The following is a 144179-nucleotide window of genomic DNA, read 5'->3' as shown; positions in this document are numbered from 1 at the left end:
GTGTAGTAATTTAAATTCTGAGCCCACACGAAGGACTGCAAAGAAGAAACACGAATCTATGCATCCATATGTCGTGCTATTGCGAGCGTGCGAATTGCGCTGGATATGTAATTAAGCTCAATTGCGAGCATTGTCGGCATGTCAAGGCGTCGGCATGTCGGTATCCACCTATTGCGTGTCGATATATTTTCGCCTCTCGACGACGTGCGTTTCAGCCCATCGATTTGCGCGGTTGCAAATATATTATTGTACTAGTCAACAACAACATGGACTATAACATTAACACATGTATTTTCTATAGACGAATTATTTTATAAATTAACGACAAAAGTATGTTTTTATATTTTTTTGTATGTTAGTGCACACAGTAATTAATTTACTGCTGTTTCTTTCTGTCTGTTTTTGAAAATTAACACAGCGCGCTATAAAAGCATTCCGGGCTTTGCAATTCTGGTTTCTTTACTACCTGGTCGAGCACGGCGCGACAGGGTTGCAATAAATAATCATATTTTCAGAATTATAAGACTAATCATACTGACTGTAAAAAACAAGGTGCAGCACACTACTTGAAAATTCCGAAAATCCGTTATGAACAATAAATTACAACCGTTGCAAAACATATTTCAAAAATTCTTTTTTTTAGTAATTAGCTAATTAAAAATTAATAAATGAAAAATTCTGGGTGCGTGCACAAAGAAAGTTAATAAATAATAAATTATTTCGCATTGTGATTAATGGCGGTGGGACAGTGCGCAATAACACGGATTTGTGCGGAAGACTTATGCTAAACAATTTTTTGGTCGAATGAATTTCTCTCCTCCGTCGGACTTTGGCCAAGCGAATGGTTAGGGGCCACGCAATCTCTACCCGGTTATCCCATTATTTATCCACCTCCCCAGACAGTTCCCATAGTCCGGGACCTTAAATTATATGCGAATTTCTGCACTGCCCAGCACGCCACGCCGGAATTTTAACACGATTCTTTGTTTAGGCGAGCGCGCGGTGTGCGGGAGGTGTAACAACACCGCCGCCGCCACCGCCAACGTGTGTGCAAGCGCGCCAACAGCACGCTGGGGTGGCATGAAAAATTCGCTTTTGCTAGGAAAACTCAACATCACCACACACAGGTGCTAGAAACTATTCAAATGCAAAGTTTTTATCACAAAACCAAATTTATTTTTATTACATTTTATGAACAATATAAATTAAATTTTAAATATTTCAGTGCTAAAATAAATTTTCATATTTTAATGAAATTAAATTTGTAAGTACGATTTTCTACAACTCTCTGTAGCTTGAATTGTCGAATGAGGAAGCATAAGTGTGAGCACAATGAGAAAATGAGACTTCACGTGCAAACCGCCCCTTGGAACTCGGAATGCAAAATATTTTGTGTTTTTATCTACCAACGTATCATCATATACAACAATACTACAATATATTTTTTATATTAGAATTTAATTACTATCTTAAACTACATGCATTTATGTCGTAAAAGGAGACTTTAAATTTGTTTTTGTAAATTTCTATAGAATTTATTACTTTTTTACCGTATTGTGTACTTTGTGGGTACCCAAATCATCCAGTTCATTATTTGAGTTTTTTATTTTGTTTGCTAATGTTTTAATAAACAAAACAAGTTTTTTTATACCTCCGAAGCGAGAAAATTCCATGAGCCTAATAATAGCGAGAAGATAAATGCCGCACAGCGTCTAATGTCTAAACGTAATAAAACAGTATTATAATTTAATATGATGAAGACCTGCCTCGTTTCGCACCCTTCTGTGCAGCAAAGGCACCGGGCATTCTTTGTGGTTAATTTGTAAATTATCTCTTCGGCGCGCGTCGTTGTGCGCGTACATGGCGCATGTAATACGCAATTTTCGTCCGTCCGCCTGCTCGTGAAGAAAATCCTCCCGCCCGGTTGATTAACATAATTTTACGGTGGTCGGCGAGCCGAGGCAAACGAGGCAATGAAGACGCGAGTTATTAAAAACCGTTGCGGCGGCTAATAAATTTTGCTCACTGACGAAGCGCACCGAAAATATTATGCGAAACAAAACCCACCACCAAGCTACAACAACCACATGCAGACGGAAAGAATAAAAGTTTGTTTGTAGAGGCAAGGGGAGTGAAAACCGCTGAGATTTAGTGGGAGTTGATGTGTTGTGATGAAAACACACATACTTGTTTTCACCTCCTACTCACAACTCACATACGCGCAGGGAAAACACCATTTGTGAAATATTCGAAACGTTGCGGTAAATTAAGCGCATAAATTGTTTCGTTTGCGGATCTCTCACATTCGTAGAGGATTACTTACGGGAAATTTAAGTTAAAAGTACCGCAATAGAAGTTAGTAAAAATATAAACATTAGGTAATGAATTTAATTTCGTAATTAAATTAGAAACCAAGTGTTGAACATGCAAATTGGACATTTCAATAAACACAAAATATACAAGCATGCCATTCACATTATTATCTTTGCGTTAGTACAACAACTACTATTGTTTGAATGGAGAGAAGCCAATTTTGAAATGCCTAGCGGTAAACAGGCATAAATTATGATTATTGTTTGATGTCGAAATTGCATCATCATTACAAGTCGCATGTGTTTGTATTATGCATCCCCTGGTCACATAAACTTGGCCAAATTCTCCCTAAGGCATGATTACTTAAAGCGCATGACGCGATTCGATGCCTGCCAATACGCATAATGCGCCGCGCGCCGTCAACATAAGCACAACTTTACATAATCGAAGAGGGGCATCGATATCGCAATATAGAAATTGAAATACATCTGTTTTGCAAGGGAGAGCCAAGAAAACGGTGATAATCTATTAATTATGCAAGGAAATACTCCCTTGAAATAAATATTTCAAATTGTACACTTACAAAATTGAAATTTTATTATTTATTTAAAAAAATATTTAGAAAGCAATTTAATCCAATTCAATTACAATTTCTGACCTTCAAAACTATTAAATAACTCAATTGTATTATTTAATATGTTTTGATTGAATTAAAATTGAATTGCATTCTTATATTAACTTTGTTTTCACACAGTTTGCCTATATTATATTTAAATCGTTTTCAAATTCAATTAAATATTAAATTTAATTCGATATGATTTATATTAAATTACTTCATACACAATTTATTAATTAAAATGAAATTATCAACCAGATTTTTATAATGAATAAAATTCTTCACTCAAATGTAAATAACGCGCAGATATGAAAACGTATCTCCGCGTTTAATGCAGAATTATGAGTTTATGAGTGTGTTTAGCGGAACAAGTGTAAATAATAATTTATTCGCTTAGTTCGCGCGCTTGGTTCGCGAAGCACCAAATGGGATATAAACTATTGTTAAACAACTTTGTGTGGCGCGCAAATAAGTGTTATAATGGAGCACGAACGCCGCTAAATAGAGTGACTATTTCGTCGGTTAACGTCCTCGAAATGGCGGTGGAATAGCACGCAGAGTGGCTGCCGACGAGAGATTTCCACTGCACCGATGCAGATTGCAGCACGCATTCAGCACGTTTCTCAATGTGGATCTCAACTTGAGATAAATATTTTATATTAAATTTACATGAAATACAATGTGAAAATTTATATCAATTTTTTTAAATTAAAACTCTTTCCGATACAATTCAGTTAATAATTTTTTAATTAAATTAAAATATTTATTAATAATTTTGTTACACTATGTATAAATATGTGTAATATTTTGTGCTAAGACGTCGTGCGATTGTATGCACTTGGTTTGAAAAGCTCTGCGTCAAGAAATGCTATTTCGTGTTCTGCGGTTGCTCCAGGACTGCTTAAGCGTCGCGACGCCTTCGCATCTTTCGCTGCCGCATGCAACGCCGCACGCCAACACATACGCATGCAAATGGGCCGCACTAGTTCTTGCACATAATGCCTACTTAATTTCACTCGCTATAAGTTGAAAGACAATGCGCTTACTACGGATTATTGCGGGGATTATGAAACTACATGGTGAGAACCAACATGATATCCACATTCACAAATATCACAATAGGATAAATTGGTATTAAATATTTATTTCCAGTGCATTTATATGAAACTATGCGTAATATTAATTTATTTATTACACCAAAATGGTATGAATGGTATGAATTATACGGAATTATTTATTTTAATTGATGTTATCTTTGACAATATTGAATTATCCTGTATATGGTTGATTGTATTCGAGTTTGACGCGTATTTCGCATTGCGATCCAATTGAATGATGCACGTGATGCGTTAGAGACGCCGTGCATGAGTCTCAGCCGACAAGGATGCGTGATGTAATGAGCGTCATGCATCAGGATAATGTATGTTAAATCAAGCAAATCCGTTTGTTCCGGCCAGCATCAGCCTGCTCCCACCGGCATAGCACCATTACCATATTCCATCGATGGTCGTCGCTTCTTGCGGCACATGCAAATCCAAACACAAAGTTCAAAATCGAATCCCAAATCCAATCCTAAATCGAATGTGAACATGTCGACACGATTATATAAGAACATGAGTTGAAGTACAATAGAAGTTAATTCTACCTCCAATGAAACTCATTCTTTTGTAATTTTTTATTAACATTATAAAATTGCAATAAATTAAGTGCTTTGAATTTGTCGGAGTTTTGAATTTGATAGAATTGTTCTGCGCAACTACAAATCATTGCACGGATGGAAAAATATAAACGTTTTCGAATGTCATGCGTGATTAATGCGTTAAAACAAATCAAAATTTGATTTTTAAGTGATATATGTGTTACGTGAAAAACAAAACTACGGTTTAAAGTTAAAAAAATGTGCGTAGGCAATGGTAACCGTAGAATATTTATTTAACGCTCTGATTCCCAGTTTCATGCATTTTGTTGCAAATATTTTGGACATTATGAAATATTTGTTTTATTTTACGTTTTGTTTTTATAGTACCAAGCAATAAAAATGGATGAAATACCAAATGTTTCAAATATTGTATTATTTTATTTATATTATGACATAAAAAATGCATGCGGTAACACGTTTTAATGCTTGAATGATAATAATTTGCAAAATATTGTATCAAAAAGAATATGATTCCGAAATTGTTTAAAAAAATTATACTTTGTGAATGCGCATCCCAATAAAGTTTAATTAATGTAATAAATAATTTTGTTATTTATTATTACTTATTTTTCTAAAACAATAAATGGATTGTTTGGTTTTCATTTAAAAATAAAATCGGACAAATTTCAATTTCACACAATATATAAATTAACTATTATATTTTTATTTACTATCGTTATTAATATTATCCAATAATAAACATTTTAAAGTTTTTTACGGAATGTAAAAATATTCCAATATTGAATAAGTAAAAATATTAAATTGAAGCAAAAAAAATTAAACTGCAAAATATTTATCTACAATACATTAACAAATAAATAATGTATTTGGATATCAAGAAATCAAAAATTAATAGAGTTTGCCGATTAAAATTGTCCACGATAGAAACAAAAACTGTGAGAAAACAGGAAAAATGCAAATGTAAACGACATTAAAAATAAATCGGTTAATCGAGTTTTGAAACAGACTAGCCGGGAGTTTCGAAATGCGAATTCCAGCACACTGGATGACGCCGACTATATTTTTGTATTGTGTCGCATGCAATCGTCCCAAAATCGAATTGGTTCGAATCGGATGTTATTAGGGCGAATTAAAACTGTTTCAATGTTCAATATCCGATGTTCAACTAGCCAGCAAATATCTATAATTAAATCTTGTTTTGTTTGAGTCCTGGTTTGTACCAGTTATCTAGTTGTATTAAAAACAGGCCAGGAACATACACTGTGCATTTTTAAATGATGTAAACAAAAGTCATGTCATCATTTAATGTCACTTGATGTCGTTTAATATCACGCAAAGTCAGTTTAAATCATCATCGTTTCAGAAAATTGCAAAAACGAAATAACATCATTATTTCACCGGGGTCTTTTTGTGTCGCGAGTCGGCAAATTTGTAAAAGTCCGCATGATGAAAGTCGAAAGTTGATGCTAAAGAGACAAATCAGTTTTCATTTTTGGAGGGTGGATTAGTCTCCCTAGAGATTCGCAACGCAGCACTGTTGAATTGAGAAAACAAAACCGGGGATCGCACAGTAAAGAGGATGCAGAATTTTGTGTAAGGCGCGTAGCGCACATCCGACATTCAAGCTGTCGTTAATTTTTCCCTTTTGATTTTGTGTCTTTTGTATTCTCACCCGGCAACGAATCCCAACTCCCAACTCAATATAAATACGAAGGAAATACATTTTTTGGATGGTTGCACCAAAAATAAATTTTGACTCCGCCAAAATATGCCTACTCTTCAGTTGGGTTTCAAATATTTTGCTTTGTTGTTTGGATATTGAGATCAGCAATAAATTAGTCTCGCTGTGTTATTTTTTCGTTTATATCTGAAGCATTCATTACATTCATTTAGTCCGACATAAAGAAGTGTGTCTGAAGATCAGTTCTCATTGACAAAAGGACGTCGTCGAAGCTTTTGATGTCGCAGAAGCTGAAAACGTTCAAGATGCTGCAAATAAGCCAATTTCATCCTCACCCTTCAATTTTTTTCTTCATTGTAAAGGTGCGACGCGCCTCGCATATTAAAGGCGTTTAATTTAATTAATTTCGACCTTTTGACAAACAGCATTTTAATTACTGGAATTAATTATGATTGCATTAAACGGCGACGTGCTTCAGGCCAGCGTACAATAATGAAAACCTTTGAAGCTAATACTTTTTTTTACCTTTCGGAATTTATTGACCAAAAAACTTGCTAATTATTCTGAGACATTTTTAATTGCGGATATTTTTATAACATTAAAGAAAGTAATGTGTTTTTTTCTCTAAATTTAATTAATTGCTTGGTTAGCTGTGTGTATTTTTTAACTTGTTCACCGCTTCAATCCATTTGTTTAACGATGTCCCTCTCCTGTGTTGGCATCGCATAACATTTTCCTCGGCTGAGTTTACGCACTCGTCCTCCAGCTCATCAACGCTAACGTTTATTTAACTGCGCACGAAATGCGCGCCGATAAATTTCGGTTTATGATGTTCCTTCATTAATATTACACGGAATATGCTAGGTAGGGGTGGAGTTTCGGGCAAAGTGTGAGATGACTAACTGCCTGAAATTTGTTACAAACGTTAGGAAATTTGTATTATTGAGGTTGGAGCGCTCGCGCGGCTTGTGCAAACGTCGACGCGGCCAAATATGTTTGTTTCAATTTTGGGCAGATGGGAAATAATTGTAAATATAAATTAGCAGAATCGGGTAGCTGTGTGCTGTTCACTAAAGTGGAGTGGAGTGAAGTTGGGATTCAGAGAATACCGGATGTGATATATGCAATAAATTAACCGAGTGCAGAAATGTTGTAAATATTACAGTAATCAATTGAAAACCCATGGAAATAATATGAAATAATGCAAAAAATAAAATCTAGGCAATGATTTACTATTTTCATGTTTAAACAAATTTGTAACATGAGAGTAATGATTTTCGAAACGAGAGACAGGAAAACATAGTGGAAAACTTTTTGACTCAATCATTTTCGCTCGTTCCAGTTCGGAAACAACGCGAGATTTTCAGAAATTTTCATCATTTGACAAAACTATAATTTCCGCATCTCTGGACATCCACATTTCTACATTGCTGGGATTTCAACGAGGGTTGTAACAAAAAACGTAAATCTCTTTGTAGACGCAGCGTACTAAAGTCTTTAAACATTTTTTAGTTCTTTTTATGCAAGCTGTGTGCTCATTATTATTTTTTTGTATTCTACTGTTAGTTCATTCGGAGTTGCTGGAAATGAAACAATACAGTAATAACAGTCACAGACGCACGAACTGGCAATGAGTTTATATCACATTGATTACAATCCTCGACTCTCTTTTTACGTTCTTTGTTGTTTTTAGTCCGAACTAACTAAAACTTATGTACGTTTTTCACGCTCATGTTGATGGACTAAGACTAGCATTGGTTTTAGTTTTTCTTTGGGTTTAGTTTGAGTTTGGGTTTTACGCTTCGGTTATTCGCCGTTGAAATTCCAGAAATAAGTTTTCACTATTTTGATTCGTGTGGGTTTTTTGTTCTTAATTCTTAGACTTTTGTTGTTCGATGCTAGACGGCTAAGCCACTGAACACACGACACATCAACACAACTTACTGAAAATATAAAGAATCACAGGAGCGGACGTTTCCAAACAGGTTGATGTGAGTGGTTGGCGAAAAAATTATGGATGAAGATGTGCGTGTGGCGCCTGAAAAGTTGTCAGACAGGCGACGCCAGACAAGCTCTTTGGAGATCAAAAACAACCGGACAAATGACAAAATATATTTCATCCGATTTTAGGTCACTGAAAGAAATCAACAAACAACAAACAAGTTGATAAAATAATTAATCAAAAATAAAAACTGAATTCAGCCAAAAATTTTGGACGAAAACTTTAAAAAGCGTTTTTAATGGTTAAAGTTCTATATTCGTGTAGAATACGACTTGCAAATTGAAGTTTCACGCACAATTTAACATCGCCTGCGGGAGTATTGCCATCACGCTATCGTATCGGTTTTCAAATTTCCTCGACTCTCGCTTAATCGCCGCTCAACCTAAAAGGAAGATAGATGCTAGTGCAACCCTCGTAGATCTTAGATAATACAAGCTCGTTTTCTTTTGATTCCTTCATCCGTCCTGCTTTTTTATCGCCGCAGCCACGCTGTAGAATAAAACAATGCCGGAAAGCAACAACGACTGGTATTTGGGATAGCGGCAAAAAGAATAATGTATACATTTGCTCACGTGCGCAGGCGGAAAAACCAATGAAACAATATCGTTCCATCTGTTGGAAAAACACCGGGAAGAATACTGAAACTGCAAACTTGGAGATATTTGCTTATGTTTGATTTTTAGTAAAAGAAAAAAAAAATAACAAAAATCACGAGAATAAATAACGACTTTTCTATATTTTAATTTTGGTTAGTTTAGAAAGTTCCAAAGTATTTCGAATTCGTTAAACTTTGTTAGCAGCTATTTTATAGTCTGACACGTGAACTGTTTCATTAACATTCTTTAGTTTTACATGCGTGCTGTTGCTTGACGTTCCATCGAACGTAATCAATATCACTTTTGCAAGTTTTAAAAGTTTTGCAAGTTTAGCAAGTTTACAATACACTCTGACACGAGAATAAAATGAGTTCACAATTTTTAAAAATTTCATAACAAATCTAATTAATTTTTTAAAATTTACAACAACTAATGGATTTTTAAAAGCAAACATGTTGTGGTTCTACATATGTTTTGTCCTCGGTAGAAAATATTAAAAGCTTAAGAGTATTATTAAAAATATGCAAGATATTATTATAAAAATACATAATATGTTGCGGCAAAAACGTAAAGGTTTCATGAAAAAATACGAGAAAAAACTTAAAAACAAAAAATAACAAAACAAGAAAAACAAGCTACTAACGAAAATAGAAAACGCCGGGAAAGCTTTCACACGTTTATTTTGAGACGATATGCTTTTATTTTATATAATATTTTCTTTTCTTTTTGGACACAAAAACGCATCAAGTAAAAAAAAGTTTTATAAGCGCATGTACTGACCATGTGAGGGAAACGAAAGTGACAAAATGAATTAGCCCGTTTAGGGGCGTCATATTTTTCGCATTAACGCACTAATGACGGTTTTATGTCCAGCAAGGACGAAGCGCAAGCAACACCCTACCACGTTTCCTTCATCCTCATGCGCTTTTTTTCATTATATAAATTTTACAACGTTTACTACAACGTTTATATCAACATATAAGGGGACAAGCGTACGTGGAAAAATCATAATCATAACAGTAATCACAATCATAAATTGTTATCACCGATATAAAAAGTTGATTAAAAATCATTTGCAGGTTATATGTGAACTTTTATGAAATTTTAATTTGTTTGTCTTTTACAACAGAATGATATTCTATTTTGTTGCACATCAAATGAAATTGAATGTCTTATTTATTTTTTATTACCTTTTAATCTTGCATCGCAATACTAAAAGTAGACTCGCATTAAAACCGGTACAATCGATGCATTTGAGTGCTTGAACGATTGTGAGCGGTGCTAAAAATCTGGAATTCTAAAAGATTGGAAGTCGTCGAATGGAAAACGTTTTCATTGCTCCTTACTTCTTGCTGCAATGGCATATAAAAAGTGTCTGTTAACAGAAGATTCGCTTGACATAATGGCACTATCTAAAATGTAATATCTAAAATGTATTTTTGTTTAAAAAATAATTTTGTTTGGTTTCAAAGAAATAAAAATTTATTATCATAGTTAATAGTTATTTGTTATGTTATTTTTAGTTTTAAAGATAATGATTAACTATTTCTTCTCACAAACAATATTTGCCAAATAACAATATTAAATTAGCTTGCCGCCTACGTAGGCAATTTCAGCCTGCTCTTCATTCGCCTCGAATGACAATCCCGCAGAAGGGATAACGCAAAATAGTGCGTTGCCAGAGCAGGCAACTGGTGCTTCGTTTTCAAAATATATATGCTTATATGTGTGTATGAATAAGCAGATGCTTGTACGCGTCGTGGGAGCGTCGTCAGACGAACGCAGATGCTTCGAGTAATTGCTATTTGCTGAATCACATTTTCGCGGAACGCGAAGCTATTTGTAGACGTTTAATGCAATTATAAGTAAATTTGAATGTGGGCAAACATCTCTGACGATGCGCAAAGAGTCCTTGTTACGTCTTGTTTGTCTAAACTGAAACAAACACGAATATGTGAAGAGCCCGTAAAGAAAACACGATAACAAGCCGGAAATAACAATGAATTGTCAACAAACTAATACATATTGACGACGCTAAAAAGTGGTAATATATGTTTATGTATTGTAAATTTTTTTGGTAATATAAGTTAATTTAAGTTATGCAATGTGATAAGTTTAAATTAGTGTTCGCGCTTAAATTCAAAATTAACTTTTCGCGCCTGCTTTGATGCTCGTGCACAGTATATGCGAAGCAAAGGCGACAAGCAACTTATAACTAAGCGCTTAAATACAAATTGGAAACTAATCAAGAAGCGCATTAATTATCGAAACTCTATACTCAACGCACACGTCGCGTCCGAGCTATAATGGCGCAGTTTCTAATTGTAGGATGTAAGTGCAGCAGCGACGCTGCTGACTTGCAGACGAGCGCATTGAGAGGAAACGGTTTATCGACTTTGCATTTTGCATTTATTAGTGTCGTGCAGCGAGATGAGCCATAAGCACTCGGATGAAACTTTACGAGCGATAATTTGATGTTTGAAAATTTGCAAATTTGCATTTTGACAAATTACAATTAGCTAATCCAAATAAAATAATTTGACAAGTGTAAACTTGAAGGCTTTACTGTTTATTTTTTATTATAAGTACCTCTAAATACAACCCACTTTATTTTGACCTATTTTTTGGATTTATTTTTGCTTGAAAAACGCATTTAGTAAGGCTGTACGCCAAACCAGATGTAAAAAACGTGATGGGCTGGTGCGAGTGATGGATTTCAAATCAAATATTTATAATCCACAGGAAACGCATAAAAGATTATTTCATCCTTTTTCGAATGCGTTCGTTCGGCGCTGGTTTTCTTTACCAGCGTTAGCGGGGTGGAGGAAAGCGGTTTTCATTCGCGTATGCGGCGTTTCGCACGTTTACGTCCATACATAAATGGATGCGCTTTACATTTTCGATGATTCTTAGGTGGTTTCCGCGTTTGGAAATCATCCAAAATATTCCGCAAAACACGAAAGCGCGGTAATATATTTTGGAGCTTATCTTAAGTAGGTGTTATGAATTATAATACATGTAATTTTAACTATATTGAGAAATATATTAAATATATTAAATTCAAACACTCTCACGATTAGAAAAACAACTTTTGATAAAATTAAAATACGTCAAGTCGATATAGTTTCATTTATTTTCCTTGAAATACAAATTAAGCCTAAAGTCTTGCAACTAAAAATAAAATAGTTTAATTTTCGTGTCGACGCCAGCGATAAATTTATTTGTCGTCAGGATATTTTTATTTCTCAACCTAAATTGGAATAGTTGACTAAATTCTTGTCGTCCTGGTAGTTTTGGTAAAGTTTTTGGTCCTTCCTCACGCGCCTAGCTTGCAGTACTCTCGCGGAATGAATTATGGAAGCGTCGCACAATGTACACCTGTTGTTGGTGTATTGCACCGTGCCGCCTTCTAGTTTTGTGACGCCGTCAACTCGTCCGAACCCAATTGCATTGCTTGTAAACTAGACCAACAGAAAGGAAAACAAGTTTCTCAAAATTTTTTGGTTGATATGCATATGATATTATCGAAAATATAAATTTATCAGAAACCAAATATTATATAGTTTTGTGGTATTAATAAGTATTTCTTTAATTAACAATTTATATTTTATTGAAACAAACTGTATGTATGCTTTTAGTGGAGGTTCAACAGATAGAAATAAAACTTTGAAAAGTCCGTTTTACGGTTGGCGCTTGGCTGTTGCGGTTGGATGCAAGCCAAGTGCTCGGGGAAAAATCAGGATTGCCGCCACCACTACCGCCCCGAGTTGCATCTCGGCTCCTTTTGCGTGTTTACTTTATTTAAGGAAAAGCGCAGACGGGTGTGACAATTTGTGGCGCGCGTGCTGCCCGGCGCCGCAACCACCACCATAGAGGCAGCAATCGGGTTACGTTAAATTTATAACCGCACGCGAGGAAAGCGAGAACTTGCGCGCGTATATCTCATGCGAATGCCAATGGTTTAATAGTTTTTCGATACCGGCGACGCTCGATAGAATTGCAATGTTTCTTGTAGTAAATAAAAACATGTCTAGCAACGAGGGTAGTGTACAGGAAGTCTTGGAAGCAAGTTTATTGCATGTTTCCCTAAAAAAGAAAATAATAAATTTAAGCATTAAATACTATTTCTTGTACAAATGTGTTAAGTAAATATGTAGCTTTTATATATTTTTTAAAATATTTTAAAATATATTGGTAATAAACATACGTAAATATAAATGAATCAAACAGGATTTACGAACGCGCGCATTCGACGGCATTCAGTTTTTGAGGTTTACGGCATAATAAATAGTGCGATTCGCTTTTGGTAGAAGGCGGTAATATACGAGCATGTGTGTACAAGCATTTAATAGAGAAAAAGGACGCGCGTAGGCCGAAAGGTGGCTTTATTTCGTTTTATTATGGCCAAGGTTTTTTTTATGGAGTACATAAAAAGAGAGACGCACCAAGGCACCGATGCCGCCTCCACCCGAGGTTAAGCTTGGGTTATAACGAAGTGTAACCAAACAAAATCTGCAGCCAAAGAAAAAATAGCGCTCAACTATAAGACGATGAAAAATGAAAAAAGCTGTGTAAATTCTTGATTGTTGCGGAAAATTTTATGCAAAGAAAGAGACAAGTCTGAAATTTTAAAATTCAAACAAAACATGCTTTATTTTGTGTCTAGACGTAAGACTGCTTCTGTTCTTAATGTAATTCAAACAAAAATTACAAATTTTTTGCAAGTACAAATATTTTGAGTAAATTTTTGTACGTTTAGCAGGTAGATAAATCAAATTACTTTAAATCGTACGTCGGCCATTTTCCGCCGGCATTGTGCAGCGTGCCTCCAGTTTACATCCTTCATCCACCCTCCGGAGCCGGCTGGAAGGTAATCATGTTTCCGTTGCCGGCAATTATTACCCTCGTCTTGGCGTTCTCACATTCGCTTTTACTCACTTTCACAATGGCTCAGATGTTCGGATACTCATGTTCCAACATTTTTTCGTCATACGTTAAAATTGCTCATTGTTAACAATAAAAATTACTTTAGCACTTAAAAATTTATTGCATGCAGAAAAAATGAATAAGTTAATATGATCGAAAAGAAAACTGATAATAAAGCTTTGATTATCTGCAAAGGGGTTTGTTATATGGTGAAAACATAAAACTCTCACTGCAGCTGGATTGCGCAAGATTTCATTCGGGTTGCTCCAGTTTATTATCTTTTTTACGATTTATACGTATGCCGAAACAACAACAAATAATGGAAAAAAGGAAAGCAGTAGTTTGAACATGTGTTAGGATAAATAAAAACTTTTGTTTCTAGGTTAAAACAATGTTAAAAAATTTAATTGAAAATATGTTAACATAGAATTTCCAATTCAAAACTTAATTTGATCAGAATTTAATTATTTCGAACACACAAACCTAGAATTGAATAAAAGCTTTTTTAATTTTTGGATTTTTTTGAGCGTAATTCTAGCCTCTGAACAATTGACGCTGCTGTGACCATACTGGAGGTCCAACCAGAAATAACAGGATAACACGTTGCTGCGTTGCGCACCCGCTCATTGGATTGTAATTGACGGAAAATCGACTTAATGAAAGCCCCTGCACCGCGGCTGATCTATAACCCTTCCGTTTGTGCTAACCTAAAGCTTGCCTCATGTCATGCTTCTGGGTCAAATATTTTTACTGCGTTTAATTTCAACGCCCTTTACGCATATGTACGCACCCTAAATTTGAACTATTAGATTAAAAGGCATACACAAATTTTTCAATTTTGACAGAAATGGGCAGATCACATTGGTTATTTCTTTGCAAATCTCAAAATTGTATTACTTTTTTCACGACGCAAATTGTATCTATTTCATCTATTGCATCTATCTCTATAATTCTGAGTGCTGTTGGCTGTAACATTAACACGTAAACATCCTATCAATATTCTACAATTCTGTCTATATAAGATAAGTTTATAAATAGAATGGTAATAGTAATTGGCATCCAATGCAAATGCATTATTGCATTCAACCGCTTTTACCAGTTGCATGCAGATGATTTTATCTGTTGTGGGAATTGACTTGTTTCCAAAATAAACTGAATTACAAGTATGTTACAAAAGATAAATAGAATTTCGGATAAATTATTAAACTCAAAATGCATTTGTTCTTCTGCTTTCAATATTTATTGGAAATATTTGACTTTTTGACTTGGCAGTTTTTCTTTTCCTCATCTCGTCTTGCTGATCCGTTTGCGGTGACGAGCACAATGCGTCTAACACTTCCATTTCCCCTCTAAAAAACAGACTTTCTTCCTTCTGCTCGTCATCTCATTTTTGGTGACTCCTTTTTTTTGTTGCCGCTTTTTGCCATTTTTGTTTTTTAACCCGGGCTCTTCGGACTGATGGCTCGTTGCTTTCTTACTTTCGCGCATCGTTGCCTTCGGGGGGCGCTTGTCGCGTGCGAGCCCGCGCTGTCGTTCTGCCTAATGAGTTTTATTTTTCTTATTTTTCACCGGGACAACGCGGCGACCCAGAAAGCCGGCCCGAAACGAGGAAAAATGGCCGACAGTGAAATATGCAGTTATTACGTTGTTGCCAACATCGCCGTTGTCCCCAACATGCTTTTTATGTGCGCAAACATACCGCGTAAAAAATATACCCACCGAGACGCACAAACAAACAAAAAAGTTAGATAATGATGTTTAAGTTTGATTATAAAAAGTATGATAATTATTATTTACATTTGATTTCAATTAAATTTTGCAAAAAATGAAGATAATAACGATTAAAAATAGGTTAGAAATATTTGTGATATGAAAACAGCTTTTTTCTATTGAAACCAGGTAATCTCTTCTACTCGAATTGAAATTTTTGAATTATTTTTTTGCAATGATCCCCTTCTACTAGCTAACGCACTGCATCCTGTGTTCCAGCGTCCAGTTTCTATTCAAATTGAAAATGATTTTTTCATACGTGCACTTATCGCTTATCGCATACAAAACGTGGCAAGCTCGCTTGTTATTGCAAACATGAGCGCACAAAAAAGCATCAAAGCTTTTGTGCATAGCGCGGCGCAAATGTGCTCTTGGAACGCAATCGCAATGAATAAATAAATGAATGAAGGAGCGAATAACGAATTTGTGATTTTATGCATTTGCATACGCTGGAGAATACGCTTCATTTGGCTAAAACTGGTGGAATTTTGCGCGAGCGTTTTGTAGCGTCTCAATGCTCTGAATTCAAATCCGCTTAAATATGCCTGTCAAATACTGCAAACGGATATTTGTAGAAGCGCAGGCAAAGAAGACAAAGTATGCATAGTAGTGCAGTTGCGTTTGGCCGGAGAGAATGTGTGCTTTTTCATTGACAGTATCAAATACATTTCGAATATTTTGTAAATATTGACTCATATTCGTATTTAGACAAGATTGGAACGTGTTTTATGCAATTCCGAAAAAATACGTGAATTATTCCATGTTTTTTCTGTGAAATTAGCAATTTTGAATGAAATATGATGACACAAAAATATTTTAATATAAGCAAAAAAAATTGAGTATTCAACAGTGTGTTTGGAAAACATACATTTAAAACCTACATTCATATGCACAATGATTGCTCATTTTGATGACTGAGACAAATGCATTATGCGTATGCAAGAATGCGAGACCATTCACAAATGTCAAAAACCTAAGCGGCTAAGAGGGTAAGAAGCGTTTAGAAGGCTCGCTTTTACTCCGGCATTCTCGGCTTGCGTTCAACTGTCTCGCCGCCCGCGCCTTTGCCGCCGCCGCGTCGGAAGCCGTTGTTTGAATAATTTACTAGACATTTACTTAAAGGGGGATCGCGAGCACTTACACGACATGAACAACACTTATGTGCGCCCTTCGCCCGCAAGCGCCGCACGCCAGATAGCCGCCTTTGCGCCACCACGCCATCACGCCGCCACACCGCCGTCGCCGCTAGCGCATTGAACGCGTTGATAAAAAACGAGGTTTATTGTTTTTAGTCTCTTCAGACCTTCTTATCGCGTTCCGACGCTAGTCAACCTGACTTCTTTAACAATTCACGAGTGGCGTAAATAGTTTAACAACTTTTTGCTTAATGAGGGTTAATGATTATTACGAGGGAAACAAATATTTTAGTTTTAAGTGTTTTTTTTTTGCTTTAATGTTTAGACATTTTTTGTTAAAATATGGATTAATTCAAGTTGTGGTCATCGTTAATGCAAAAAATGTGACCTAGAAACCCAGAAAAACGTTTTTTGGCAATCTAAGTGCCTAAGAAGGAAATTTTGCCAAGATCTAAGTGAACCTAAGACCATTATAAATAATCTCAAGCATATAAATCATTTTGACATTTTTTTCTTTTATTTCTAATTAAATTTACATTTTTGCAAAAACCACAATGAAATTATAAAAATATTTAAATAAATATCTTTCAAGAATTGATTTTTATCCTAGCATACAGCAGATGTTAGCATGCAGCATATTTATTGTACTTCCTGTTAAACTCTACTTATCACCTGGATATTGAGATATCGGTGCATGTTGGCATTATTCGAAATGTTCCATTTCGCCGATATCCTGTTTCCTGTTGGCAGATTTCCGTTCTCGTTTGGAAGCCGATGTTCGGGCGACTTTGGAGCGCACTTTGCATCCTGGATTTGTACTCCGGTTTGGCCTCCATTGTCTTTGCATCCTCTTTGAGTATTCCGTATCGGTTTGGTTAGCGTACAGCACCGGAGAAATACAACTTGCAAATATGCCGAGTGCGATACTGCAAGCATCAACACAAAATCAATTATTATTTAATTTTGATGAAGAAAATTTTTATAATCTTAGTAAATGTGACTTTTGATCAATTTTGTGCAGAATGATTTCGTTTTGTAGTCTTTGACTACTCTGTCGGATTAAAGTACAGTTTTGATCTTTTAGATGCACTATTCAAACGTAAAGACAAACAGGAAGTCGCAAACGTATGTTCACTTTGTAGTAAAACACCCATCGCATAAAGAGCTATCAGACGTTATACGAAGATCATAAAGTTTGTCAGTTATGTTAAGTATTCAACGGAAATATGCATATATTAACATCAATTCAATCACATTTCTCAATGCGCAAAAAAAATTAATAAATTGTTACGGTGAAAAATGCAGAAAAAATGTATTTTCCGATGATTGTCTATGCGTATTTTCACCAGCATCCAATTTAAAAACCGTACGGCAACTCCAGCAAAACAATCGAAGAATAATTGAACACCGCTTCCCCGCATGTGAAATATTTCAATATTTCCACGACGCCGGCAGAAAATAGACATCCACAATAGGCGCACACAATAAGTTCATCAATAATCTATCCTAGCGTATCGGCCGACGATACCGATACCTCTCTTGCCACGGAAAAGGGCTTCCTTTCCATTTATTGAAAATTGTTTGTTTTTTCCCAGCGGGGCAAACAAAAACACCCACTCAAACCGGAGGTGAAAAAAAAAGCATGGAAAAATTGCGAGGAAAACACAAATTTTCCAACCGGGCTACGGTCGGGATGATGCCGGTCCAATTGAGCGGAACTATGCTGAATGGGGACGCATTGTTCGATATGGCGGTGGGCGAATATTGCGCACTTGATATTTCACTTTTCATTCATTCGCGGCCAATTCGTTTGTGCGCAATTTTTCAATTTTCAATTCTATTTTGAGTTTGCTTGCCAAAAAAAAAACGTGGCGTTGGTCTTGCCTTTTTGTTGGCAATTTGTGAATATGTACATTCAGGCAACGCACCAAATGCATGAGCACACAATGAACTTGGAAAGGTTTTTTCAATCTGCCATCATAAATTGTCAAAAATTTTAAGTTGATTTTACATCCGTGTTTACAACTTCAATCATTCAACCAGAAATATTGAACTACAAAATTTTATCTCAATATATGTCATAATTCAGATGTTTACATTGTTATTTTTTGCTTTGTGCTGCAATAAAGCCAATAATAGATCGCAATAAAATTATGAAATCGACCAAAATTAAATCCTAAAATACAATAAATGCAACAAAAGCAAAATTGCGCACTCATGTTGAATGGTTTGCATTCGACAGAAATTACACTAAAACGTGATCAAAATTGTAATTTAATAATAAAACGGCGCATCAATGCGCTCATGCGTTTCGCTGACTATTGTAGAGAACTACGTCAACCGTGACGCTCACTTCTACAAATTGCAATCATATTTATAAATTCAAGCATTTGGTTTGATAATTATTTGTGCGTTTGCTAATTTTCAACTAAACGCAGAGCTTTTGATGGGCAATTTTCGATATTTGCTGTTCCATTCTAGAATTGCTCAGATTATAATATTGTCACGGAAGTGATCATAGCTGGAATATTAAATTATTTTCTCTATTAATGCTTCAGAAATAGTTGATAATACTTGCAATATAATGACATTGTGCAAAATTTAACTATCGATGTAATTGTAAACGTTGTTAAATTTCAGAGAATTAAAAATAAATCTTTTAATTGGGACATGTATGAATTACGCATTAAATTTTTTGCTGTGATTCAAGCACTCGTCGGAAAAAATATAATATTTATTGGCAAGTTTCGAGAACTGAAGTTGATGTTGAATCGAAAATGCCGAACAAACCAATGAAACAATTTTTGACGCGTTATGCAACACCAATCATGAAAAACTTTCAAAATAATGAACAAAATTCGAAGCTATCCACAAAAATTTCGACATTTAGAAGGTGTTTCTAGGTATGTCATAGATAAATTGGCGTTAATGTTGGTAAAATGTGCAAATTATATGACTCTCATACAAAATATGATATGTCACACGGACTATTTCACACGATTTGATTAAAATCCAAAAAATATGAAGTGCCACCAAACCAGCTTGAACCAAATAAGTTTGAATGTGTTGGTAGATGATGTTGCGGCTTGCGAAACGTGCAACAGAAGTGATTTGCTGCTTGTTATTACGCGAAATAAATGCGCCCGTTTCCGTCAACCAACAGGCGACGTGCGACGCTCACATGCAAGCAAAACACAATTTCCCGTCCGAACTCTTCAAAAAAACATACAAACCCACGACTACGCGCCCAACCCCTTGGAAATAACAGCGGTAAGCACATAAAAAAATGAACCGAACCTTCGAACCCCGAACTTCAAATCTACAAGAAAGAAAAGACGCGTTCGCTAAGTTAAAAAAAAATGGAAAAAGTGAGAAAATCGAAGAAAAACTTGTAAACGAGTGAGACGAGTTACTGGTTGCGTTGGGCACGCGCACGTAATTCATACAATAAGAATGGGAACACAGCAATAGCTGCAACAACGCGAAGACCATCATTTATCATCGCGGAAAAATCCTCCGCGCACACGAAAGCTCATTCGGCCGCTTTTTGAAGCAGCATTTTCCCAAACTGTTTCTACTTTTATTCCGTACTGGCTTACACATAGCTTACCATCCGCAATGAGTTTAAACTACATTTAGCCCAAATTTTTACTTGAGATTTTAAAGTAGTAGGTAATGCAATTTTAAAATGCGGGATCATTTTTGAATTATTTTTTGTTGGATTGTGAATTCTTTTCAGTCTACGACGAAAAGCTTTTCGATGGGTTTATAACCCGACTTCCGGACTCAATATCCGGTCAATAATGTCACTTACCTGTCGATCGGTTGGCTCGACGGAAGTCTGTTCAGCTATTCTGGCCGCCCGCCGCATTGTTTATGTGACACACGATGGCGGGTGCGATGGAAATTCAGGGCAGGCGGCGGCGACGGCGGCCAAGATGTCGCATTATTTGCGCGCTCGAACAGTGACTTTCACTTTATAATGCAAATAGCCGACGCGTCTAGGCGTCCTATGCAAATAGAACTCTTTGAGGCAACAATAGTTAACCATCAGCCTCCGTCGACAGGCGACAACCGACAATCAACTACCTGCAATTCTAATACGTGTTTGTCTAATGGCTTTTCTTAAAATATTAATATTTTCAATAAAATATTTTTTCATTGTCAAAACAATTGTATTTTGATATGCACTGATTTGGCGAGTATATAGAGACTGAAGTTAATTAATTAAATTTGTATTGTGTGAATTTTTCACATTTTTTAGATTATCGACATTTGAACATATGTGTTGATCGCAAACAAAAACAGCATCAATTTGTTACGTTTCGTTATGTAAACGCATCAGTAAAGCCGCTTTTGAGATTAATTAGAGAAAAGCGTGGAAGTGAATACACAGGTACCCGCATTTGGAAATATGCGCAGTGTGTACACACAACAAAACAGAGTTCCGCGTAGTTCAGGTGAGCATACAGCGATCGCGGGGCATGTTGCCGCCGTCAGCGAAAGCAAGGGTGGCAGCGGCGGCGGCGGCGTTGATCTCGTTGCCCGCCGGAGAGCAAGGCTCCGATTGCGGATCCAAGCATATTTTGCTTAATTTAATCCAATTAACAACAAACGATTTCTTCATGTGGAAGTTTTCTATTTGTGAGTGCCATCAACGGGCCAACGGACATAAGGGATAATTTACTAATCAAACAAAAATACAAAAATGTATATTTTGTATAACAATAACTATAAATTGTTTTTGTTAATTGAAATAATTGCTAATTGATAATAAGCTAAAATTAGCAATGAATAAAGGGCAAATCTTACGACTTAATTGACCACAATGTATTAGCGCAAATAATATTAGTTTGTTCAGCAATACTAATTATTATTATTCTACAATAGCAATTTAATCCGATTTTACTGGAACTTAACTAGACTAATGATATGCAACTAAATAACACAAAATTTGCAAATCTTTCAAGAACAGATTGTACTAAATTAATGAACCAGCACAGCATCTTATTTATATGCACAAAATTAGTAGCATTTTGTGTTAAAATTGCGGTAAACATATTCTTGGAACTAATTGGAAGACGTAGTACTTTGCTAAGCACTCTAAAGAATAAATTTTACAGTATTGAATTGAGTTTGCAAGATACGCCAAGTTGCTCTTAACAACGAGTGTCTTGTTGAATGCATCTTGAAGCATGAGATGCATATTAATGTAATTAATAGCATCAAAATAAAAATATAACAATAAAATGCAAACTACATTGTTTAAAAACGCAAAATTTTAATTATAAACGCAAAAATAATTTTAAAAATGTGTAACGCTAAAAATCGCTAAAAATTTAATCCTGTACTTGTTTGCTTTGCCAAAGCCCTAGAAACATAACAAACATTAACCTATATTCCACTACCCCGCTCCTGCTAGTATAATCCCCTAGTTTAGATACACCTATCCGGTCCGGAATTTACCCTTTCAGTATTGGTTTGCAAATATGTCGTCCCAGTTTGAACCTGAATCGCTGCCTGCGCTGGGGTAGGAAAACCGTGCCAGTTGACACAGTCATAGTCGTAGACGCTGTCGGAGTTGTCCTAGGAGCAAATGGTGAATATGGAGCAAGACGGCGCAATATCAACCTCACAATAATATCGCCGTAGGACGGCCGCATGAAGGCGGAAGGTCCTCAAGTCGAAACTGCGGCGGTGCTTTCCCGGCTCGCGGGCTTGCAAGCTCTCCAAGTTGAAGCTAATATTGAACCAGTGTAATGATACACACTCAAATGATATTGCTTTACTGTTGCGTCTAACATCACGTTTAATACTACGTTTGAAAGCAGGATTAAAGACTATTATTAAACACGTTAAAATATTTAAAAAATACATTATTAATATTTAGAAAAAAAGCTGCTAATTTACTTTGTAGCACATTTAATTTACTCTTTTATTACGCGGGTATAGGGTAAGAGGGTATTGTCTATATGTAGCAGCCTTCTTTTGTCTGTTTTTAAAGACTCTTTCGCGCGATAGTTGTGAACCTACGATAGAGTATTTTTGGTCCCAGAGTTTGTTGGTAGTAGTTGTTTTTTCCAAGACCTTTCGGGAACGTTTCATGTAATTTAATCAGCAGTAAATATTGCGTTACGTAAAGCGCGCGTTGTGCTGCTGCGGGTCCTGCGCTTCCTTCGGGTTTTCTAGCAAGGATTGCGGCCTCAGCCGCCACCCACGAGAAAAGAAAAAACGGCTGGAGGTCTCGCAGGTGACCCGGAATCGTGCGAATCGTAAAAAGCGTGTTTCGGATGCTTTGCGCCGGGATTTACTTAATAAAAACTATCAGTGAACAACGGTTTGCAGCGCTGCCAAGTAGGATATGTTCAAACTCATGGAAAAAAACTGGAGACATTATTTTCATGGAATTTCAAGGACAAACCTAACACATCACAAAAATAAAATGCATTCTTAGAAAAATAATAAATAAATTGTATTAATCTATTTTTTTTTCATAGTAATATCACTTTTTCTGATTACATTCATTTTTTTAGTTTTATTATTTTATATTACATTAGTTATGTGGTTGCAATAAAAGAATAATGAAATATTGGCTTGCGCACAAGCGCATTGGCAAGTTTTTGCCGGCATAGGAACATGGTGGAGGCGCCAGTGAACGCCGCGCTTGCCGCCGCCTGCCGCCTCCAGAGCAAACGACGCGTCAGTACAATCGGCACCGCAGCGCAACGCAGACGTGTACGTTATTCGCTCCGAGTATCTCCGGCGCTCCCAAACATTTCGTGATTTCTGCCGGCTTGGCGACACATTTCGTGTTCGTTTTGCCTACTCAGGCGGACGCTTCGAGCGTAATTTATCGCGCGTAAATCAGAACCTCTAATGTGTTAAAGTGCTATCTGAACATCAAATGGACGCCACCATTGCGACATAGAACGAGGACATTTATTGTGCTGCAAAAAAAAAACATTAAAAAACTAAGTAACATACGGGGAATTCTTTTTTTGTGCACTCGCGTAAAATGTTTTCGTAACGTTAAAATATTTTTAATTATTGTTGTATACATCTGATCAAAGTATACGCAAAAAATTGCAGATTACAATCGGATTATCACCGATCTATACATAACGTGCAAAAATTTCTAAGCCCATAACATGAATCCATATTCATCCATATTCAAATCAGTGCACGCGATCCAAGCGGATGCGAACTAATTTCATGTGGCGTTCGCGCCAGTGAGGCTTTTGTGCAAAAAATTCGATAGTAAAAAAAATAAACATTAAAACTGCTGTGTGTACAAAGTTGATCGGCTGCGAAAAAGAGATTATTGAGTGCTTGGTTGCGATTTACAGTCAGCGATCTGAACAGTTCACCAGCAACATCAAAATGTGGCCGTTGCGGTTTGCATCAATTTGTGCAGTGATAATTTTTGCAGAATCAGCATATGAACGCATAGGTAAGTAAATTTACAAAAAAAAAATCATTAAATTTTTTAATGAATTTAATTTAAAAAATTTGTTTCTATGTTTTTAAATTTATTTACATAAGTATGTGCGCACGTGGTGTAAATTTTTAAAAGTGTCCAACAAAGTTTCATTTCTTTTGAAAAACTTTCGCAAGCAACCAGCAGCGTCGCATTCGCCAATACCGGACTAAACGCGTTCACATATTGTACTCTGTTACTGTTTGCTGTTTGTATTTGCGTTCAAGTCCTTAGTCCTGCTTAGTCCCGGCCTGTTTTGATACTGTTGTTGCCGCTACGTTGTGAAACGTTTTAGAGTAAAAACGAAAACAAGCCCAAAAGATTCCGAGCGCGAGTTGCAAAACTTTCTTTATCAGAAGAAACCAGGAACAGGAGCACCAGCCGAAGAAGCAAACACTAACAAAAAGAAAATAGAAGGAATAAAGAGAAAAACCGAACGCGTTAGGGACAAAAGAAGAGAGAGTAAGGAATCAACAGCCAATAAACAAAGTTGATTATATTTTAGCTCGGTGAATGTTGGAAAGTTGACATGAGATAAAGTTTCTACCTATATCACTCGCTAACAAGCTTTTGGGCACATGGCAGCTAAACAAGTGAAAGAAGAAGAAGAAGTTGAGTTGAAGTTTCAATTTAAAGAAACCTGTAGATTTATGTTTAACTAGTTTTAAACTGATTTCAAAATATATCAACAAAGTCGATTAAAGTTTTGAAATGTGCTTCTATTTTTGCAAAATTTCTGAGCAAACATGTAAAATATTTATTTATACATTTAGAAACGCATTAGTATGGCTGAGATCAATATCACATCAATAAATGTGGAGCAGGCTTGTCAAATATATTACACCTCATGCATCTATATCAATCACTCTAAGCTGGCACCAATGACATAACCATAAAAGGCTAGTAAAAAATATAAAAAAGCGCTGTAGGAAAATATATTTGCGAGAAACTCAGTATGTTTTAATTAATGATTGGATATGCTGAATTTACAGCTGCAAAAGATAGGCATCAACTAGAAGTGTAGTTTGGCATGGCATTAGTGCCGTTAGAAAACATTTACCACTCGCCACGTTTGTAATCCTCAAAAGCGACTGCACGAGCAAAAACCTTTTGCTAGCATACGCAAACACGTCGAAACACTGTCGGATGTTGGAAGCTGGAGAATAATTTCAAACGCATTCGGTCCGTTTTGGGTCTTGCATAGCAGTACCAGACGAATGTAAAACTGTCATTAATATAAAGGGATAACAAGGGGCCAGTTGCGCTGAATATAATATTCTCATCTTTCAGGCAGCCGCTCGGTTCTGGTCATTGTGGTTTACCCCTGCGTAAAAGGTTGTAAAAAATGACAAATGCTTACGACATCACGAAGGGTTAAAATCGCTGATATTTTATTCATAATTTCACACAATTGTATTTTTATTTGCGCAAAAAATAACAATTTAGGACTATATCAGAAATGTGGTGATGCTGAATATAATTTCATTCTACAACCAATGAAATTCTTACGCAAAATAATAAACACTAGCATAAAAAATAATGCATCCTCTTATTGCACATTATTAGGAAAATGCATACCGGCGAATTGTGAGCGCGAATAAAATACTGCATATTTATTCACACGACCGTGGAAGCTCTTCTGATTACACGCACATAGAGACCGAAACACGAACTGCAACTGTAAATGAATATACAATGTAATAAACGTTCTTTTTACGGCGGTGCGCGCGTGCGAACGCGCAAATTTATTATATTTTTCTGTTAGTCGAGCGAAACTGTAAACGCGCGATTGTGGCAAGTGAAATGCTGGAGGCGGCTAGCTGAGCGGCAATATCGCGTTTGCACATTTGCTTGTTCAGTGTTTTTGGCTTAGATCCGCGGACTGCGTTGTGAACATATTCAAATCCTGGCTACACACGCGCCAATTGTGTAAATGCCGGTAGATATCCATTATTGGCAGTAACTAGCATCCTGATAAATGAATATTTAAGCATAGAATACTCAGATGGATCCATTGTTAATACATAGGCTTTGTTTTATTCCAAGAATTAATATTCATTACCTATATATGATGTTTGAATTTTAGGTATAATTATACGCGTTGCATTATTTTTTCTGCAAAATATTTTGATATTATTCAATCTAATTTCGTTAAAAAATCAATAATATTACTGGGTATAGGTAATTTTATTAAAAGCATAATGTGCTATAAATATTAACCTCAAATTTAATGCCTATTTTCAAATATTTCTGCATGATTAAACGAAAATTTTAAGCTTAATATTAAAATTGTAATTTAAAACGATTTAATATTATTATTTCGATTTATATATAACCAATTTAAATTTATTTATTCAGGTTTAGAGTAAAATGTTGGTATACTGCGCGATCACACACAAAACCATGTTTTAATTTGATACATCTGCAAATGATGAACGCCCAAAAAGACCATTATTTATTAATTTATTAATAAAATTATTACATGTTATTTTTGGATTTTGGTAAAATAAAGCAAATTCATCGGAAACACATCAAGCTGATGAAATTGGTTGGAATTATATAAAATTTCAAACGAATGTAAGCCGATATCTTAAAAGCATAAAAGCATGCGCGTATTGATGGCCCCAAAAAAAGTCAGAAATTTCAACGAAAATTTATTGGCATTGGCGTTGCTCACTCACTGGAACTCGAACTCTAATACAAAGTTGAACAATTCGTACTGCTTCCAGAAGTATAGAATTTCAAATGTGAGTGCACAAAACAAAAAACATTGGAAAAGCATCCGAATAAAAAAGAATATAAGGAACAAACAAAGACAACATACGAGTGTAAATACACTCTACCAAAATTGAGATTTTATTTATTTTGCAACTGCAATCCAAAATATTGAAAACAAAAAGGCACATTTGTGATAAATTTATAACTTTAATAAGTGTCCTTTAATAACTCATTACCTTGAATAAATTAGCTATCAAATTTGGTGCAAAACTCCTCGAAAGTATTGATAGCTTGATGGCCCTATATTAAACAGTCGGGCTTTGTAATTTTTTTATTCAACATGCATAAATTAGTTCTGGAGCGTATAATATTCTCCGGCTTCGTGAAGTTCTGATGTTCTAACATTGTAATAACGTAATACTGCACCAAACTCGCCATCTTGGAATATACGAGTATCGATACTCAAAGGTTGCTCTTAATAATTTAACCCATCCTTCTTGCGCATCTTGCGCGGTTTAATTGATGCGCCAGACTTGCATACACATTACGTCCACTTGACAGAAACGTGGAAGGCATGTAAATTGCCGGGAAGCGTCAATAGCGCCAAGCAAACTCCCCAAGTTGCTCAAAACTAGGCGATGTGGTTGTTTCGAAATACAAAATGAGAAAAAATAAGATAGAAATAAAATTTATAATTTTGCCAATGTGTATGGTTTTTTATATTTAGATAGGAATATCTACAGGTAAAATTAAAAAACAAACAAATGCAAATACTTCCACCGCACAAACCCACAACAACGCCAGCACTTAGGACAATGTGTTGCCGCCCCCACCACCAGCTCTACCAAATTGCATTGCAAAATGCATTTGTGGAGCAAGAAAATGTCTGCAATTTTCAACGCTGGTGCTGTTTGCGCAATTTTTACAATATCCGTTGTCGCGTTTTCGTTTCATCTTGGGGACTTCGCCACTATTGATATCAATAAACACAATTTTCATCAACAAAAAATTAAAAGTAAGAATAGAAAAATTTTGCAATATTTATACAAAGTGTTTTTATGACATAAAAATATGAAAACTCATAAAATAACAAATTTTGCGTAGACATTATTTTTACATTAGCAATTTTATTAGACCTCCTTTTATATTGTCAAATTCCGATTTAAGATAGAACCTAAAACCGTCGGTTTGCGGTCGACAAAGATGTTTGAAATTCAAATCGATGCAAAAAGGTGACAAAGCTTTTGCGCCGCCTCCGTCGGGCTGCTACCGTCGTCGCCTCATACTTATCATCTGCATATTTGTCATTTTTTGAATCTTTCCGCATTTCCAGCTACCTTTTGCTACTGTCTAGCACATCCCTCTTTTATTGACGTTTCTCGTGTCCTTAAAAATTGTTTTTGCAAGAAATAAATAATATTTTTCGTCGATTTACATTTCCACTTGTGTTTTTACTTATTTAACATGTAATTTGCATTCGTTGCATGGAAATTCCGAGCATATATTTGTTTGCCAACGAATGACATATATGAATATGAAGTGGAATTCTAGGAATTACATTTGTTGCGTTCATTTTTAGTACGTTGATGAGCAATTATTAAATGGATCATTGTGACATAGATTAATATCAACGATAAACAATTTTATTATTATCGAATAAACGTTAAATGTTTGTTTGCGTATATTTTAGTTTCATGATGTAATTTAATTAGCAAATTGAAAGCAATATCGCGTATTTTTTAAACATGTAATAAAAAAACATTTTATATGATTCAATTTGCAAACCAATTAAACGCCGAATTCTCTGATATCTAATTTTTTGAATTTTGATCAATATTTATTGCCTAAAAATATAAAAATATCCAAATACTGAAAATGTTTCCATATATATTTATTAAACGAATGTAACTTATTACGAAACAAATGTAATATGTCACAAAACGTTACTTGAAGTGTTATTTTATTTTTGGTCATGTAACTAGCATTTTACTGAAACGCAATAAACTATTTCATTCGTCGAACAACGAATAACTAGTCCATCTCGCCCTAGGCTTGTAGAAGCAAAGTTTGTTCCTGCAATCAATAGCGTATACCTACCTTTTAAAATTGTGTAGTATTATGTTACATTAAATACTCTACACATCGATACCAGGTTTATTTCTGTCTATTTGTTTTGAAACTTTGTTCTTTTGCCAGTTGGAGGTATTAAATCTTATTATTGCCTGAAGCGGCAATATTTTTACAAAATCACATTTCGTCCCATTGTTTCCCATGCTAGTTTTACGTCCTGCGTGCCTGCGCACAGGCTCACACTATGACACATTCACTCTTGATCCTTTCTGTGCTTTAATCGGGTTTGCAGCTTACAAGCCAGCAGTGCTGGTGCTTAGCACATAGTCTTGCAACTTTTACACTGTAGTCTTAGTTAGTTCTTTCTCTTGAAAATTTTTAATAGATTTTGCACAATTTTTGTTGCAACTATGGCAAATTTACGTAGCATAACGTCAGATTAATAATTTATTTACTACTAACAGTAATCCGCACATATAAAATTGTTGTTGTATTAGAGCTAACAAAATATTATGACAAGATTATTATTGATTAATGTGTTAGATACAATTTTGACAATTTTGTAATAAATTTTTAAATGGCAAGTTTGACATTATTGGAAATCAGTTTGAAACTTAATAACTAATCCTGCTTCAGATTTCATGTTTTAAGTTTCAAGTCTGCGGTTACATAAATTCTCTGAAACTCGAACGTGATACTTTTATTTATTTTTCACGTCATCTGACAAGTTATTTAAGTAGCAATTAAAGTTTTACACGACATACTAAGATACTTACAAAGTAAAATTGGCTATTACAACTACTACATCAACTATTGAATACAAATAATTCATTTTATTACTTGAGAAAGATTTTTTTCTATGACCTATTTAATTTTCTTATTTAAATAAGAAGTAAACTAATTTCTGTTTACATTAGCTGCAAAAATTGTTCAAAGTTCCTGCCTTAAAATTGTAGGTATTATTGACTCTTTAAATGTAGTCTCTTTAAAAACATAACATATTGGTAGGTTGGTTTGGAAAATCATGCAAAATCCTAATTTGGTTCCATTTCCAACCCATTCTATAATAATTGCCAGGCGGTTTAAGGTAATTAATCAAAATTTGATGGTTAATTATGAACTTCCATATCGCATCTCCAAAGAGTGTACGCCGACCAAGCGTGCCTGAAAGAATTCGAAACATTGTCGAACATAGTTATGCGTACTTTGTTCACTCGTTTGAGTCGGGGCGAAATATTACCCCTTATTAAAACACACGTGTAATGTTGGCGTATATATGCTGCACGCACGCGACGCATATTTTTACCGTCACAGGTAAAAAATAACATTTTCAGACTTTGTTACACACTCGTCCGCCGGTATGCGGCTGGTATTAATAATGTAGCGCCTGTAAATGTAGCAAAAGTAAGTTCTACACGAATAGATGAAACACACATCAACATCAACACAATTTATAGCTACAGTTCAGTTGAGTTCAAATATATATTACAACATTTATGCTTGCATATCGATCCAAGATAAGTGGGGGAAGAAATAGCGTTGAATGTGTGGATGTAATTTGGTTGAGTGTTTAATTTTTTTTATCGCCGAATATTGCTGTGTTGGTAAATATCTCACTGATGAAAGCGTATAATTTACTAGTTTGTTTTTAGCATTTCGGTATAGCAGAGTATTACGTTCATAAACACGCACATCTTATTTAGTAGGATGTGTTGAATATTTTGATAATTCGATGTTTTGATGTTCCGCCATTTCGATGTTTGACATGACAATAAAACGTTATGTATTTTTGGTGGGTTTGAGCGGTAGTTATGCATGTCGACACTTTGTATGCGCACGCAAATTGGACATAAAGTTGATATACACTCGTAAGGAAATATTTGGAATTTGAGGGTGGAACATTCCGCACAATGTTCACAATGCTGGCGAGGACGGATGAAAATATGCAAGGATACAAGTTTATAAGCGTTAGTTTTAAGTGTACATTGAAGTGCTGATACTATTGCAGAGTTTATGATCGACGACGTGCATGCATTGCTCGGAAGAGTCGTAAAACAAGAGAAAGCTTCGGATCAACTTTACTCCCAACATTGAAGTTAGATATTGAGTTGTCAACACGATATTACAAAATAAACTAAAAGAATGTTTAATTATCTAATAAATAATAAACTCCAGTAGGTATACATTTATGTCACACTGATTTGGATTGTGGACATTTCTTTAGTTACTGTTATTTTTTTAATCGACATGAACAACAAAAACCACTTTAAAATGCATTAATAATGCGACGAACTTTTACGAACAAAAACATTTCAATCATTCCTATTTTTAGTGGTCTTTTTTTGTAATAATAACAACTTTGGTTGTATGAATGATAATAATAGTAATGGAATTGATGGAACGGAAAACGAAGGGAATTGAAAAGAATGTCATATTGTAGTTAACTACGGTTAATGTCAAGTGGTGTCTTTGTGTTGCATTGAACCATATAAGCAAAACTAAAAAATAACAAGCTGACAGATTATTGTAACAAAAATGAATGAAATAAGGAATTATTTATAAAACTCGAATACATAATATAATATAGGTAATTGCTATTTCTTACTTTTATATATGAATATATTTAGTTATTAATTTTATGTTTTTTGTTTATCTTTTTAAGGGGGATTATGAAACAGTTTCTAATTTTATTTGAATGTCTATTCTTGAGTCTGTGGAGAGCACGGCAATGGCAATGCAATTTGTGTTTTATTGTGGATTAGCATTCCATTTGGGGGCAAGTGTAAGCGGTTCAGCGCGTTGGCTAGAAGCTGTAAGCGATAAACGGTAAACGATTTCGTATTATCGAAATTAGCGATATTCAAGCAGCGGTAATGCTCTGGCGGCGGCGGTAGCAGCGGTGGAATGATTATGGTGACATCAAATTTGATTGGTCGTCTGGTGCGGTTTACTTATTCACATTTATTCGGTGCACAAAATTTGAATGTCTAAAAATTTCGAACATTTGTACAAATTAAAATATTCATATACATTTCTATCACAATATAATATCATACCTTTATGGAAAAATCAATGTTTTGCATATTTATTTATTTGGAAATATATTAAATAATTTTACGGTATAATTTGGTTGTATTGGTTATTGGTTTTTTGAAAGGAATAAAACTAAGCATGCCAATAACATCGGACTACCGAATGGTGGCGGGCACCATTATACTAAAATTTTATGACCTATGCTTATATGTGTTGAGCCGTACGAAATTTAAAAACGCAAATAAAACTACGGCGCGCCCGCAGGATCCAATATTCAAAAGCTCTGCCTTTCGGCCAAAAACCGAACGAAATAAATAGCCAAAATACGGTTGGGGACAGACAAAGATGCGAAGCCTACAGGCATGTGCTTCCAGGAAATCTCTTTCCTAAAACCGGGCAAAAAAGGGATCGAGGCAATGAGTGGATGCGCGGGTAAAAATGTAAAAGAGTCATATGTATGCAAAAATATTTACTAAGGGAGTAATTAAATATTTTCTCAAGTAATAATAAATTATATAACTACTTGAATAAATTATAATTTCGGAGAATAACGGTTTTGATTTTTCCATCTTAAGAGTGTAAAATTTCATTTAAAACAAAATCTCATCAACAGGCAAAATTAATTAACTATTTAATTAAAAGTTTACTATAAATTAGGTACAGTTTAGTTTTAAATTCTGATGTTAATTTTAAACTTGGCAAAAAAGACGTTATATTTTCTGATAAATAATTTAAGATTAAGCATTGAATTTTTTCTTTTTCAATTCGGGTTTTATTTTTATATTTTGTTTGTTTCAGATGGAATTGCGCACTTGCGTCGCGATATCGATTTGCGATCGCTTCTCTTTTTTTATTTTCAATTTCACATTCTGAGTAGTATTTGCGTAAACAACGCCAAAAAGACAACGTAAAAATATACCAGAAAAGTGCCAGGAAAGACGCAAATATGTCAGCTATATTTTCATTTTCTTTATTAAAATTGCTTCCCAAAATAAATATTGTAAGCATACAAAACATAATCCTTACGTAATACAATAAGTATATTGATTCTTCAAATTTTAATAAAATATATAAATATTTGTTAAATATATAGAGTTATAAACAGCAAATACTTTTATGCAAAAACGTAACTACAAACATTAATTTGACTATTTTGACCAAAAACAAAATAAAAAAGCTCATAACATCCATCATAACGTTGGAAAATCGTTTTTGTTGTATATAATATCGTTTAATCTGTAACTAGTTTATTTAAATTACAATGGCGCATACCAGCGTGAAAATGAAGCGATCGAATTGCTTTATTAAAAACAGCGGAATTTTAAATTCATTACGCAGTCAATTGCGCTGCGCCGCGTTGGGAGAAAATGCGGCAAGTAACAAGTTGGCAATGAAAAATGTTCAAATTTTCCGCTGCCCATGGAATGCAAGCACGCGCAACAATCTGAACTTTTAATTAGCTCTTGTTGTAACACAATATACCGATATTATTGCAGCATTGTATTTACATACTCCCAAACAATGAACAGTTCGGTACAAAGTGTTTTAAAATGGAAAATAAAAAGTTTTGAATGGTTATTTGAACAGCTAATATTTTTTGACCAAATATTGATTACCACAATAGCTTTATTTTAATTATTCCAGTACGCTTTTTGTCAAAAAAAAACTTTTTTCTACTTCTACCTATATAAAGCCAGTTTTTCCACGGTTTTTAGACACAAAAAGAGGCACTTTATATGCGGACGTCCAAGCCGTGCGTTAAGTACTTTGCTCATGGGCATTATCTACGGGCCGGAGCTTGCACCTGCCCATTTTCCAACGGTGCAGCACCAAACCATATGAAATTCTATGCATCGCCAATTAAACGAGCCAACGAAGGTGTCTTGTGTAGCAAGACACGACATTTATAACCTTACATTTCCTAGTAGTGTTCAAGCGAATGTCAAAGATTTAAAATACAGAAGTTTAAACGTGAAACAAAACTTCTGTTTTGGCCCTTGATACTTTATACACTATTGTTTTATGTAAATTCAATATAAATATTAAAAATATATGTCAACTTATATATAATGTAATAATGTTAGGAAAATACCAGTTTTTCTATTAATTTTGAAAGTTGAAATTGCCCTTCTAAGCGTACATAGTTAGCCATTGTGCACGTTAGTAGCGTGCAATTAAAATAAAATTCCGCGCTGCGCTGCGCTTGAAATAAGGGTGGCATGATTCGAACGCACGTATGGCGGCTTAGTTCTGTTTTCAAGCACTTTTAACTTGATTTCCTCGCGAACACAAGTGCCAACGAAGCACGGTTAGAAACCACTCTTGTGCGTAGTGCCTTTGCTAGTTTCTCACAGTTTTCTGCTAGTTTTCCACAGTTTTGCAAACGTTTCCTATCAGCTTTGAACAGTTTTTAGCTCTATTAATACTAGCGGCGTTTATGTTACACGACGTAATCTGCACTAGCAGATAGGTTTTAAGTTTGTTTGCCACTCGTGTACGCACTCAAGTGTATAATGTTGCAAGTGCACAATTTCGAACGCATTTCGCAGCCTTCTATTTTTATGTTTATTTTTATATATTGTGTATTCGCGAAAGTAGCTGTGTGGCACGCGAGCATGCGGCTGTTCGACCTGTATAATTACGACCCGTCTGAGTGCAAGTGCTCGCCTAATAAAATAATAATAAGAGTGCATTTGTTTCTTGGCCATTTCCGCGCGACTGGTGCCGCGTTTATGTCGCATTTTTTATGGTTCACGCATTTTTTCAAACGCGATCACCTGGCAAAAGAAATTCTAGTGTGCGCAAAAGTTGGCAATGCACGTTTATCGTTCGGACACGTGGGGCATGCAACATGCAATGTGCCATTATAGTAAAGTGAATAAAAGTGAACTTTGACGACAGGTTATTCACAGATTTATGCATTTTTTTTTCTAAAAAAAATCTTTGTAATTTTTTAACTAAAATTTTATTTATATTTTTATATTCGAAGAAATTCATTTTAATGGATTAATTTTTTAGCTAACTATAAAATTTCCATTTTAATTCTCATTATAATTTTGGTTCATTTTTCCATCTTCATTTTCTCTTCGAAATTGTGACACGTCTGGACGTTTCGCGAATGGCACCGCACGCGAATTCTCCTTCTTTCTCGGTTGATTTATTCGCCTGCTTGCACCACGCTTGACGTGGGAGTTCCATCGTTTCATTCTGTTGCGTTTTATTACGCTCCGCTTCGTATCGCAACATTTCATAACGTTATGAAAACGAGACGTGCTTCGCTTATAATCGCCCACCATCAGCGCTCACGGCGCGGACGAGACAGTAAGAAATATCGCTAATTATAAGTGCGCGCTTCGGCGAAAATTGTGAAAATGTGATTTGTGCAAAGTTCAGTTTTCAGCATAACGACAAAATCGACCGCCGCACCGAGTGCGGCGCGTTAATGTAATTTTAATAAGCACTTTAATACCCTGAAACCACAACAACGTTAGCGGTTTTTCATTCAGCATTAAACGCGCCACACAAAACTGAAACGCGCTATGCGAAAGGTGAGAGCATTTTCGAAAGGCTCAAAAATTATTACCATTGTTATGGCTTTATTTGGAAAAGCTGTGTGCGGTTTCGGGGAAAGGTGAAATGCCTAATACCCATTGAATTATTATTTGTTTGCCGTTGTTTTTATTGTTGTATTTTTCGTAATAGATGCGTGTCGCGCAGCACGGCACGTTTCACGCGTCGCAATTTATTGGCACACCGTTTGCTTTTCACGTTTCTATTCATTTCTCTCTTTGCCTACGCTACCTGCGCAATTCTTACTTTGTTTTGCTTGCTTTACTTACCGATTGCCATTCGCGGCAAACAAATAAATATGACTTCGAGTCATGCATTTGGCTTTAACCGGAATGTAGCGCAATGTCACTTTAAATTTTCTTTATTGGCTCGGCTTACGTTCGCTTTGGGGAAGTAGAAATTCGGCACCGGTAAGAGAGACGGAAGCTATTTCCGGTCGCTAGCGCGTTAATAAATATTCATAATTTTGCATATAAAGATGTCTCGATAAATTTCAGGACTTTTTCGAACGCGCTGCAAGCTGTTCAGGGCTTTATTAACGATATTACATTTATTGCAAGGTTTAATTAAAGATAATGTTTTGATTACCTGTATTAACATTAAAATTTTATAGGTTTCCGCATATATTGGCCGTAGAATGACTGTAGCATCTTTTTTATCATGAAAATATGAATAAAAAATTTAAAACGATAATAATATTGTATGGAGCGGTAAAAATGTGTTGTTATCTTCGCAAATTACACAATCCTTTTAAAACTCTTAATGTTAATAGCATTTTCATGTACACAATTATAATTAAAATTCCAATATTCTTATTTCTTGTTATTTCCTAGAAAATTTCTTAAAATATTGTCCTTTTTATACGTTTACTTCTTTGAATCATTTCAATTGATGCGAAAACTTTGCGACAAATAAATAAATTAATAAGCTTGAATTTCCGCTTGCCGTTTGTGGTTTTTAGCAGTTGGTACACGTCGGAGGCGGTTTGCGGGCAGAATTAATCTCTTTTCGCCGCGGTTTCGTCGCCGGCAGTTTCGTCAACTCGAGTCGAGGCCTGATGTGTTGCCAACATGTTGCTCACGTTCTATGCTCGACTCCGCTCTTCCAACACTCCAAATTATTAACATATGACTCTGCCTACTCCGCTCCAACATCGTACATTCAGTATATTCTAGAATTTCACAAACACACAAACCTGCGTCTACATAGAGGTGATTCTGTTAGGCCTGTTAGCAAAGCTCTATCTCTACCCTGGTTAAACTAAAAAGGCAGATGAGTAATTTGCGTTCACCGTGTGGATTGTGATTAATTCTTGGTGGTGACGGAAATAAATCGCCCGCCGGTCCAGATGTCATCAATTCATTCTAGTACGCACCTAGTGTGTGAACTAGTGGGTTTGGTGTTTGTGAGTGTTGCACCTCTTCTCACCGGTGGTTTCAACTCGAATAGGAACTACTAGCGGTCGACTGCTGCCCGTTTCAGCGCCCACACAATAGTCTTTGACGTTCGGGATAGACTCGAGGGCGAATTGTACATTTGTAGCGAACAATAGCTCCTTAAAGCCAGGACAATTCCAAGTTAAATAATCATATTACCAGACTTAAACTGACATTGTTACATATTGTTCAATTCAAAGTCAATACAATAGTCGCTAGGGTATTATTCCTGCACTGAAAATCAATATGTCTTCACGCATTCAATTTTGAATTAATATTCTTAAATATAAATAAAAATTTCTTGTAGTTAATATAAAAGTTTAAGTTATAATATTATATTTTCACCTTCCTAAGTATTGTTTCATGTTTTTATTTTTCTAAAAACAACAATGAGAGCTAACGAAATAGAAAAGTTTGAGATTGAGCCATTCGTTTTCGCTGCGCTCGCATTGCCCCGACATGAACCCGTACTCGTCTGTTTGCTCACCCCTCACCCTAGGAAGGCTTCAGACCAGTGCTTGCTTTATGCCACTGTCTTGCAATGTGGGCATTGAATGTTCGCCGAGCGCCCGACGAGATGGATTATACGTAATAAAGCGGGACACGGCGGCGCGTGACTCTAGGAACGCGGGTCGAAGCGGGAATTACGACGGTCCGGATGAGCGGGGGCGGCGCTCGACAAGGAAACAACGCGCGATGCCGACTGGCAGCGTGCCGTAAGATCAAAGCCTTTCACGTTCGTCGCTTAGGCGCGACGCCTTTTGTCGTTATAAATCTATTGCCGCCGCTACATATTTATCCTCACCAGCGAACGACAAACATTTGTACGGCTTCCGTCGTTTCGTCTGAAGGAGTGCAAAGTTCACAAGTACAAACTATTGATGACAAAAAACAACGCGGACGGAAAACGGCGCAATCTCTGAAAATTACTTTGTTTGTACACCTAAGGATATACAGTATGAGGAAGATTCGCAAAGTTTTTATAAAAATAGTGTTTTTGTAACTATCCTGTATAATTTCTCTAGTGTCTTGAGTTTGCTAGCAAGTTGGCGGTGGTTTGTGGAGCACGCCTTTGGAATTCGATATGAGCGCGTACGTGTTATAGGATTTTAAGTGCTTTCGTTTAATATTTAATTACGCCGCAAGCCGTCGCCGAAGCGCCATGACGTCGTGCGCCAATGTATTTATCGGTGGCGGCAATGGCGACGCGGTTGCGCCGGAAGATTTAATTCTAAGTCCGGCCTAAATCCAATGCACGCGCGCTGCCTCTTTTCCCATTATGCATTCTTGATCGTTTAAAACAAGGCATAAATTATTCATTTCCATTGAAAGAAAATTGCCCAAACCACACAAACTAACCGTAATAATATTTCTATAGAATTTATTATTAAAATTGCACACACAAACTTGTAGGTTATAAAAAAATAATAAATTTAAAGCCGTGCCGAGTTTATGGAACAAAAAGAATGGTTATAATTAAAATAATAAAAAAAATGATCAACAATGATGTTTTGTTACTTTTAAAAGAAAATAACAAAAATTTAAAAAATATTTTCCGCATAAAAATAAAATATTTGATTGAATATACAAATAAAATTATCACATTATTACTTTTATTCTCTAATGCCATCATTATCATAATTTAACTATCTTTAAACCATTTTATTCTATACTTGTAGATCTATAAACACATTTTCCGGCACCTCGAAACTGTTTTACTGTTCCCAGTCTACTGTTACGTGTTAAATCCATGGTAATTTTTTATTCAAAAAGTATTTAAATTGTAAATAAACATGATACGACTTGCGTGACTATCACATGCTATCATGCAATGTATCCTTCGTTCGGTTTCGGCCGTAACTCTCCCCTAACATTGCCAACCCTCGCCGCCATCGCACGCTTCACACGCCGCCACCAAAAAAGCAATTGCTGTTCAAACACTCGCTGCGACGCTAAGTATCGTGCACCCCCGCATACTTACAATACAATCGTTTCACCCTTTCGTGAAACAGCCGTGAGCTGTTGCTAGTTTCGCCTTGTTGTTTCGGTCGCTCATGGTTCATGCACAGGATGCGTTGCGGAACATGCAAAAAAATTTAATGAAGTCATTACTATGAAGATTTATAGGCGGATGAAAATTGGGCCAAACCGGCTGTATTCAAAATTACATGAACTAATTTATGCACTCGCCGCGCCGCGCGCATAGTGTATTACGCGAGGGGGTCCTAACACACCCTCACACTCCAGGAGGTAATCTAGGTCAAACCATACGTTACAAAAAATTCCATAACTCGATATACTCGGATATAATTTCATCCGTAATGTAATAAAATATTATTTTTCGTTTAAGTTTAAAAAATATAGCTTTTTTAACATTACTTAGCCATCAAATTTGTACTCGGTGCTAAATTTTATAGTTGATATTAGTGCCATTATAAAATCCTTGCATTTATTTCGTATTTTTTGCTGCTAGCAGCTCGTCCTGGCAAAGAACAAAAGATAAAATTGCAATATAAAAACGAGCAGCGCTATGCCGTGCGTGGTTGCAACCGGCCATGCTAAAACGCAACATAAAATTTTATGTGTTTGTTTTGTGTTGGTTAACGTTATCCGTATCCTCGTCCTGCGCGCGCCTATCCTTCGCCACGTTTTTCTGTCCGTTGCGGCCCATTTCTACTCATTTCCTATTTTCTTTTTTATATTACATTATACTTGCATATAATGCATATAAATAGCACTGGAAGAAATTATGATTTGCTTTCTTGCGCTCGTATGCTCGCGATCAATACAAAGCTTATAAATATTTTTTGCCTAATTTACAGAAATGTATTATGCCGTCAAATCATCATCAAAATAATGCAAATCAAGGAAATATTACGGGTTAAACTTTTTTTCAAATTTTTTATTGCTGGAAATATTTTCATATTAAATTAATTTGTGTTGTTGCATAGTTTCAATCTATAAATATTGGTTAGCATGTTTATTTGAGCAGTCGCAAACAAATTTTCAATAATTGAAATTATTCACTTAGTAAAACGAATAAATAATCATGCATTATTCTCATTCTAGTAATTTAAATGAAATAATCATATTTCTTATTCTCCCACTAAGCTAATAAATATTTACAAGTAGAAATTTAAATATGAATGATGACATGTTGGCAACATTTTCCAGCTCTTAAGTGCACCTAAGTGTTACTCGAACGAGCACAATTAAACGAAGTGGATAAACCAACAATACAACGTATGGAAAGCAAGATTAAGGCTGTGAATTATTTCCTCGCTCGCAGTTTTCCAAGCTTGACTTGCCTTCACTCTATATTAGCAATAATTTAACGTTTTGACCATGTGGACACACTTGGAACTGCTTTATTAATTCGTTCTAGTCACGACTCTCAAGTAATTTATACATTTCATACTTTACAGGCTTTTCCGCGTATCAGAATTGTAAAAACATCGTGAAAACAAACAATCTTATAAAAACATTGTAAAAGATAACAAAGTATTAAGTAATTAAAACATTGCTTAATGTTTAAAGTAACGAAGTGTAAATGTGCACAGAGTGTGAAAATTAATTGCGTGAATGTTAATTATACGCAATTATTAATTTTTGAGTTTAATGTGTAGGATATAAATTAGGGTTCTTTTACAGCCGCGGGGGCAAATTTAAACATTGAAACGTTTAAACGTCGAAATACCAGAATGTAAAATAAACACATAACAATAAATTATGTTGCAATGCGTTGGGCCGATGTTCATGGCTCTTCATCGCAATCCATAAATTGCACATTAAAACACGCCGATGTTGAAACACGCTTCGAATGTTGTTCATCGCTGTGCGGCAATGTGCGTTAACTAACTCTAAAGTGAAACGCGACGTGCAACTCAATTTTGTGTGCTGCTTATTCTCACCGATCGGGACGAGAGAGACACACGGCGTTTGAGACTGCTAGGTGCACATTTGCTGCACCGGTAAATCGTAAATTCTCGAATCGGCGACGCGGTCGAATGCAAATTGCAAAAATATGGGCATTATTCACGCGATACGCGATTAACTCTGCTTGCAGAGTGCGCGCGTAATTAATATTGTCGTTTCTATTATCGCCGCTGTACGATGTAAATCAATCCAAGTCCAAATGGCGCTTTTAATCCTATTCTAGATTTTAGAATAATTTGGAATGAAATTTGGTAGGCAGACTAGGATTATATTACTTACTTATTTCTGGACAATCTTTGACGATGCGATGAATTTTTGTAAGCTTTTAACACTACAAATTATTAATTTATTTTTTGTTGTTGATTTGGATTTGTTTTGGAACCTAACAAATTTCAACCAAAACATTTATTACCTTCTTGTCTTCTTTCGCTTTATTTTTGGCTCTTTCCCTGCTCTCACAGCCCATATCTCTTGTCCTGTCCCGGCTATCAATTGACCTTTTTTTCTCGTTAAGGACAAACGTGCGTCTGACCAATAGAACATTAATTCTATTTAATATCGTTGTCTGCCCAAGGCGACGCACTATCTCTCTCGTCCATTTAGTTCATTTGCCCTTTTTCGATTCCCAGTATCATTGTTTCTTCTTATCTCGCGACGAATCGCAGGATATTGCTAGAACAATCGATTAATTCTTCTTTTATTAATGTAATGGACATTTTATTTGGTTCCTGATATATTCTCACTGTATGTTTAACATTGTAAATTTTTAATTTTTATATTCACATATAGATATATACTTAAAACATCTAAAGGAATGTTTTCTTGTGTGAATATAAATGACATCTGACAGTTGTCTATAATAATGTGGCACTATATTCTCAAGAAAAAAAGTATATACCGGCTGTAAATCATATCTGTACAAACGAACGTTATTAAAAGAGATTAAACGCCATATGTGCATACGTAATAAGTGTAAGTCGGAAAATATAGCGCCCGAAAAGTGTACATATTAGAAGCATAAATTTTCCGGCCGCGCGCCGACTGCGAAAATAATTTCCGCGTTTCCTTCACCTCCCCCGCCCCTTCGAATGCGAACAAATACGAAAACAATATGCGCGGGCATATGGAAGAAATTTTCCAAAGACGTTTGGGTTTTTCTGCGCACATGCTGCTCGCGAGTAGTTTTCACTTCCGGAAATGCGGCATGTGTCGTAAACGCGTTAAGAATTCGCATGCCGGACGCGCACGCAAGGAGCTTGCTGGGACGCGCAGATATATAAAAAGGATGAAATATGCGATGCCACATTTTTAATAAATTTAAAATATGCGATATGCGTAGCATGAGCGCATCCCTTGCGAGGATATACGAGCAACAGGAAGAGAATAAACAGTGAGAAATGTCTCGCATGAAAAAACACATATAGTAAATTTTAGTGAAGCATTTTTATAAATATTCAAGTCAAAAAATAGTGAAAATTTCATTCAGTTTAAATTTGGACTTAAATGTTTAGTTTGAGGAAATTAATTCAACTTTGCATGTTATGCAAGAGTGGTGTGTTATTAAACATGTTTGGCTTAACTCAAAAAGCGATGCGAATGGGACGTCCGAGATGCGCCTCGCACGCAAATCCAATTTGTGTCAATCTCTAAGTTTATTAAGTGGTTAATTTGGGTCAGGAATTACGAAACGACGAACTGCCTCATGCAACACAAACTGCGTCCTGCGAGAGCGAATTCGTAGAGGACTTGTATGTTTAAGATTGCTAGGGGGTGAATCAATTAAATATCTCTTGGTTTGGAGTAGTAATACTCAATATCAACTTGATGTAAATACCATTAATGCAAATAGACACGTATTGAATATGTAAGTAAAATATTTCTGAATATATTGGAATAATGTTTTATATAAAGAAAGGTTTTTGATAATTTTGATATATAATTTATAGGCAATATAATCTCTAATTTGATACACATTTATGATACTTTATTAAGTATGCACTTCATCTTTCACTTTTGTGATTTTTTTTTCCTTTGTGGAATCGTTAGAGACGCTGTTAAGCCTGCTTGTTGGTTAGTGGGTTTCCTGGCTGACTTTGAAAGCGCAAAGACATTACTAAAATACTTAAAGTTGCACCCCATGAATACGACGGCGATGATAAAACCCCGGAAATTATATTAGGAAGGAGCGACGCGCTCGACTCGACTTTCTTACGACTTTCCTTGCCACGCAACAAGTTCGAAGAATTTCTCTGCGATTCTCTGCGTTTCCATGAAAGTGCGGAGAAAAGTGAGGTGGAAAATTGACCCAAAACGCTATACACAACATGAAGAACATGTCACAATAAAGTTTTTGCATTTGTCCAACCTACAACAATGATTTTTATTAATATATTAATTAATTCTGTTCTTCATACTGAAAATGAATAAATTAAATAAATTGACGTAAAACTCGTTCACACAATTATAAAAGGTTTAATTAAACAAAACGCAATGCGCAATATAAAAGTGAAGAACGTGAAAAGCGGAAAGGAAACGAACAAGAACAATTGGTGCATGAGTTGCTCTGATCATCATCATCATCATTCGGCATACTTCATTCGAACTGAGCGCTTTAAGCGTAAAACAAAGGCGCGAACCGAAAACAACAAAAACAAATGCAAATACATTTGCTCGCCAACTGGTGAATTTAATTTGGGAAATGTCTCTGAAAATAATACCGCTAAAGACAAAATTAAAATTATATTCTCCAGAGAAATAAACCATTCTCACAATTTAATTCTAGTTTTAAATTTTTACATTTTTATTAATAGTGCAAATTGTTCAGATTGCCCTTTTAAGAATACACAATTAAAAGGGCTTTTAGATGAAACAGGGGGCTAAATAAGTGTTCTGCAGCCCGGATGTAGAAAGAAAGAAAGCGTTTAGTTTCAACGGAGAGTCGAAGTGAAACGAACGAAAGTGTTCAAGCGCAATAATCGTATATAACAATCGCAAATGGGATTTTAATTCAGGTTAAAGTTACCTCAATAATCTAAATCAGGCGTTGTGGGGTTTTGACCCGCGCCCCCGAGCGGTGCTAAAAGAACTACTTAACCAAGTAACAGCAAGGCGAGATAACGAACCAAATTGGAATTGAAATTGAAGCAGGGAGTAAAAATTAAAAGGAAATTGTGCTTCGAATAGTAAAAATAGTTCAATTAAAACCAGATTATCTGACGATAATTTATAATTGCTAAAAAAATTAAAGTTTCAATATTTACTATATTTCTATTAATCATGCTAGTAAAATAAAAGTTTTTACTAAGATAGTCTAGTTTCGGACAACATTTATCTCGTGTTTTCGGTGGTGAGCAACCCTTTTGTCAACAGGATAATCGACGCTGAGGCGCGACGGACTGCGAACCAATTTATCTTAATCCGAAGGACGTGCAAACATCCTTGACCTCAATCCCTAAACAGCGCCGCTCCCGGTTGGCTGACTGTGGTCCTCCAAAGCCAAACACCCACAACGTCTCCGGATGCGTTGGTAAGCCGAAGAGCAGGTAGAAGATCTTCGGAGCTGTTTGCGTTTTAATTAGTTCCGAACTCGCATTATTTGCTCGGCACGTGTTTGTTTAGAGCGCGGCCATGCCGACACCGTTGACATTTGCGACAACATCATTACATTGTTAATGAGCCGACACGAAGCCAACCAAAAATCCTAAATAAATCCCAAAAAAATCAAATTTTTCATTAAAAACATTTCTATATTCATTTCTAAATTTTAAACTTTTAACTAAATCTACTTTCCTACTTGCAAAGTCCACAACTCCCACGTGCGCTGCAACCTGCGCTCATGATCCTCATGGGCGCCTTGGCGATGCGTCTTTATTTTGAACACCCACACACTCGGATACATTCGCTCATAAACCAGTTACATACTAACTCTGTGTAATGTAAACTCTTGAAACTATGGTCTACAACTAGCTTCACTCGTCGGAACTAGGTTTGTAAGGGTTGCTTGCATGCAGGAATTCAGGGACATCTGGGAGGCAGCGCCTCAGGGCTGCAACTACTGCTGGTAGCTCGGTGAGGCTCCGTGGGAGGTATAAATTTAGCAGCACATCCGGAAAGCTTACCTGGGCTTTCGCTGCAGAGACACCCTTATTTTATGCGGCGATGCATTAGCGGTGTGCCAGCGCGAGCGCACTAAGTGTACATTGCATCAGCCCACTACGTCATATCTAATAAGCCTCGATGTTGTTAGTCCATGGAGTTGCAAGTTAGCACGTTTGGGAATAATATCATTATTATCGTATGCAAACGGAAACAAAAACCAGGTGGGTTTGAAATTGCTAAATAGCATTGAAAGTTTGTTTCAAATTTCAATCATTTTGGATAATTATTATTTAGAATCAACCTAAAATATAATTGTTATCTTTACTTCCTTGTTTCTACAGTTTCTACCTCTTTAACGAAGAATGATCTGTTTATATTTATATATCCTAAAAGTAATTTTTGAATTATTCGAGTATATATTTAAATAAATATGCTTTAATTTGCTGTTATTAGCTTTTATCTTCAACTTTCTTTCCGCGTGCTCAAACTTCACATGTTCATTAACTTTATCTTTAATTTACCCTGCCTTTGCTTCCTCCTCGCAGCGCGTTTGAATTCGTCTAATGTGTTCGCTTGTTGATTCGTCGACTCGACCCGTTTCTCGATTTCGCTCTCCTAGGCAGCTGGAAAGCTTTGAGCAATTCGTACGAGTTTTTGGAGCCCTTGCACACTCCAGTGCACGCAGTAAAACTCATCAAAAGAAGTCGGCGTCATCATTATATAACATTGCTTGATGTACCTACATCATCCGACACTGCGATACATCCTAGAACATTATAAGAAGCCAAGTTGCGTACATAATTCAATGCTTCAGAAGCTCGTGGTTTTCGCAATCTTGACACTGCGACACAATTTTCAAACTCCGAGTAAACGACAATATAAAGTTATAAACAGGGGTATAGTATAAATAATTCCGCGAATGTTGAAAACAGAATTGAAAATATATTTATTAATGCGAAGATGTCAGGGAGAATTCTCAAGAATATCGTTATTCTGAAGATGCAACTCGTATTGATATTATTATTTGAAATGAAACGGATATTCGCCCACAATAAGGTTACACAACAAATTACATGAAATATTTTATAAAATGTTATTCATTTTATTTTGCTTGAATGATTAAATAACAGTGTTGTAAAATCAGTTATATTTATTTATTATTTATTATTGTGTGCAAAGCCGGAATTGGCACGATTTCCCTGAAGATTTGAATTTGTATTCCCAAGTCGCAGAGGAATATCGAAGGGAGTAAAATCGCATTTCAAGAAATCATACGCCATTGTATGCATTAATGAGTGCGCATGCAGTGCAATTAAATCTTATTAGAAGTGCTTCGGAAGCGAAAACTCTCTTCTACCGTATAATAAGCCTTCATTTACCGGAAGATCTTCATATTTCATTCAAATCTTAATTAGTTTGAGTCGTAATAATCAGTATAATAATAAAATACTAATGAAAATAGGATTTTATTAAATTCTTTTGTTAATTATTTGTAAAACGGTTCAGCCGACTTAAACTGAATGAAAATAAATTATTTAACTTAATTACGCTCTTCAGTTTGAATAGAATTACTTTTTTCTCTCTCTTTACAAAGTTAAATTACAAAGATTTTGAAGCCAGCATTGTTTTATTCTTCCAGGTTTTCCGCCGCGATGATTATTTAATTTTTTAATTGCAAATTGCGGCGCACGCCGTAATAATAACGTGTTTGAGCTGCCGTACAAGGGTAGCAGTGTGTAGATAAAGCGTTTGTGAAAAAGGAGTGCTACTCGCAAAGCTTTTGCGCCCTCGAGCGCACGCTTTGCCTGGTTCGCTCTCGTTTTGCACAGGCTTTGCGCGTCGAGTTCTTCCGGGAAACGTGCAAACTGAGAAACAGTCGAAAACCGCCTCAGACATGGTATACGCGTTTTTGGCCAACCATGTTCAGCGCACAACAAATGACGAACGCGCACCTTGATCATGCTTACGAAAAAGATACCCAAGGTAAAAGGCATGCGAGTAGCTTGCCTTCTGGCATGTTAATTATGCATGCATAACTCCAGGCTTCGAACACCTGCAAATTCGGTTACATTTTTAAGTGTCAAATTTGCTTATGATCATAATTTATTGTGTTTGACAGAAAAATTAATTAAAACTCAAATATACATATGAACAAAACCATGTTTGCATAAATTGTCTAATTCTAAAGTTAAAATACATAAAAGCAAACATACCGTCGAATTAGTTTGTCGCAATGTAACAAATGTACTAGCCACCAGTATAAACTAGCGTGTGAAATTTTGTGCACTATCTGGGTAGCAGAATTTATTATTTAAGAAGTTAACACAGAAGTTTTAGCCGCAAGCATCGGCGTCCGCGCAGTATTTGATTGTTTTATTATTAATCAGCACGGTATGTTCGTCCACTCCCATTATGCATGGTACGAAGGGAATATTTCCTGAACTGTGACCGAAGCGGGTTGTTCTTACATGTGTAACGACTCGGAGACAAATGTCGAGTGTGCAAATATCAGAACCATGGTAAATAGAATTATTGTTTGAGTTTGAATGGCTAGTTTTAGATTTTAGAATACTGTTAGAAATTTAGTCTGGTATTAATTTAACAAAAAAAAACTTTTGAAAAATATTCCTGGAAAAATGGAAAGCTAGTAAAATCAATATCTGCGCTTTTACAGGGTTTAGTGGTTTGCTTCTTACAGGCGGAAGTTGCTTTTACTTGCGAGCGAAAGCTTCGAGCTTTTATGCGCACCTTGAATAACATCACATTACGTTACATTAGATTCGATTACATTACGCGACGACGCGACCCACGACAATGTTTACCAAATACACAGTGTGTTCGTCAGCTGTGTTCAAGGCTATTTGAAACTATTGTGTGGGTGCAACTTTTACATCCCTTTGAAACAGCCCCTTTAAACACTTGTATGTTACAATTCGTGCGCGTTCACGGCTGGCGTAATGAGATGTGCATGCGAAAACGCAATTTACTACATAATACAAAGGGTTGATGGCGAAAGGCTGATGGTTGTTTGCCGCCGCCGTTCGCATGCACTTGCCTCGCGCAAGTTGCGCATTTCAGCGCGCGGGTTTGCAGATTTACCAGTACCTTAATTAATTTTCCAGCGACTGGCGGGGCGATAAGCACGATAAATGGGTCGGTGTTATAAAAAAACGTGCAGAAATTGACACGTCACTTTAACATGTTATTCGACACTAAAAATCAAATGCACGTTAACTTCAAAGCGGCAATAAAAACGTGCGTAAAGTGTAGAAAAATATATCAAATGCTTTCTACATTTTGTCATCTTGTGCAACGCTTTTTCTGATTTCTTCAGAGAATTTACACTCTATACTTTAGATTTGATTCGACTTGAGTCCACGTGTTTACAGGATAGATACTCTGGTTTATAGTTTATAGTTTACGATGGTACTCCATTCGAAACGTTAGGATATTTCACCTTAAGGGACGCGCAGCAACACTGGTGACACTTTGTGATATATGGATGCAAGATGATGTGCGCCGGGCAGAAAGTGGAAATTTCTTGGAAAATGCAAATATTGGACGTTACATAAAAGCTATTGCAGAAATATCCGTGGATAAATTTATTTATGTCTCACTGGAGGCAAGAATAGGTAAATACAGAAAAAAATGTACGCAGGTGAACCAACATTTATTTATTTCAAAAACAATAGTTGTAATGAGAGTCTAGGATTCAGTGTTCATTCAACACTGCTTTTAGTGACAACAATACGACATGTTTCATTACAAGCATTACTTTTCCGTTACACCCCCACCCTGCTGTGAACGCAGGGCCTGCAGCCTCAATTCCACACGTTTTCCTCAACAATAGTTGTGTTCAGACATGAGTAAACCCTGACCGTTATCTACTACAGTAATTACTAATGGTTTTACTCTGTTTGAACGTGTTTGTAGCCACGGCTCACCGCCAGACTAATTGTAATTCTAATTATTTATTCCATTTTGTCTGCATGGTTCCCTTGGATCCCTGTCTGCATCACATCTATTCTGGTGCAGTTCGCTAATGTCCGCTGTACGGAGCAAAATGCAAACTCTAATAAAACGTATCCATCAAAATTTCATTGTCCTTGCGCGTAAATTAAAATATTCTTTATACTGCCTTCAACGTCCCCGTAAAGAAGAGGTATTTTTATTAGTCCAAAACTGTGCAACACTAATAAAGCGCCCGGTGGAGGAATTCCTGTAAGGCACGCAAGAAAATATCTTAGGTATATATATATATATTCTCTTGGTGCTTCTATGAAGATATAGTCATGGTTTGTGGATGAACAAAAGCGGACGTGCGCGCACCCCTAGGCAGAACTCTTAATTAAGTCGTTTCGTAATCAAGAAAAGTGCTCAGCGTTAAATTTATTTCATTGCTTCATTGCTTGCATAATCAAAACGTCCTGCCAGTGGCTCGTAGGACACCAAACTCGCCGCTTTTGCTGCTGTAGAAAAGTAAAATTTCTAAGTAAGTGCAAGTTCTTTAGTTCCGGGACCGGGAGTTTTTAGTTTTATTTAGTTGGGGCTGCTTTTACTGCTTTCGTTTATAATGTTTGAAGGCTGCTTGTAGATTTTGAGGACACAATTTAGGACTGTTGGCATGAGCGTAGGAAGTTATCGCGGAATTTATTACTGAAAAATTCCTTTCTTTAGATGGCTCTTTCTTATTGCTAGTCGGCTAGGCGGATGATGGCGGGGAGATGACAGCGGAGTGGGGCAGTGGAACTGATGGTGCACTCACCGACGCGGCGGTGGCGGCGGGAAGCGGCAATTTATTTTACAGCGCTAGAGGAAGAATATAAAACTTAAACACAGTCTGTGCATTAGTGTATTTTGGGTTATTTCACAATAAAAGTTATAGACACTTGGAAATATAATTTTGAGCTATATAGTATTAAAAATTAAATTTAAACTATTTGGGCGGATATTTTTTTATGTCATATTATTTATTTATTCAATAATTCCACTTATTGATTCAATAAATTTCCGCCATGCGTGCAAACGTGTTTATTTTACTTCCGTTCGTGCTTCCACAAAATTTGCCGTTCGTTTTTGTCTTTTTTTGTTAACGCTCTGCTTGCATTGCCACTTTACTTCGTCGAGGAGACAGTCTTGAGCTAATAATGAATGAGGTGCATTGAGAGAAGATTACGCTGATGAAATGGTCCTTTCGCGAACGGCGACAAGCGACGCCGAAATCCTCGTTCCACGAAAATCCACATCGAATAGAAACAAATAAAAATCCAACCTGCAACATTCAACACAGAAGCAAAGCTTTGCAAACTGGAAAACATAACAATGGTGTAGACGAGAACAATAATAAGAGGTGAAACAAGAGGCGGGTCTAACCAAGAGTACCAAACTGATATAGACAACAAAAAGGAAAGAAAACAGAGAAATGAAAAGACTCAGGTTTTGTGTGGCAGGTGGCGTAACTATAGAGATATAATTGTAACAACTTCGTCTTTATTCGATTAGGAGCGGGTCGCTTTTGTGTTTTTATCGCATTCTCCGGTCGGCCGTTTTCAATCTTTTTTCTATTGTAAAAACATTCGTACAGAATTACACCAGTTCATACAATTATAGTGTTAGGTACCAATATAAATTGCATCACATTATTTTAATTGTTAAATTGTACCTTGGACAATTAATTATCATTAAAGTAATGCGATAGTTAATTATAATAGTGATAAACTTTACTATATTGATGCAGATATTATTTATTTATTTTTACAGACAAAAATCATTATTTTTAAATCCATTATTCACAGAATTCTGTGGAATTAAGTTTGTGTGCACTTGAATTCCAGTAAAATAAGACTAAACCCAAAAACAAATATTGATTCGCCTTTTGTTAATTTACTTCGCCCGCTTGGGAGGGGTGGCGCGGTTCCGGCTTTAATTATATCGTTCGTTATATTTGTGTGGCGGGCGGCAAGCGGCGAGTGTGTTGCGTATGTTTTGTTTTAACATATAGCGACGGCGGCAAGGTGGCGATGCGGTGAGCGGGCGATGTACGCACGCGGTTGTAATATAATTTAATCTGATTACAAATAGAAAGGAAAATGAAAAGTATGTAAACATAGCATGAAATAAAGCAAACACACTCGGAAGGTAAAAAATACATTATAATTAGAGAAAATACAATACTAGAATATTTATATATTTCGCTATTTCGGAACTTTTAATTTAAAATTTCAGGTTGAAATTTTGCTAAAATTATTAATTTTTTTTATTATTAGGTATAATTAATTGGTAAATTGATATATAATTATTTGAATTGTATTGTAATTTGACACAAAATGTCTTTTTGTTTCAATTTTCTTCTTGTTTTCAGTTGTTTATTGTTGTAATGCCCAGTGGCTTGAGTTTTCTTTTTTGCTTGTTTAGTACTTAGCATTTTTCTTTTTGTGTACACCCTTGTTACTGCTTTTTAATCCCCTTGTTGACTTTGGCCTCCAGTTACACTCATGCCATAGTGGGTTATGATGTGTAATGTTCCATAAAGACTTGCGGAGGCGGTTGCGCCCGCTCGCCTAAAATGTAATGGACGGGAATTTACGGCCGCTAATTGTACATTATATTTCGTTAATTTCATTTCTTTCCTGTTTCCCGACTATTTTGGCTTTCATTTTGCTCTGGCACATACTCTATACGCTATTTTCTTAGAAACTAGAACTAGAAAACAAAAAGGATAATGAATTGGCACGGCACCATGCTGGCGCGCATGAACTCATGAACACATGAAACTACCCCACCGACTGTGATATCTACCCTGGAATGGGGTGTGTAGTCCTAGAGTCAAAGTCAGAGTCAGTCACGCTGGCTGAACTCAAATAATACGACAAACGATGTGGGTTACAATCTGATGCTTTGTTCATGCAATGAAAACATTTTTGGGGGAGCACACATGGAGAAATTATAGTTTATTGCTGTTTTTATTTGAGTTTTGTTGTGGTTTTTGGAGAAAAATTACAAAACCTATGGCCGGGTCATAAAACACACTCGATGAGGAAAAAATGAAGATTTAGAAATAAAATGTAACAAGTTAATTTGTCGCATTATGTCTAGTTTTTCGGCTTTCGAGAAAACGATTCATAAATCACAATCGTGCGACAGTCGACAGATTTACGATAGAATTTTAATCAATTGCAATGGATTGGAAGATTAAATGCAGACATATTTCATTTATAGGTTTAAAAAAATTAAAAAAAAAAACATTTTCAATAAATACCCATTTATAGCAACAACTTTATTTAATTCAACACTGTTTGTTTGTTTCATTTGTTAGTTTTCTTTGTGTTCCTTCTGCAGTAATGACACAATGTTATGTATTACATTGCTAGGCGTAAACGTCTCGAAAGCAAAGACTAAAGACTAATATTAAACGGCATAACAAAGTCACGTTTCTGGTGCGTTGTGTGCGGAACAGCTTTTCGCAGCGCGGCTGCAATCTTATTACCAGCCGACATGAATCATTTAAGTCGGGATTAAGAGAGTCGCGCGCGTGTTGACGAAATAATAACTTTAGGCAAACGCGGCGAGTCGTAAAATAAATTGAGTTCCGTCATGGCGCGCGCACAGCAATGCGAGGCGAAGCAAACGGAAGAAACTCGCATGCTGCGTGCACCCCAACGAACATTCAACTCGTAGATGCGGCGTTAAGGACGCCAAAGACACAAAGGACACGAGTGGGATTATTAAAAGAGATGTGAGAATCGCGTCATGGGAGAAATAGACTTTTGGGGAAGAGAAAGATAAAAAGAATCTGATTTTTTCAATGTTTCGAAAGTCAAATTGCTTAAATTTTTATTAAAAGGCAAAATTTCTGATAGAAATATGGCAGAAATGTTTCTAATTATTTAATCTCTTTCTAACTAGTCTAATTCAACTGCAAGAATGTAACAGAAAAAGAAAAGAAATGAAATTTCAGCTGATTTGAATAAAAATATAATAAATTTCCTCTCGCGAATGAAAGTGTGCAGGCTGAATAACAATCGCATTAATTCCTATGCTCTTGCCTCGGAATTTGGGGTTTGGAATGAAAACGCAAAGCGCGAGAACGCGCGAATGCGAAAACGCCGCGGCGCCTCCACTCAGAAAGACCCTCGGTCTGAAAAATAATAAAAGTCATTCTGGGCCGCACATATGTTTCATCCTCGGCACCATATCCTCACCCTCACCTTTCACACATATTCATCAACATTTACATTTCGGACTCATGCGTATATTTATAACAGAACATAACTGAAACCAAAAAGACATGTAATGAATTCAAGAGTTGAAATTGTTAAAATAACATTATTTTTTTTTACACACATACTGTATATATTTGCTTGCAGCTAAATATTTGCAAATTGCATAAATTGCAAAATGGAGGAATGGAAATAGAATTTAATTAAAATTATTTAATTTTACATTGTTTTCAATTTTCATAACTTAATTGGTCATATTTTCAGTTAAAAGTTAGGTTGAAATAGTTTTGACGAGCATTATGCATCAATGCACATTTATATACCAAACGCAATATCAAAATATTTGTTACTATTTCCAACAAAAAGTTATATGTTTATTTTGCCGTGGAAAGATCATACTTTGTTTATTTGACGAATTTTAGCTTTAGTAATTTATTTCTAACCATTTTGTAATTATAATTAAATAGATTGCTTTAGTTTTATTTCGTCATTTTCTTTCATTTATGTTCCTTGACAAAGACACAAAAACAAAAATATCGTAACAAAGAAAAAACGAAAATTTATTCGCAACGTTCTTATGGTTTTTTCTTTCTTCGTCCTGGGGGTGGCAGTTAAAAATTAACGATCCATAAAAATTTCATCGTTTCGCAGAGCATTTCATTTATTATTGCGCTCAGCGTGCAAGCAAAACCATTCGACACTGTCTAACACTGCGGAAAGAATATAACAAAGCATTAAAGGAGACTACTACCAAAAATAGCGCGACAAATATTGAAACTCATTGTTTACTCCACAGATAACTAACAAATAATCTGTTCTTTTTTCAAACCAAGTTCATTTATAGTCAGTATATTGATTTTGAAATCAATCTGTGTACTTTTACGAGGTATAATTAGAGTTTATCATATGTAAGAGAAATTTGACTTATCGACATAAACAATAATACAGTAATAAACAATATTTGTTACGATTTTGTTGTTAATATGCCTGGTTATTATATCGATACAAAACTGAATCGCACTTGAAACGTTTTTCATCGTTTACTTTTTGACAGAAATCTAATTAAATTTAAATATTTTGTTCAAAAGAATAATAAATAATCTAGTTTTATTCCAACAACATATTTTTATAAAAATCTCAGGTTTTACACTCGTATATTTATTTCGTAATTAATATTTTTGCAATGTATGCATATAACAATCCCAAATGTATCGCAAACTTTACCGATACGCAATTCCGCGTAAAATTATAACAAATTGAAATTTAATTAAAAATCCACAATTTGCAAATAGCACGAATATGTGTATCTCGAATGCATCCAAACGTGCTCACCGCTCGTTGGACATTTTATTTGTATTTATATAATTCATATTCATATTTATTTTAGCAATCAGTGCGTGCACAATAATTATCGCTATTCTCGTCGATTTGCAACGCATACGAAAATTTGTTACTTCCTCAATTGCAATTTACATTTATTTATGTATGGTTTGCTCATGAATAAAATTATTTGTTATATAGTTGGATACAAATAAATTGATAAGACTACGAGTATTACTCGTGCGCTTGGTAAATAAAAACGGCACATAACTGCGTGCATAATATATGGCCACAGAGTGGAGTGGAAATGCACTTAGCGCAAAAAGTGGTAATAATTATAAATGTCCAGGATATGTGACGTGGTGTGCATGAATGGTGCTAATAAACCGATACATGCAAATGTACTCTGGTCGGATTTATGCGCGAAATGTTGCATTACTTGTTTTATTTGATTTAAAGTAATGGAGATATGCACTAATTGGTAGATATTGCCTTAGGCACATTATATAAAAATAAAATAAATTAGTGAATTGGAAATGGAATTTTTATATTTTATTTTTGTTGCAGTCAATTGCCCCTCTTTAATTATATAGCTGCTAATTAGTTACCAATTACAACCTGCTTTTTTATGATTATTTAGAGCATATTATTTTTGTCGAAAATGAGCAATGAACAAATGATTACTGAGAGCATCTCAAGAAAATTCTGGCGTCAAGCATGAAAAATCTCAAGAAAGAAAATTCATCTTGAATAATTAAGCGGCGTTCGCTGAGATTTGGAGTAGTATTCGTATGGATGTATGTGTTGGTGCACACTGGCAAATATAATTAATCGAGTAACTACGCTTTCTTAACTCACGAACACACCAAAACGTGCTGCGCGAATTCCTCTCTTTTCCGTCCTGTAAAAAGCGTATTTGTTATAATTACGCTCGCAGCGATAATTGAATTTGTTCTGAAAGTCGGATAGTCGGTTGGAAGGTGTTGGAGCGTGGACCGTTTTGGTATTTTTTGCTTGCCCGCTGGTTAATTCCAACGCGACTTTATTATTCGTTTATTTTTGCGCGCGGTTCGGTCGGGTTCAGATTGAATTTGAAATTTGAACTTTCGTAATGGTTTAGCCGGTTTTATCATTTTTATATTGCCGTGGTTGTAAAGCTCGAGGTGTTCAATTATGCGGCGTCGAATTTATTCAATCGTAAAAATGTCGGGCGTTGTGAAAATCCGAATTTAAGTGGCTACTTATCATAAGTGTGTGAATATTACGAAAATATTGTATTTTATTAGCGTTTCGGGCAGGAAAAAGTATTAAACACTTCAAAAATCGATTTTATTGCTTCAAATGTGTATAAAATAAATTTTAATTAAAAAACATATTATTTGTAAATGTGAAAATAAATTCAGAGAAAAATTTATAAATTATCGCTTGGTAATTGTAAAATAATTGTAAAACACGATTAGTGTTATATCTTTAATAATCCAGTCAAACCCTATTTCATTAACAAAAAGCCTTAAACAAAAACTATATATGCCACAACTTATGCAAAATAATAAATTATCCAAAATAGAATGAAACAAGTATTTTAATTGGCAATTTCAATTATATTGACAAATTAATTGAATTGACGTATAGTTTGGATATTAGTCAGAAGCAATCGTGGAGTGATTTCAATTTTCGAATATAAATCTAGGAAGAGCAACAATTTAACTCTTTGGATTAACATAAATCATTAAATTGGAAAATTATACTTATAAAAAGAGTTCCAGTTTTAAATTATGTTATAAAATAAGCAAGGGTGTTATTGTGTAGGGCAGAATATTGATAGAATTACTATTTTTATTTCATGGTTCAGTTAGATGCGTTGCATTAACTCTAACTCACGCGACATTGTCATCATGGCTTACCCAATACAATGTTTAATCTATAGACTTTCCTAAACATAAAAGGGCGGAAATTATCGAGTTGTTAGATGATTATGATTACATTGTGGTTGGTACCATCTTGTGCCGATATTGATCAATTAATTTGATACAACTCACTAAAATTATATTTGCATTATTATTTAATAACATTTTATTTAAATTTAATGCCTAATCAATATTTTTTGTTACAGGTATGAACTTCACACAATTTTTCAAGGTCTATAAACATAGATAAAACTATGTGAAGGTATTTATAAATGTATCATATAGGAACATTAGGATATTTTAGAACAGTTTTTGCAATATCAAGAAGAAAATCGGTCAATTTCTTCCTATACAGTTATAAAAAGCAATTTTATTGTTTACTTCTACTTGATGAACATCTTTAGAAATGTTTTTTCTGTACAAAGTTTTTCACCTGTTCATTCGTGTGGTTGAGCGTGTTAACTAGGAGCTACCTCAGCGTTCATTATGCTTATTATAGGCAAACATTGTTACCGTCCAGAGTCATTAAGGACAGCGGCAATTATCCTTTAGTAGCGCTGTTTTCAATGCCCTAGCCTAGGAAAATTCGTTTTATTTTTAAGTAGCAATGAATGAACAAACCATGAAAAGATGTTTTTACTTTACTTTAGCCAGTGTGTCAAAGGTCCTGCAAAAAAGAACATTTTAATTTAATTCTAGTTCAAAAGTAATAATATTCTTTTGAAATATTATTTCATAATTTTATAACCTTTCCCTTTGGTAAAGTTTATTGTTGATGGCTGAAATCGAGTTTGTTGTTTGGCGTGGCGCAGAGCTTGCCTGGTTGAGTTTGGCGCGCCGATGTGTACACAAGAAATTTGCGTAGCGTCACTAATTAGCGGCGATTAAAGTGGACCGTGTCGGGGTCTGGCTGATACTCTTAAACATACACGGCTATTAAACAGACACACCGCCGACCAACAAACACCAACATTCGGCGGTGACCGGCGACTTCTAGCTCTCCTTCCATTTATGCTAGGGGATGAGAGGAGGGTCAGAGTATACCCCGACACAGACCAATCTACGGGGGTGGTCAAAAGCGGTGGAGGGCAAATACAATGTGTTTATTTTGCAGTTTATGTATAATTGGAGCTGAGTGCAGAAGTGGCTTGGGTTATTAGGGAAATTATAAGCAAATATTAACAATTTATAAATACAAACGCAAAACATATACACGTAATTAAAATTATGCATTACAGACTGTTAAATGCTGCAATTACAATTCAATTAAGTTGATTTGAAAATTTCAAGTAAATCACAACATTTTATGCTTTGTCGACTTAGATAATCTTTAAATTTGAATAGACTACTTCAAAACCTTCATAGATATGAAGGATTACGTGGAATATATAAAATATTCCAAGCTTTTACAATGCAGAGATTGGAACGCATCCAATTGATCCTCTTTTTGTGTTTGCTTAGATTACTTCTGCTCTGAATAAACATAATACATACAAAATTGTCAGATTACCTTTATTCACTTGCAGCCAGATTTGTTATACCTATCGACATATAAAAAAAATAATAGACTACACATGTTTATTACTTATTACTTCTATTCAGAATAAAATTGGATTTTTACCAATCTCATAACGTATATAGATAGATATTAATATTATTTCGCAATATATACTTTATATTTTCTTGCTATTCAAGGTGGAAGACCACGAGGGGAAACTGAAGTTGAACAATAACCTCGCTTAATGTGGCAATAACGAGTGATGCTCGTTTGGCCATCAGCTATATATAATTCATAAACGATGTGGAGATAAAGTTAATGCGTAGTGCTATCGCATTTTAGTAGATGATTCTGTCAGGTAAACGTATAAGGAAAACCCATAATATTGGTATTAATAGCTGGTGGGAATCATTATTGGAATGTGATAAATGATAAACAATAAGTTTATCAATATTACCATCTACCTCAATAGTGAAATAAATTTGTTTCTATTTTACTTATACGCTGTGACATTTTGTTCACTTTGAAGTATTAAAATTAACAAACCTACCAATTAGTCACCACTTGTAAAAATATCCTAGCTTTGAGAATAACTTTATGTATTTCTTTGAATATATAAAATGTTCCGGTGGGTTGAAGAACATGCATTAAAGAGTTGTATGTAAAAAGCGAAAACGACGTGGAAAAGTGAGAAAACGCGGCAATTAACCGCGTTTCCAACGTCATGCAATTAAAAGTGCTGAAGCCCCGTGTTTCCAAACCACCTCACCAGCCCATGCAGGATGGCTATAACACGGCATTATCATTATTGTTATTACCGCACCGTGAGCGGCTATACCATGGATAATGCACGTGGTAATGTACGCTCATGGCCCGTGCATAATGCGATACAAATCGTTACACGATATTTAAACTCATAAAGGAAAATATTTTTAATTTCTAGATTAAATTAACGCTGTAAACATTTATGACCTTTAGTTGTTTTATTTCCTATTGAATAAATTGTTTGTGTAGGTATTACATTGATTTAACAGTTTAACAGTTGATGCAACTGTAAGAGTCGTAAAAGTCGCGTGCATTCCACTGATTTTAGCGCATATTGTTGAATGTTGGACAGGGTAAGGAAGAGGGTTCACGTGCGCCGTGCACCGCAGTTAAAGGTGGCAATTGCAGGGAGCGTTTATGAAGGGTGTACATGCGCCCGCTGGGATTACTGTTATTGCTCAAATTACATTTGCACTTACCGACAACGTGAATCTGAGACTGCCTCAACAATTCAAGAACTTTAAAAATTTCTTTCACTATCACACAACACTTATTTCTTATGATCTAATTTAAAAATTAATTCAAATATACAAACATCAGGTTTTTTTTTAAAATTTCTATACTTGTTGCATACTTTTTGTTTCTTGATATTTTTATTTCTGATTCTGGTTCGTGGCAACAAATACATCAATCCATCTTCCCCCAAGCGTCACAAGATTCAAATACATCATGTGATTGGTGCAAGATAACAACCTGGTTTCAGAATAAAATGATGCTCCTCGGGTACATTACATGCATGGGGACTGGCACATTTATTCTTGACGAAAACGTAAGAAACGCCCGCGTGCCTAGTTTACGTTTCGTGCGCGCGACGTCGATTTCAATTTCGGCAGGATCAGCGTTTTCAATTTCGTGCCGCTTTTTGCTTGCCTGCTCGCAGGTGAATAAAACAATAGCGCGAGTTTTGAGGTCTCGCCCCTGGATTTGCAGCGCACGACAGCCGTGGCTCAACACGCAATCGCAAAATTCGGTAAATCGCCGAAGAAAAACAAAGCACACAAGCGAATCAAATAAGAAAATCGTTATTTTTGCAGATAAGCCAAGCTCAGAGTGATTAAATCCACTGAAACTCAAATTACTAAAAACTTACGACTGAATCTGACTTAGTGATGATGTTGTTATTGCGTAATTAAATTATTAAACATTTATTTGAAAAGAAATTAAAGAAAAAGCAGGTGGACTTTGGTCGGATTTTTAGTTTTTTGACGCTTGCTAGTTCATAGGTGCTTAGGTTCTGTTTAAATCGTTGCGCGGCTGTTCTACTTTGTCAATCGTGACAGACTTAATTTTCTTTTCCTTTTCGGCACTTTTTCCACATTTACGTCGCGCACGGCACGGCCGCGTGCGGCAACTATAACCATTATCAAGCGAATAACTTTCTTCCCGGACCAGCCTATGCGCTATATTAGAACTAAGGACCCGGGGCCGAGGGCTAAGGAGTCGGAACGAAGATAAAATATGATTTCGCGCGCGCCGCGCGTCGTTTTATGTTCTTTACGGTGTGACGCGTCCGGCGGTAGCGTAACTAGACGCAGGAGCAGAGGTAACGTAGAGATGGAAACGTGAAAATTCGCAGCCGAAGCCTTTAAAACGCTTATATTGAAAAAGTTTGGCGTGAATTTTTATTAGTTTCGGCGTGGAGTTGCAAAATTGCGAAGGTATGGCAAAAAACTCTGATGGAATATGTGCCTAGCGGAATTTTTCCTGTCGATTGTTGAAATTTGTAAAATTTTGTTAAAAATGCTCACATTATAATGAGAATTATTAGACGCCTACAAAAGAGGACTTATTTATGTGTTTAAAGTGTCTCAAATAAAGGTTAAAGTATTTATGTTTCATGTCACCGAAGTATCACCTTCACATGTTACATTTTACCGTTGGTAGACATTTTGGAACATACCGAAGCAGTTGATCAATACATTATATTGTTTTGTTTACTTGCTTTCTAGTACAGTCCGCATTCTCTCGTTTGTGGTGTATTTGTCTCGACAAGCAGAAACATTTTCACCTTCCGCGTCTGTCAGACGGTTGCAAGATGGCCGTCAAGCAACGAGCACACATGTTTATTAATGCATTTTAACGGAAGTCTTCCCTACATTTGTTTCACGTATGTCAAGAATTTACCTTAGTATTATATCTTCTATGTTTTTCTTGTTTTAGAATGTTGATTTCAAAATAATGTTACTCAAATATTTTGGTCAAGGTTAAAAAGCTTAAAGCTATAAATTAAATTCCATTTAAATAAATTAAATATTTAAATAATAAATTTTTATAAAACTTAGTTTTTGAAAGAGTTAGTTTTGCTAATTACAACCGAACGAAAAGTTAATTTGCGGTTTCTAATTAAATTTAGAAAACATTAGATAAACGATGTTCTTTTCGGTAGTTTCCAGGCAGAGAAAACCGACAATAATCAAATTGTTCTACCCTCGCAATTAATCGCGTTAAGAAGCGATCAATCAACTCAGTCATTTCCCCAATTCGCTCCGCTTCTTTCGTGGCTTGGAAACGTTCGAAGCATCCTATTTATAGGTGTGTAGTCGGCACGTGCTCACACCCTCTCGTCCCACATGCAATTCGCAGCGATTCCAATTTTCCTCCGGTTCTCATTCCGCGCACTCCGCTCTGGATTGTAATAGAGCATGTGCGAGACGTCTTAATTCGACACGTATTAAAGATTGTCGCTCGTGGTACCGTGTCATGTCACGTGAAAATACGCAGGATTACATTTCCCCTCCACAGAGACAAAGTCTTCCAACTGCAAACCTCGGAGTTTGACGTGGTGTTGATGTCGGTGTGAGCGAGTGGATTAACCACCTTATATTACTCTCATGGGATGGAACGAATGCTTTTCATTTTCCTCCAAAGCGTCGGAGGAAATTCCATAGAAAATTTCCTTCGCACTTCTTCTCCTAGTAGAAACTAGAACTTCTCATACTAATGCCATCACCATGCAGAGGCATGTGCTTCGACATCAAGGGAACCAAAGTGAGAAAGTGAGGAACTAGTACATGAATGTATGCCTAGGTGTTGACTGTAGACTGCATGTATAAGGAGAGATGGATTGCAGATTGAACATTGAAGTGAAGGATGGATTACTAGCTCATTGCGTGGCTACGGGTGGTAGATTGTGTTGGGGATGGATGAAGCTGTTGTGCGTGGAGCATCGACATGCGTTCATTCAATTATCCCTGCGCTGCCAGAATGCTAAGCATGGCTGCTCAACATAACTTTACAACAATTCAACCGCACGGAATCCAATATATCTTTGTTTAATTTAAAAGCGAAAAAGTTTTCATTCATTTCTTGAATTTAAATGTAGTTTAATATTTGCTAATGCAACTGTTATTGAACACAATGGAGAATTAATAGTAGTGTTGATGGTGTAATGGTGGTACGAATGCTTTTATTGTCGAATGGGTTTCGCCCCACTTTTCCACCCCCCATGTAACGTAGGCAGCGCTAATTTATTACCGAAATGCACGCGAAAATTAACCAAAAATGATTGCAGCGCCCAATACCATTGCCGCACAGAAATGGTTCTACTATTGTAACCAATACCTGATTACAAATAATCTACAGGGTGTTATAAACATTTATATAAAAAATAATTTATTCTTTATATATTTTATTGTAGGTTGAAAATTATTTTTATTATGTTATAATTAGCAAAGATTTTTTTGTTTTCTTTCGATCGCAATCAGTATATTAGTAAATTTAACTCATGTATGAGAAATGAAAGCACGTATCGAATGCGCGAGCGGAAATTAGGATTTATTGAACAGAACATTCGACAGCGCGCCCTTTGCCGGTGTTAGAGGCGGCAACGGCGGTGGCAACAATGACGAACATGCGGAAACGCTGCGAATGGGGAAAGCTTCGCGAGTTTCTATAAATCATGCGATCCGTGGCAGACGGTCGGCACGCGTATGCACGCATTATACACGTAATCAGTACGTGTCATTTTCGTCATTATCATCGGTGCGCCGCCATTCATAGTAATCTTGAATACTTTTCCGATTAATTATGCGGCGGACGTTGATGGAACGCGAACAGCGCATACCTGCCGAACGAAATCAAATTTCCTACGCTCCCTGTGCAATATTAATGTCGTTGTGTCTATTAGTCGATATTGATATGAATAGTCGAAATTTATGCACATATTGGGAATGCAGAAATATTCCAAAATTTTAAAACGACCGAAAAACTTTATTTCAAACCAATTTTTGTAAGTTTTTATAAAAATGAAATTCTATATGCAATTTTTATATATGCTGGTCTATCTATTTGACATTAAATGAAAATTTGCTATTTTATTTTTACCATTAGGGCACACAATGTATTTGTCTTTATCATTGCATTATTCGAATTTATTTTAAAATGTTTTCCGTGTCTCGCGCGCCCCAAATGAATGCGTGATATCGGTAACCGGGCAGGTATTATTAGATTATTTCCCACCGCGCGAAAGTAATTTCATTCGGAAATTGATAAAGGATTACCCGGAAAATCTGTCGCCGACGTACGAAAATAAATGGATACAGTTTTAATAAGCTTTTCCTCCTTTCTCCCTCGACGCTATGGCCTTGCGCAAAAAAAATAACGCCCCGACGAAAAAGTTTGGCACCGCCGAAGAGTATGACATATTTTTTTAGCAACGCAATTTTGTTTGTCTTTTTTTTTCGAATTGAGTGTGGATATATGTACACAAATCAAAATCAATCTGTGTAGGCGCTGGAAGAAATTTGAGTAAAAAATAAGGTGCACAAAGTGCGTGAAAAGTGCGCGAATGTGCGAATCCATTCTGGAAATTCAAACAGACGTGACAACGCAGAAAAGTAAACAGTCAAATATTCGCCGACAAAGTAAACGATAAAAAAATCGATAGACGCGGCCAACAAACGAAGTAGAAACGGTGAGAAGTCACAAAAAGCGCGAGCACAGCGTAAAAAATATGGCAACGTTTGAATAGTTGTTATCAGTGTGATTGTAGGTGGGAATTTTAAATTTATTCTGCGTTTACTTTATTCCTAAGCAGAGCAGCACCTACAAAAGTCTAAAAAACGTGAAAAGAGCAAGATACCAGCGCAGGCATTTGTGTAGGTTTGCCTGGATTCGTAGAAATACTCAGGACTCCAATTTAATGAAAAAAATACACGCCGAAACACGTCTGACAATAGCTAGCAGCAAGGAAAAAAACGTATAAAACCAAAAAAAAAATCTACAGGACCTACACGCAGTTGAAGATTCCAGAATCAGCAAAATACGTCTGGTTGAGTAAACGCGTCCAAGAAGATGGAAAAATAAGCAAAAATAACGAACGTTCTCACGACAAGCACTCGAGAATTGCTAAGCGTTAAATATTGGAAACTGTTTTTAGATACAAAAGAATTATACTCGTCAAGACTTATTGGTATTTGCATATTGCATCCTAAAATTATAGTTTCTGTTTGAAGTAATATAAAACTAGTCCACGTTAAAAGTTCACCACAGTTCTCTAAAAAACTTATCCACTAAAATGAATGTATATTACACTTTTCCTGACAACCTTCCACTACTACGACAACCTTTTCACATAAACCCTTGCACAAATTGGATTTACAACTTTTTTTACGCTCCTGCAGCGGTTGTTGAGTCGTTGGTCAACGCGCTCGTGCACGAGTTATAAATATGAGAGTTTGCATGTCAACGTCGCGCATAAAAACGCATAAAAAGTTGGTCGGCGGCTTTGGCTCTAGTTGCACCAGCCATCAGTGGAATAACATCAACGCAGCGTGCACTCTAGCAACAAATGTCGCTAAACTTAATCCTTAACTACATGCACTCCGGACATAAGCACCATAAATACCGCTGGGGTGGTTTGCAGAGTTGTGTTAGTTTATGACTTGGAGTTTAAGTTGGAAGAATGTCAGTAAATGGGTGAAGGTGTGAGGTTAGCACGAGGCGAGTGAAATGACTTAGAACGAAACGCATTATACGTGCATTAGAATTTCTCGAGAACTAATAGAAGAAACTTGGGCACTTATCGACGAGCAGGAAGCGCGCTGGATCGAGGTGCCCGTAACGCGTTTCCAATTGGAGACGCCAACGCTATTTTCCAATGGCTCGAAGATATAAGACGTGAACGCGTTGAGTGTGCAGCGTGGAACGCATGTGACGAGTTTGCCAAACTGGCATAAAGTTTCAGCAAACATTACTGAAACTACCAAGTGTTGCAATGGTCTAAATCCAGACACCACAAAGTGGGCAAAATTACAAAATAAAAATACGTTTAGAATCCAGAACGTAATTAAATCTATTGATTTATTAAACAAGAAAGAACGATTTTTTTATGATAATAAATTATCCACAACTGGTTTATAACTTCACTCAAATTATAACAGTTTAATCTAATAGAATTTACGACCACGTTAATTCCACTGCCCGCCTGTCCAATTATCGATTGCTGCTCTGATTGACTAAGCACGTCATTAATATTGACAACATCGACACCAGAGACTTCATTGGGCGGCAGTGAAATTCACTTAATTTTAGGCAATTAGATATTATTTATTCACGATGTTGTGTACATGTCTCTCTATCGTTGAGTGACTACAGACAAGTTTATTTCATTTCAACTAATTTATGCCCAAGTTATTGATAGTTTAACATCCAGATCAAGTAAAACCCATATCATTTATTAATAAAGTTAAAGTCAAAGTTAAAGTTGATCGAGATGCTTTAGTGTTAAAGTTAGATGTGGATATTGATGGTATTAGGTGAATGAATGGTGGTTAAGACACATCCAACTTTCTTTGTTATTAAATTACATCCGCGCGCATTGTGCTAATAACCATTTGGAAAGTCGGTCCGGAAAGCGCTTAATTGCGATGGGAATACACCGTTTCGCGAAACTACCCTCGACGCCAACGTTGCCCCAAATTCCTCGTCTGCAGGCAGCTTCTTGCCATTTCGCCGCGACCGACTCTCACAACTTGACTTTTGTACACTCCAAGAATATAACCTGCTATAAGCTCGGTGATTCCACCGTGTAACTTCTGCCTATCGGCCGTTTCGTTCGCGTGTCGCTCCATTTACATTTCTTTCTTTTATGCTTTTACGCCCTCGCATCTTCATTCCGAGAAGGAACTTTCTCCACTGCTCCCACGACTCTTCGTTTCACCCTCACCGGCGTTTTCGCATACTTCTTTACGAGTGTTATTCTTCGCGCGGCGGAATGCGACACAGTAGCCCAATTTACATACGTGTAATCCGCGCATATTGCCCGCCTTTGCACGTTTGTATCGCGGCCGGGTTTTCCAGTGAAGATCTTTTACGAGTCCCGTAGAATTAGAGTTTATTTCTTCGTTAATTTCGGGATTTCGCGGCGGTGCTTCATTCTTAGCACTTTTGAAACTTGGGATTTGGGTTATTTGGAGTGAACAACAGGTTGAATGAAAAGTCATGCGTGGGAGAGAACTTTTTAGGATTAGAATATTAAATTATTCCAGTTCCAGCTTATATAGATTTATAATTTAGATGAAAGTGAAAGGTATTAACATACATATATTCCTTGGGGATTTAAGAATAAAAATTAAAAGATTTACTTGCAAATTACATAGAATACAATCCATTATTTATGATTGGTGCTGTCTTTTTAACCTCACATATATTTTTATGCCACATTGTGTCTCTTTATATCGTGTGTTTAATGTTGAGGAAAGAGGTGATATCATAAAACTCACCCGGTTAAATTAGTCGTGTTAAATTAAGAGAAAAGCTTAACGCTTTCCGGGACCATCTCCGGCTTCCCTCACATTGCATTGCAGTCATTCTCCTCAGCCTTCCTGCTTGTTCCCGCCTCCTGTGTCTGTTGTTTGGCTTGTTCTCGCGTTACAATTACATTCCACTGCGCGCGCCCGGCCGATGCCTTTCTTTATCTCCTGTCGCTTACACATTGGAATCGTCGTCAATGTTGCAACCTAGATCCGACGCAGACATTCCAATGTCTTGCATTCAAACTGAGTTCGTAGTTGCAAGAATCTCCGACATCTGCGTGGTAGAATCCACAAAAATGTCGTACAATTTAATTATAAACTTTTTCCCCGATTAAAACACTAACAAAAGAGTTAATCCAATTTACATTTTTGTGAATGCAAATGACCACCATCCTGCAAATGCCTGGTTTTTTGGTATTCGTGGCGTGAGTTCTGTGATTTTGATTCGGAAACCTTCAAAGTACCCCGCTTGGAGCGCAGCCCAAGGGAGGAGGTCAAACAAATGCACAAAAAATGAACCAAAATTAAATAAAATAACTCCCAGGCGAGTGTCGAGTGTTGTTAGAGCAAAAGCACAAGACGAATAAAAGAAATACCTTGCCCTAAAGCCTTGGCACAATGCAAAGCTTTGCGAGCAAAAAAGGGAATTAAACAGAGAAGGAAAACAAGTCCAAGCAGGAAGCATAGTGTAATTTAAATATTCGGAATTGCTCTCGAAGAAATTTTAATTATAAACGCAATGCAAGACCGGCTCTTGGTTTATTTTTGTCTCTTTATTTTTTATGTCCTCGAGTGGATTTCAGCAAGAATTGTAGAAAAGTATGCTTTTATTTGAGGTTTTCTTCACGGGGAAAACTCGTTGAGTTGGGTACAATCTGCTAGTTATTCTAATTTGAGCAAGAGTAATAAAGAATTTGTTTGGTTGAAGTGGTAACCTACTTTAGCACGTGGACAATGGAACATGGAAGTAAACATAATTGGATCTGCTAAATTTCAATGAGAAATTGTACAGCAAATTCCTGAATTTCAAAGAAGTTAATCATTTATGTTGAAATAGGTATAGTTTTTTTCTCTCTAAAAAAATATTATATTTAACGTTTATTTATTTTTGGACTTCCAAAGTCACTAAAAGTGTTACTGGCTTTTCGTTGAAGACCACAGTCCTAAGTCCCAAAGGTAAAAGATCATCTTTCACTTTTACTTTTACACAAATTGTTGAATTTGTTGAAATTAGATCAAGCAAAAACTTTTTTGACGAAAACTCCTTGCCTTTTCACACGTCTCGTTTTTTTCTCGTGGCCATCACGTTGTTCTTTATTTTTTGATGTAATTTGAGAAGCCACATTTCGACGTGAAAGTTAAACTTGAATTTTGAACTTTTCGACTTTCTCAGAGCTATGTTGTGTCGTATACATTTTTTTTTGCACGACAGTAGGCTGGAAGAAGTTGCGAACTTTATATTTCATGTAATAATAACCGAAATTAAAGGATCCGGAACATAAGTAGCGTAAAGTTGTGTTATTAATGAAGTCGCAGCGACGAAAACTTCATAGAGCACTTATTACTTTTTACTTGATCCTGTAATTTGCCTGCGCGTATGAAGAGACAACTATAAGAAGAAATGACGTCACTACTAGCACATACAGAGTGATTCTTTAAAAAATAAATTAATATCGCAAAAGTGTTTTTATTTTAGCGAGGATTTTGCATCATTAGGAAGTCAACTCTACTACAATTTGACTCTTGCCGTCTAGCTATAGAGAAAAGTTGCAATTGCATAAAGTGTAATATGAATATTCATATTTAAAGAGCGCCCGAGAGCAAAGTCTCCCAACTAAGCAGCGAAAGCACTAAAGAGTAGTTGCTTATTTTGATTCTCTCGTGATCTTATTGTTCAGCCACGAGTCGCGGCGAGGCCGATCCTGGAGTGCTTGTGCTTGTTCGCGTTCAACTTTTCGCTCGGCGCGACGTGGAAATATTGCGATTGTGATTGTGACTGCGACTATCACAATAACTTGTATCGTGCGACGTCTTCAAGACTTGCTCGTTGTTTTGCGCCCGCCACCGTCGTGGGCGGCCATTGTGTTGTGGCCGGGAGCGAGCGCACAAAGTTTGCCAACAACTAACAACATTTATTAGTATTACTTAGCGAGATGTCGGGGCGGAGAATGCGAACTGCCAGGCTTTCACGTATGCGAGTTGATGTTCAAACTAAGTCTCGAACGAAGCAAGAAGCCATGTTGCAAAAAAAAATGAGAATAAAGGAAATAATAAGGAAGAACTAATGTGGTGTTTGAATTTAAATTAATGACCTGGAATAATAAAAATTCACCAATATATTTTTCTGTACTGAATATATTTGAAAATTCATAGTTTCCTATAAAAACAGCCAATTTTATGCTAGTAGCCCTAAAAAGACCCATAAACACATTTAATGCTGGACGTTTTTAGACGAGCCGATAAATTTCGGTACAACAATCAATAACGGCACACACACACACACACATATACAAACACGCACACACAATATTCACACCTGAATTTACTTTGATTATACAGTCATAACCTCAATTTAATGTGGATTATTGTCAACCAGGTGAACTCTACGAATATTTCTTGCAGGTTTTAACATTTTATCACCTAAATTTAATATTTGATTTAATATTGCCTTGAAATATTAAAAAAATACTTGAATAATATTTGTCATTAATGCCTTTCAAAATAAATGTCGCAGCTTTTAAACTTATCGTTTTAAAATTTCGTAACAAGTTTCATATTTTACATCTGTGCCGATTATTATCTCAAGACAAGCTGTGCGGCCGCTCGTCTTGCGTCGGTAGGAATTAAGATGTAAACCCGAAATAAAACATTAAACGAAACGATAAAAGATAAAAGCGAAATGCGAGGGGATGCTAATCGTTGCTATTAATGCGATGTTTTCTCTATGTTCCAACTCCAAGCCGCCAGTCGGAAAGCCACCCTTCGTGCGCTGGGCGCGCACAGAATTAAGATTTCGCCGCGTTTGGAATTTTCCTTTCAGCGCACACTCAATATGTATGTAAATAAATTTGTGTACGATATGCCATAATAATGCTGAAAAGCCTAATGGCTTTCTGACACGACAGTTAAATTAATATTAAATTTGTCCTTTCAATCTGGCGCGTCGGCGACGTCGGTGGCGGCGGCGACGTCGAGCAATAAATCTATGAGGGCGTCGACGCCGTCACGACGCTAAATGCAAAGCGAACGCTGTCGAATTTCATTTTCTATTTGTCAATATCAGCCTGAACCTGTACCCCAGAGACAAAAAACAATTTTTTGTCTAATTTATTTTTTACCGTTAATTTTTTCCACCCCTTCAAATAATAATAATAGTTTCAATTCCTGAAATCTTTGGACAATCATCACTTAGTTGATGTAAAGAAATGAGAAAAGACAATTTTAAATAAAACATTTTTTATTACATTAAATTCTTTTTTAGCAGATTTAAATTTCAAGTTATTTAAAGTACAATCTGTTACAGTTCTTGCACACATTTTACAACGTTTTATTATATCCGGTACTCACATAATAGTCTGCATTCAGTATCACTTGAAAGTGTTTCACTGTTTCAGAATATGTACGTGCAAGCGCTGAATGTTTATGTTAATGTTAATGTTGGTTTATGGGCGATTGTGGAGCGCCGACCGGGGATTTTCTGCCTCCTCGTGCTTCCCACCTTTCCCGCCTTCCGGCGCACTAAGCTCCTCGACGCCGCCGCCACCGCAACCTCCGCCGCCGTCGCCGTCTGTCTATATTGTGCGAGGATATTAATGGCCGCGGCGTAATTTGTTTGATTCAGCTGTCGGGTCCCATAGTTTAATCTGAGATAGTGCACCCCGAGCTGCCATTATTTCACCTGCTAATCAGCCCTTATCGTGTTAGCCTCTCTCTCGCCGAGTTTATGCTTATTTTACGCTCGAGCATTACGCTTAGCTTTACCTTTACGTTTCATAGCTGACGCGTGATAAACTCTGACAAATTCCGACAAGCGAATCAATCATTTTATTACTCGCATGCTCTGACCACCCATAACCGTTCAGATGAATCAGCCAAGTCATCAAAATCAACTGTAAAACAAAAACAAACTCACTAATAAATATTTATTGATTTTCATTTACTTGCAGATTAATTATTATATTGCAATACCATCATACGAGTAGTCGTATGTTATAAACATTTTTCTTTTCCGTGTGAGGAGAAAGTCGTGTTTGCTTGTTCATCGTATTTTTCTCCACTTGTTCGTTTATAAACGAGATGTGAGTACGAATGTAACATAAAGAAGTGGAATTGCATTGGTCTAGACTTCTAAAGACATCTAGCGGCAAGCGATACGCAGGAACGGTGCAAAAATCTCTATGAAATATTAAAGTAACAATTTCCAGTTGGTACGCGGGTAAAACATAATTCAGAAACGTCTGGTTGGTTGGTTGGCGCTGCCTTTGTGGTCGACCGACTTTCAAACCGACTGCAACAGAGTGCAATTTATTTCATCCATGGACCAGCAACATTAAACATCGAAAAAATCAAACCGAAATACTCGATCGGATATTTTACGATAGTATAACCATATAACCAGAGAAATGTTGCGTTTTTTACTGATAAATTGAATTAAAAATAGAAATAAATATGATTTCATGTTGGAATCGCTGAAATTATTGCTCGTCTAGTCATTTGGAAATCTAGGTCGGATTGAGGAAGGCACGGAAATGGAGTGGAGCGGAGTGTAGCTTTGGAAGCTTTCAAATCGACAGTTCGACTCTCACCGAATGCCCGGCTAAATCTATCCGCATCAAGTTGGACCAGTGTCTATCCAGCTGGCGGCGACCGCCTGCCAGACCTTTCTCTAGCTCTCTAACAGGAAGTCGCTTCCGGTCTGATTCGAGATTCAAGCTTCAATGATCATAACTCACAGATATTTGTATTTTACCTTACCTCAACTTCTGAAGCCTTGCTTAAAATACAGTAATTTCAAAAATACATTTTATAACAAAAAAGACAGATAGCACGCCTTAAATACAATTTACAAAAAACAGGAAAATATTATTTTATAATTTTTATGATATGATTTCAAGGAAACAACCATAATTATGGTCCTTCGCAATGGTGCTCTTAATGCGATTACTATTGCGCTTACGGTTAAATGAGCGTTAAGACCACATTATATTCAACAGTTAAGTGAATCGAACGATTAAAGCCGGCGTTTAAACCATCAACGCTGCAGATTACTATCCCGCATAGCAATTGGAATGATATGGAATCGTGCAAAACGACCAACTCTTGCCAAACCTAGCCTAAGCTAACACATAGAATTATCCTCGTGCAGTATTAGGGTCATAGGGGTTACTGTGATTCGGCTCAGTAGAGCAGGCAGGCACAGACAAGGATATCACCTAGACGGTGCAGAATAGACTGAGATAAATTCGAAACTGGAATGTCCTCATGTAGGAATAGATGCAAGCAGATGATGCTCTCATAGTCAAAGTCAAATAGAAGACAGCAGAGAGTATTGCCGGTTTGAGGCTGTTGGCCTATCCGTCTGTTCCGCTCTATTGAGGCAAGATCCTCACAAGATTGAATATTATCAGCACTTCCTGGGACTTTGTACGAATCGTCGCTTTTTACCACAAAAATCTACCTTGAATTTCTTTCCAGAAACGCTCGAAGGTACAATATGTAAGGTAGAAATATATTTTGTTCATTTCGGTTGCCACACGTTCATTTTTACATCGGTGGCAAATATACATGTATCCTCAGGCGTTCAGAAGGATAAAACGAACAAAGTTCTGAACACCTTACTTTGAGCTGTATTCGAGTATCGTCTTACATTCAAGGAGCAAAAAATCCTATTTTGAATATTTTCAATATGTATTTTAAGGGAGATGAAGATTTATTTGTTGAATTTTTGTAAATCTACATCGTCACACATAATTTATCAGTCATTTGCGGTAGATCGGCATTGTTGATGTAAACGCGTTGAATTATTGAATAAATAAACGCGTCGGGTTAAACGTACGATCTGGGCCAGAGCGGTGGCATTGCCGGTCCCGGCGTATCAAATGGATCGATGATTTGTAAATTTTTCCGGTTGCCGGTTGCCGTGGTGTCAACCTGCAGGCCGAGGTTGTCGCTGCCAGCCATGCCTCAACCGTTACTTGACAGGGCGACGAATGCGAATTGCCACCAGCCGAAACCCAGGACATCCTTGTACTTCCGACAAATATAAATTCCTTGTTGCAACGTGCACTAAAATACGTGAATGGTTTCACATCACTTCACACAACAGATAGTATATGTGCTGTAGCAATATTAATACCTACGAGTACATGTTGATGGAGTCTATTTAAATCGAATCTACTTCGTGGAAATCGTGTGTTGTACTTCAGTGTTGTAAATATCAGATGCAGATACTCTTGATTTGAATTGGATGAGCTAGTTTAAGCGCTAGTTTAAAAGAGGAAAAAATTGATTGGAGGTTTATTGAATATTTTACATGTAGAGATTTTTATGAGAGTGACAGCAATTATTGGGTCGTTTTGTTTTTGTAACTATTTTGCTCCAAATAAGTGGCACCCAAAGTCGGTACAACATGGAAAATAATTGGAATGTTGCCATATGAACAACAATCAGCATGGCACAAAGCTACAAAGAGTAATTACAATTTTGTAGTGCAACTGCGGCAACATGATTAAAATAACACACCATGTGTTTCAAATGCAAGTTTTAAGCAACAACATCTGAATGCGAAAAGTTTAGTAAAACTTTAAATATTTTAACACAAGTAATTATTATTTGGAATATAATAATAAATAAATCTGTGTTTCCTTTTACAAAGCAGATACCGGAAATCAGTTTTAATGATTATTTGCATTTGAATTGAATCTGCTTCCTATTTAACTTTAAATTTGTTTATTCAAGCATTTCTACTTGTATTTGTACACGAGTTGCTTGATCAGGGAGAATTACGTAAAACGAAAAATACTAGTTAATTAGAGGCGTTAGGCGGCATAATTCCGATATCAAACAGGATCAACACCGGCGTCGTGCAATTATTAATTACACGCCGAATTATGAACAGCTTGATTTATACGTTCGTTAATTAATTTGTAATCTGCGAAAATACAAGCATTCATTGCCGGTGGGAACCAAATATTGTATTAGTCACAATAAGTCATTAACCTGATAAAAGGAAGTCAAGATTATACCCAAAAATAAAATAAATCTATATTTAACTAATAATCTGTTTTGTTTTCAGGATATTTTTGGCAAATCACAGATCTTCATTTTGAGCCACACTTTTCTATCAATGGTGATCCACGTAAAGGTTAGTATTGCCAAATTTGATCTGTAAGATAGTGCTAATCTTAATCTAATCAGATTGGGACATGTAAACAGGTTGTGTGATGTTCTTGAGTGGTTCTAGTGTAGATGCCTAACCAAATTTCCGGTCGGCTGTGCTTAATTTGGTTGTTATTGATGGCTACAGTTATAATTACGATGTGTCCAAGCATACGTCGTTCGACTTAATTGACAGTTAATTGATTATGGACTTGTGTTGAGTTACAAATGACCATTTAGTCGGTGATAATAATTTCAAGACATACAATGGATATTTTTGTAATGGTGAAAAGTATATTGAAGTGGAAGACATCCTGTAATAGGTGTTTTTCTAAGATGGCGATTTTCAAAGACATTTACCATTTGGCAAAACAAATTGGCACGACATGCCATCGCGATTTCAAGTTCTAGCGTCGCAACAATTGATCCATTATCGCGCACAATTTGCGAGCGAAGAATTTCAACGAGCTGCACATCGTCCCCGCCGACAATTGATTTCCCACGTCCCAACGCCTCTACTGCCGCGCTCGTTTCCTGTTTCACGTCGGCACTGAGCGCTTTTTCTTGTTTCATGCAGCTTGTTTCGTGTTGCGTTGCAAAGTCGAACTCGCAAATGAGTAGTCGGGCACTCGAGCGGCACTCAAAAATGTATTAAGCGTAGAGTTTAGGTGCCCATTTTTTATTCGTGCCGCTTCCGCGCTGACGATTGTGAAACGTCTTTTTTGGGGCGCGCGCAGGAGGAGAGTAACGTGTCGCTTTGGAGGAGAATAAAAGATCGCCGGGAATTGCGCGCCAGCCAGGACAAATGGCACACTAAAGCTATTCCGCCGTAATAACATTGAAAAATGTTTCGACAAATGGTTCGATGCGTGCGGAAGCGTTTTCCCTTGGCGCGATGAGAAGAGAAATGCACAAATGTGTTCTTTCGTATTCCCAAGTCTACTAAATTCACATTTCGCAACACAAGTTTGTACGAAATATAAATAGCTTTGGTAATAATCTAACCTGTTGAGTTACAAGCATATTTTTAGCTATCATATGCTGTGATCTTTGACAGGCTAAAAGAAAGACAAGATTTATTAATTTCCTGTTGTCACCCGCAAAACTTTTGTCATAGTTGGAATTCAATGCGAATTGTAAATTCCACATTCGAGTTTCCAGGTTGATTCTACTCTATAGGGTGTTGTAAACTTCAAATCCCAATGGATCTGGGGAATATCCACAGGACATTAGAAGATTCTGAGTTTAACTCTTTACATTCGAGTGCGAGGAAAAGTTTTCAAACTTCCTGTGCCACGCGACAGTTGGTCGGAACGGAACTCGCTAGAGAAGAGAGAGTAGAACACAATGCGCCAACGCAAACAGAGGCTGTTATTGCACCGCGCAAATATGTAGTTTGTTTGCGAATACGGCGACATTTCTACGCCATACAGAAGTAAGCCGAACTGAACAGAGCCAAACATTATCCAGAGAGCCAGCCAAACGCCAACATACTTATACTCAGAGCTATAGTTGTACATATAGTTATATCCATAGATTTTCTCAGTCTCCCATTTTCTCAGTTCCTCGTATATTTCCAACCATAAATTTCGTATTGATATTGGGATTGGGATTCGTTCGACTGCGTTGGTGGTTCGTGTTTGTGTTTGGCGCGGAGAGGAAATGATTCTCCGAGCTCCTCTCTTTGGTCTGTGCGAGTTGGACGCAAGCGTTTAATGGTACTTGCCGAAGAAGAAGAAGGCCGCAAACCAGTAAACCGGCAGCGCCCAACTTAGTTTGTTCGATGACATTAATTATAAGTTATCAGACATCGGGCGCACGGCTTTCGAAGCTGACCACTGAGACGACGCGCAATGAAATCTCAGAAAGAGTTGACTAAAATATACCACCGATAAAATATTTTCTTTTGCAAAATTAAAACTTTTATCAAAATATAGATTTTGGTTTTAAAAATACGCCAGAAACTTTAATTTACTGATGAAAGTATAAAAATATTTTTTTTGTTATTGCATTAAAATATAAATATTTAATTTGATTTTTGTTATTAAAACTTTTTTCAGTTGTAAATTATTTCAAAACATGTTCTGGTTATTTTGAGTTATATAAAATCAACAAACAACTGCAACAAAAATTGTACAAAAAATAATAAACATTTTTCCTTTTTTGGTTTTGATTAATTTTCCTTTTTTTCATTTCAATGCAACCTTTCTTTTTTGCGAATGTTGATTTGCAAAAACTGTCGCGTGAAATAAACTCACCTCCGAATGTCAGCGAGTCCAAAATTACCAGCCCTTTTTGCTAGTCAATTTTGATGTGTCAACGCCTAAAGTGATTACGTCCGTGTCCGTGCGAAGCGCACGTGACACAAATAGTAATTACATAATTTCAAATCGAATTTGCGGCTGGAATAATAAATAACATTTACGAATAGACTCAGGTTCCGCCGCAGGCCTGGAAATTGGAATAAATATCGTTCCAGGAAGGTGAGCACCGCGATCGACAGCGGATCGACAGCATTGGCCGGAACTCGGGGATGGGAAAATTGGCGTTACTTAGTTTTTGGCCGAAACCTTGGGGAAATTGAAAGTGCGTCGACGGATGATTATCCTGCACGCACCGAAACGTGATGTCAACTAACAAAATTTGCGGACAGTGTTGAATAGAATCAAATATAGGCGAAAAAAAAAACAATTTTCATTCAACACTTTTTTCTTTGGTTTTTTTAAGTGTGATCGGAACCCTGAAAACCCACAACACGAAAACAAACGTTGGCAGTTTTTCCAGAGCGGCAATAAATTCGAACGATTGAATAATTTTCGGTACGGAAACCCGCAAAACCAGGAAACCGGAAAATTTGAAGTGACGAACACGCGTCTTGACAGTACTCTCAGTTTAAGTGTCTGTACCCTCCACATATACAATGTTTGAAACAAACAAACCTTTCGTAGATTTTATAGGGACATTGTTCCTTTTAGATTATTTTTCACAAACCCTCTGTATAAGGAAAGCATTAAAGGGTGGACTAGTAGGTCTTAGACCTTTTTGAGGTTCTTTTCGTTGTGGCACCCTTTTCGCCGCAATTGGTTTTGTTTGTTTCGCGCGCACTTTTTGTGTGCGGTTGTTTTTTGGCTTCCTTTTTATTTCTTACGCACCGTCACATCGAGGACGAATGGCGACGAGGATTGGCAGGCGGACAAAAAACGCATGAAAACAAATTGCGAGTTTTTGTTAAACCTTTCGGCGGTTTTGGGGTTGGGCGTTTATCCCGTTAACCAAGATATGGAGACGACAGAAGCATCACAAGAAAATCAAGACAATGCGCACGGAATATTGTGGTTTACTCATTAAGATAAATTTAAAATAATAATAATATAAAATATTGAACAAAATATGCAAAAGTAATTCATTTAGAGAAAATTGCATCGAATATATTCAATTTATTTGTTTATTGGAGGTGATTAACAGTTGTCAATCATTTAAACCGTTTACTAACTTTACCCGGCGCTTCTACAATTCCACTTTAATTAAAAAATTAAATTAAAACTGTTACCATACACAAATTACTTGTTGTTTTTAACTTTTTGCTAATTTTCTGTTTTCTTTCCTCTAACACTATTTTTATTCTGGATAACAAGATTCTCTCATGTGTAATCATGTATAATAGTGGTTGCTGATGTCTGTCGAGAGTGTCCTTTGCCAGTGTAGGCTGACACGAGCAATTTCAGTTTTGATGATCGCAATTTAACAATTTAACAACGTGGTACACAAGTTTGAATCCCGCGAGTCTTGCCATCATCCACCCTGCCCTTGCGTCATTTCCAAAGCATATAGGTGTGAGTTATTGCGTTGGTGGTGTTGGGCGCTAGGCAAATTGCATCTGCATGCATCAACGTGCGTTTATTTATGTAAATTTAGTAAAATACTCATGTCGGCGGTCGCTCGGCTTATATTTGTCACAAAAGTGCGCGCGCTTAATCAATCATTTCGATTGCTCGTCGTGCATCCCCAGCTCTACAATGCATTCGACAAATGCAATTACTGCCGCCGACTGGGGTCAGATAGGTTCGCCGGTGTGTTTTTTTTATTACGTGTTTTATTTTCATTCAAATAAACATCAATTTTGAGCGATGCGACAATTTATTTTTGCGGAATCAACTTGAAATTCGACGGAAAACGGACAGTTTGTGGATTGTTTCGGACGAAGTGATTTTGTTACAAAATAAATTTATATTTTTCACTACAATGTATCACGTGAAATATTTTTTAAATTAAATACATTATAATGTTGTTTTATATTTATTTTGAATAAATAACTACCTTTTTATCTTGGGGTATGGGTGCTTTTAGAATCAGGTCTGTAAAGTCTAATCCAATGTCGCAAGAACTTTATTTTATGCGCGCCCATCAAATTAAAACCGACCTCGCTCTTATCGAAGTTTCCCACTCATCGAAAATGCATCGATTCGAAGCGACGAGCTTTCATCCTCACATGCAAAAAGTGCAAAGAGTGTGCCAAGTTTATGAGATGTGAAAGGCGTTATTAATTTGTTTTAATATATCGCTCCGTCGTGTAGGGTTATGAAAAAGGCGAATGGCACAACGAGCTTTTCCCAGATCCAAACGAGCTTCCAAGTATTGCATTAACGTAGAGGCCGTAGAGGACCAAATGGTGCTTTTTACGATTATGGGTACTTCATTACTATTAAATAAATTATTAGTATTAAATAAACATAAAATTTATAAAAATATATGAATAATAAATGATATGCTCAAAGCAATGCATTAAAATTACTTACATCATTTGTCAACAAGTTTGCAATTTAACAAAAAATAAAAAATAAATAAACATTGCTTACATTTATTAATTATATTTTTTGCTACTTATGTTATTTTGCATGGTGACTTTACCAGAGTACATTCCCAGGCTTGTTACTTTCTGTTCATGTTTGAAATCGCCCAGACGTGTTTATTCATGCGCGCATGGTTCAAACACGACGTAAGCAAACTTGACGAAGTCTTGGCGCTCTTTTAAGAAGCGAAGAGACTTTTTACGCAATATTTATTTAGCATTTCTTTATAAATACCACGCAAAAATATCATACACATCATAACAATTTTATGTATTAGACCGCAATACTTATATTCATAAAATTATTTATTAATGCTTGAAATAAAACAAAAAATAAGAATTTCCCAATTTGTATACAAGAATAATCTGTTGCGTGGAGCACACATCGACCGAATATAAAGTTGTCAGGTATTTTTTGTAGTTTATAATTTTGCACGAGTTTCTGGGTTAGTTTGCAGGTCAGTGAATTTGGTGCGCTGTGCCGCGTAAGCGGAAAACTTTAATAATGAAAATTTATTATACAAATAAATCCGGTGTGCGCGGCCCGATGGGCGAACTCATTAGCATGCTGCGGCCACCTATTTTAAACCAATAGAAAATTTACAATTTAAATACGAATCTAATTAAATGAATATTCAACTCGTTTGCTGTGTTTTACTCAACTAAGCCACAAGCCTATTTGCCAAGCAGTTTTAAAAGATTGTAGGTAATATTAAATCAAACTTGATATTAGTATAATATTTATTTTTCCGGAAATAATAAATTGGAAATTTTGTATTATACGTAACACAATGTATATTAAAATTAATCAAGATGGATATTTCTTGATATTACTTCTTAAGACTGTAGATTTTGGTCTTAAATGGAACAAGCCTGTCAGGTGCTTACCGAACTGATTCGATTCTGAGCGTACTAATCAGACGTTCACCTCCTTTCTCCCTTCGGTTACCATTCAGAATCAACGTGAGTCCTTGCTTTGGATATTAGATTTCAGTCACGTTCCTAACTACCTTCTTTCGTTGCACCATGAGAAACGTGCATCTCGTACTTCTTGCCCTCACTATCCTTTCTTTTTTTACTTGGGGATCTTCAACTGAGCTTTTCGATCTTACAATAATACATACCAAATGCCAAGTGCCAAGAAATAGCCAAAAAGGAGTAAGACAAGCAAAAACACATTAAGCAACAAAAAAAATATATGAGAGCGGAAAAAGTACAAAAAGTGCACAAAATCTTCGAATTTACGTCGTTTTAAATAGACTTTTGGGTGCTTATCCAACGACTCGCACGTTGCATAAGAATCACCTCAAGCGTGAAGTAAAATAGACAAAATGCAAGAAAAACACTAGCAACATGAGCGACTGGAAGATGAGAGAGCTATAAACGCCATTTTCTATTTAGATGCAAATTTCGGCGACGGTGCATGTCGTCACTAACGTGCTGCACGAGTTAATGACGCTTTACAAAAGTGGCTCCACCTCTAGGTGGCTAGCGTTCAATGTCATGGGCCATTAGCACCAACGATAACGAATTGCATCGTGAATACAAGCTTTTAGAGATTTACTACTTTTTCTACAAATAAATAATTATCTTGAGTTACGTTTTTTGACACCTCAAAAAAGTAAATTACCCAACTACGTATAATTACATTATCTGTAACAATTAGATCGAATAAGGTGACTTGAGAAGCCATATTAGGTGGAAACATTACCGTGAAAGAGGAGACGCCGTGAGGCGGAAGACATCTCGCCACATTACGTCACTAATTTTGTGCGAACTATTTCCGTGTTGATCGCAAACGCTTTGGTTTCGCAGCTAATTAAATTTGATGACGCGTAAACGATGTGTTCTTGATGAAAGTTCGACGCGAATCAACAAACTGCATTTAACTTGAAATAGTTTGCTAGATTCTCGAAGATTTGTAATTTATATTACACCCACACATTATTGACTTTAATCCAATTTGGTTTTAAAGTTTAAAAATAAATTTTACATTTATATTTATAAACTGGGTGTCAAACTTTTATAAATATTTAATTTATGAATTATATATTTTTAGTATTTATTATTGCATCGGAAATAATAATTACTTTCCGCTTTTAAATCCATTTTTTACTGTTAAAACATTAAACATTAAATGTCATAAATACTTGTTAATATCTATGGCAAAACAGCAAGCTATTAATTACGCGTAATGGATTGTGGAGAATGTCCTCTGACACGTATAGTAAACGATTTAAAATAAATTGCCAACCAGAGTGTGACACGATAAAAATCTTTTTTATGTCACGCAGTATTCCATCAATAATAATATCTTCAATAATTCAAAAATAATTAATATCGGTTAGTGACATTTGCTTTGATGGCAGCATGATGACGATACTTGCGGTATATTCTCGTTTTTATTCGAAGCGACAGAAAGAGAATGAAAAATCACACATTAATATCACACCGTTTCTTGTGCTTTTCCTTTCTCTGCAGCCTTGCGGTTTGTTTCAAAAATAATCACAGCTGAATTTATTATACGCGCGTTTTTTCACAAAGTAGCGAGGTTATTTCCATTCCGCATTATTTAATTAAGCTTTGAATACCGACGCCGCGCTCGCATTTATTATGCTTGTAAGCTTGACCTAAAGTAATTATATTGAAATTCTTGAAAAAAGAAAGAAAGCTTATGCCCGAGGAAGAAAAACGCAGGTTATTCAGAAAATGCCAAGAAAAATGAAACTGAAAATAAACTTCAATGCTATGTTACTGGCGATATGGAAGCAGTGCGCCCAGAGGTTAAGGGTGGTTTTTGTTGCCGGCGCGCGTTTCTGCTTTAATTCGTTGCGTGCCGCGGGCTTTTGTGCGCTGAGGCAATTTCATTAAGTAATTATCTTATAATAAATTGTTGCTTTCCTACGGCGTATGAGCCGTAGTAGAATTACGCTTTCATTTCAGGTTTTACCGATAACTAACTAAGCAAACTATGGGGAAAATAAAATATAAAAATTCCGTAAAAAATTTGAAAACATGCTGCAACTTCATAACTAGGGTAGTTTTTTAATTTTAGTTTTATTATGCTATATAAAAACTAATAAAAACCACAAGTACATTATCAGTTAATTAATTTTTGGATAAATTTACTACGTTCTAATGATTGTTTTTAATTTTTGGAAATTACTATTTTAATTCTGTTTGTATTACAGGATGTGTGCGACCAGACAATGATGGTGGCTCTCGATCAAGTAGGAAACCCGCAGGAAGGTTCGGTGACTACTCTTGCGACGCTCCATGGGCTTTAATTAAATCTGCAGCGGAAACAATGTACTCTCGACAGGGCGATAATGTGGAATTTGTTTTATGGACAGGGTATGTTAATATTTTTCACTAAAATTTTTGTTTAAATTGCTTCTGAACTGCTTTGAACTGCAAATGTTTCTTTACGAATACAGGATTTATGCAACCCGTATTTAATGAGCTTACACGATTTCCGTTTGCTGGTTGTATGCATTCGGTCATGCGTCGGCACATTTGGCATCGTTCGTCTCTTTGCATTGCCGCCACTCTTTGCTGGTTCAATTCAAACCGGCGCTGGTTTAGTTGAGTTCAGCTGTTTCTGGTGCGAGGTCACACTGAATTTACTTCCATTTCAATTGCTAGTCCTAGAACTAAACCATCACATTGCTACTATTTAATACTTGTACGTATATAACACATATGTGCGTTTGATGTTGTATTGGTGAGCGCATGATTAAAATGCATTCCGACAAAACGTTTACTTGATTTATACGGGCGGTTCGTGCGCGGCACGTTTCTGCTTATATTTGAAATTTTGAAATTGCGAATTTCGAGCTCCAGCGCCATGTCGGTACATATTTGAAAGATGCAAATTCCCATTACACCGTGCAACCATGCACCAAACACACACGCACGTATTAGCTGTGTTTACGTTGGAATCAGAGGCATCAAAGCGTTTCATACGAAATTCTCAAAATATGTAATCAGCGTCCACAATTGTCACGCGATTAATTATTGTGCAGAATTTATCGAACTAAATATTAAATATTTTTATTGGATGAATGGATTTTAGAATTTAATATTAAAATTGAATAGTTTTTTTTGTTAGTTTATAACTTTGGAAATATTTTATACGTAGGTACAGACATTTCATTTCCTGTCGTGGTTTTACGCGTGCGGTGAACGCTCAAAAGATTCAATTCGATATTAAAAATTATCAATTTACCAGAATCTGATTTCGCTCCGGGTGCAAACCATTTCTCTTGTTTGGTTTTCTTTGGTCGGATCTCGTCTGGATCAGACTGCATTTCCGGATGCAGTTCAGTCGGCGGAAAAGTTGGAACTTTATAGGATGCATTCTACACATCCATCAAAATTTACCAATACAAATTTTATTATTAAATTACCGAATTCAATTTAAAATAACATTTTTATTAAAATTGTATCAAAAAAATTACTTAACAAGAGATTCTTTTCAAGTTTTCATTCAAATTTGTCCTTTTTGTGCTTGTAAATACTGATAGACAGGTACAAATGTACGAACAATAAAATGATTGTAAACAGATGTTTTGCATGTACGTTGCGTTCGATTTGTTTCCCCTTAGTTGTTCGCTAGTGGTCGACAACAATTCGATTCGATTTCGTGCGTTGTTTCGCGTTTCACGTTCGTGCAACGATGTTTTGTCAGGCGACGAACCGATAAATGGCAGCCGCTAGCAGGTCCGCCCGCTCGAAATTTGATTTGATTGGAAAATTATGATTGAAACCCGCCGAAGGATGGAGGTTCTGAACAGGAGCAATTTGACGGACATATTTCTCTCCCCCGCATGCCGCACGATTTCAGGAAGCGCTCGCACGCACATTCTCTTACAGCGCTCCTTGAGTGCCGATAAAATTCGACATCCGATAGGATATTCGATACACGAGATATGCTTTTATGAGCATTTTTTCGTCTAGTTTTATTGCCCTTCGATATTGCTCAATATATTGGCATACCAGCAGCCGATGAGCCTGGTGAAGGGCTATTCTAGCTATAGACAATGGTAATTGTAGTAAAAGTTACATGCGTGTAAATCGAGGCGGAAAATTGTCAGGAAATCGGACACGACTGCAGGAGAGGAAGGTAAAGGTCCGAACACGGTCCGCGGAAAGGGCGCGCGCTGTCAAGGGGTTGTAAACGGAAAGGTTATACTGACTCAACACATTTGGGAATGTGTGTCATGCGTGCGCCAGCCAACATCGTAAAATTTTATGTTTAACTTGCACTTATAAAAATATTAGCTTATATTAATATAATAAAACCATTCTGAAGAGGAAAAATAAATGAAATAAGTTTTACATCTGGAGGTAAATGCTAGTAAATACATTTATTTTCAAAACTTGAACCATTTCTCACTACTTGCAGTTATTTGCGTGTTTTTGGTTCGCATTTAAATTTTCCGAACAGTTAGAAATTGGATTTTCAATGTTTTACCAAAGTACGCGATGCACGTTTTTCTTTAAATTTAAGCACGTCCTTGTGCGCTCCTCCCAAATTACACTAACTTTGATGATCCATGTGAAAAACTTTTGCGAGCGTCGTTGTGTCGCAGTGCCGCCGTCGTTCAAACTTTCTTTCATACTTTAATTTGCAGCGTAAAAAACTACAACCAAAAATAAACAACTTGACGGAAAACAGAAACTCGTCTCGGCAAGAAACAAAACCAAACCGTGCAAACTAAAATACGGAAGACACGAAACAAAAGACACAAGTGATTTTTTACCACGACAAAAGTTTGAATGTGTGTGATGCGTTGGTTTTATTTTTTCTTGTTGTTGAGTGGTGTGGTTTTGTTAGTTCTGTTTTAGTTTTCTGTTGGCAGGACAAAAAGTGAAATATATTTCGTTCATTAATCTAATGCGTTAGTGTGTGCGCGTAAGTGATGCGCCGGATTCCGGTTGCCATCTATTTATTCGCCGCCTCCAACAGTGCCGACATCACCAGCGCGACCAAAACCGCCTGGTGGAACCAGAACCAAAACGGACAGAACATTTAACCGGATTTGATGTCGAGCGATGATAAGTTGACGCACGCCCGGTGAAATATTAATCTGGTTTGCTAGAGGAATACTTCTACGAGTACTCCTTGAAACAAAACAATTAAATCTACACAACTCCAGAAATTAATCACATTAGTTGGGTAAAGAGTAGCTGTACACATATCGTGTGTCATAGACACACAATGTTGGATTTAAACCTGTTAGAAAAGACTATTTGAAGTAAAAATGGTGAAATGGTTTGAAAATATAAGTTATAACTTAAATAACCTTAAAATCAACATAAGTAATAATTTAATATGTAAATAAAATGTAATGATATATTAATTATGTTTGTCCAGTGCATGTTTATTCTATTTACCAAACTGCTAACAATGCGTTCGTGTATATTTGTACAAATTACAACGCGATAATTTTTCCTCATTTCCCACATAAATAATTTGCTCGTTTTTCATTTACCGCGTCTGGGTGTATATTTTTTACCTCATTTTCATTAAATATTTATTTACTTTCGTGCCGACTTTGAGTTGCATGCGACCACTTGCACAACTAGGTCACTATCAACTCTTGCACAACACGAACGCCCATAATTAACCGTCTAATTTCTAATCGATTTGCGATCGCTCATTTTCCAACCTGCTACTTACCTACTCGTATAATATTTATAAAATTGTAATATTTTAATATTTTCCAAATGTGTTTAATAATTTTTTGTAACCATAATTAATGATCTAATTTATTTGAAAAAACAAAGACATATTGTAAAACTCGTAAGGCGAACAGATAATAACGCTCGTCGGACGATTTTTCTTCGTTTGTAAGGGAGTAGGATGACTATCCTCGTTTTTCACGTTTTTCTTCCTTGCTAACTTGCCGTAAGGTGATATAAATGCCTTTCTCGCCCCAGCGGGCGACGCAAAATATTTGTTCCGCATGCAACGTTTCAACTTTTGGTCAGATATAAACTTTGTTTTGTGCGAAAACTTTTTTTATTGTTGCGTCGCCCGAACACGCCTCGACTCGTGGCCAGCTTTTTTCAGAAAACTCACCAGGACTCGTCGACATACCTACCCTCAACCAGAACTCAAACTCTTTCCGCACTTGGATTACTTCTATCCGAAAATATGGTCAAGGGTGGCATTCACCCACATTCATAACCCACGCGATTGGATTTTGGTTGGTTTTTATTAGGTTGAGATTTTTTGTTGCACGCAGCTCAGTGCGGGAATGGATAATTGATTTTTCAGTCGACGTTTTAAACACATTCCTGACGGACGCAGCCTGCATCCAGACATTGCGGACAGGCGCAAAAAAGCAAAACACAACTGCAAAAAACACCAGGGTGCGGGTATGGGGAAGAATTTGCAAAATGTACGCTGCCGTATCAATCTCGCGTTTTGCGCCCGAGAGTGTTACATTGACATGTTACACGCTGAAATGTAAAAAAAGGAGAAATGTGCAAAAACACAGAATAAAACAACACCAGCGCGGAATAAATTTAAGAGAGTAGATAAAAAAACAAATGACATTTTCACTGTTAACTTGATTCTCACGATTCCTCACATTGCAAAGCATCAAAAAATAAAATTTGAAAAGAAAAGAAAAATTCATCATCAAAATAAATAAAATATAAAGTTTTAAGTTTATTGGAGATCTGGAACGTGCACATTATATCTACTGATGCGTCATGCGCGCGAGGTATCCCGAAATTGAATATTCGTCGCCCGTGGGACGTCAGATATCCCGGACGTGATGACCACGACCACGTCCGCCTCCCTCAGCACTCCAGCGTCGTCGCTGGGCATTTGATTTCATTACCGACACCGTGCACCAGAAATGTTAGAACGCTCGCCAATAAAACAACAAGAGTAACATACCGAGAAAGGAGCAAATGGACATTGAAGCACAAGAATATTGATGCATGTGCAACTAACACCTGATCATAGTGTATTATACCATATTTCACATCTTGTGCAAGTAAAGATATGTCCTGTTTGTTACACTTCACTACCTCTTTACACAACTTTTTTTTCTTCGTCATATTGGTTTGTATTTTGCCTGAAGTTGGGTGTCGTTTTTATTTTGCATTCACGCGTAAGTCGATGACGTTTTATTTTGTCGATAGTCGGCGTTAGCGTTAGCGTTAGCGGAGTTTAGAACGGCAAGGGTGGTATGCACGTTTGAAAAGGCTGGCAAGCGCCATAACATGCACACCACCGCGCGCAGATTAAATCTATTTTGTGTGCGAGTTGCCGCGCGCCGAACCGTACGCGAAGCAAGAATACAGGACTTTTTATTACGGTCGTCCTGAAATACAATCCTGATTTTACGGCCAGATACCAATCATACTCGGGCTTTTAATCGACTAGCAAAAATATATGTGGATACTGTAAAATATGGAAGAGAAAATAAACAAAATCGTTTGTTTGAGAAGAAAAAGTCACTAAAAAGAATATTGAACTAAAACTGTAAAAATTTAATTTTTGGTACGATAATGTTTTCAAAATTTTTGGAGCTACCTGAAGAGAACATTTTCCCATTCAGGTACGATCTGTTTAATGGCTATAACATTTGCATCGGTTTACAAAACGACCCATCTCGTTTCTCTTTCGGAAACGTGCGCGCTGACCAATTACGCGGAACAAAACTAATTTTACGTTTGCCATGCATACAGGATGTTCAATAACTTAAAATAATCCCTAATTTAAAATTGGAAATAAACGCTGCTTTGTGTTACGGCAAAAACACTTTGTATCTAATAAAACGTACGATCATGGGTGGACAACATACTCTATTGGGGTTTCAAGAATCGCGGATTTGGGATTACAACAAATGCAATTCGAGGTTAAATTAATGCTTGTTAGGCTCTTAACTTTCACGTAAACTGCTAATAAATACGCATACGCAAACTTATAATTGTGTCTCGCATTGCAAATGGTGGAATAGAGAAACCGCTGGCAAGTAAACAGAGAATACTATCTATTGATGAGGATCTGGTTTTGGTTTTGGATTTATTTTCATAATTGGAATATTTACATTTTCCTGCGAGTTATTAAAATTATAAACAAATATTTAAAATATATAATATATTTTGTTTTTATGTTGAATTGTATACGGAAACGAGTGCAAAAAATTCATTTTGTGCACTAAAAAAGGTGTAAAAGAGCTTCTTTTATTAGTATTATATTTATACTAGTATATACGAATAATTTCTTATATATTTTTTTCGATAGAGGTGAAAATATGCATAGTGTGCAGTCAGCAGAAACGACGACGATTTTCGTAAGCATATGGTCACGAAGCTTATGCTAAGAGACATTGTTAGGAGATGCAAAACACCAGAAGCGAAGCAAAATCAACTGCAAAATACGCTGCAAAATGTTGAACTAAATGTAATGCAGATTCAAGTGTTACGACAAGCGAAAACTTGCTGATCTGTATAAGCACAATTTTGCACAAAGCTGTCAAGTAGCTTCAAAAGCTCATTTAATCAACTAAACAGCTCAAAATAGGAACGTAAATTTTACTTAAAGCTCGTTAAAAATGCATTTCTATAAATTTTATAGTTTAAAGCCGTAAAAATATTCCACGCTTATCAATTCCGATAAAAACCCGAAAAAAACTCTCTGCATTTCAACAATTTTCATTGCTTTAAAAGATATTGTTAGACTTTTCTGAACGCAAAATTTCTGGCGGATTTTCCGCGGCCCAGGCTCTAATTCAATTTTTATTAAAATTAAACCCGACGCGTACCGGCAATAAAATACTAGATTAAATCCGTGCGACTCCGTCGTCCTGCATGCATTCGAGCAAATGGTTGGGGGGTGGCGGCAGGATCGTTCGTCGCGAAAGGTTTTTATTACGTTTTTGCGTACGCACAACGGGATTAACCGACTCGAAAATCCCACTAACTCATGCGCGTTACATTACGGTGCCGTTGCGTCAGGTTACATTACATTGATATTGTTTTGCGTTCGTTTTAGTCCGCTGGAGTTTTTAGTGTTTTTTCCTGCTGTCCGTTAAAGTCCTTTTTTAAACCGTCGTCATGCAAACCAAATCGTTTCGCTTGAAAGCTGCGTATTAAAAACAAAAACCCCCAAACCAGGATTTTGAGAAAAAACTGATAATTGCTTAAAATAAGAATGTGTAACACGCTGTATAATTTTGATCACCAGTTTAAAGAGCACATAACATGTAAATCGAGGAAAGATTTAAGGTCGACAGATGGTCAAGTCGAAATAAATCTTGGCCTTTCTATGGTCGCTCGTCCATTCTCCCGGCGCCTCCGCCACACGCCGCCGCAGTAAAAGCTTCCAACCGAAATAAGTTTCGAAGTAATCTTTACGCCAGCCGACAAGGGCCGAACTATTATTTACTTATTCGCAATCATTAATCGTCGTCTTTAGCTTCTCGCAATTTATATGCACGTTTTTGCTGCGAAGCGAAGCTGGGTTTTTCTTCTTCTTTTTTGTCAGATTCTGCAGAAGGAATGAGCTGTTCGCGACGGGCGACGAGCGACGAATAAAGCAATCCAATGAATAAACGAATGAATGGACGAGTGAGTGGCTGGATGTGAATTGTCGTCGTACGAAAAATTGAGCGAATTGAAAGAACGGTTTTGCGCTTCAATTATCTTCAAGTTGTTTTTTTCGCAGCGCCTAGCAAGCACATCAATAAAAAGCAAATGATTTTATCTAAATTAAAATTCTACGATTGTTTTAAACAATTTACTTCATAAAAAGATAAAATTATATCCATGTATGTGTGTGTTTGAGTGTTTACCTATTTCGTGGAAGCAGAGACGAAATAGTTCTTGACGAAAAACCGTCGCACGAAAAGAAAAGAGCAATTTTCTTAATGCAGCTATAAAATTTATATGGGACAGAATAGAAGTAATAATGTTAAAAGCATTCAATTATTTACCTTTTTCACAAATGAGAACTTATTATCAAAGCACTTCATCGCAGCAAGGAATATTTTTGGGATAACGCTGAATAAATTTAAATAATTTTGTGAAATTGTAAAAACAAATATTTTCTGTTTCAGGGATGCCTTGTCACATTCAGCTCGACGGTCATCTGAAATACAACAATTGGAGCTTTTGCAAAATCTGACAGATTTGCTGGCGCAAACATTCAGCTCACAGTTCATATTCCCAGCGCTAGGACATGACGATCCTTTAGCTAGGAAAGAATTAGGACGAATGTGGATTAGATGGTTACCTACTGACTCAATAACAACTTTTGATTCAGGTAAGTCTTTTCGAATTTAATAATTAACTGATTTGGATATTGTTTATTATATAGTCTGACAAACACATTTTACGACGTTTTTAGTTATTTGCGTCAAAGGAAAAGAAAAAAGTTAAGCTTACGCTTAGGTGTACGGCATCTGTCTGCCATATTTATGTCGGAATTTGTAGAAGTAATAACACTCAGTTTTACGACGCGCGCGCAATAAATTCACCTCGAAGATGAAATGCCATACGTCGGAAATATTATTTAAATTTTAGTCCCGGGCTCGGTTAGCTTTACTTCTACTTCGTCCTGCCTCGTGCTTTCTTTTTTGCTCGTTTGTGTCGTTCATGTCTGACTTGACGTATTCTATAAAAATACGTGCGCAAATTTTTAAGTTTTATTAAAAACGATGACATGATCTGCGTTCCAAGTGAACCTAGTTTACTGTAATATAAGAAAAATTCATTAAAAACATCAACGATATTATATGTTTTAAATATAAACATTATTTTAAGTACAACACACGCCAGTTTTGTAGTTTGTTTATTTTCGTCGTTGTGTTTTATTTATACGGAAGAATTTTAGATGTTCCCAACTAAAGTTTGTAACATGTTTAAACATGAGTAACTTGAGAAGCTCGAAGCATGTCGACGCGCTGGTGGCGCAACTTGAAACCGGTTAAAATATTGTGAAAATTGTTTGTAAATTCAGCAACGTAATTTGGCGCAACGCTCGCCGGCTGCTCGTTGGTGGATACATTTGATACTAATTTACTCCTCCCTGGAGTGGATAGAATTCCAGCGCTTCGAGCAGCCACACCGAAACATTTGTCCCACGAAACCGTCAATTTCGTAAGTGATCATTTGCTTAGTTTGCGCACACACTGCATCGTTTAAACTTTATTGAAGACATACGAACTGTTTTACTAGGTGTTTTGCAAAAGACAAATCTACGAAATGTACAAAACTGACAATTCAATAAATAAATATTTGCTTTATATTAATTCAATATTTTATCAACCTTCTTTTTTTCAATGAAACGGTGTGGTAAAGAATGGTATAAATGTTTAGCAGAGTTGTCTGGTTGTCGCGGTTGTCTCGCTAGTGTGCATCAAATGCAATTTCATTTCGTGGCCTGCATCGCGTCGGTGGCACATTACTCGTTAATGGATTGGATTTCGAACGGCTTGAGCGGAACGCCGCCCGAACGAAGAAAATTGCTAGTGACGACTGCGCATCCGTGTTCACTTCCAGTCTCGGAGTTCTGGTTCTAGTTTTACATTGCTTCAAATGACATGATTGTCTCCTACTTGCCAACTGCCCTAAACAAACCTGAACGCACATACGTATACATTATTTCTGTTTAGTATATAACATAATTTATTTTAAAAGATTTATATTTTGTTTCTTTAAATTTATTTTAGTTTGCAACAAAATATTTACGTTTATGTTGCGCATTCGGCAAATTACGCGTTTGCAAGTTGTAAAAGTTTGCGCTCGTTTTCTCAAATTGTTCTTATGCGCGCAACGAAGATTAATTGCAAAAAGTACAGTTCATTTGTGCGCTGCTCGTCTAGCCGCTTGCGGCGCCTCCACTTCCCCAGCTACGAGTTTGAGTAAAAGTTGAGCGGAAAAAACAAGAGATACGCGCGCGCAAAGATGAATTGGTTTTGGTTGGATGGCGGCGCACCTCGGCTGACACCTATCTTCCACCATTCCTGAGGCGGATAGGTCCTTAACCCATCATTATACAAACTAGAAACGTTTTCATAAAATACATTTTTTGTGATTATTAATTTCTTGATTAAAGTAAATTTTAATTAAATACTTATGTGTTATTTTGTTTTTAAAATGGTATAAGAAGATTGATAATATTTTTATCTTGACATAGTTGTACATTTCTGTCAAGATACGCAAGAAATGTGCAAGAAATTTGAAGCGAACTTTTCACTACGTACGGAAAGCAAACCAGCAACCATTTATCAATGTGCTATTGCCGCTTCCACTGCCGACAGGGAGCGTCACAATAAAAACTCGAGCAAGTTGAGCGCCCAGTGCGATGAGCAAAAACCCCAACGATTTTATCCGAATTTCCAAATTATTGTTATCACTTTTCTACTTTAAAACTAAACTTAATATCACATCTATCAAGATAAATTGTTTCTAAATATTAAATTATAACGTTTAGTTACATTGTTTCGTCTGTTTTATTGCGGTTTTGTAACTTAGCCACAATATATGCAATTATGGTAATGAATTAAATTGACCTGGCGGCAAATTATTCATTGTGGCTAATTATAATTATCAGGCTGCCAGCATTATCATTACGAGCGTCGACGTAATTTGCAAGCTAGTATCATGGGATTTATGCACAAACACTCAACCTAACTCAATTACACTTTAGACAGAATATGAAAAAAATATTAATATGTCCAAAATCGACTTGACACACTCGGTATGTAAATTGTGTTTTCCAATTTGGTTTGTGCTCTTGTGTCCGTCCACTCTTCGATATTAGTACATTCGCTTGCTCGTCACTCAAGACCTTTTTCGGTTTTCATTCGTCCCGGTTGGATCCTTGGAAATCTCCTTGGGAAGAAAATCGGTTAACTCGCGTGCCCGCGTTGTCGTCCCAGCGCTGGTATTGCTGAAGAAGGCAGTTTACGACTTGGCGACAGCAATTGCCGTCCGCCCGTCCTTGTGACGGCCGACCGTTTGGTCAGCTTCCCGGGGGAACCCTCCCGATATCCCTGGGGCGCCGCCCTGGGCGAATTTCACCGACACGTCATAAACACGTTCAATGTTCATTCGCTTCTAGAGGAATAACAAGGAATAAGAGTCTTCACAAAACCGGCATCCGGGAGTTCCGAGAGTTACTAAAGTTGTGCTTTTGGGATAACTTGTTGCAGAACACACTGTATATTGTTGGATGTTGTATTGAGGTGATGTTGTCATCCCGATTGCATGTTCCTGCTGACTGGGCTTCACTTGGTCAGACATGCTCTGACTATGACACACAACCCAACCGTATACCTGCTCGTTCTACGCTTTACTCTTTATAAATGAACCTGCAAGGTTGAGACTTTGAACACGTGGCATTTACCATCATCGGATTATTGAAATTTATCACCGCAAGCTACCTTTATGTTTATGATCGTCGTCGGCAAGCTTTCAATTCGAAGCAAAAACCTGGCAGGCATTTTTATGAGCTTCTTTATGAAGCGCACGTCAAATGACAGGAAGGGATGAAGAACGTCGGCACAACATCGAGACATCCATTCTACAGGAGAAAACCGTTCTATGACCAGCTACACCCTAAGGAGAGATATTAGTTTTTATCGTCGCGTAACGCAAGTTCCACGGCAAGGATCAGGAAGGGATGTGTTGAATGCCCAATAATCGTTTGTTTTAATGATGCTCATCACCAGACCATCAGCAAAGTATCATTGAAGTGTGGCATCACTACGGAAACCAACGGAACAGCATTCGGGCGGGGTTTGCGAAACGTTTCTGTGCTTATAAGAGGCTACTATTGTTTTCTAATAGGATTTGAAAAGCGTATTATTTTAATTATTTTTAGCCACAAATAGTTATCTTAAACTCAAGCAGAGTTTATATCTAATTATTTTAGCATTTAATAAATTTTAAGACAAATTTTCTTAATTTCTCCTTTTGCTATTTATCATTTGGTGTTGATTTAAACAGAGTTACTCATCACCCCGATTCAATTTAGTTTATTCTTGAGGTACTGGCAGATGAATTGCTCTAACGTGTTGGTATTTGGCAAGACACCTTGCAAACCTTGTTCATTCCGCACACTTTTCATTTACTCGCGTTATCTCCTTTTCATGCCTTATTTTTGCTTTTACTTTTTTTGCTTTCTTGATGCGCTTGTACTTGTGCTTGTTCCATTCGGTGTATTTCTTACGCCCCTACCTGTGTGTCTGGCCGAGTTTGGTTGTTCGGCGGTTCGTAGCCCATTCTTCATTCTCGTTCGCCGCCTCTTCGGCGGCGTTTGCCTTCGACGCAGCGGCAGCGTCTCGCAACCGCTCTTCCGGATGCCCCAGTTCGGACATGAATTATTTATCAACGTAATTTTTAGCAGTAAATCACATGGAACGAGGGGGAGGTGGCGTGCCTTTTGTGTGCGGTGTATAAATCGACGGTGGTAACTCTTTCTTTCTGCTCGCCAATACAACCTGTACCATTGTAGACCAGGTCATATTTTCAGAAAGGAGAATATAAATATATTTGTTTTGTTCTGCACGAATTACCAACGCTGTTTCACAAAGAAACTCATTTAAGGAGTAATTTACAGTTAGTGTAACCCGGAGGAAATAAATGCAACGTATCCTAATATTGTATCTGGTAATGGCGGTGTAACTGATACAACATGTTGGCAATTTTAAACAATCAAAACTCTTCTATTCAAAAATCAAAAAACACCTATTTAAAGTATGAAACCTGTCACTCGCAACCACAATACAACCAGTCTTTTTTGATATTTACCAAATGCATTTACAGATATTGTACAAATGTAAACCGAAATATGCGTCTGCGGTAAACATTGCATAGCAAACTACACAATTTGAATTTGCGTCTGTTCGAATATTCGCTGTGCATTCACGCGCCACCTAAACGATGAGAACGTTTTCAAAGCTTGCTGCTATATTGAAAACACCCACACACCATGGCAGCGCATACCGCCAAGTTAAATGGAACGCAAGCTAATCAAAATCAATAAATGTTACAACAATATTTTACGCAAATTGCGACTGAATATATTCAACCATTGTGAATTGTAATGGAAAATAGGCGCGCGTTATTTTCATAGATTTTCATGGATTTGCGGCGCTTTGTACCTAGAAATTGATTTTCGATGCAATGTCACAATACCTGATGAATTAATTACATCAATTTAAACAATGGTAATTTGGAGTCTAAATACTTCAAAATAATCTAATGTAATGTTCCTCTTTTGATTTCAGGTGGATATTACCTAATTGAAAGAAAAACCCACAAATTGCAAATTGTCGTCTTGAATACAAATCTTATGAAAAGGAATGATAACGACGAAGAGGCTCGAAAACAATGGGACTGGTTGAATATTGTATTGCAAAAATGTCAGAACAACAAAGAAACGGTAAGTAAACCAAATTCTCAATATATTTCGTTTACTAAAGATAATATTCAATATTTTTTTTACTAAAAATGATTGTGTTGGAGCAAATAGAATATTAATTAATGTGTATTTCTACATCTACAAAAAAGCGGTAAACGTCTCCATAAATATTTGCAAACGCAGTCGAGTTTCCAGGTTTTTCTTGAGCGCCGGCGTATTTTCGACCACAGCTAATAATTTTATGATCAGTTAAATTTATGAGGCCGCCAGGCAAAGTTAACGTATTTACCTTTATGGTTTATTAAATGGACAGGCAATATATTTCTAAAACGGCGCCTTGTTAGGCATACCCGGCGTTTATTTGAGAAACGGGCCGAGCGAGTCAGCAAGATGCATAAATTCCTACTGAAGTTGTGAATTACGTTCGGGAATTAAGCAAAACGAACAAAAATTTTACAAATTTCTGTACTCTACTGCAACACATGTAAATTAAAAACTTTTCAAAGCATAAATAATATATATTCCATTGTTCAGTGGTAGTTTTGTTTTAAAATTTGTTTGGAATATTTTATATAAATATTTTAATACTTCTCGATTTATTCGAGCAGAAAATAGGAAAAGCTTGTACATTTTGACGTCCTGTCTGGACTCGAGTCGACTCAACAACTCGCTATCGAATGGAAAAGTTTACGCTGATTCACCAAAATGCGAAACACAAACTCGCCGAAAAACAAAACATCTCGCCTTCACCGGAAACCAACACAAAACAATGCGAAGCATTGAGATTGCATTACTATCGTTAGCCCATTCTGTATTCTAAGGTTTGCTCTTTCTGTTTGAATTTATGCAGCTGCCATTTCCTGCCGCGGTTGTCGATACGTTCAAGCAGATTCTGAGAAGATATTCGCAATGTTTAACTGTGGAAGCGGCCGGCATTTGCAAAAACATTATTTCGTCTGCTTCACGGTTATTGTGCATTATTAAATGCTATAATCTCATCGAGGGTAACAAGAGTACGTCCCTTCCCTGGAGACGTCGAACTCGTTAATTTTAATTTGTACGTTACGTATTACCTTCGTTTGCTAATTGGAATATGCAGGCTTTGTCCATCGTTCTCTTTCTACAACTTCCTGGAAAGAGATGAATTGCTCGCGCAATATGAACGGCTTGAATTTTGCATATTGTTTGTCCGGATGGTGTTATTTGTTTACCGATATCTTTGTGCGTTGAATAACACTGCGCAGCTTTTATCTCTTTATTCCTTGTGGTTTCGAGTTTGCAACTGACGCTGCTAAAGTGAAGCGAATTCTTTTTGTATCCCCCTATTAGAAGAGGTAGAACAAAAGTTATTTACTCGATTGCACAATGTAATATTTTCAGTTGAATATTTATTAAAACTAGGAACAGATTCGTGCTCACTTTTTGAGATTATTTTTGTTTAAAACGTAATATAAAGTTTTAAAATGTAGCACATCACATTTATTCCCCTTCCTACATATATCAATTTGTGTCACGCCGGTTTGACTCGTCCTCCACTTCTTTTTTGGTCTACCGACAGTGCCATACATCTTGCCGCCGAAACGTGTTCATCTTGCTCGTCTCGCATTTGCCGCCTACGTGCGCACTTTTTCAACGTTTGCGCCTCCTGCTCGCGTGCGCGCGTCAAATTTGCAAAAATGTTCCGCAACGTTCGTACTAAGATAGCATTCCTGTCGTATAGCAGTGCCAACGCAACATTTTTAACTTATGCAATATTTTTCAGAGACGCAAAGATGCCAATAAGAAGCATATTATTAAATATAAAATTACGTATAAATATAAACTAAGTTGAAGCAGCAATTTTAATAAAGTCAAATGCGCAGTAAGGAACTGATTCATACTGAATCAAAAAGTGAAATGGAGCATGTTTTTTATCAAAACAAAAATTTTACAAAATACGTACGTAGTACTTGAAGCCAAAAATTGAAACCATTTGTGTTTTACAAAATACTTGCTTCGTCTTCGTTGAAGGATGTTTTGCGTATGTAGGAAACATTTTACGACCTCTAGGTGTTTTTGTTTAGTAAATATTTAAAGATACCGTGCTTCCTGTGCCTTCATTCTCCGACGTGTTTGCCGAGTTTTCTATTTTAGCCCCCCTGAAGAAAAAAAACTGGTGTGTGCGATTTTGTGTAAAAGTGTGCAAAATTGCAAACTGTAGACTGCGACCTGTAACAAAAAGCCATCAATCTTTGCAGCCGCCTGCGCGGGTTCCGTTTCGTTTGGTTCGGTTTCGTTTGCACACTGACGTTGCGCGTTTCCTATGCGCTCGCCAATGTATTTTCATTTTCTTGCCAGCAACCTTCTTGCGCATTTTGATTTTCCTGCGTTTTGTTTGCCAGGAACAAACGGCCCGCCACACATCGCTTCACAATACATGCAAGTATTAAGGTGGATAGTGCGGAAATTGCAAAAAAAATCGCTACAAGCGAAAGTCCCCGAAATAAAAAATACGACGCACAAGGGCACACGCAAGAATATAATAATAATAATAAAATTACTGGTCTAACATATTTTGAGTTAATCTCCTAATTGTAGTTCGATTAAATATTTGGAAGCTAATCCGTGTTATTGAATTGTGTAATTGTAGCCACGTGTAATAAGTTTGCACCAAATCACTGACTTAACACGATAACAATAATAATTGATCGTGTAATTGTATGAGTTCTGTATAAACACATCATCTCATCGATTGTAATAATCTTGAATTATACGGACGGGTGGGAAATCGAGAGAATTAAATTTATACATCTGCTAGGATGTCCGAACGTAATAGCACTAATGAAATCCACGGCGGAAATCCAATTAAGTAAATTACCTAATTGATCCTAGAGAATGTTCAAACCAATCAGCATCAAACTAAAGCGAAACCCAACAGTCGGTACCGTCCCGTCCGGACGGTATTGTGTTGAACTGAACTAGATTGAACTAGACTGGACGCTGGGACGCTCTGTCTTTTGACAATTACCAGGAACAAGAGCTTTTATTTCATGGATTCCATGTATGTACCTGTTCCGTTTAGAGTTTGGTCCTACCTGTTAGATGTTGGATGAGCAACGGACTTGTTCAGTCATTAATGGGAAGCTATTAGAAAAAGTAAAAACTTTAGTCTGAAATGTTTTAAAATGGTAATTTTTTACTATTTTTATTGTGGTGGAGTTGTATACAAAGTTTGATATCTGATGACACAATTCCAATATTTGATGCATAGTAGTGCCACATCCTTGCATCAAAATCTGCTCCCACTTTTCGTCTTGTTTCCTGCTGGCAACTCACTAATAGCTTCTGTCACTCTGTTCCATTCTATTTGCTTGCACTATATCAACCTGCAGCTGTTGTAGACTCGTCGAAACTGCACTCGAGGTCAGACTATTGTTGAATCGTCGGAAGGCCTCGCAACATTGGCACCTTCAGTGCGCATTACACGGGGTGGTGATTGGCTTTCTAGGCGCACCACATGCTTCTCAACCACTGTCAGTGAACAAAAGGTTCATCGTAGTGAATAATACACCTAAATAACATCCTTTTACGATGTTGCACATTGTGGCTTGCGAGATGCCATAACCATCCTAATATACTAGCTGGTGCAACAACCTACATATATAAGTATCTTACACTGCACTGCCAACACAGGATACAAGTGTAGTTCCTGTTGTAGTGGTAGACTTCCTGCAGTTGCAGTTTCAGTCGAGTGTTTGCGTCTAGATGCGATTCAAAGTCACTGTTAGAGTCGCGCTAGCAGTCAGTGAGCAGTAAACACCAAATAAACAAGGATCTGTTTCTACATTCAGGCCAAGATCCGAATGTGGATGCATCGGTGAGGAATTAAAGAAATAAAAGTAAAGCAAGAGAATGTTGCCGTACCTCAGCGACTCTACGACAGTAAAACGAAATAAGTCAGCGTGAAGGAGTGCGAGATGTAAAATGCTTCGTATTGACTGATGAGGAAGTGAAAACAGGAAATATAAACAATAGAATACGATATTAAACCCGAGCAGTGTGACTTTAGAATTCTCAAGTTGTCAATTTTATTCGCTGTGTATTTGCTATGTGATAAACTTTTATTTACCAAGTTAAAAATCTTTTGAAATAAAATTATATATTTTTAAATATATTTTTAAAGAAGATTAATATTATATAATATAGTCTATAAAATCATGTATAGTACAATAATGTTTTAGAATTCACTTTAAAATGCATTGTTCTGGAATTTATTCTTTACTTTTTTAACTTCATAGCAATATCGATAACAGTTCCGTAATCGAATTGAATTTCAATTACTTCTTAGTTGCTTCCTCGTTCCAATTCGCTCTCCGGCAATCGCTCGCAGTTATATTCGCAATTACAATCTGCAGCAACTACTCGTACTTGATACAAGTACCTTCCGGAACCGCCGAGACTACAGTTCTACACGAGTGTGCGTTGCTGGTCGTAGAGTTTGCCCTCTCAATGGTATGCCAATCCGCAAATTGCTCACCGTCTTGCGCTCCGCGAATAAATGTCCAAAACAATATCCCAACATTAAATTGCCAATTTGCCGAAACTGTGATCTAAAATTGATTCAATCCTAAACCCTTTCTATCGAACTCATGGTGAGATGTGTAGCGAGTAGTGTGGTCTATGTTGCTCCCGAGTGCATTGCTAGACCATCACTGGACTACCTAAGACGAGATTGCTAATAAGCATCGAGTGCAACTTTAATGTGTAGAGTCTGGGGGAATACATTGCTGGGTACAAGATTATGTGAGGAGTATGGAGAAAATTCTCATCGATAGTGTATTACTCGTATAGGTATCTGAAGAGGATATACCGATGAATGGAATGATGCAGAATAAAATTTTGATTCAATATAATTATATCACACTATAATTTTGTTTGCTTGTTATTAGTATCTCGCTAAACCTAAATTTACCATTTTGAATAAAATGCTTCATCATGTTGTGACTGAAAAAAATAAATGTGAAAAATTAGCCAACAACGCAATAAAATGCGATGATGTAAAACACCTTCGGGGATAATTAATAGCTGCACAATATCACCGTGGTGTGGCGCTAGGTTCCGGGCTTGTAATTAACGAAAATTTCATTAACTCGCGCTGCGGCTTCGAGTGCCAGCTTAATCCCCGCGAACGTCAAACCGCGCGAGCGTAATTATCCCGCTCGTGGACACATCGCACGATGACACGCCATGAATTACCATGAATTTATGAAAACCGTAATGCAATACAACTAAACTTACACTTGAATCAAAATTCACCGGCGTCCGAAATTGCCTATGGCGTAGGACGTAATTAATTAATATTTGAAAAAGCCTCGTGCCTAAATCTAATAAACGGCAAAGACTAAATTTGGCACTGGAGCGAAAATTATCAATTACTCTACATTGCCCTAAAATCACAAATTAGATAGGTATTATTGGTCAGGTTAGGTGAGGGTTAAATAAGGCATTAAAATGGGGTTGAAATTTTGCCGTTGGAATTAATTATTCAGCTTGTAATTTCAGTATTTATTGTATTGCACCACAGGCTGACTGCATGCGCCAACTGAAAATTACTAAATTAATGCAAAATTGATGTTATTTGCATTTTGCCGACGGGTCTAGAGGGAGGTATTAGTCGGGGCGTCGCGGCCTGTCAAAATTAGCGGTACATGTGTTATCGATATATACAATTAATTAGAGATTGGTCACGCTATGACTTCATTCAGGTTCAACAGCGAAGTTAATTATAAATATTAATGAGGTATTGGTGTGTTAATATGGAAATGTGAAAGTCCAAAGAAATGGCATATTATAATGAGGTTATAATTGCATTAATCGCCATTTTTAAATAGAAATTAAAAATAGTGTAAAATATATATTAATATACTTTGTTTTAGGTTCGGTTATGGTTTAATTTACTTAAGCAAAATTATAATCCATTTTATTTTGTTTGTAATGTGAAAAAGCTTTCATCCTTTTAACATGGCAGGGAATTTACGATAATTTTCCACCCTCCCAGCTCATTTTTCATTCTGACGACCTCAAACCACTAACCCTCCCCTTGAGGTCAAGCATCCATGACTCTGCCCTTTAAGAATATTTGTGAGAGAATTTCGGCGACCTCCCTCTCATCTTCTCCCGGGAGTTTAAAGTTGTATGTAAATAAGAACTCGGCGGCCAAGAATAGCAATCGAACGCGGTGCCTCCGGATATTGCCTGCCAAACAGTCGAACATTCGACCATCCCACCATTCGAATATTAGCCGAGGTCGAGAGTATATTACTGATTTTGCGATTTCCAGCACCACTGGTAGATTTCATTGGGCATCCATTTTGGGATCGGGCTTGGCTGAGACTATTCCTTTTCGTAGCTGCGAACATTTGAAACGTAATAGTGAGTTGAAGTCTTGGCCGCTCTTCATTACGGGTCAACCGCGTCGGCACCGGCTGACCCCTCGTGATGGGACTCTCGACTCGCCTCCAACTGCCACTATACTAAGTCATCCCTTGTCACCCCAGACTCGCAGTCGTTGTCCTCGTGATGGTGCTTCTTCCTCTTGGGCTTCCTTTCGGTTCTCGGGCGTCTGGTGTGTCTGGTAAATGAGCGCGCGGGTTCGCCTTGAATTTATTACTTCATATCCCACTGCAATGAACCTAATCCTCAACAGTGCTGTTATCTCTCTGACGTCGCTCCCGCTCGTCGTCGCTGCGGCGATCTTTCAACGTTCGGCAATCTCGAATCTCTACACGAAACCTTCTTGAAAAAGAAAAACTGGAGGTCTTGGACAAAAAAAGCGTTCCCAACTCGTGTTATCCTGCATATTTTTTGCGCATACTAAAACCCTAAAAGATTTTTCTTGTCTGCACGAAACAAAACAAAAATTAAATTTTTATCGATGCACCCTTTTTTCTTTCCTTTTTTTTTTGGTCCGGTGTCGCAGTATTTAGTAAGATAAACAAACAATGCGAGAATTTACGGCTCGTATAAAAATGAAACAAAACTCGGAAGTGGTTAAGTGCCCGACACTGGAGGCCGATGAGTCCAATGTACACACCATTAGATCAAAGCTTCAGCGGAGGTGTTTGTTCTTTTCCCCGTTGATTCTTCTACGCTCTCCACGCCGAAGAGCACTTATCGGCTATCTGACTTGTACCGCGAGTGTCCGTTAGAAACGTCGCGCTTTTTTCGGCACTTTTCCGGCCGTTGTTATCTTTTCGTGCAGAGCCATCCGCACGTTTATGTTTATCCTAGCACAAGGAGCAAAAAGCAGGGCAATTACTGCGCAGTTCAAAAAAACAACCGACATAAAAGTCAACAATATATTTTCTGACCCGGATTAACTTGACTTTTTCAAGAAATTCACATATATCTAGCCTGTGTCACTTCAAATAAATATTAAGAGAAGAACATACAGGTTCTATATTTTGATGGCGTGATTGTGTTTAGTGCTAAGTACGGGTATTATATACACCATGCACGGAAAACAACCAACTCGCCTTAGCGTGTTGTAGTTACTTTTCACTTAGGAATGCCTTAAATGTTTTAACAGCCCACAGCGTGCCGCTAGCGGAGAGTTTCAAACTTTATAAAATAACGTATAATCTTTTAAACCTCCGGGACGTGCTTGCCATCGACAACACACGATCATGTTTAGAAGTAGTAGTAGAATCTGGTGCCGTTTAAGGTATTAACGAAACTATTTTCGATATTTTTATTTCCAAACAGAAATCAAATACACACTATAATTACAAAACTTCCATGTTTCATAATATATACTGTTGAACCGACATAGTTAGTTTAAAATATCAATATCAAATTCAGAGAGAAGTTGAATGAACGGATACTTTTTCAATAGCAAACAACAACGTTGCATAGTTGCACTCTAAGTAGAATTGATGACCTTGCAAACATTCAAGCACTTTAAAGAACTTTTCTAGGGAATGCACATCAAGTCAGTTTGTTACAACTCAACTCTCCTCAACGGAACAAACACTTTGCAAAATTGTATCCATGTTCCCATATGCTTACATAAGCATAACTTATTGTCCGCGGGTATGTAAGCTGAAAACTGAAAACCGAAAATCTAGAAGGTAGAAGCACTTTGGACGTGCGAACAATTCACGTTTATCTTCATCAATATCTCGCCCCGACCGACGAAGACCGCCGAGGTCGATCGATCCGCGCACTATCCACACCATCCATCCGAACTATCCACATCCATTCGCACTTTCGGGGACGCCTTGGGCTTCCCCTTTCAGTCTCCCAAGATACTGACGGGTCGATTCATCTCATCGTCGAGTCACTCCAAAAGCGGAATGGCGAAGTGCCCTTTGGTTTTTTTTACCTCGCTAATCTAGCACCAGCTTTATTCCGCTTTATCGATTCTTTGAGTGGCGTATGAGGTCTTCTAAGAACACTTCACAATTTCGGACTAACCTTGTCAGAGAAAAATGAATCTAATATTAGGTACCAAAACCGTAAACTCTTGTAAGAAATATTTTACAAATAAAAATATATGTGATATATTTTTCTTTGTTATTTTACCGTAACGTCGAAAATTGAGATAACATTCTTAACTGGTGCTCTTCCGTCGTAACCCTGACAATAAGACTGAAAGCAAGAAAATTGCACACAAAAACAGCAAAAATGAAGATAACCAAACAAAAGACTATAATAACAATAAAGCAGCGTGATAATAATAACTATACCTTGATTTTATTTTTTAGCCGTTTTAATATTTTTCACAATTCCCACTTAACTGTAATTATCTAAATTTTTAAGTTTAATATTTTTTATATTTTATAACTTATTTCGCAATGTCTTTCTGAAACTTTTTATTAGAGACCGACCGAAATTTCGGTTTCGGTTTCGGCCGAAACTGATTGCAGGGCCGAAATTTCGGTTTCGGTTTCGGCTAAAATCCAGTTTCGGTCGGACTCTACTTTTTATATTATGTTTAGTTTATATTTCTTTATGCGTAGAGGCTTTTTCCGATTTTCTTTCTTTCTTTTGTTCTCTATCTGCGTAGTGTAAGACCACAATAGATCCATTTAGTTACATTAATGCGAAATGTATGTATCGCGCGAATTGTTATCGCCGCGCTCTCGCCAACGAACAGGAAGTGCTTTGCGTTTTCCTGTGCAAAGAAGAATTTGAGAGCATGACGCGCCAGCGCATCACATCAAGGCGGAACGGCGTTTTAAGATGATTTCGTTAGCGACGTAGGGCATCTTTTTGAAAGTCGATCGTAAAAAATAATGCGCACCTCTTATGTCTTGTAAAACAAGAATGAACTGAAGTTTGTGTGGACAAAAACACGAAAACAAAGTCAAAAAAGAATAAGGAGGAACACAAGCAAAGCTTTATGCTGTAAAGAGAGTGCATTTTGACTGTACCTACCTGCATACACTTTCTATATAAAATAGAAATCTACTATAAAATATGCAGCTTGTGTGTGTTGAAAATGCACATAATGCACGCAGTGATATTTTTTATTCGTGTTTTTTCTTGTGTTCCTAATGATGTGCATGTGCATTTGCACATTATTTATATTTGTGCACAGTAGATCTTTAGATCTCCTTTTATCTTTGATGCGTTTGATCATGAAACAAAAGCTAAATCTTTTTTAAAGTGGATTCCGCATTAGACTAAAAACTTTTATATTAAAATATATTTTTCAACTTCCACCTATAAAGCACCAGTTCTTCCACGGTTTTTAGATACAGAAAGTGGTACTTTATCCACGGGCATTATCAACTGGACGGAGCTTGCAGCTGCGCATTTGCCTACGGTGCAGCACCACCATATGATATACCATACCATACCATATGATATACCATACGCTGCCAGGAACAGCAGGCGATGCTGCTGCTCGTGTCGGCGCGACACGACATTTATAACTTTACATTTTCCAATAGTGTGCGAGCGAATTTCAAAGATTTAAATACAAAAGTTCAAATATAAAAAGCTAAACGTGAAAAGAGAGTGCAAATAGGAAGAATAGCGTAAGCATCACGTCGCAAAACGTTAATAAAACCCTCGTTAAGTCACTTGATACTTAATATAGTATTGTGACGGTTATTATAGCTGAATATTGCTGACAATCAAATATTGTATATAAGTAAAAGTAAAATTAGCACACTGTCGACTTATCGATTCAAGTACAATCTCGCAGCATGACGGCAAAACGTTGCCTCTTAATTGAATGGAAAACAAGATGAGTGATAAATATGATGCGAGCAAGCATCCCTTCCAGTACCCTCCCATCTACCCGTCGCTATCTAGAAAACAGCAAAGCGGTTGAGGAGGATGAGCAGGACGTGCAGGCCGCGTCATCCAGCCAGCTGTCGTTAGAAATAATCAAGATAAATGACGGCCCCGCGTCATTCGCAAGGACATTCTCGAAAGCCCAAGCTGGAACAAGCAACAAATAAAATCAGAAAACATCACAAATACTCTATATTTTCCGAAAACTAATTTGATATTATGAAATTTATTGTTTTTCATTTATAATCATATAAATTTGTATGCAAACGATATCGAATCTTCCGCTGTTTGTATATTGCTTTTCGCTGGGAGATGTGCTTGGTTGAGACAATTGCAAACGAAATTGCAAGATAAAATCTAAATGAATCTGAATGAAATCCCAGCGCGTTGTCGACGGCTCCTGTCGGAAGGATATGCATATATTTATATTAGCCTGGGTTTGGTCGCACAGGACGACAGACACGGACGTCGGAAGAACAAACACTACAAATTGCTCGGTGCGAACGTACCGCACGACCAGACGTGCCGTTTCGTTCGTTCGTTTGGCAGCACTTGTAGTGCCTGAGTACAAACAGAGAGAATTTAGCAAATGCGACTAGCAAACCAAACTCACGCTTTCTGGTAGACAACAGAATGTTGCAACAAACAGTTGAATCATATAAAATTTCTTTCATTACTCAAGGAAATATTCATGATAATCAACATAACAGAATAGAATGAAATCAAGTAGAACAAAGAGTAATTAACTAATGTATGAAATTATTTGAAATCTAAGTCAAAGTGAAACACTGCACTCCACATTAATACATTCAATTTTACTGCGGGACTGTTTTAGATATTGTGTTTATGCACGTTCTTTCTATTATAAAAGTCCTTCATTTCACATTTTAATTATAAATTTAATTAAAAACTAGACATGCTTTGAAATAAACAACTCTTTTTATATGCAGTACTAAACATAGATTAAAAATTTTCAATTAAATTTGTTATTTCAATTATATTCGTGTTCGAGCTGTTGAATTATTGGGTTTTTGAGTTCTAAGCGGCGAATAATTTCCACCAACTTTTTAATAGGATTTGTATAACCGCTCGTTTGAGCCAGTTGGATGAGTGGTCATTTGTTGCAAAGTTTTCGATGACCATTGTGTGTTGACCGCCCACGTGCTGGCTTCCAATTCTCACTGCGCCCCTTTGGGTTGTCCTGGAAGTGCTCAGATTCTCGCTGCGTGTTACATACCTTTCACACATTCTTGTTGTTTTTTTTATAGCGCCCTAATGGTCGAGTGTAACTAAAGCGAACAAAGTGAGCAAAGAGTGCACTGCATAGCTGCTATGTGCTCTTAGATGCCTCTGGGTGCAAGAAAATGTGTGTGAATATAAAGGATCGATAATCTTGCTTAGTGTTAGTTGTATCACTTTGGTAAGTTGAGTAGAAGCGTGAAGAGAGTTGGTAAGCATTGGCCAACAATGCGTTGGTTTGCTGATAAAAGATACTGACAATGCGAATGCCCATGGCTACATGTTTTAGAGAAGCCTCAAGGAAGAGTAATTCGAACACCTAAATGAACAATACTGATAGCGCAACACCAATAGCAGATTCTAGACCAGCATCACGACTGCCGTGAAAAAAAGGCAACTTGCAAGCGGGGAGTGTAATTGCTGGATCATGGCCAACTTTCAAGCCAAGGCATAAGAAGTAGTTGCAATGTTAGGGGTCTAGACAGAGGGTAAAAAACGCGCTAATCACTATCGCCCTCACATCAGCAGACGATCCCAGGCCTTCCTAGGGTATAACTAGATAGCTTCATGCCATCAACAACAAACAAGTTATATTTAATCCTAAGTAAACAAAAAGTTGATAATTTTAAAGATGTCCGTAAGGATTCAAACTTTTATTGGGTCTTATTGTTGTGTGAAGTTATAGTGCAAACGGTTTATTATGTATGTAGATACTAAAATAAATAAATATCTAATATGCCGTGAAATTAAAGTTTGTCTGCACTGCAATTGTCCAAACAATCCTAAAATACTACCGATTGTATAATTCAAGCGCAATATAAACAAATATCGAAATGCGTCGCAGGTGCGCGTTTATTTCCGCGCATTTCCGCAGAATTTTACGGAATTTTCTGCATTCTCTTGAATTATTGAATTTTACGCTTGCATAAATCACAACACCTCTCTACACCTTGTTTGCACCATCACAAATTGCCAACATGTACCTCAACCCATTTTTTGTGTCGCAATATCTGTACAGCAATTTCAAAACTCGCATTTAAAAAATCGCAGATGCGCAAAGAGACAAATTAAACAGTCGAAAAATACATTCTTTTCAAAATCAAACAAAAACACGTCATGCCTGTATTTTATGTTTTTAGAACAAATCGTCCAAATTCCAATTCCTTTTACCATTTTTTTTGTATATTGGAAAGCTGCAATGTTTGGATAATAAATCACAGCATTTTTCATATGACAAACGCGCGTGCATAGCGTTCAAATGACGTGCATTTAAATTTATAATTTTTATTTGCCAATTGCAGATTTATATTCTATCACAATTCATGCTTACGTCCGACAGGACAGTAAAACCTGTTTGGTTTTCTATGCTTTTCTATCTCTGCAATAACACACAAAAGCTGGGGTGTTTGCGCTCATCCATTATTCAAATTTTTAGGAAAACATTCAAATCGGCCACGAATTCTTGGTACAAAACAGGAGAAAAACAGATTCAGCAATATCAATAACCATAGACCGGATTGGAACTCATAATAAAAACATCCTAATAAATATCCTTTCCTTTACATAAAAAAGTTATTTTATAATAAATGATTTATAAAATAGATTTTATTTCGTTGATAATTAATCAATGATTCATTTGTAAATTAGAAATTTGCGTGCGTTTACAATTCGATTATCATCCACCTTACTTCTTTCACTTCGAAAGTTAATTAAATTATTCGAAAAGCATCGCTAAACGCAAAAGAAAGAGCAAACGATGATTGATAGTCGTGTTTACACTCTCAATTTTAATTATTGATAAATATCAACAATATCGAAATATCACGCCACGCCTGATTGATTAGATGTCAGGTCGCGCCACGCCAAGCTATTACAAAAGGGCGCAACATAAAATTGGACGTTTATCGATTAGTTTTCGTTTCGAGTCGTCCAAAGCTATTAACGCAAATTACTTGAATATTACTGCCATATAAATAAGTTTTATCAAAATTATTCAAACCACGTTTGGTTAATAATAAAAAAATATTTCCTGTGTTATGATATCTTAAACGCTGATATGAAATTCTTGAAAGTCACGTACTCAATTTAGTACTTTCTTCTATGAGCACTTTTTGCTTGCTCTGTCGAAATCTTTGTGCTCGTTGAACATGCTCAATAAAATGAATAGAAAATTTCTGATTATTTGCGCGCTTACAAAAAATTTTACGATTCGAAGCTGTTGTAATTCCCTTCTCGACCGTTCTAATCCTTGCGCTTTTGCGTTCCTTCCATTGAGTCTATTCTTAGAAATTCTTGGAAGGATTTCGGCTAGAACTAGCTGGATTTTCTATGATCAGCGCTGCCATTTGTAAAACTCGCATGCGTGATATGAGGCACGGCACTCGCATTCGGAACGAAATCAAATTTCAATATCAATTACTCTATTATGCAATTTTCGTGCGACGTACGTGCCAACCAGATCAAGCCTGCGCGAAAGGAAAGCGACGAAAAGCGAGGAAATTCGTTTTACTCTTTTATCATTTTTTTAACGCTTCACTTTGCATCTAGTGCCAGACGTCTACATTTACGTTTACCTTTACTACGTCTAAGGTTTCTTTTGAACATAATGCGATCCTTAGTAGTGTAGCTTTTGCATTTTTGTTACGTTTTGGTGATTTTGACATCGTTTGACTTCGATGGAAAGTTCACACCTTACCAGGAGACATTTTTTATTCATTTTACTTCTTATTCGTCTTGAAACTAGTTGCTTTGAATAAAATATGATTCCATTTTTTCAACCTTCTATATATATGTAGTGCACGTGTAACACGTGACATGATTTCTGCCTGGCCGAATATCTAAATGTCCAAGCGAATCATAAAAAGATTCATAAAAAAATATATGCTGAATTTTTGATTGTTTTGTTTCAGGTTTATCTGGTTGGTCACATGCCTCCAGGTTCTGACGAACGACAACGTGGTGGCAACCATCATGCTCATTACGCCTACACTGATCACCACAACAAGCGATATTTGAAACTGGTTCGCAAGTTTGCCGACATCATTGTAGGCCAGTTTTTTGGCCATCTTCATTCCGATTCGTTTCGAGTTATCTACAATGATAATGGTAGGCAAATTTAACTTTCGAATGTAAATGTACGATGAAGGCAATTCTAGTTCTTGCCAGTAATGTTTCTTGTGCAAGCTGTGGACATAACTGCCTGGTTATCGAATAAACTATGCTAAAGGACGCTAACGCGTAAACGTTTGTGTTAGCAGCGAGTTTAAGTATCAATTAAGTCCGCCGTCTGGCGCGACATGCCCAGCCCAGAAATTAAGCAGGCGAGTCCAAGTTGAAGCTGGACTTCTAGGTCTTACGGCCCTTCCCGACCCAGAATCCTAGACCGTTATCAAGCAGGACCGTGGGTGTGGACTAACTGTATTAGCACAAAGTCACTAACTGCGACTAACTACATTTATGTTATACTTAAACATATCCAAACATATCCCTATAGTTGACCAAGCTAACCTTCAGACTAAGTTTTCACCGAGTTAACCTTACATCGCACCTATTAAGATAATGGAGAAGGTAGTAGATATTTTTTAAACTATGATTACGATATAATAATTAGATACTTTGTTTTATAAATGGATAAGATTAGAATGAGTAAAGGATTTTGAAACTCAAAATAAGTAGTGTAATTCATACTGAAACTCCAATTATATAAGAAGGCGCCCTGCTCGGCTGAATCGAACCATGGACAAAGATTAAGACTCGATTTAAACCGGCATCGTTGCGCAACTTTTCTCCAAGGCGACGGATCTCCGCAGCTGATTGCGGCCATCTGCCCGTCTCGCCCGCCAAGATATCGATGATTCACTGCCAACCATCTAAGCAGAACCGCATTTAAACAGGCCGCAAATTTCCAACAATTGGCAAAGAAATTTAAAGAGAATCCAACCAATTTAAATGATTGTTATGAGAATGTTTTGTCGCCTTTGTCTTTGGTTCAAAAATATGTTTCTACGCAAAAGTCAGCGCTTGCGGCATTGTTAGAACTGAAAAAGTTGAATTTCCGACTTAATAAGCCTCATTAAGCGATGGCGAAAGTTAGGCAGTTGCAGAGTCCAATTTGCGGATTAGATTTGCGCCTCGGCCGCACGCAGGGCGCGAAGGAAAGCAAAGTGAATCCGCAAGCAATTACATTGAACCATTGCGGGCCATTATTTCGGTCCACTTTTAAATTAGCCGGCAACCCTCCGAATTGACGGTTATTTTTCATCGGTTAACGCCGAAAGCTCCGCATTTTTTCACGCCTTTTCTGCAATTTCCTTTTGCCATTCCTGCGTTTCGCCATTTCGGGGCAGGGAATTACCTACTAAGACCTTTGGAATTACGCGCGAACATCAGTTAACTCTCACCTCACAAGAAAGCACCTTTCGGCAAAAAAACCTAATGCAAAAATTACGAATATTTTATAACTTTTTTTGTTTTCTATAAATCAACATAAATTTAAATAATGCCTTCAGTGCCACACTGTAGGACGTAAGTTGTATTAATATGGAAACCGAGATTCATTCATATCACGCCCTACAATCATATCAGCATATCTATATGTGCCGTGGATGTAGAATATTTCAGCATATTGATACTTCTCTTTGAACGTCAGATGAATCGGTCCCTTTTTGGTATCTTTCATGCTTTCATGACCACCCCGCGCTTCGGTCGTATCAGTTTTTTGCCCTTCTCGCCTTCCTACTGCCGGCTCTCCATATGTATTAGGTTTTAACTCGGAATGACCCTTGGTCGGGGAATATCCGAAGGATCAAGTTTTTATACTGCATAAACATATGAAACGCATATCGACCTTCCTAACAAAAATATTTTATCAACCCAGGACACGAATATAAACATTTGATTTCTATAAAGTGTTTGGTTAAGCAAATAAAATATTATAACACCAACAAAACTAAATATTTTTGCTATAACAATAGTAATCAGAAAAGTTATGTGTTTTTATAAACTAGAAATTTTATTTTAGGTCGACCTGTTTCCTGGGCAATGATTGCGCCCTCTGTTACACCCAGAAGAACTACGGATGGAGCTAATAATCCAGGACTGAGACTTTATAAATTTGACAAGGATACTGGTCAGGTAATATCCTATACATACAAATAATTGCTTTATTTTTACAATTATATTACCTTTTTCCTGTGTTTACAAACTAATTAATCCAAAACACGTTTTTCAATAGATGTAAGCAAAATCAATTCAAAAACAATTCATTAACCAGTAATTTAAAGCTGCAAATTTTAATTATTTCAATTAAGCGATTAAGAAATTTAAAACTTTAAATTATAATGAAGTTATTGTGATTATGATAAAATGTTGGCTGTTCGGTTTACCCATCGTTTTGCTAGGAAAGCGCTTTAAAAGTTTGACTGCACCATGCACACTCAAAAAGTGTACTGTTTTAACATCACGTTTCGTCGCACGTAAACGAACATAAACTACCGAATAACTGCAGACGCTCCATTCATTAGGGAATAATATTCGACGGCAAAGCGCCAAGCGAAGACTTAAATTGCATCGAAAGTTTCCAACCCGTTCCGGCATCCGGCAAGCTTTCAGATATATCAATTACACGACGGAGCGATTTAATTATGCATCCTCTGAGGCGCGCTGTAGCTGGTGTCCTTATTCGTTGATTTAATAACACGCGCAAGAAAATTCGCGGAAGTTACACAATGAAAATAGATATAGAACGTGGAAAATTTAAATTTTAAATATAAATTACACGTCAAAATGAAGCTTGATATGCAATAAACAACAGAATATTATAAAAATAGAGCAAATAGTTGTTCAAAACAACTTTAGGATTAAACTGAAAACAAATATTAAATTCCACAAATTAATTGTGCAGGTATTTAGGTTTTTACTTTCCTGTTTTTTGTTTGTATGAATAAAAATATTTATAATATTTTTATTTTTTGTTTTAAACCTAATAGTATTAAATAATGAGCGTTAGATGTTTATCGTGCAAGGCTGATAGAACAAATTAAGACCGCCCGGGGGCGGTGAAACGAGCGTCTCGCAACAATAACGACGCCTCGCTGAAGAAGAAGCGCACCGCGACGAGGAGATCCATTAAGGAGCGCATCAATCGAGGATCCTTGCGCACGCTAACGTCTTTGCCGTCGCAGCCCACTTTCAGCGCAAATAAATTAGCTCATTAATACTTTATAATGATCATAACTCTGTTTAATTTGTTTTTATCACGACGTTATCGCGTTCATGTACTTCAACTTCAAGTTTCCGGACGAGATACAAACTTTAAAACATTTCAAACACTTGCCATGTTTAAATATATTCCGAATAATTTATATGTAAATCAAAATGTGTTATATTGTTTTGTTTATAAATGTCTTCTTACCGATAAAAAGGTTCTAATGTATTGTTAATTGAACTTGCAGGTGTTGGACTATACTCAATATTATTTAGATTTGGGACGCCTAAGCAGGCATCCAGGGGTGATAGATTGGGAGGTCGAGTACAACTTCAGCTCGTATTACGGCCTATCGAACATCTCGCCGCTGTCACTGCACACGCTCGCCGAGAAATTAACACAATCCAGCACTAATGAGAAACCCAGCTTTAATAAGTAAGTATTTGCCCTTCAAGCGCCTAAATCACAATTAAATTACGAATACATATTCTCAGACTTTAAAATATATGCAGAACACGTTCAGACACCCTTTTGCCTCTTGAGTCCTAGTCAAATTTTCGAAATTTTCAAAATCTTGAATTATGTGCAACGTGCACGAGAAAAGTACGGGAAGTAAAAATTCTCGCGCAAATTGCGACCTGCACGAACATCAAATTGAATCACATCCACTCGATATCCAGCCAGGACTTGCTAGAATCGCAGGATTCGAGCAATTTTCCTATCTAGCGCATCCTGCGCGACATGTCCATGGACAAATCTCTTCGACTCATATAAATCCAGACAGGATATCATCAGGTCGCGTGAGATTTACTCTCAGTACATTTTTCTCTTAAATTTTCTCTGATTTCAGGTGATATCCGATTTTGATTTAAACCTTCGTTTATGTTTTAGGTACTATAAGGCGAACAGCGTAAGGATGTACAGCAGCAGCACCACATCCTGTGACAATTGTGCGCACACGCATTATTGCGCCATCACGCGGGTAGACTACGAAGAATACGAGCAGTGCGTGAAGACGGCGGCCAGCGCTCTCGCGTCTTCGTCCTTAGGACACAAGAACGTCCTTTATGCAGTGGTTTTGCTATTTAGCCTCGTACTGAGCCTGCTACCCATGCTGACGAATTGAATGTGATAAAGTTGTACGTTTTAAGCTATTCACAGTAAGAAAATCTACTTTTAAGATAAAAACGACAAAAAAACGTATAGATATGTATGTAAAACATAAAAAGAAATGTTTATAATAGTGCCACGAAAATTAGCTGAGATTTATTTATCAATGTTATTTAGTTGAATACTACCTAAAACAAGTTTAACAATGTAAGCTGATTTAAAATTTGTAGCCTATCTAAAAGTATAACCAAATTTGCAAAATATACCAATATGACAACATCACGATTGGTACATGCGTATAAAAATTATTTAATTATACAGTTTGTTTATAAATGCATTTTATAAATTTTGCATTTTATAAGAATGCGCATATTTTATAAAATAAAAATTAAAAAAATTGAGGAACGAAATTGATATTGGAATTGCTAAGAGTATTTGTGACAAAAAAAATTTCGATACTGTAGCGTAATCACTAACTTATAGCAATTGTATACATGCAGTATTGGTGTAAAATATTTTTATATTTTATAAAATATTATCTAAATGTACATACTACCTATAGATAACAGAGTACGAAAGAAGAAAACTGCAAACGAAACGATTGAACATTGTAAAAGAATTGAAATGATTTGTCTATGACAGTAGCCTAATTAGAAACATGAAGAAACATAAAGACAAAAATATATTACGTGCAAATAAGAAATGAATTATTCACTTTACTTGAAGATAAAGAAAATGATGAATAAAGAAATATTAAAGTATAGCTTTTTATGTGAAAAAAAAAATTATGAAGAAGAAACTCAATGTACATACGCGCACTGTGGGAAAAACAAATCCTGCCATCCTGCAAAGAGCAAGGGTTTAATGTCTATTTACAGAAAGATCAATCGATGATAAATTCTTTCAAAGAATTTTTTTTATTTTGGTTGAAAACAAACTTCAATGCTTTGAAGGAAATTATATCGCGATTGTAACATGCGGATTGATTATAATTCTGTGTATTTTTATATATTATTTTAAAGTTTACTTCATTCTACATGATGCAACGTATAGACGTGCAAATAAAACATTTTCCATTTGTGGAATGCTGCAGCATTCGATGTGGTGGTGTGAATGAATGACAAATGACCAAAACTGTTCTCTGTAACATCCAACAAGAAAATAATAGTTTAAAAGACTAACTGTAATGTAAAACTAATTAACTAACCGTAAATGTAATTTACATCCATTTTGTTCGACTTAAGTTATTGTATTAAAGCCAAAACGTGTACCTTGTTTTGTTTCTCACAAACTGTTAGCAAACTTGCCGACATTTGTTTATTTGTGCTGATTACGAAATAAAATCAATGCTAACGCAAATAGATATATTGGGTTACGTTCACATCGTATATGCAAGGTGCTGCTTATATCCAAATTCTTTGTAAATAATTTAGACTAGCCGATGAAGATAGTTTAGATCTATCCTAGACTTGGTTAAAATAGCAAATTTCCACATATATATACACATTTCAGAGGCTTGTCGATTTTTGGGTAAAAAGTGCATTATTGCGCCATCTATTAGTGTTACATTATATCTTCAGGGAAATATATTTCGATATGCAGCACGCTCATGTCGTTCCATAACCAGAGAAGAGCTAAGAAGCTCGAAATTAAATCGCACCTAATTCATCAACAAGTTTTCCGTTTTTCGCATCATGTTTTCAAATTTTTAAAAAATGTCAAATTTTTAATGGCATTTTGGGAGATATGCTTCATGTTAAAGATTTCTTGAACAATAATACGACTATCTAAACCGTCGTAGTTTAGATAGGAAGTTAATGTTTTCATTTTAATGTATAAAGCAAATTTATTATTCATAATTTCGTTGGTTGCGACATCTAGAGTTTAAAAGATGCATTAAATTCCAATTGAATTAAATTGACCGGTAAGGTAGCCGTCTACTTTTAATGCCGGAATTCTGGTAAAGTTCCAATATAATAAATGAGAGGTCATCTTTCTTATTTAACAGTTAATGTTGCTTTCGGGTTAAAATGGATATAAACAGTTGTAGATTTGCAATTATTAAGTTTATTTTGGATAACACCAGTATTTTTGATTAAGCATAAGAGATAAGTGTGTTAACATTTTAAAGCAAACCACCCAATAGTCCACCGAGAAGACTTCCCAACAATCCACCGTCACCATCACTGTCTGGTGGACATGTAGTTGCAGGGGGTTTCGTGGTCGGGCATTGCGATGTTGGTGGTTTTGTTGAAGGAGGTTTAGTTGTTGGACAATTGTTGTTTCCATTGTTTCCGTTGTTTCCGTTGTTTCCGCTATCGTTGTCACCGTTCAAGATTCCCAAGTTAAGAAGGGCTGGAATTTCATTTGGATCTTGTTGGAGAAGTTGCAAATTTAAAAGGTTCCCTAACCCAAGAAGACCCCCATCACCATTCGTGGGATTGCCGTTGTTTCCACCATTGTTACCTCCATTATTATCATCGTCATCACCGTTTAATATTGCGAGTGCTAGAGTTGCAGGATTAGTGTTGGGGTCTTCTTGCAAGATTTGTAAATTCAGCAAACTTCCCAATGGGAGACCATCAGGCTGAGGAGCCATAGCAACTGTAAAACATTAGAGTAAATTATGACTATTTATATTCTTTAATTATTGAAAGTATGTATAATTTATTTTTGGTGAAATTTATGGCAAACACTTACCAAAGGGAAGTATGATACTGAAGACTACTACAATTGAATTGGCCATATTGTATTAATTGATTGTTGAATTTTAGATCAAATTAAATTGCTGGTTTTAATATTTGCTTCTTGGACAACAAACTTGATCAAAATCATTAAACAAAGTGTGGTTTGATGTTGTGGTGGAATAGTTGGTGATGTTCAACTGATGCTGACTGTAGAACATTGGTGGCTTTTTATACTTATTAACAATCAGTGCGTTCGTTATTATCTATCATACTCAGAAAACATACCAAGTAAATACGCTAAATTTAGATATTTTTTTCTTATAAATTGTGCAATTTTACGGAAAACTGCAATAACAGCGCAAGTAAATATATGTTTTGTTCACAGCGGTTACAAAATACGTATGTAAATACCTATTATGAACATGGAGACAAAAATATCTCAAGTTAAAACATCAAAACAAGATAAAATCATGATAATTAATTCAACTTAAAAGTTTATATTATGAATTTTATCATTTTCTAAAGCAAATTTTGTTCAATATTGTTTCATTATTGATTCAATGATAAATCTTGTAATCTAAGAAAAACATTCTTTTTTATTAATCCATTTTACTGCATTTAACGAATAAAGTACAATTTCATATGAATCGAAAGCAGTTGAATGGTTCTGGTTCTGATTGGATTGGAACAATACATCTTAATTATTAACCAATTCGAATCCCTGAATCCCTATGTTTGTGAGAGTGTGGACGCCTGCTACGCCTCGAGAGTGGCGTTGTAAGTCTCGAATCACATACCAGAACAAAACCTGAAAATTATTGGTTACAACTCATAAATAAGAATATTGCAATTTTTTAAATACCCATTAACAGCAGACACAGAACCAAATTCTTGAACAACATTTTAAAAATGAATTTATCAATGTAATGTGGCATTTTATATTTATACCTCTGTTTTACTCAGTTTTCAATATAATTCAATACAAATAATCATAAAATATATTGTAAATTTTATTGCCATAAAAATTATAGAAATGTTTACAAATTGACTTAAATCAATAGCAACATGTATACAATTTCATTGATCTTCCTCGTCATGTTTGACTTCCTCTTATCAGTTAATCATTTGTGATGCAAATGAATACAAACTTACATCACACGTTTCATTGCACCTACAAGTTTGTATAAGTATACCGCTTTCTGTTTTCTCATTTTCTCATTTCTCAACTTTGCATGTTTACTTGAACTTCCAACATATATGATCAGAGCATGAACAACACCTGGAGTGTTGCACGATATTGTGTGTTGAATTATTACTTAACCAAGTAGACCAGCAACAACAAAACATTTTGTCTCTGGAATTTCATTGCGGATCGTTTTTTTTGTAGTCAATCTCATTGACCGCGATCATTCACGCAGAAAAACTTGAGTCGTGCAGTCAGCCAACGAGCATTACAGTCCAAATAGTCCAACGTTGCGCTTCACAAACTTTACAAATTTTTCCATTGTAACAAACTAAAAATGTTGGTATTTACATTGATACAGTCATCTACAATAGCATAGTTTGCAATTGCCATCGGACATATATCAATAAAATTTAACACTGTGTAATGTGATTAAAGTAGTTAGCCGATATAAATTACACCAAACATATTATATTGATTCAAAGTGTGTGGAGTGCATTGAGTCGTGACAGAAATTTGAATTGATCATAATAAAATTATCGTTCCATCGTTTCGAAAAAGTTTTGCGTTACGTTTTCACATATTCAATAACATTTGTTTTCGTTACCGTATTCAGTAAGGTGTTACGTAGCATTCAGTTATTGAAAGTTGTGTTTGAATTCTTATTCAGTTGCAACAACAAACTACACTAGCTCAAATAAGAATAAAACAAATTCGAATTGAAACTGTAATAAAATAAGCAATAAGAACATTATTTGCAGTGTTGCACAGCTACACCGAATAGTAATTGTTAAGGCGCACAATTTGTGGTAATTACTTTCTCTTTTATGAGCAATGTTATAATCTTATCGACGCCATTCAGTATTGTTGTGTAACGAGCCTTGATAATGCTTTATATATTTATACCTCTAGAAATTGTCAAACAAAATGCCAAATTGTTCATATGAGAACGATATGCTCTGGTAAACTCTGTCTTATACCTCCTACATTAACTCACTTCAAGTAATTAAAGTTAATCAAATATTTAAATTTTTATTTTTAATATTGTATATTTTGTGAACACTTATTGCGTGTGAAAAAACACCAAAGCGTTGAACTCACGCGTAGATTGTTGCAAATCAATTTGGAATTTATTTGGCAATAAAATGTTAATGATATTTAAATGTAAAAAAATGAATCAAGGTGATAAAATGTATCATGACCAAACAATATCCGAATTTTTGATTCGAACTTTTTTGCTAAAGATGAAAAAGAGATTTTGATAATTTTTTACTGTGACTTGTGATTAAGTAAAAACATATTTGGGTGTAACATTTATTGCTTTTGATTTTTGACGTTTGTGGTGTGCGATAACCTTGAAAATATTGCGTCAATTTTTTTGTTACAGAATATATATTATCATGCATACCAAGATCGCAAGTGATTCAAAACTCCTAACATACTAGGTTAGATAGTTAAAAAACTGACACAACAAAGGCACAAACAAACCAATAATATTTAATCAGGCATCGAATATAATAAAATACATGTACGTGCACGTTCGAGTTTATATTGTCATGTTCAATAATTTATTAATAAATGCGAATGTGGAGATACAAAAAAATGCCTATGATTATATTCGTTATAGCTTGAAGCTATCAGGAAAAAGTGAATCTGTTAAAGTGAGTGTGTTTGGAATATAAATTAGTTTTATAAAGTTAATAACATTCAAATAATAAGTATGTTATTAGAAGTATGCTCTTTGTTCACTACATACGTGGATTTTAAATTTTAACCTTTCACGCCTCGATTTTTGCTTTAGCAGTCTGCAGAAAAACACAAAAACAAAACATTGAATAAAATGGAAGATAAGTAGGTAAATTAAATATTAAACGTATTATAATTCTCCAACTGAAGTCATAGGGTTCAAGAACATCATTATTTTGACAAATGGTGTGAAATTTCGTGCTTCTGTTTAAATATTAGCAAAAAATATATACATACAAAAACATCAAGATTTAAGATCAATAAAAGTTAACTAGTTCCTGTTTGTCTGATGATTGGTTGGTCAGTTACTGGTTTGCTATTGAATCTGTTGTTATTTGTTGAAATGATCGAGTTAAAGTCAAAGTCTTGTTGCCGATTGCTCTCGTCGAGATAGTTGTGTCTTGAGTCAGTTTCGCTTTTATTGACCTGGTTGAGGGTCACCGGAAAGACAAGTCTCAGTTTGCCATCAAAATGACAAGTTTGAGGTAACCAGGTGGTCAAGAGCCAATGCAATAAACATTATTCTGATTTAAAAAAAATCTATAGTGTTAATTGGAATTAAAGCATATCAGAATAAATAATTGTTTTTAGCACACCTTATATGTATTTATAGAAATATAATTATGAATCTATGACTAACGGAAGCATTATTTTTGCGCGTACTAAGTTTTCAAGAAGTAATTCCCATAATGCACGAAATAAACGATTAGAAAATTTATTTTAATTGTAAACAAAACTAAAGAAATTTAAATTTTTTGCAAATTGCTCTAAATTACTTTTGTTTGTAAGAAAATAATTTTGAAAAAATAATTTAATTAATTATTTATTAATAGTGTTGACATTGACCTTAAATATATTAGAGCAGATTTTATTATTCATTTCAATGTTAAATAAACAACTTTGACATTTTCCCAAATAGTCAAATTAGAGTAATTTAAATACAATTTGAAATAATTTGTGGGTGGACGGTACCTGCAGATATGATTAATTTTGTCCAAGGAAGTCGGGTTCTAATCAATTCAAATCACATTCAAATTTTGGCTATTGTGCAAGAGTCTGTTGCAATCGGTAATGATCACGCGTATGTTAATGATGGTAATGATCGAAAATAGTTCCTGTGTCAGGTTCTTCTTGTTCGGGACATTGTTGGTGTGTCGAGTCTGAGGGAGTGTTCTCCAGGGTCGAAGAGTAGCCGCACGGCCGCACCGCCAAGGTTGGTTGACGATGGCGGGCGAGCACTATAAAACCGCCGGCGCGCTTGGAGAGGGTCAGTCACAGTTTGCCTTCTAATCAGGTAGACCGTCGAACACCAGAAGAACTCAACTTTGCGAAGAAATCCGTATAGTTTTAATTAACAATCAAAATGTACCGACTTGTAAGTACCTACCACTCATCTGGATAGATTCAAATTATTAAATATTAGCAGCATCAATGGATTCTAAAACCTCAATTTCTTTCTAGTTCGTAGTTTTGGCTCTTCTGGGAGCGTCAACGGCCCAAAACCAATACAACAAAAACCCACAGACGGCACAAATCCTCGCCGAACAGAGATATCTCTCCGGTGACGGCAAATTTGGTGCCCAATACTCGCAAGAAGATGGAGTCGAGTTCAAAGAAGAGAGTGATGCTGATGGTACCCGCCACGGTTCTTACTCTTACGTGGACCCATCTGGTCAGAGGCGTACTGTGACTTACACCGCCGGCAAGAACGGTTTCCAAGCCACCGGTGACCATCTCCCTCAAGCTCCAGCGGCCCCAGTGCCAACCCCACCCGCCCCACAATACCAACCCCTCCCACAATACAACTCACCAACATACCAACAACCACAATATCAACAACCTCAATATCAACAACCACAGTACCAACAACCACAATACAACCCACAACAATACCAGCAATATCAACAACCCGCTCAACCTCAGTACACTCCACAATATCAGCAACAAGCTGCTTACCAACAACCACAGTATCAGCAACCCGCTGCCCAACCACAATACCAACAATACCAACAGACGACGCAAGCACCACACAGATTCTACCCACCCGGCAAGCTTAACCTGAACAGGTCGCCCGATGGTTTCACCTATAGCTTCCAGAAGGCTTAGGATTCTAATACTAGACTTATAGCTTCCTATTGATTAACTCAATTCTTGATAAGTGCAGGTGTGACTTGTATTTATTGACCTCTTCTCTGTTCATAGACGTTTTGTATTATATTTGTTCGTAATGTTTTTTTAACTTGATTTTAAAATAAAAGTTTAAAAATCAACTCGTTTGCACACCATTTGCAGAGAACACACCTACGGAAACAGTGATCATGCATTGCACATGTGATATGTCTGAAGGTATGTACTTACATTGCGCAGTTTGCATAGCAACACGACCTATGCTTTTTGTCTTGAGGTCTTGAGCAAGTAGCAACGAATGAAAGTGCATTCTGACCGGCAGCCTTGAGTCGACGACCACGACAACAACAATCTGTAAAATATAACATTCAATACAAGAAAACAAGATAATCAATATATTATCTGTGCTTACGTAGAAGAATTAAAACAATGAAACAGGAGAATAAATTTTGGACCGTGTTTTAATCGAAATCATTATACTAAATCTATTTTTATATAAAACTTCTTTTTTGGGTGTGGTTAGTAAACCAAGGGTACCATAAAATATACTATAGGTACAAATTTGGTTGCCTACGTTAGAAAAGCAAGACTAATATTAATATTTGCTTATTATTCGCTTTATTTCTTGATGTTGTACTAACGTAATTTTATGAAGAACTCAAAAGCAAGTCGCAAAAGTTATATCTCGATAATTTTATGTTAGGATTGTATAAATCATTGGCTTAAATTGTCACAAGGTTGTTCAGCTCGTCAAAGTAAGAATAAAAATCGCATTGAACTTGGCATTTGCATTTACGTGCAGACTTGCGGTATTTTAAAGAAGTATGTACGTATTTAAAACGAACATTCGTACTTAACGCGTGATTTGCACTTTACTCATACGTAAATTGTACGCTTCAATACGTATACGCTTCAACAGACATTCTAATTATTTATTCAAGTTAATTGAAATCTGCATTCGCGGACAGTCTATTATTAAATTTGTTTTTGTGCTACAATCAGGCAATAAAAATTATAAAGTGAAAAAAAAAAGAAAATATTCGGAAGTTAAAAACTTTCTGTTTATACCTATATACCTACCTAATACCTACCTATAATACTCACCTACTAGTAAATTATAAATATGCTAGTATGGCATTATAAACAAATGCAGGAAACGTGCATGAACATGGAATTTGCGAACGTGCGGTGCATGCATTTCGAATTGTTAATCGAATTACAAAAGTCAAAGTAAAATAAAGCAAGCTGGCCAACTGATATTTTCTCTTTAATGCCTACCAATTTATAGTCATAAATAAAAACGAAAGTGAATTTAAATTCAATTTCATATCATAAAATTAATCTCTATAAATAAGGGGTAGTGAGGTAATACGGCCAAGATATTAAACAAATAAATTCCATAACATACCTAAGTACAAAATTAATCATTTTATAAAGCAAAAACAGACAACTTAAATCTTGATATAAACTTGATTCCAACTTATTAAGTTTTTAATGATTGCATTATACTTAGCATATTCTTTGAATGTATATTAAAGTACTAATTAACTACTGGAATAATTATTTTCATGAATTGATAAGAAACGGCGGCTCATATAATTAGATACCAATATAAATTATATTGTATTTAATGATTTTTGTTCGCTTCGAGTGATTGATAATTGATTCAGTTTTGTAGCAAAATCGTAAATTATTATTATTAATTGCGGCTATAATTAAACACCGCATGGCGCACGGCGTCTATTCGAGTGAAGTCGCAACGAGATCGAAGTCATTGCATCATCAAGCATGCAAGAATTTTCATTATCATTTGCATTACACGCAAAACTACTTGCACTACACATGTTCTGCACGGTTCATATAAGTCTTAATTGTATTCTCCTTGCCATAGTTATCTATTTAATGGGTTGATATTAAAAGAACAAAAAAGTATGCAGCATCGGCATACAACAAATCAAAACAATTTCTTGGAGAATTCAATTAAATAAATTAATCGTTATTGATGTTGGTGTTATTTAATTGCTTAATACTGATCTGATCATTGAATTTATATTTAGTTCAAGTGGAGGAGCACTTGGGCAGGCAATGCTGGCATGTTGAATAGGAGCGGTGGCCTCTTGCAGGAATCTATTAGAGCGGCGATTACAATTTCATCTAAGCGGATAACATTACATCGATCGGATTGGCATTAATCGCGCGAATAGCGACCGCTTTCAATCGATGTGGCGCTGATTTTATGGAGATTTGCGTTCCTTGCTCTCCTCCGCGTCCGGTTCGTTCCGGCATCTCCGCCACATGCGTCCGCCATTATTGTTAACAACTATATAAAGTGATAACTCGGGCATAGCTTTTCAGTTTATTCCTAATCGCACAGAAAGCAAACCAAAGCAATTCAATCGAAATTCGTTATATTAACTTTTAATTCAAATTCAATAAATTGTGTTATAGTGAACCATAATATGGATTATTCTATCAAATTTATTTTTAATTTTATTGTGAGTAAATATTTTCACTTTTTTAATCTATTTTTGATTTCACATTTCTATTTTTATATTATTTTTATAATATTTGAATAAATATTAGAAATATTCAATTTTAGCATGTTTATTCTTTATTTTCAGTTGGTATCATTATTTATCACAATTTCCTTTGCTCAATACAACCCTACAATTCTTCAAGATACTAGAAACGAGCCAAAAGTAGATGGTACCTTCGGATTCCTCTACCGTACGGAAGACGGCATTTCTCATGCTGCAAAGGGTGAGCCCGGTGGGCATGTAGTCGGCCGCTTCACTTACACCGACCCAACGGGTCTTAAAGTGAACTTCAATTACAACGCTGGATCAGGAGTAACTCCTAAGTATAACTACAATGCTGCTCCAGTTGCCAGTGCTCCAGTCTACAACAATCAAGGAATAGTTCAAGAAGAGCGAAGAACCAAACCACCTGCACTACAACAACAACAACAGCAGCAACCAATTCAACAATATCAACAACCACAACAGCAATATTACGCACAGCCTGTTCAACAACAACCTCAACCTCAACCTCAACAACAACCAATTCAACAAAATTTCAACTATCAACCAGTTCAAAATTATCAACCAGCTTTCCAACCAGTTTATCAACCACAGCCACTTCAACCTCAAGGACTTCAACACCCTTTGGCAAATTTACAGCAGGATCCTTATCTTCCCGAAGATGATGGCACTTATCATCCTGAATTAGACGCGCAGTATGAGTATCATGATAGTGATAACACTGTGAACAACAATGTTAATAATCAATTTGTTGGGTTTGGTAAAAAATAACACATGGTAAGAATAACTATAAAAAAATATATTATGTAAAATTACTTGTATTTCGTAATTACATGTACGATTGTATATAGATTTTGTGAGTGAGTTAAATTTTTGCGGCAAGTAAAGTCTTCAAAGCAAAAAGATTATATGAAATTACCTTTGTACGGGAGTTGCCGTCGCAGTACAGCATTGTGTGATTGTGCGACGTCGGACGACAAAACACCCCTTTCTTCGCGGGGGTCCACGGAGTAAGTCGTCAAAGCCACAAACGGAGCCGCAACATAAAGAAACTAAGTAGCGAACACACAAAGATCAATAATTTCTATTAGCAGTAAAGTTGCGTCGAACAATGTGTCACGCATTTTTGACCAAAAGAAAAATTCAAAAAGTTAAAAATTTTATTTAAAATTTAAAAAAATGGCAAAAATGTCATCTCTGTAATTTATGTGATTTCTCAACTTCTAATAGGTCCAGATTTTGGGTCTAACTGCACACCCCCTTTTCTGTGGCTTGGTAAGTGATTGCTGCATTCAAAATGGCCATCCTAATGATCGGGTGTAACACACACGGGCTGAATCTGGCCCCCTCGTGGTACGCGAGTGACATCCGCACGCTCGACGCGGCCGGAGGGATTGATGTATGGCTTAATAATGCAGTGTTGAAAAGGCAGGTCACTTTGTACCGAACTTCATTATGTCGGCTGCACGTCAACGTCGATGCTATTATTTGTCAGAAATCCAAATACACACAGCGCCCAACACAGATACAATCACCACGAGGAAAAAAATCTGAAAAGGCATGTAGCATGTAATATGCGGTGCGTCCTATTCAAAACGAGGTAACGAGGGTACGTTACCAATAGTAGTTATATACAGAGTGTTGCCAATCTATATAAACGCTCTAGATGAGATTTTTGTTCCGAAACCTGTTTTATATTTCGAGTGGACGTGTGATATAAAGGGAACACTCTCTATGTTGATTTAAGCAAGCAGCTGTGATCTTTACAGAGCAAATTGTAAATCCTCCCTGAGCTCGACTCTTCCAGCCCGGAGCAACCCCAAGCTTGTTGGTCCGAGTTGTGTCGCCGTGGCGTCGTGTGTGCATATGTCGTCTACTTAGCGCTGTGGCCTCCATTGCTGTATTGTCAAGCGATTTGTAGCGATTCCGCTTTTGTGCGTGTGTTCAGTTTAGCGAAATCCTTTTTTTGTGTCACTGCGTTTTGGTCGGTCTGCACTTACCCCCGGAGCAAGCCAACAAGCCAGCTTCAAAAAATATATAAAAAGTAGTACAAATAGAAAACCAGACCTTAAACCAAAACCAAAGCCAAAAAAGTTTTTCAATGCTGGGCATTCATGCTGAAGAAGAATGGTAAACGTCAAAACATAAAAAATAAAGTTAAAACGTTACAATTTTTATGAATTTTTTTTAATTTTTGGAAAAATTTTGAAGATAATATTTATAATTTCATGGTGGTAAATCAATTAGCCACTCGTGGTGTACATCATACTGCGTCTACGAGTACTTCACTCAAGTGTATTTTTATAAGTGTATGGTTTTGCCTGGTGATTCCGCGTACAGGATTTCCGATTCTTTTTCCTCTTATTCCCCTTGTTCTTCTCGTTCTTCGGATGTGAAAGCAACCATACATGATGGGAACCGCCCGCATTATCTAAACTTCAATGTATCAAGTGCAGACTATCCAAACTTTCAAGTGTTTATATATTCCCGTGGGATAAAAACCGAAAACTAAATATTGCAAAACTTTTTGCAAATTATTTCAAAAATTAATAACAAATAACACACTTTTTTATATTGATTAATTCAGTTCTCACCACAACGATTAAATTCATTTTCCTTCATGATGTGCAATCTGATGCAGGGTTTTATGCAATCTGCAACCGACACTGTCATCCGATTCGTGGGGCTCGTGACCTATTATGATACCCAAATCCGTTTTGGGAGACCGAAATCAAATGAGTCATTTACCATCCTGTCATAATCATGTCTCCATGTCCTGCGCTTGTCCTCGCAATAGATTTAATCCCACGTTGTATTTTAATGCAGCCGTGACACGAGCGGATGGTTTGCGGCAATTTAAATAATTATGATGGCCCATGACCAGATAAGTCCCTATTGCAGTGCGCACAAAACGAGGATTATCTTTTTTAACAACGTTGTGAGGAAGGGAGTGTCATCAAAAGCAGGATGACAATTATGACATGCATCAAAAAAACATGCATCGCATTTATATCTAAGGCAGGAAATATTTTATATCTCCAATTAAAAAGATTATTCTTGAATAAATAAATTTTCCTTTTTGATGGTACTGTTGTTTTATCACCGGCGGCTTCTTTTTAGTTTTACGCGTCGCTTCTTTCTCTTTCACTTCAGACTATGTTGCTTTATGCACTTTTGTTCAGCAATTCGAAAATGCAAACGAAGCGCAAAATTTGCGTTTTGTTCAAAAGCCTCACCGCTTTGTATTCTTTTTTATATTTTCGTACCAGCAAGTCCGAGATTTCTTACAAATGCCGAACACTTCATCCCAGTATTAACTTCCACTAATATATCGCCGGTCATACTGTGCGCCCAAACATACCTCCCTTATTTTGCGTCCCATCACTTATCTGTTTTTTGTGTCCAACATGCCGCCTTGCCCAAGCCTGACAAATTGGCATCGACTTTTAATCCTCTTCGAGATTAACTCCAGGTACATAACTTACTCAAACTTTTTAAAGTTAAAGAAAAAATGGTTTGAAGTATTATTTAGTCCTAAATAAATGTTGATTTCTATAAAAACTCATTTTTACAGCTTTGATTTGTTATGGAAACATTTTAGTCCATTTTGATATTAAGTTTGTATTTTTAGTCTTAATTTAAAGAAAAAATATAATTTCTTACAATAGTTTTTATATTGCTTGAAATTTTATTACTTTCTAATTATTCAGTAAGCATTTTTATCCCTCTTCTCAAGTATGCAAAGATTTTTGCTGTTACAAGTCGGTAACATTTATTATACATCAACCCTCTGGTTTTTCTTTTTAAACAACTCAAGCAACTCTGCCAGCTGTGAGTGTGAAGTGTCGCCATTGACTGTCGAGAGTCATCGAGTCATCGACAGTTTACCACCAAACGCTATTCCATCTTCCTCCATTTTGATGCACTCTTTATTACTCCCGTTATTTTCTCCTTGCGGCTCTTAGCCTTTCTTCGTTGTCGTTGTCGTTGATTACAATTATTCCGCTTTGTTACCTCCCAATGGTGCAAACAACCCTTCTGGTCTGATCGGGAAACAATCATTCGATTACCAAACCTTTATCCTCAGAGCAGAGTACTAGTACTACATGTTGTAACATTGAATATTTTAAAACAATGCTAAAAGTAACGTGCAGAAATTATTACAATATTTTTCTTGTTACACTGGAGAGAACTTGATGTAAGTATCTACCTACTTCAAATAATGCTTGAAACATAATAAATTAGAAGTCTTAAAATTATTTTCCTATTATAAACTTTTCATTTTTGTTAAATTACCTTCTTATGGCAGATTTGTGCTACTGCTTGTTGATTTCCTTCTCGAATGAATTCCTTGGCATAACTGTCAAGATATTTGTCAAAAGTTTTAACATTCATCATGCCTATATTTTAATATTATAATATTTTACATGCAACAATGGACGTAATAATCACGTATTGTACTGTTGCATTATTCTTTACAACATTATCGCACAAATCTGCAGATTTAGGAAGCGTTGCTTCTTGCATAATCCGCAAATAACGTCGCACTATTCCTATCTTGGCACACAATCTTTTCTTGTTGGTTAATGCAGAATTAGGAAGCACTAAGTTTTGTGTCATAAACATAAGGCTACAAGTTGAAGTTAACTCAGAAGCGATTTCTAATTGAATTTTTTAAGAAAACTTTTTATAGCATATTAAAATGTTTTCATTTTGCGCTTCGGTTAGTTTGCAAAGCATATTCGGCAAATCTGGCCGCTTTAAAGTTTAATTTAAAACTTAGTGATGCGTATTTCAAGAGGTGGCGGTACAGCTTTGACGATGCAATTTCAGATATGAAGTTATTTTGCAACAGTGGTATTAGGTTTCATGCCGCACACGCAAAATGCCAAAATTGGTAAATGCAATCATCTGGAAGCAAACATCCTTCTTCAAAAAACATTCATAACTCTTAATATTTATATTCTACATTTGAAGTGGCAACTGTAAAAAAATCTTCCAAAGTTGTGGTAAACTAAACCAGATCAAAGTAATATTGCCGATCAAAAATTATCAAAACATGCGTATTCCATTTTTTAATATTAAACTAAAGAATAACATATATATTTAAAAAAATTAATTATAATACTGCAGTTGCATTTTAAAATCGTCAACATCCTCCGGCTACAAACTTGCAAATGATGTTTTGAGAATAAATTTAGCAGTGCGTGCGACAATCGTCTGGCTAAAATTCAATATATTCTAAAGAGATAATCCTCGGTTAAAAGGTCGCACTTAAAATCAACCCCATTTTAGTACAGCGTTGAATTTTAACGCTCGCGCAAGACACGAACCATTCAGATTGTCCCGCCGAATTTATTTAGGGATGTTGCGTTGCCAGAGGGATGGCACCTCCGGGCGTAGGGTTGTTGCAAATCACAGACTCCATATTAGGGATGCACACTTATCTCTATTTCTCTTATATAGTCATAGTTACTCGTATCTATTTTTGAACGATGAACGAACGTCAAGAAGCAGCTCTCGTTTTTAGGCTTCCACACCCCTATGGAATAATATGTGGAGCATTCTGCGTTAGTGAAAAGACTGATTCCTAATGTCAATATCTTCGAGCAAAAAGTCTGATTACGATCTCGACAACAATACAGCGCATTATTTTTGTTGCGATCCTTTGTAATTTCGGTTAGAAGTGAATCATGTGAATAGGATTGAAGTAAATTTTGGCAGAAGGCACCATATCATATATCAAAAGATGTGCAAAATGTCAAAAACAAATCATCGGGTAATTATAACTTGTTGAAAATAAAGAAAAACATAAACTATTGAAAAGCTTCTCAGAAACTGTTAACTTCATTTGCTAAAAAGTTTACTTCGATGTAAAACTTGTACGTTTTTTTGCATCAGCTTTTCTATGAGAATTTTCTTCCAAACCTTTTTAGTTGGTGCTTTTCGTTTTTGCAAGTCGACTGGCTAATCTCACATCAGGACTAATCTCCCAATAGCCGCCAGGTAGGCCAATCATCCGCTCGACTGCGTTGGCACAAAAGTCGCGCACCATTAGCCTTTGTCATGTAGAAATTCTTTTGCAATATGCCTTCTTGCACGAGAAACAAGCTTTGTTTGCAAGCCCCAACAATCCTCCCAAATACTCATCTGTGCCCAGCTTCTATAAAGCGTTCCTAAAATTTCATCTAGTAAAAAAAAGCTTAAAAACACAAAACCACCAATGAAACAAATTGAAATATTATAAATAAAATATGTTTATTTTGTACGATCAGCATTATTGTCATTGTTATCAGTAGATATATTTTTCAATGTTTAATACAATAGAGTTATATAATTTAGTAGGTATTTATTAAATGGCAAATTTTTGGCTTTTGCTTTAAATTAAATATGTTAGCTAAACGTAACAATTATTTACAATCACAGTGAAAGTTATTGCCATCTTTCAAACACATTGAATATTTCATTATTTGGTCAACAAATGTGTGTCATAAATTTAAATGTTGGTTTCCGGCGTTTGGGATTTGTACATGTCACTGATAATCCTAACAATTGGAATAGGTCCAATAGTCTTCCTGAAGAATAACTCCTCGATGACATCTCCTGGTACTCCTCGCAGTTGTGGCAGCAACATCAGCATTTTTCCAAATCGCAGCGGTTGTGCGGGATACGCTGCTGAGATGTATTTGTGCAACGTGAGCTGCGTGTGATCCTGCACAGCAGCAATCGAGGTGGGATCAATCAGCATTTTTGTATCGTTACTAGAAGTGCTTGAAACGCTGCTTGCACTGCTTGTTGGCTTATCAAAAGATGTTTTGAACAATAAAATAGCTCTCAGGCATGCATACTCATGCGGATCCAGATGAAAACTTGCAATTTTCGCCAAAGTTTCTTGGAATTCTTTAACATCATGAAGGAATCCTACGACATGATCTTGATCACGTTCCAAAACTCCACATGCTTGAACCAGTGAAGTCAAATCCATGGGAAGAAGTTGAGAAGCGCCGAGAATAAACAATTCCCGCCATGATTCTTCCAACAAGAGAAGTTGATCCTGCATAGGAAGAGCGTTGAAGGTCGGCACTGATTTGGTCCACTTGACGTTCATGAAGAGCAGGCGCGCAGCGGATTCGCAGATTGCCGCAGGGGAAAGCATAGGGTGGATGAGTTGCGATTGGGGCATGTGGAAAGGCATGCGCGTCATGAGCGCGGCAGGATTGCACATGAACGCTGCTGCTGGAGCCATCATTGGCTGCTCCATCATCGGAGGCGAGGATCCTTGTTTTGGCATTGCAAGATCCAGAGCGCCTGTGGGGGAGATCATCATGCGATCGCGGGGATCAAAGAAGTGGGCCATCTGTTGGCGGCGGAGGGTGGAGTTGCGAGGTCCTCGTTCATGTTGAACAGCTAAAATTAATAGAATAGCAAATTTAATTATACATTGTTTAGAAATATTTTGAGAAAAAATTTAAATCATAGTAGATTTCGAAAATGTTTATGTTTTGTTGGAAACTTACCATCTTTATTCATTCCTGCTTCTTGGCATTTGGTTAGTCTACAAGCACGGCACTGATTGCGATGAGTTTTATCAACTATGCAGGATCCTTCGGCTTTAGCCTTACAGACGTATTGACGATTGCGACGGACAGATCTTTTGAAGAAACCAGCGCATCCGTCGCAAGCGAAGATATTGTAATGTTTTCCCGAAGAAAAATCACCACACACTTTGCATGGAATATCCAAAATTCCTTTAAAAGAAAAAATATGACTATTAGCATTTAAATCCAAAAATGATTTTGCAAAATATTGAAAAAAATATAAAAAATGCTTACTTGAAGAAGATGGTGGTGATCCTTTAGATCCCATATATAAGGAATCCAAGTTCATGTTATCCGATGGTGCACTAGCGATCATCGTTTCCATGGTGAACAGTTCAAAACACAAATCACAAAACGCACAAAGTTAACAAAAACGCAGAAATGATTTGATGGTGAGTTGATATGGTGAGAAGCTCTCCGACAGATAGTTGAACAAATTCTGATGGTTGCCGTCGGCGTGGTGAGAGTTTTTAAGGCAAGTGAGGACGCGCCAGGGGGTGCGGATGCCGATCGGGGTGTCGGCACTTTTAAGGGGTATTATGAATGAAGCGCATCGAGCACCCTCGATGCTCATTGGCTGAAAAGGAGTCCCACCACCAGATCTGGCGGTCGAACCGCTTTGTAGAAAATTATCAAAGAAACAAACTGGAGGGGCTAACAATTAGACAAATTATAATTTTTATTTTATAATAATAACAGTTATTATGAAAATTGTATAGAATAATGAATGGTTGATGTTTGATTAGTATTAGTATTAGTGTGATTAGATATAAGGCAAACCATGTCAGATTCAAAAATCAAATTGAAACACTATAGGTACATTGTAAAATAAGAAAAAATAATTATTTATTTATTTTATTAATAGTATCAGCGGTTATATTATTATCAAATTGCCTTTCCTGCGTCTTTTTTACTCGCTTTATATTAGCTTCACATGTATGTTTTTTTGATTGCTTGCTTGTTTGTAACCGGTTTACTTTACACTTTACCAATTTATCATTATAATAAATTCAGTTTTTAAACAATTTTGAAATTTGGCGTAAAAAAAGTTGCGTGAAAGTTTTTAGCATCTTTTATGTGTTTTAGTGCAACGAAAACAATTTCTAAATGCATTTGAATCATATGACTTAGGTAAGTGTAGTCATCTTGTGTGCATTAGTAGGTATGTAATTTTATTAAGATTTCTCATAAAAGCGTGTTTTTCTTTTTGTTTTTGTAAGCTATATATTTTTTAATTGTGTTTTGTGTTTTATTTATGTTTTCAAAGAATAGATATTAAATAATTTTAAATTTGCTGCATGAAAATATATTGTACTAAATAAATATTTCTTATAGTATAATCTAATTTTCCAAAAATTTAGTGTTTTTAAGAAAACTTTTCATTCATGCGACAAATTCTGCACCTTCAATGATTCCACTTTCGGCAAAACTAGAATAGAATTTAACCTGAGTTATACCAGGTCAAAAGATGAACCTAATTGCAACAGTCTTTGTCGGTAATAGCCATTGCCGGTTTTCGGACTAATCTCAAAGCGGCCGCTTCGATAATCCCATTACCGTGAAAGGGATTAACTGTCATTAAACTTTTGCGGTGCGCTCAACCCCACAGCATGTCGCCTACATCTGACGCCCGCTCTCATTCTCATTACCACTGGTCTTCATTCAAGAAACAACACAAATATCATTCATCGGTAGTAAAGCCATTTTATGACTTGACCGGTTTGAATTAGCGGCAATAACCAACACCTATTGATCTGCGCTAATCTTATTAAACTCTGCATGTGCCTTTTTTGGAAATTATCGGCAGTCGGACGTGACTTCAAACAAGCTTCAGCAAAGCTAAAAATCACTTTTCATACAATTTAAACAATAAACACAAACATTGAATGCAAATGAAGAAAACGCTTTTTTATATATTTTTTTGCTTACAAGACGATGAAAACAAGATACGAGTATGTTTAATGAATGGTACTTGTATAAAAAATTCAAGACGTTTTGAAGGCGTGTTTAAAGTCCTTGTGGAACTGGAGATTTAGAGAGGATGTGAAGTAAAGAAGTTGTTCACTTCTTCCCGGTCTTCCCACGGCACGACGCGCACACTTGCGCAAACGGCGAGTGCCTTTTTTGCTGCCCGAGAGAAATGTCTTTGTCGAGTCAAAGCATCGAATGTAATACGATTCCTAGTCATTTTCTTTCTATAGAATTGTACCCAATACAAAAGATTTTTTTATTACAACAACGTAAAAATAAATTACACATGTTTATTATATAATATAATAGTTATTGCAAATTATTTATTTATTTATTTTATAAAATAAAAATTTAATTATCAATTCATTTTAAATTCCCACACATTTGGGAATCACCATCGGAATTCATTCACATGACCAGATGACGCCCAAAATTTTCATCCCACGTTCTCATCTCATCGCACCCTAAACTAAACTCAACTAAAAACTGATTGCGTTTTTAAATTCACAATTATCTGTGGTGCACTATAGGTGTAGGTGATACATTTGTTAGCATGTCATGTCCTATAGTGCCATATGGAGTGGACCGCGCGATGGTCCCCTAATCATCCCCTTGTTTCGCTCGTATGAAGTAGTTTTTGAGCATTACTAAATGTGTGATGAGGCAATGCGTGTTCAGGAATATCATGTGGTGCAATCATCTACCTGGGAACTCACTGCACTTGTTCCTGCTGATTAATACCTATTGTAATTAGAGCAACATGTTGCAGGAACATATCTGTACATAAAGGTATGGTTGATTTCACCCCTCAACTAAATACTACTGTGGGAATTTTTATAGGAAGTATTAAAATTATTTATGTTTAAGTAATTTTATTGTTTTAATATTGTCAAAAATAAATTTTAGCTTTTTAGTATATCAGTCATAAAGCATGCTTCCTGCCAAACCAATAAACCCCGCATTGTTGAAAAATTATAATTTTTCAAAATTTCTAACATTTTTTGGTTATTGCGACGTGCGAGCATACCAATCGTGCTCGAGTTTTCAAAAAATCTAAGCGTCGAAAATGCCATCTCGCCCTCGAAAGTATGTCATAACTCGCCAACAAACAACCACCCCTAAAAAAGGTACATACACTTCGCTTCGTAATCACGCCCAACAACTCTCCTGCGATATCAAAACATTTTTAATAAAATCTCGCTCGCTGAGAGCTGGATGCGATGCGCAATCATAATAATGCGTGCTGCAGGGGTGAGTCGATGAGAAGGCGATCATATTTCGGATATTAATATACGGCATTCCATGTGCGGCAGTCATGCCTCGGTGCGTATTTGGTTAACACGCCAGTAACGCAATAAAAAGTTGCGTTACGGCAGGAATTCCTCCAGTAATCAAACAAATTAAAATTTATTCCTACATTTTTCTATATAGGTACGTGCATTAAACAATGTTATAAATGTACTTGCTAACTTAATATGGTTTGTTTTTTCATTCACCTGCAGCGTGGCTGTCTCCACTTTGCCACTTTTCAATCGACCTTTGAAAGAAATCAACAATTTTCAGCACAACAACACAATCATAAAATTATGAATACAAACAGAACACGACAATGGGTCATCATACTGTTGCACCTCAAAATGACTACCAACAATTCTCATTCAAGCTTTCATAAACTGTTTAGAAACGTTGTAAATGTTTATTTTCATTCATAATTTCACCCGCAACTTTGACGCAAGGAATTGTAAGGTGCTTGTGCGTTTGTTTCTGACTCACTTGAAAAATTCAGGTATAATTTTGCCTGCGCAATCAAGTTATAAAACAGCATCAAGCTTGCGCGCAGGTCTTAAAACGTTAATTTAGTTGATGTGGGGAAAAACCAACTTTTGAGACAGAGTAGTATTCGCGTCGTATTCCCGTCGCGGCGGTCAACAATTCCATGAACTTTTGGGGCACTTCATAAAATATAGATCACCATAAAACTGAACCTAAACTATACCAAAAACAAAATATCGACTAATAAACTTTTATTACAAACGTCCGGATTAACAAAAGCATTAAAATCCAGCGATTTCATTCATAAAACTCAAATTTTATGCAAAAAACAAAATTGAAAAAAGTATTCCGTTTTGACTTTTTATCAAAGGCTTTCGGTTGTTTGAAAGTCAATCAGAGGTTAGAACCAACGTTAAAGTCGTTTGTGTATGTACAGAAAGGTCGTGGATTAATGGCAACACCTGGTTCATTTTCCGAATTTAGATCGAGGAACTTTTTGGCTCTTGAAAGCGCTGAAAAGATGCTTGCCGACTGGAGTTATCCTCATTAGACGCTCGGATGCATTCGATCAATGCATGGACGTACGCAGGCCTCTTTTGTGTTTTGTCATGTTTTATCATTCAATTCAGACTTCAACCGAGTTGCCAGGGAGCTAAACGATATTGAATTGAACGTTGGGGAAGTCATGCAATACGTTTGACTTGTAGTAGGTACGAGTAGTCTTGTCAAACTTGTATTTTGCAAAAAAAAATATTTTAAAATTGCTTTAGTTATATGATGGAAAATTTTAATTTGCAAATACTAAATAGTTACTACATACCATTATTACTTCTAAAATTATTCTAAAATATTTCACAATGAATAGAATACAAATAAAACCAGAAATTCAAGTTTTGTATAGCAAATTTTAGTAACTTCTCAATTTTCAAGCCTCACAGATTCTAAATTTTAAATAACTTGAGACTTTACAACTTAAAAGCTTCAAGAATTACGCAAAAATATTGCGTATCTCAAAGTTGATCGTGAAGCATTTTGTGCCTTTTGACAACTCCGGTGTTATAGTGCTAAACACTATACGAAGCGGATTATCTTCACCAACAAGAGAAAACGTCATTTTAGCCAAGTATAGTTGAATTTCTATAGGTTTGAGTCATGAGAAGTATTAACATGTTACACAACACCCAAAAACATGATGATTTTTGACGATATTTTCGCAAAGCAGCTGAAAAGTTGAAAAGTCTCTAAAATTTTCAAAACCAGATAAATATTTGCTTAGAATTAAGTATAAATCTAAAAACTTTCTCAATTTTTGTGATTTTATTCTTAGTTTCAATTAATTTTAATTGTGATGTGCTGTCTACATTCAACCCTTTTATGAGTTATTGTATTGTACATAATTATATCCGAAAGCTTGTCATTTATACCAACATAATTAGACGCACAGAGCAGAGAATACAATCGACTACATTCACATATCAGGTAGAAACACATCCGGTAATTTTTATATACAGAGTCAGGCTATTTCAAAAATATATTTTGTTCTGTTTATTAAAATAGTGATTTCAATGCCACACTTTGTATATTGATGAGTTGGGTTGTTCATACTTCTATTTGTACCACATGGCGTCGATAAAAATAAACTGCAAGCTCCAGCACGAAGCGAGAGGTGTGTAATGCACGTCGGTAATGCACCCCTAATTTACTCCGAGGGGGAATTCATATCAGGCGTATCTCACATTCTCACCCCAATGGTAATGTGTAAGTACTTCATCGTTTTGCGTTGCACTCACTCGTTCACTTTTCACTCCCTGATCCCGGCATAGCTACCCTTTGCTCCAGTTATCTTTCTGTTAATATGCACTAACGTGCTTACATTGAATTACAATTCATGCAATACAGTCAGTTGAGTTCATTAAATCATGGTTATATATAGGGAGTTCTCAAATGGAGTATTTATTTTATTTTTATAGAAAAGTATTGAAGGATACGAACGAATTTTTCGTGAGTTTAAAATACGCTTGGTGGATTGGTATAGAAACGGATTTGCAATGTGTCATCTCGTGATCCCTTCAGTTGATGCGGATGATTCGGACGGCGATGATGCCAAAAGAGCCCTTGAATTATTGACGCTATGAGATTCAATCATGAACTATCTCTATCTGTTCATTACGCTTGCGTGGATTTTCATTATAACGTGAAGATATCCACACCTGGTTAGAAAATTGCTTTTAATTAATTAAAATAAATTACTTTTGGAAAAAAATTATTTGTTATAAATACTTGGCAATTAGGCAATAAAAATAATCTCTCAAACAGAATTTATTTTGTTATACTTATTTATTTTTTTAAGTAAGATTTTAAAATGATTTTTCTCACTCGATTCATCGCTGATCTTATATTTGTTTAGCGAGGGCCGGCTGCATGAAGCACGTTGCTTGGCAGCGTGCTGTCCGCAAAACCGCAAACAATGCTGGATAAAGATAGAAGAGCGATGATTTGTGAACTAGTCGACGACGAGTGATATCTGCCTACAATGGCGCTCGTTGACAATAATGCCTAGAATTGTGCCCAGCAGATTAAAAGATAGTCAGAGAGTCCTCGAGGCTTCAACGACCACAATATTCAGATCACTGCGCTGCTGCAAATCTATCAACATCACAATCAGAAAGAACCACGTGCATTACCATATCATCCCATCTCATATAAGATCAAACAAAATAAAACGTTTAATCTTTAATCCATTAGCAAATAAACTAGATTGACGCATCATAAAATATTGAGAAAAAAAAACGGAACTTGTTCATTATCCCAACGAATTCTTTTTGGTTTTTGATTTTGGGAACGTTTGCCCATTCATTGGCTTCCTTTCGATAAATTCATGGTAACATCATATCGCATATCCTATAATTATGCATTCTTATAAACTTGTTCCGTTCGAAATGTTATGCTTTGAAAATACGTTCGTTTTTACCGAGTGTCAAGAAGACATTGAAGATATTGTGTAAGACGTTGAGGAGCCATCTGAGATTGGATCAGGTGTAGCACGCCCATCGAAAAACTAGACGCGACCGTTGCATGGCGCGGCAAAAAACTGCCATACTTGACTGGCAAAGGGCGACGTTGCGCAAACCAAAAGAGCACCCATTCAAGAAATACTACACAAAGTCTACAGAATGAAGAAGCGTTTTGTCAATGAAACGAATGAAAGCGAATGGCAATGGCTTCGCGAACGGAACGGTTTCGAGGTGGAGCACCCACATCCGGGGCGGTGCTCACCATCTTTGATTCTTGTTCCTTTCAAGCCTAAACTGGAAGAAACAAAACACGGGGACCAGTAAAACTTGAAGTTGCAACATTTAAAAATTTACCATCAAAACCATATTTGTAATCAATTATTAATTTCCTAACAACATTTTAAAAGTTTAAATCATCTGGTCAATAGGTATTTAGCAAAATTTGTAGGTCCATTTGCCCGCATTGAATTAATATTGATGAATGAATGTAATTCAATCCACACCTAATGACCTTTTGGGTTCTCATCCGTCTCTGGGAGGAAAAAGGTTGAGACCAATTTTGAAGTGCGCGTTGACAATGAGAAAAAGGTACAGGAAGTATGAGTCTATAAGTGCGCTATTCATGTCGTGCGTTTTTCACCTGTTGTGCGATGAAAGATGGCGAGCAAACGAAGCAATTCGAAGAAATGACAAGAAGCATTGCAGTTAGAAGGCGGATCGCGATGCTCGTGTTTCTATTGCGGAGACTCTTGATGGTAGAAGAGCAAATAAAAGCGACAAGTCCATAACTTCATAGAATCAAAGAATTCAAAGTTTGTATTAATAATTAGATTTTGGTGTGCATTTATCATTTTCAAACAAATTTTTCAACATGTAATTAAATAAATTATTTTTATTAATTTCTTCTTATTTAAATGTTATTCCAAAACCTTATTACTGCAACCATTTTCAGCAAATACATATTGTAATCCTGTACAAATACCTACCTCCAGACAAATTTCAATTCATCGTATCTTGACAATGATTTCATAATAGCTCGAATAGAAAAATGGTCAAAATGTCAACACGTTAACGGGGCACAATCAGTGCAGTTTCTCGGTTGGCCAAACACGAATGAGTTCATTCATAAAATGACAAATATTGTAGCCACAAGCCTATTCATGTTAGAAAAACATTTCATCACTCTGATGGCTGCATTCCAGCCAAATTTGCAACCGTATTCATTCATGATTTTTAGTGGTGCATTACAACTTCTTGTCGGTTTCATTCATAAGATGAATCGTTGTAAATGCCGAGCAAATTGAGGCAGTAGCTTAAATGATTTCTATGAATTGTCACGGCGTAGGGCTTAAGTATATGTCATCACAGTGAGAGTGCACTTTATTATTTGACCATTTGTCAAACTACCAATTTTTACTTGTTGAGTAAAACATTGATTTTAATTTTTATCAACTTTTTCTTAAAAGTTTCAAATTGCCTTCTTATTATTTTATATACCTACCTACCTAATAATAATAATGATACTTTGAGTTTTTATTTGTTATAAAAGTTTTAAATTTCAAACTTGAATCAAATTCGAAAACTTTTCGCACGTTTTGATTCTTTTGATATTGTGATGTGAATCTATATCACGTAAAAGAAACTTATTAATTGTTATATTAAGAAGTAAATTGTATTGTTGGATTGAAGCAAGTGTACAATGAAAACTCTCACTTTATTGCTTTAATGCCTTGACACAAAAACTTAATCGTTTCCAAATCATGTCTTGTCTTACAATATGTGAACTTCAAATTTCAAAAGATGTCCGAAGTAGTTAAAAAAAGTTCAAAAAGCGCACAAAGAATACTTGTACACTTGAGCCCCTAAATGAAATTCAAGCTACTAGCTATTGCGAAGCAAGAAAGCCAAAACGTTGATATTCATCAAAAAGTGCTTCTCTTTTTAACCTCTCAAGCAAAATAAAAACTACAAAACGATGAAAAAATGCGAGAGAATAAAAAAGCGTATGAACAATCGATAACATCTCTTGACGTCGCTCGTTGTTCTTGTGGTGCTCTTCACATAAGATCACAAGATCACGAGATGTCAGACTTGAAAAGTCTTATAAAGAATATTCAAGAATTACGAGTATAAAGACAAAACCAAAACTACCAGCATAATTCCTACTTGCTATCATGCGTTTAGTGTTTTGTAGGGTTTGTACGCTTCATGCATTCTCGCCAAGCTGAAATTGAAGTGGATGTCAGGATACCATCAGGGCAACCATCATCATCACAAAATGGGACAAAAACAACCCGTGTCGCTGGAATGCTGGCTGGCACGATTCGAACGTCGAAGATCGAACATCTCATTGTTCCCAATACGCATGCGAGTGGTTAATCTCATATAAAAGCTAGAGTTTCTTCCACACTGCAAAACCTAAATCGCAAAATTCAAAATTCAAAAGCGTACGTGTAAAAGTTGACAACATTTTCTGTGTGTTACAATCCCACGAATATAGTGACGATCGACTCATCTGATGATGATAACAATAACAAGGATGAGAGAATAAAGAGCACTTTTCTATAGATGCATAGTTACGAACAGTTTCAACTTGAAGAAGATCCGATCGTGTGATTTTTGAGATCATGCAATCGATAAAGAAAGGGATGTGTTTGTTGTGTGCAAACAATGTGTCAACTCAAAGTGTTAACACCTTCACAATCACAAAGCATAACACATTTCAGTGTTTACAATAGTTGACAGAATATTCATAAACGTTTTCTTGAAAACTTACGATAGACATCAAAGTCTGTTCCAAAAATATGTTTAAAAGATTGTAAAACGCGTTAAAGAAAATAATATTGAAATTATGCCAAAAATTAAAGTTACAGATTTGTTCAAAAAATTCGAATAAATCAATGAATATTTGTAACTTTTGAAAGGTTTGTTTGTTTTTGGCTTTCTCGGCTGTGTAAGTAAGTATGTAGGTACTTACACCTCAACTTCGAATACCTTGCCTTGCTCGCTCACCTCTCTCACGCACCCGCTTACAATATCCACCACATATGTTATGTGCGTGTATTATGTGAGCCGTTTCGTTCGCTGCCGACGCGACGACGCGTGCATGTACTCGTTGTTCGTACGTCGCCGTCAGCCCGCGGAGAGAGCGTATGCGTGTACGCGCGTACACGAGTACTTGCAACGCGGGTCATGTTCATGCTCTCCGACTTTCTACTTTCCTGCTACGTCTCTGTACATTTAACAAATTGTTACATTGTTATTTCCGGCGCAAGCCCGTTTCAACCGAAAAATTGTTTAACGAAAACAGAAACGAGACAGTTTTTGAAATAAATCACAGAAAGTCCATTAATAAATTCTAAATATTTTCATAGATAGGTTTAAAGGTGATTAATTTTCTATTTAAATCGCTTGAAATATTCTGGTTTTATTAATAGGATCTATTAATACAAGGAAGGAGAGAATGGTGAGCACAAAGCAGAAGCCGATTATTTTAATAGCTTGTTAATAACAGATAAAAACGATATAAAATAGATAGATATTATATAATTAGAAAATATTTGTTTCATAACAAAGAAATTGATGAATTTCTAGTTCTTTTTAACGCTATTAAAAATTATTAATTAATTAAGAAGGCACCCACATGTCTTAATTCAAAATATTAAATTACTTACTCGTAATCACCCAAAAATGTTGAGAATTTCATATTTATACAAAAAACCGTTGAGTTTAGCTGTAGTGTATCACAAACCAATAGTTAAAAAAACGAAGCCAATACTTTATTGTTTCTTTAGGATTGTTCTTTCTTAGTCCGTCGTCTATCAAAGTAGAATGAAATGAATGTTTGGCATGCACCGCATTCCAAACGATCGTTAACTAAGTAGAGCATTTTCGTGCATAAATTTGATTAGGCGCTCAGAACTTGGCCGTAAGTTCGGGCTGTTTTCGAGCGCAAACCAGTTCTCGAATAAGTAAGTAAGCACGATTCACCCACAATTTCATATCCCATGCAATCCACAAGTAGTAGGTATAATATGAGCAACAATGACGCCCACGTGTAATTACTATGCAATAATTATTTTGTTCTAGAACTAATTTTCTGGGTTGTTCGAAATTATTACAGTTCAAAAGATTTGTAAATATGTAAGACATAATAAAACATGGATATAAATTTGCTGGTTTATAGATAAGATTGTTTGTCGTAACCAAACTGTCCTGGCAGATTTTGATAGCGTTGGTATCCCGATGCGGGAGTAACTTGTGTAATTTCACTCAGATTGCTACCAGGAGACCAGAAAACCACATGGTAAACGTGTGTAAAAGTATACGAGGTTTTAGTATTTGTAACCTGTAACTTGCCAGCAAGTAAACTCGCCTACTGAATGACAACGATAGGAATTAACGTACGATTCAAACCGTTTCACACTAGTGCTATATTTTTACAGAGAGACTGTAAGGCGAAAAGAGGAAGTTGCATTGGACGCCTCAATCGAAACGACCAGCGACCTACCTCAATCAATTTAAACTGAGACCCACATTTGCATTTCTGCCACAAACATCAGGATACCAGAAACGCAAGAAGGTAACCACAACTTTCCCCCATCTTACTTGTGCCCACAGCACGCAAACTGTTGATTGTATTGGTTCAATGGAGGATTCCGTTCGCTATCTAGTTGGAAACAATTTTTTTGTTTTCTTTTACATCGCGGCGAACGCCGTCGAAACTCTGTTTTCATATCAGGCGAGCAGAAGTTGCCGTGGATGACTTTGTACACTTTGTGGGGTAAATGCTACAGAAGGCGGAGCGCACAACTAAGGCGTGAAACAAACAAACAAAACGCTGCGTCGTTTATGGATTGCCGGGCCTGTCGGCAAGAAAGCGCGACAGCCGCTTTGTTCGTGCCTCTCCCACTGCCGGCGACAGAGGCCGTAATCGCTAGAAGAAAAAAATAAATGTCTTGCAGCCGATACACCTCGATTAGGTGCGCATAAAACGTAGCAAGTAAATTGTAAACAACTCCGGTCGCAGAGTGCCAACCAAGTTGGAATCTATCCTTCTCTTAGGTTTTCTCACTTTAATGTCGATTTACAATTATACAGAGACGGATTAATTTTATTCAAAAATATAATTAAACAATTATTTTGTAACGCACATAAACAGATTGAAATTTACACGTATGAAAAATATTATTGTAAGAAAATTAATTTAAATTTGTTGAGCCCTCCCTGTAGGTAATTTTGTAAATACATTTGCGCCTTGTTTCAATGGTGGAATGCTCTTTTCTTCATAAATGCGGATGTGTGAGTGTAGAACGGAATCGTATGACGTTGTGTTGATTGTGATGAAGCCCCATCAATCATTTGTGATGTTTTTGACGAAACTAGAGTGATGTTTTTACACGTTTCTACCAGGCGAGCAGGAAGTGTATGCTGTTAGATTGAGTTGCCGGGCGTTTCCCGTTCTATTTGACCTCCTTCAGTATGGAACCAAAGGAAAACAAATAAAACAAGATACGAGC

General features: G+C 36.3%; 5 protein-coding genes and 2 long non-coding RNA genes across 7 annotated transcripts; 4 read left to right on the top strand and 3 right to left on the bottom strand.

Moving 5' to 3' along the window:
• The first annotated feature begins 23385 nt into the window (after positions 1 to 23385).
• On the top strand, positions 23386 to 115380 carry LOC135791032 (acid sphingomyelinase-like phosphodiesterase 3b). Its single transcript, XM_065301344.1, has 9 exons — positions 23386 to 24150; positions 73856 to 73924; positions 81979 to 82141; positions 89872 to 90077; positions 95050 to 95204; positions 109616 to 109811; positions 111727 to 111839; positions 113159 to 113346; positions 113803 to 115380. The coding sequence occupies exons 1-9, from the start codon at positions 24081 to 24083 to the stop codon at positions 114035 to 114037; spliced, it is 1395 nt and encodes a 464-aa protein (XP_065157416.1). The 5' UTR covers positions 23386 to 24080; the 3' UTR covers positions 114038 to 115380.
• Positions 36066 to 36264, top strand: LOC135790236 (uncharacterized). The gene is made up of 2 exons (XR_010547717.1): positions 36066 to 36128; positions 36182 to 36264. It is a non-coding gene; the product is annotated as an uncharacterized lncRNA (long non-coding RNA).
• Positions 115381 to 116065: 685 nt separating the features above from the next.
• On the bottom strand, positions 116066 to 116927 carry LOC135790551 (AAC-rich mRNA clone AAC11 protein-like). Its single transcript, XM_065300785.1, has 2 exons — positions 116722 to 116927; positions 116066 to 116625 (listed from the first exon to the last, which is right to left on the bottom strand). Exons 1-2 carry the CDS (start codon positions 116765 to 116767, stop codon positions 116147 to 116149), a joined length of 525 nt encoding a protein of 174 aa, XP_065156857.1. The 5' UTR covers positions 116768 to 116927; the 3' UTR covers positions 116066 to 116146.
• A 3950-nt stretch (positions 116928 to 120877) lies between these two features.
• Positions 120878 to 121907, top strand: LOC135790914 (DNA translocase FtsK-like). The gene is made up of 2 exons (XM_065301199.1): positions 120878 to 121012; positions 121099 to 121907. Exons 1-2 carry the CDS (start codon positions 121001 to 121003, stop codon positions 121741 to 121743), a joined length of 657 nt encoding a protein of 218 aa, XP_065157271.1. The 5' UTR covers positions 120878 to 121000; the 3' UTR covers positions 121744 to 121907.
• LOC135790915 (uncharacterized) lies at positions 121221 to 122313 on the bottom strand. Its single transcript, XR_010547869.1, has 3 exons — positions 122177 to 122313; positions 121996 to 122116; positions 121221 to 121938 (listed from the first exon to the last, which is right to left on the bottom strand). It is a non-coding gene; the product is annotated as an uncharacterized lncRNA (long non-coding RNA).
• A 1655-nt stretch (positions 122314 to 123968) lies between these two features.
• On the top strand, positions 123969 to 125207 carry LOC135791088 (activating signal cointegrator 1 complex subunit 2 homolog). The gene is made up of 2 exons (XM_065301405.1): positions 123969 to 124259; positions 124386 to 125207. Exons 1-2 carry the CDS (start codon positions 124224 to 124226, stop codon positions 125073 to 125075), a joined length of 726 nt encoding a protein of 241 aa, XP_065157477.1. The 5' UTR covers positions 123969 to 124223; the 3' UTR covers positions 125076 to 125207.
• A 5592-nt stretch (positions 125208 to 130799) lies between these two features.
• tll (nuclear receptor subfamily 2 group E member tailless) lies at positions 130800 to 132330 on the bottom strand. Its single transcript, XM_065300796.1, has 3 exons — positions 132137 to 132330; positions 131822 to 132052; positions 130800 to 131711 (listed from the first exon to the last, which is right to left on the bottom strand). The coding sequence occupies exons 1-3, from the start codon at positions 132225 to 132227 to the stop codon at positions 130801 to 130803; spliced, it is 1233 nt and encodes a 410-aa protein (XP_065156868.1). The 5' UTR covers positions 132228 to 132330; the 3' UTR covers position 130800.
• Between the last annotated feature and the right edge of the window lie 11849 nt (positions 132331 to 144179).

This window comes from Atheta coriaria, unplaced genomic scaffold (assembly GCF_025399875.1).
Source record: "Atheta coriaria isolate IRGN ID8LTWV9N9 unplaced genomic scaffold, Caltech_Dcor_3.1 hic_scaffold_4_pilon, whole genome shotgun sequence".
In the NCBI taxonomy this organism is placed as follows: Eukaryota; Metazoa; Arthropoda; class Insecta; order Coleoptera; family Staphylinidae; genus Dalotia; species Dalotia coriaria.
The sequence above is the reverse complement of the archived record's forward strand: the minus strand, read 5'-3'. Positions and strand labels throughout refer to the sequence as shown.

What these genes read in the sequence shown, in the direction of transcription:
- LOC135790551 (XM_065300785.1), bottom strand. Translation starts at nt 116,767, where the DNA reads ATGGCCAATTCAATTGTAGTAGTCTTCAGTATCATACTTCCCTTTG. An exon ending in CAGTATCATACTTCCCTTTG is followed by an intron (nt 116,626 to 116,721) that starts GTAAGTGTTTGC and finishes AATGTTTTACAG; the next exon opens with TTGCTATGGCTCCTCAGCCT.
- tll (XM_065300796.1), bottom strand. Translation starts at nt 132,227, where the DNA reads ATGGAAACGATGATCGCTAGTGCACCATCGGATAACATGAACTTGGAT. An exon ending in ATCACCACCATCTTCTTCAA is followed by an intron (nt 132,053 to 132,136) that starts GTAAGCATTTTT and finishes TTTCTTTTAAAG; the next exon opens with GAATTTTGGATATTCCATGC. An exon ending in AGCAGGAATGAATAAAGATG is followed by an intron (nt 131,712 to 131,821) that starts GTAAGTTTCCAA and finishes TATTAATTTTAG; the next exon opens with CTGTTCAACATGAACGAGGA.
- LOC135791032 (XM_065301344.1), top strand. Translation starts at nt 24,081, where the DNA reads ATGTGGCCGTTGCGGTTTGCATCAATTTGTGCAGTGATAATTTTTGCA. An exon ending in TTGACAAGGATACTGGTCAG is followed by an intron (nt 111,840 to 113,158) that starts GTAATATCCTAT and finishes TTGAACTTGCAG; the next exon opens with GTGTTGGACTATACTCAATA. An exon ending in GAGAAACCCAGCTTTAATAA is followed by an intron (nt 113,347 to 113,802) that starts GTAAGTATTTGC and finishes TTTATGTTTTAG; the next exon opens with GTACTATAAGGCGAACAGCG.
- LOC135791088 (XM_065301405.1), top strand. Translation starts at nt 124,224, where the DNA reads ATGGATTATTCTATCAAATTTATTTTTAATTTTATT. An exon ending in AATTTATTTTTAATTTTATT is followed by an intron (nt 124,260 to 124,385) that starts GTGAGTAAATAT and finishes CTTTATTTTCAG; the next exon opens with TTGGTATCATTATTTATCAC.